The following is a 144,179-nucleotide window of genomic DNA, read 5'->3' as shown; positions in this document are numbered from 1 at the left end:
GCTTGAAGGAAATCTGAGTCTCCCATGACTTTCCCAACATCTGTTAAATGATTGCGGTTGTAAACCTGCGTGGTTCCTCCTTTACTCTCTCTGGAAAGACACACAGCCAGTTTCATTCTCAGTTTTACCTGGAGGCAAGTTCACAAGAGTTGTATATTCACCATGAGGCTATGTCGTAGTTTCCTGACTGCATTCAGAGATTGGAAGCATCAGAATGCTTCATTGCTTGCAGAATAAACATATGGGAGTGGTGGCTAGTGGAAGAGTGTGCGGTTTTCACAGAGTAAAGGTGTAATAATTATACTTGAATGATAGCTCAACTCATGTGGCATTTTCAGAGGCTTTTCAAATTCAGAGATTTATGATTTTAGGTAAAGCAGGCAAAAATCGCTATCAACACTACTTTCCTTGACAGATAAGACGAGAATATTAGAGACGGTTGGACTCTTGAAAGTAATCACCTAGTAACCATCCAGAACACCCTAGCAACCATATAGAAACACACTGGCATTAAGACAGTGAATTTGCAAGTGCGAATGCCATTTGCATTTCCTTCAGTTCCTCCTTTTAATGCTATGACAGTACATGCAGGTTTTTGTATGGTGCTGTCCATGGTGCTGTTGAGTCCTAGTGCTGAAGTGCAGGACAGGTCCTGACCTAAATAACACCAGCGATTTCCTTTGGTTTCTACTAGACACTTGGTATAAGTGAGACGACTCACTAAATAGACTGTGTAAAACAGCGCAACTGGCACGACAATGACATCAAACCAAGCGGCAACCTCCCGCAGTTTCTCTTGAAGCCAATACGTAAGTGACTTAAACTGCAATTCATCGACTAGCCGCTAGGGACAGGCTCCAGAAGGGAGCAGAATCGCATTGAGCCCCATGTTAAAATGGCCAACTTTACAGCAGAAAAAGCATGTTTACAGCATGGTACAAATTATAGTTTTGGTCTATACGGCTAATTTTGCCCTTCATGACAACTGTGTGTGTGTGTGTGTGGGGGGGGGGGGGTTATAACTCATTCGTTTACATTATATAAAGCCTTAAAGTTCTGCATAAGTAAGGGCGTGGCCACTTTGAGTGACAGGTGGATAGCCATTTATCTGCGGTCTGTTAGTCCTTGCGTCACCTCAGCTCCACCCACGTCCCGCCTCTGCCCATTTTCTATTATCCGGGAGTGACGCATGGTGACGCCCTGCCAAGATGGCAACGGCCAGCTCGTCCCTACTTTGCGGTTCAAAACTGCTCTTCAGAACCCTATGGGTGACGTCACGGACACTACGTCCATATTTTTTTAGAGTCTAGGCATTGAACATAGCGTAAGCGTTTTGAACTGCGAGAGGCGTTACACTTTCTTCGTCAGTTGAATACGGAAGACGGTCCACCGGAAGCTAGATATTTTACTTTATAACGTGTTAATATGGATATTTTTCTTACACAAACACATCAATTCGCTTCAGAAGGCCTTTATTATCCCCCGGAGCCGTGTGGATTACTTTTATAATGGATGGATGCACTTTTTTGGGCGTCAAATTTTGGGCTGTCATTCACTGACATTATAAAGCTTTGAAGAGCCAGGACATTTTGTTATATAACTCCGATTGTATTCGTCTGAAAGAAGAATGTCATACACACCTAGGATGGCTTGAGGGTGAGTAAGTTATGGGATTTTTGGGTGAACTATCCCTTTAAAGACTATTCTTTGTTTGCGTTCTTCATTGTGCGCTTTATTAATACAGTCACTTATGACAATTAGAGATGGAAGGCTTTTACCAAGTTTTTACCCTACATTTTTGCTTTTTCTAAAGACAATGCTACACTCTAAAAAAAAAGGTTCTAAATGGCACCAAAAATAGTTCTTGTCTCGTAATCATAGGGGATCCTTTTTAGGTGCTATATTGCACCAATTTTGGTGCTTCAGTGGTTCTTCAGCAGTTCTTCAGAGGTTCTTCACCGGTTCTTTGACTAAGGTGCTATATAGCACCAAAAGTGGCTCCTCTATTATTACGACGAAGAATCATGTTTGGTGCCATATAGAACCTTTTTTTTTTAGAGTGTAGTTGTGCTCTGCTATTTGCCTTGCTAATGTATCCTGAGTGGTTGTTTGCATTTTGCTATGTAGTTGCCAGGATGTTTTGAGTGGTTGAGAGCCTACCTTTAAGTCTCTGACATTCTGGTCTCTAAATATGGCTCAAGTCCCTCCTTCAAGTCTATGTAATTTCTGCATTCAGTATATTTTTGAGAATCTTATATATCTAGTTTCTTTGAAAAGTAATGCATCCCATCAACCAGCTGTCTGCAGCAGAAATAGTACAGAATGTTTGTTCATATCACCACGAGCAATAGTAATAGTGTCACACTGTAAACAGACATAACCCGCTGAGTGCAATTAAAGAGTTAATTTAGTCCACAGAGAGCACTAATCACAATAGTCCTGGAGGATGATGAATAAATCCAAACCACAGATGATAAGGCTGACTAGATTTAAGACACCCACACACTACAAGATAATCAATTTTGGGCCCAATTCTCCCCTTCCGACAGTCCTGGGTTAAATCCAGATTATCTAAATGATTCTACAGATTATTTTCTCAGATTTTCCTGTGGTGTGATGTGTGTTAAAAACGACTGAATCTGCTCGGAAGAACGCTCGGAAGAACTCTCTCAAATCAGAAATCCTGCTGTGTGTGAGGAACCCCAAGGACAAACGCACATGCGCTCTGTAGATTGTATCTCATCTTTGATCACCAAAATGATATGTGAATTTTTTTTCTACATGCCCTAAAATAGCTTGAATGTAACTCTACACCCTTGTTTCATTTAGTATACGTGGACCATGAATATGCAAATTAGCCTCGCCTTCACTCACACACAACAGCTCAGAGATCAACTCGCAAAACTTTACTGAGGTAAACGCTGCACAATGGCAATTGGAAATACTGGTTTAATTCAGCCATATATGTTTAAACCAGAAGCTGATTCAGAAGAAGAGGAAGAGTGAATTATACAGGGGCGTATACAAAGTCGATGTATCATAATGGTAACGCGTTTTATGTATCGCTCTCTACAACATTGGACACATAACGGTAATTAATATGATTAGCATTGACGGCTTGTCGGCTAATAATGTGTTGATAATGTTAAAAATCAGTATCCTTAGTAACGCTTTTGGACCGGCTTCACACCGCATGCGCAAGCAGTGCGTTGGCAGGGCAGGAGCAGTACATATGGAGAGCGGGAGCCGCGCGCGCCCGTTGTGCAATCACACTGGCAGTGTTTGTCTCGCGCAGCTGAACCGCGGTTCGTGTATTGCAAATACAGACAAATATTGTCCATTATGTCACATTTTCCGGTCTTCTCCTCCGACCCCGGTCTGTCTCGAGCTTTGATTTATGATGGTCAGCATATATGTGCTGCAAATGCGACAATTTTCATCTCTTTCTCACACACGTGCATATAACATGTTGTATATAAGTAGTTCACATGATAAATGTAACATTAAAGTGAAGATATGCTTCTAGTTTTAATCATTTAAACAGGCTTTTGAAGTTTGGACTGGATGTCATGGTGATCGTGAAACACACGGGACACTTCATTACATGATTTCATGGTGAAATTTGTTATTTTCCATGTTAATCAGTTCAGTTTTGATCAAGAACAATCAACTGTGGCTTTAATTCAGCGCGAGCAGCTGCAAAAATAGACTCGGCGCCGAAACGATCGCGGCACTGCTGCTTCTGCTCTGCTACGCGCCGCCTCTGCGTGCGGTGTGAATGCTCTAATCTGTTAACATGGGCGCCGGAAAAAATATGCGCTGCCTATGCCCTGCTAACGCGCGCAGTGTGAAACTGAAAGGCATATACTGTAGTTCATCACAACATCGTTATATACAATACATCACATAATTCACCCACTAAAGGCCTACTGCTAAACGTACAAGATTTTTCATATCAACAGAAAAATATACCAGGATAACCTGGGTTCACTTGAGATTCCCCTGTTTCGCAGTTAATGATATGCTAAAGCCCGCCCGCCCGCACGTTGACAGGATCGGAAACAAGTTTGTGACGTAAAAGAAACACCAGCAATTTCAAACCGCGTTTTTGATCTGTTTTTCACTGCAGTTTTAAGGAGAAAATACTCAGCAATTGTGTTGACTTATGCATTTGCATATGGTTTGTCTTAAAGCATATTAAAAACACCACATAGCAGTGGCGGCTGGTCAATAGAGGGCGCTGGGGCGCCACCCCCATCAAAATTCCAGAAATATACATGTATATAAAAATGATATAAAAATGAAATAAAAATAAAATAGTTTACTCATACGATGTGCCGGCTGTTAGTAAGAGCCTCAGCATTTAATAAAAACTGGCTTTGATCGGTTAACTATTTTATATGTTCTTCAATATGTTTCATGCGGTTTCATGCGCGAGGGACGCCGGACAAATGGATGTCTATCTGAGTCCAAAAATATAAGGGCAGCATGTGACCTGAAGCTGGTCTCTTATTGGTTTCTTAAAGATCCTCCTCCGAACGTAGGTCGCTGCGTCCCTGGCAAATCAGAATTGGATGCGTGTTATTTTATCCAATCTGATTGGTTCTTGTCTCCTGTCATTCAACTTTCCATTCTTGGCCACTAAAGCGAAAGTGTGTGGGCGACACAGTCACTCCGACTCCGCCAAAACCTTGTTAGGATGATCACTTTCGTAGAGATGGCAGTAGTTAAACCAAATTCTTTCACAAGGCATTCGCTGGAAGAAAAAAAAGGATAAAGGATCCCGGACCAACACAATTTACAAATACGCGCTTGTTATGAGAAACGTAGGTGGCTGGCTGGATGTGTTGTTAGCAATGCCCTTTATTGCTTTCCTTGTCTTTTATTTCAATGTGTCGGTACTGAAGTTTTGTGGACAACAATGGGGGTAAGAGACTGAACAATGCAAACGTCATGACACTACTGAGAAATTTGTCATTGAGAAATTTGCTGGCCAGAAAGAAAGGAGAGCTAAATTTATGTTCAAGTAGTCAACATACTAGTCTTTTGTTGCTGTTTTCTTTTGTTTTTCCTTTCCTCATTCAATTATATGTGGGAAATGAATGTGTAAAAAGATAAAAGTGAAGACACTGTTTTCTCTTTAACGCTTGAATTTAGTCAACATGCATCTTGATACTGACGCCCCAAAAAAAAAACGCCCCCCCAAAAATAATTATCACCAGCCGCCACTGCCACATAGACATATAAATGACATTAAAAACAACTTGATTTTCACCACAGGGGGTCTTTAACAGTTTTGTTAGTGTGGAGTGCCGCAATGTGACCTATACAGCACACCACACACACTAACAGATTCCATTCACAAACAAAGGGAGTCCCGACTGTGTACAAAACAAATCTCTCACGGTCAAATGTGACTTTAGAGTAATCAAACATGGCAGACGACGGGCAAGAAGAAATGGTACGATACTAGTCTTTGGACTGCTTCTGCAGAAATGTGCTGGAAAAAAAGAAAAAGTTTGGATGACGTTGTGTTATGCTTCCATCTTCCGTCAGCTTGCTTTCTGATTGGGTATCAATTCGTTCCATGTGACAATCTTTACTGTATTAAACGCTGCACAATGACAAGTGGAATTACTGGTTTAATTTAGCCATATATGTTTGAACCAGAAACTGATGAATAAGTGGAACAGGATTTGCTTCCCATACCCACATACAGGAAACAGGAAACCCTTTAAAGTTACATAAAACACTGTTTTAAAACATTTAAGTATATGTTGTCTGAGCTATATTAACCCCCCAAAAAAGAGGCGCTTTTTGATATTTTTTTGGTTATAAATTAATTTTTTAAAGTGTATATCTTTAGCACCCTGCAGTTTTGGCTGTTCCAGCATATGTCTAGCCTAGAAATCGAGACGCACCCTAGCGGCAGCAAATCTAATTTCAAATCTAATTCCTCACATCAAGATGTTCGGTCTGGCTTGTCAGGCTAGCATATGTCATCAAACATTGGAAAAAATTATTTTGTGCCACTGGGAACTATTGCATTTATACCACTAAATATGGAGAGATTTGGGTAGGCAGAAATTACATAAAAACTGTAATATTCCTCCATTTGAATAAAACTTGGATACAACATGATAGAGATAAAAGTATTTTTTTCCAGTATTTGCTGCCAAACTGTCTGCAGAGTTATACACTTTCAAAAATTAATTTATAACCAAAAAATCAAAAAAGCTCAGACGACATATACTGTTTATCACTTTTGCACCTAGTGCCAAATCCAGGCAGAAATCCCCAAAAATAGTCCCAGAGCTAAGGAGGTAAAAATCTTTAAGTGTGGGCCAGCCTTTTGATGCTAGAATTTGAATAGGAAGAATTCAGTCTGGTTTGTAATCGAAAGCAGGGCCGTTTCTACCCATTTTGACGTCCATGCCAAAATCCTTATTGGCATTACTGGTATTAATTTTAATCCTTATTAACAAATACATATACATATCATTTGGAAATGTAATCCTTACTAACAAATATATACAAATACAATTTAGAAAAGTTTCCAAATTTACCGTAAACTACGTATAAAAGCTTGATCAGTCACATGAAAGTAACAAGAATAAATATTGATTCAGTGCGGTCTTTGTTACTCATTGACGCTCAAACTTCCCCTTTAAATAAAGCAACGCTATGCCCTCTGTATGACACTGTTTGCACTAAGCACTATTAGAAATGAAATCAATTGATTCAGCATTTCGATACCATCCATAAGGATGCATTATTATTATTATTATTATTATTAAAATACATATTAATTGGAAAAGTTCTGCAATCAGTAAAATAAACATTTTTGGACTTTTTAAAGGCTCATTTTGCCAAGGTAAAATCTATTCTAATCTAATTTATTTTTAATCATTTTGATTGTACACAACTAATCTACTAACCTCAATTGAAAGTAGCGACTTGACCCAGGCTCAGGGTGATGGCAGTCACGCTGTGTTTTGCATTGAAGTGTATCCCATAATTACAGTGGGCAAGATTAGCCAACAGCGCAGCAGTGAGCTCATTCAAACGTGCCAGCTATCGAGCGTTAATTCATTACTCAGTCTGCTCCAATCTATAGTTATCACTGGAGGTTCCATAGCACAACTTATTGAAATAAGCATTGATTTGAGAGAGCAGTCTGCGGTGGGGTGGAGTACTTAATTTATTGTTTGCAGTGTGCCTAATTATTGCTTTTGAAGTGTTTTCATACTCATTAACCAAGTCTTTTATTTAATGGCTGGAGAAGGGAAACCACATCATCATCAACCTAATGCAATGCTCAGTAAAGTTGTCTGACTCCTGCCTTAAAGGAACACTCCACTTTTTTTTGAAAATAGGCTCATTTTTGACTTTCAGTTGAGTTTGACCATTTTCGAATCCATTCAGCCGATCTCCGGGTCTGGCGGTAGCACTTTTAGCATAGCTAAGCATAGATCATTGAATCTGATTAGACCGTTAGCATCTCGCTCAAAAAGATTACCAAAGAGTTTAGATATTTTTTTTTTAGACTCTTCTGTAGTTACATTGTGTACTAAGACCGACGGAAAATGAAAAGTTGTGATTTTCTAGGCTGATATGGCTAGGAACTATACTCTCATTCCTGCGTAATAATCAAGGAACTTTGCTGCCGTACCATGGGTGCAGCAGGCGCAATGATGTTACATAGCACCTGAAAATAGGCTAACTTCCGTCAACATAACCAACGTGACAACTTGCTTGCACAGGGAGCGTGCTGGGGACCAGTGTTGGGCATGTTACTTAAAAAAAGTAATTTGTTATAGTTACATGTCACTATAGTAACGCTATAGTAAACTATAGTATAGTTAGTAACGCCGTTTATCTATAATGTCGTTATTCCCATCACTGCTGTGGACTATTTTCAGGCGCTGCGTAATATCATGCGCAGGAATGAGAGTATAGTTCCTAGCCATAAATGCTAAAAGTGCTACTGTCAGTCTAATGCTGCGTTCACACCAAACGCGAATTGAGCGGCAAAATCGCGTCTACCGTGTCTAGTTTCACACGCGAACGTTTTGAATGCATTCGCGCGTCCACGCGTTCAAGGCACTCCAGGAGAAATATGTCATAAAACACCACTCTGCCTCTTTTCATTTTCATAAATATATATTAAGCATTAATAGCCACACAAATGTGGTCCAGGCAACTCCTACATTATCTTCATTGCATGTATATTTAAATATCCTTAAAATATAAAGTTATGAAACTTCTCTTTGCCCTCAGTCAAAACGATTTGGCAGACAACAAATTATAGATTCATGAGAGCAAAGATCGGCCATTAGATCTACTCAAGATGCACCACTACAGGACATCAGAGCCAGCGGCAAACGTTAGAAGGACTAGCCGAGGAAAGGCTGCCCTCGCCGGGGTTATGAGCGGTGATTGCCCGGTGATCGCCTGGATCTCACAACTCCAAAAACACAAGATTATTTTTTTTAAATAGGCGCTCTCTTTATAAATAAACCACAGATTTGTGCTTTAAACAACTACATTATCACCTGAAAAAGTCTTAAAACTACATTTTGTGACACAAAAGTTGTATTTTTAAATTATGCAGGGTTTCTCATCACGTCACTTGACCACGTGACCGCAACGAGCAGGCTCCTGATTGGTTAACGCGGCGCGAATTGACGCCAAAGTTCCAATTTTTCAACTCGAGCGTCAGACGCGAATTCGCTTCAAACGCGTGAATGCACAAAAGCACCATTCGCGTGTAACGCGCAAGACACTCAATTCGCGTCCAATTCTGGAACTGGACGCGCGAATGAGGCGGATTCGTGTTCTTCGCGCCGCGCGAAATACGCCTTCCGCGCCGCGGGACCTCCAGACGCGCGTCAACGCGCCTTTCCATTGACTTAACATTGAAATCACTCGCGTCAGACGCTCTATTCACATTTGGTGTGAACACAGCACTAGAGATCGGTTGAATGGATTCGAAAATGATAAAACTAAGTTGTTTAACTCTAGGGGAGTTGGAAAATGAGCCTATTTTTTTAAAAAGTGAAGTGTTCCTTTAAAGAGGGGGTCTAATGCTATTTCATGCATTCTGACTTACTTACAATGTTAAAGAGTTGGATTCTCATGCTAAACATGGCCAAAATTTCAAAACATTTGTTGGACGTATGACGGAGTATTTCTGTGCCAAATACACTCCTTCAGGATTCTAACAAGTTTCGGAAAGTTTTTTTCGAGTATGGCCCTGTATGAAGTCATAAAGGGTGGAATTCCTTGTATGTGCACTTCTCTTGGATGAGCGTGTGTGCACATCAGCGAGAGCAAGAGCAACAACGAGCTTCGTTCGGGTTACGGGCAGTGGTGGAAAGAGTACTGAAAAAGCATACTCAAGTACACTAACCTAAAGGATTATTAGGAACACCTGTTAAATTTCTCAAATTAATTATTTCACCTCTTAACTGGAGAAACACGATCGTCTCTGAGCTCCGCCATAACTTCCGGCAAGTAAAGTCAAATTTGATCGTGGTCATAGATGTATACGTAGATGCCTCATTAGCGACTGCACGGATCAATAGAATGAGGCATCTACTATCAATATATCTATGACCACGATCAAATTTGACCTTACTTGCCGGAAGTTATGGCGGAGCTCAGAGACGATCGCGTTTCTCCTGTTAAGAGGTAAAATAATAGCATAAATACTGCTCGGTTTCTCACAGAAACTGATCGTTTCACTAGATAAGACCCTTATTCATCGTCTGGTATCGTTTAAAGCCCTTTGAAGCTGCACTGAAACTGTCATTTGGAACTTGAACCGTTTGGAGCCCACTGAAGTCCATTATATGGAGGAAACCCCTGGACTGTTTTCATCCAAAACCTTAATTTATTTTCGACTGCAGAAAGAAAGACATGGACATCTTGGATGACATGGGGGTGAGTGAATTATCAGCAAAAGTTTATTTAAAAGTGAACTAATCCTTTAAGCTTTGTATTTAAACTGGGTCATTTATGTAGTAGAAATGTGAAATTATTTTTGAATTTGGTGCCTTCTAGACTGAGAAAAGATAGAAAATGTATTTTTGTCTCATGTAGATGAAAGACAACAATTCCCAGAATGCACTTGCTTCGCTGCCTTACGAGGCCACTCCATACACAGTTGTTTCGATCTTCATAGTAATACAATAATTTCGTTCAGTTAGAGAATAAACACTACAATTAAACTGAACGTGTCTTTTCAATAAAGTGTGAGTGAGCCGAACGAAAGTCACGGCACAGACTCAGTAGTGTCAGATTTCATTCATCGAAGAGCTGAGCAGAGCTGAGGTAACTTTACACGCCAGTCTGGTACGTTTTCAGATCGCATATGGAAGCTAAACTATCACAGTAATTCATTGAAAAGTTGAAACACTCACTTTGCTCTGCATCGCCCCGTTATGATTGTCTGTGCGGCCGTCTGTGTCTTACATTCTGTGAGTGAGATCTCTCCCCTATGGGCGGGTTGATAACATGCGGAACAGCTCCATCTAGTGGCTGTAGTCTTTAGCCTCTGGCCAAAAAAGCCTCCGATGACGCAAAATGACGATACTTGCGTCATTGGACGATTTTTTCCAGAAATAAAATGCATAATTCTCTCGTCTCAGGGGGATATGAGGGGGGAAAGTACCATAATTTGAATATACTACCGGGTTTCTACTGATACAAAGCCAAATGCTAAATCACTGAAGTTACCCTTTAATAAAGTACAATTCCTGAGAAAAACTACTCAATTACAGTAACGAGAGTATTTGTAATACGTTACTTTACACCACCGGTTACGGGGACCATTGGTAGCGCTGTCATTTTGTCTTTAGACCATGAAATCAACAATGTCACTAAAGAAGTGTGTTTCTGGTTGTGAGGGAATGATAACCTTGTTCAGCTTCCCAAATAACCCAGTGTTAAGGAAACAGTGGATGCAGTTTGTTTTTCCGGAGCAGTTGTGCAAGTGTGTTTGTTTGTTCCCAGTCACGAGTCTGAACTGCAGTGAAACCACATCAAAAATCTGTTTTGTTGGCAATCGGACGTATACGTATAGTGAATTCGAAGTTATCCAGGGAGTGTGTGTGTGCTTGAGATTATTTAGCTCCGCCCACTGGACGCCTTCACGAGTTCGGCTATTTTCAGATAGAATCGGTACAGCGTATCTGTCTTTTATAAATATGATCAAACTAAAGACTCTTCGGAGCTATGAAGGATGCAATACTACTAAGATTAATATGAGATTGGCAGAAACTGTGTGTGTTATGCCCCCTTTAATAAAATATTAGCAGAATATATGTTATTTATAAAAGCTATATATTTTAAAATGTAACTTTCTCTTAAACCTGTAAGAACTCTACCGCAGAGTTTGACTACCGCAAACCTTAGTAAATCATTCATGTTGCATGATTTATTTAAATATTCTGCTTCCATATTGCATGGAAAAATATTGCATATTGCAGGCTGCAAAAAACCTGCAACATGAAGGGAGTGAACTTTATCGACAATTTTAATCTCTTCTGGAGTCAGAGACAACTGTTTACATCAAATGGCCTCCACCCAAACAAACTCGGTGCAAGAGTGCTAAAGGACAATATTTATTTTTCCCTTCATCATCCTTCAGCTGTGTATGCTAACCCACTCAACCTGGATGGCACACACACACCAGTAAAGTACGATCACAGGACTTCATTTCAGCATCTGAATGGACATGCGGTTGATACACCCCACAAGGACAATGATAACACCACGCAGCCACAACAACCACTTCTCATGGACACACTCCCAGCAGAGCCCCGCCCTCAGAGCTCACCACAGACACACTGTGACAGTAACATCTCAGCCCATACTGTGGAGTCTGTGGAGGCACTGGTAAAAATGGGGACCTTCAGGGGTGAGACTGGTGAACTTTTACAACTTATATGTGATATAAGCAATAAGCTGGAAGAAATGTCACTCCTTGAACCGGACGATAACATATTGCAGCTTCCGGTAACACCAGAGAAACAGCCCCCCTCACCAGACATGTTATCCCGCTCTACAGCATCCCCGCTTCTGAGCTTCACAGAGAAAATGGATTTTGTTTATACTGGAAACAGACAATCACACTCGATCACTGCGAGCCCCCAGATATCAACCAAAAGGCGTCAAGCCCCACAACCACCAAAGACTGTAGGCCCAGCTCGCTCTGCCCCTCCTCCTGTGAGATTTCTTCGGTCACAACGCCATGGCACACACCCTCCTCCATCTGCACCAAAAACAACTGATACCAGCTCTCAGTGACGTGTTCTGGGTCCACGCAACGTCAACAGCAATCTTATCAAATGTTTACAAAACATGCGTGAATCCAGTGTGCCTGCTTCTTTCTCTATTTCTGTTCTGTTACGTGATAGAAAGTCCAAGGCTTTCTCAGGCCGTATGGCAAACCCATCTAATCTGCTGCCTGTTACTTATCAAACTAAGATTACTGTGGGGGGGAAAATTAAAATTAATACTGTTAAGTTAGCACTTTTAAACATCCGTTCACTTAAAAACAAATCATTTCTAGTCAACGACTTAATATCCACAAACAACCTAGATTTTTTGCTTCTAAATGAAACGTGGCTAGAAGACAGCTGCAGTGCAACAGTCCTCAATGAAACAGCCCCTCCTAACTTTACTTTTATGAGTGTCTGCAGACCAGTCAGAAGGGGTGGGGGGTCGCTGCTCTATTTAAAGATGTTTATCAATGTAAGCAAGTATCATTTGGTGATTATTTGTCTCTAGAATATCTGGGCATTGTGCTAAAAGGTGCACCACGCATCCTGCTTATCATTATTTACAGGCCTCCAAAATATTCTCCGGCCTTTATTGATGACTTTACAGAGCTGTTATCAGCAATCTCATCTGAGTATGACTGTTTTGCTATTGCTGGGGATTTTAACATTCACATTGACAATGCTGAATCCAGTACAACAAAAGATCTCATGACTGTTCTTAACACTTTTGATTTGACACAACATGTACACGGACCCACACATGATCGTGGACACACTCTAGATTTACTTATCAGTAAGGGGCTAAACATTTCATCGATAGTTATTAAGGATGTGGCACTGTCTGATCATTTCTGTATTTTCTTTGATATATGCCATTGAAACTAGATCTGTCTCTGTCAAAAAGAGATGCTTAAATGAGAACACTAGTGTGCTGTTTATGAAGGCTATATCTCTAACACCAAGCATATCTGCAGACTCTGTTGATTTTCTCTTTGACTCTTTTAACTCAAAAGTTAAGAGTGTAATTGATGATATTGCTCCTGTGAAAGTCAGAAAAAAGAGTGGCAAACAAAAAGCACCTTGGAGAAACTTAACAGCAGTGCAATTAATGAAAAGACAATGCAGGAAATCTGAACGCATGTGGCGAAAGACAAAACTTGTTGTCCATTACAACATTTATAAAAACAGTCTTCGTGCTTTCAATGTGGAACTAGGCAAAGCTAGACAGACCTTCATTTCAAATATTATAAATAGAAACATAAACAACACACGCACTCTTTTTGCTACTGTTGAGAGACTAACAAACCCCCCGAGTCACATTCCCGGTGAAATGCTCTCAGACAGCAAATGCAGTGAGTTTGCTTCCTTCTTCTCCGAGAAAATCATTAATATCAGAAATGCGATCAGCACATCCTTGAGTTGCTCTGAGGTGAGTCAGATCAGACCACAACCTCAGAAAATTATTATGACTGATTTTGAAGCAATTGATGGTAAAATTTTAGAAGAAACGGTACAGCACCTTAAAACATCAACCTGCGCCCTTGACACACTCACCACTTCTTTTTTCAAAAGTGTGTTTAACTGTTTAGAAGCAGATCTCCTAGAAGTGGTAAACTCCTCACTTCTTTCTGGGACTTTTCCAAACTCCCTTAAAACTGCAGTAGTAAAGCCTCTCCTTAAAAAGAGAAATCTGGATAACTCCATATTGAGCAACTACAGACCAATCTCAAATCTCCCCTTCATAGGCAAGATCATTGAAAAAGTTGTTTTCAGTCAGCTGAACAAATTCTTGAACTCAAACGGATACTTTGACAATTTTCAATCTGGTTTCCGACCGCATCACAGCACAGAGACAGCGCTCATAAAGATTATAAATGATATTCGCCTCAATACAGATACAGGCAAAACATCGATTCTGGTACTCCTGGACCTCAGTGCCGCATTCGACACTGTTGACCACAACATACTTCTTGACAGGCTAGAAAATTGGGTTGGGCTTTCTGGAATGGTCCTCAAATGGTTCAGGTCATACTTAGAAGGGAGAGGTTATTATGTGAGTATAGGTGACCATAAGTCTGAGTGGACGTCCATGACATGCGGAGTCCCACAAGGGTCAATTCTTGCACCACTCCTATTCAACCTGTATATGCTGCCACTCAGCCAAATAATGAAAAATAACAAAATGGCTTACCACAGCTATGCTGACGACACCCAGATCTACTTAGCCCTATCACCAAATGACTACAGCCCCATTGACTCTCTATGTAAATGCATTGATGAAGTTAACAGTTGGATGTGCCAAAACTTTCTTCAGTTAAACAAAGACAAAACTGAAATCACTACATTCGGAAACAAAGATGAAATTCTCAAGGTGAACGCATATCTTGAGGCTAAAGGTCTAAAATCAAAAAATCAAGTCAGAAATCTTGGTGTGATTTTGGAGTCAGACCTGAGTTTCAGTAGTCATGTCAAAGCAATAACTAAATCAGCTTACTATCATCTGAAAAATATTGCAAGAATTAGAAGCTTTATTTCCAGGCAAGACTTAGAGAAACTCGTTCATGCTTTTATCACCAGCAGGGTGGATTATTGTAATGGTCTTCTCACTGGCCTTCCCAAAAAGACCATTAGAAAGCTGCAGCTCATACAGAACACTGCTGCCAGGATCCTGACCAGAACCAGAAAATATGACCATATCACACCAGTCCTCAAGTCTTTACACTGGCTTCCAGTTACATTTAGGATCGATTTTAAAGTACTATTACTTGTATATAAATCACTCAATGACCTAGGACCTCAATACATTGCAGATATGCTGATTAAATACAAACCCAACAGATCACTCAGATCATCAGGATCAAGTCAATTAGAAATACCAATGGTTCACTCAAAGCAAGGAGAGTCTGCTTTTAGCTATTATGCCAGCCGTAGCTGGAACCAGCTTCCTGAACAGATCAGATGTGCTCCAACAGTAGCCACTTTCAAATCCAGACTCAAAAAACATCTGTTCAGCTGTGCATTTACTGAATGAGCTATGCCACCGTACGTCCGACTGATTGCACCATATCTTATGCATTTACTCAATGAGCTCTGTGCTTTGTCCGAACTGCTTGCACTTTAATTATGTTTCATTTTAACCCTGTTTTATTTTTAGTTTTTAATTATACTTTTATTTTTAATTATTTTTTATTTTGTTAAGGCTCTCTGGGTGGAAGAGGTTGAGAGACGGGGGAGCGATAAATCGAAATCCCTCCGTGCGAGGACGATCCGTTTAGATCTGCTCTGACGGATAGATCTGTATAGCCTTGGTGGTAAGAGGAAGGACCGTGTAGATCCGCTCTGACGGTCGTAGAGATAGCCATGGTGTTCCTGTCCAGGAAGATTTGTCTGTAAGGGTAATGTTTAAATGCACAGTTACCTGACAAATATTTTTTGAGTACTCCCTCCGGTGCGAGGAAGACCCGTTTAGATCTGCTCTGACGGGTAAAACATCTATAGAGAACGCCCTCAAGTTAGGCCAAGAAGATTTGTCTTAAGGGTACTGTCTAAACGCACAGTTACCTGTCAAATATTTTTAAAGTAAACCTGACTCTCCATTTTCTTCCACCCCAGATAGGGGATTTCATCTTTATTTTTATTTCCTTTTAATTTCCTTTTAATTCCTATTATAACTATTATACTATATATATTTTTATTTTATTCACTTATAACTATTTTAACTTCATTTCTGTGTAAAGCACTTTGAATTGCCACTGTGTATGAAATGTGCTATACAAATAAACTTGCCTTGCCTTGCCTTGCATCTGAAAGGCAAACTCTTACAAATGCATATGTAATGTGGTCCGCCGTAAAAACAACTCTATCCATGCCTTTTCATTGCTAATTTTTCACTGCGTGTTTTTATTAATCCTGACAGTACTTTTTTAATGACAAAAAAGGGTTTGCACTGGCATGAACATGAGTAAAATCGGGTTGGGGGACCTTTTTGGCCCTCCAGGCAAAGTCAAACGTGATGATTCCTATTGAAATTACTGGATTTCACACAAAATTTCACAGAGCAATGGTAAATGTGACCGACCCTTAAGAATGAGTTCATCAAAGGCTGGAAACAGCCACGGATAACTTAGGGAATTAGACCTTGAGTAGAGACACAGCAAGAGACAGAGAAGACCATTTATAATTCACAAGCTCAGACACTTAATTAGTGAAGCAACTTTCTGCATGTCAACTAACGCTGTGTTCTAACCAGACGTGACCTGATGAAGCGACAAACGATAAAAGCTATCTTTCCCATGCAAGTCTGAGGTTTTTGTCCTTATCAACCACAGCCATGATAAGTGATGAGGAACAGGACATTTTGTCACATTGGGTTCTATTTCTACCGAGATGTGCTTTTGCAATGCTGCTAAAACAATAATTATGAATTATAATACAATAAAAATGTAACTATGTATAGTCAGAATACCTGGCAGGTTTTGAATGGCTGCTAAGGGAAACATGCGTTTTGCTTTATATTTTATACATGGTTAATTGTTCCTGCTCAATCATTTGCAATAAAATACATTTAAATATCTGTCAAGCCCCCAACAGTTCCAATTGCAAATGAATTAATCATTTCCCAGTATCATATCATATATGCTATGCATTAGAATCCACTGTTCATGGAATGATATAACTACAGTATTAATAGTCTCAATCAGTATTCTAAATTACTTGATGACTTGTGAATATGAATGAGATTATAATTATAAAGGTTTTAAATCCAATTTCCAATTCAAGAAAAAGGAGGATCAAGCCCCTAGTAGTGCCCATGGTTTTTAAAATGAAATATTCAGTAAGCACAAGCAATGTATTCGAAGGGATAGTTCACCATATTTTGTGATGTTTTAGTTTATTTTGCTCATGCAATGAAAGTCAGTTGGGTCCAAAACAACAGTTAACCACAGTTGGGAGGAGGGAAAAAACCTGAGGCAATTTTGAAAATTTCTTATTGTATGTTATTTTAAGTTATGCAGATTTGGAACAACATGAGTGTGAGTAAGGGATGACTGGATTTTCAATTTGAACTATCCCTTTAACTGATGGTTAACTGATGGCTATGATGGTCATTTAGAAGGATATTAGGTCAGGCCAGGTCCAGGTTGGGTTCACTGTCTCTGGCTTTTTTGCTCGACGGAGGAAGGCAGCTTTTAATTACTAGATGTTGCTGTGTCACACACCAGCTCACTGCCATCACCACAGGCTGACAAACACGACTGATTGAGGCCTCAAACCCAGCGGATCGGCTGCATAAACTCTGCCTAATGAATTCCTGCCCGACGTTACTCCACCTCTGTCTCATATTAATAGTGATTAGTGACACTTTTGTAAGCTAATGCGGATTGCTGCTGGGGAGAGAGGGTGATGGAGGTGATACTTATTCAAGGGAAAGAGCAGAGAGGAGCAGATGAGAAGAATCGCTGCTGTGGTGGACTGCCGCTGGGACAATGTTGTCGTAAAACCACTAGACGGACGATGTGATTTATTGTGTGTGTGCAGATTGTGCTGCAACAGCAGTTCTGTGAACTATTTGATCAGCTGCTGAGGATTAGCTCCGGCCCTACTGTAATAAAGCATAGAACAGGGGCTACGGCCAAATGACCAAAATCACTCTACAATGAGCATAAATAGAAATAGATCTATCTATCTATCTATCTATCTATCTATCTATCTATCTATCTATCTATCTATCTATCTATCTATCTATCTATCTATCTATCTATCTATCTATCTATCTATCTATCTGCCATATATCTATCTATCCATCTGTCTGTCTGTCTGTCAACCTTTCTATCTATCCATCTGTCTGTCTGTCAACCTTTCTATCTATCTATCTATCTATCTATCTATCTATCTATCTATCTATCTATCTATCTATCTATCTATCTATCTATCTATCTATCTATCTATCTATCTATCTATCTATCTATCTATCTATCTATCTATCTATCTATCTATCTGCCATATATCTATCTATCCATCTGTCTGTCTGTCTGTCAACCTTTCTATCTATCCATCTGTCTGTCTGTCAACCTTTCTATCTATCTATCTATCTATCTATCTATCTATCTATCTATCTATCTATCTATCTATCTATCTATCTATCTATCTATCTATCTATCTATCTATCTATCTATCTATCTATCTATCTATCTATCTATCTATCTATCTATCTATCTGCCATATATCTATCTATCCATCTGTCTGTCTGTCTATCTATCTATCTATCTATCTATCTATCTATCTATCTATCTATCTATCTATCTATCTATCTATCTATCTATCTATCTATCTATCTATCTATCTATCTATCTATCTATCTATCTATCTATCTATCTATCTATCTATCTATCTATCTATCTATCTATCTATCTATCTGCCATATATCTATCTATCCATCTGTCTGTCTGTCTGTCTGTCTATCTATCTATCTATCTATCTATCTATCTATCTATCTATCTATCTATCTATCTATCTATCTATCTATCTATCTATCTATCTATCTATCTATCTATCTATCTATCTATCTATCTATCTATCTATCTATCTATCTATCTGTCTGTCTGTCTGTCTGTCTGTCTGTCTGTCTGTCTGTCTGTCTGTCTGTCTGTCTGTCTGTCTGTCTGTCTGTCTGTCTGTCTGTCTGTCTGTCAGCTAATGTCTGTTTGTCTTTCTTTCTGTCAGTCGCCTGTCCATCCATGTTTGTTCATCTATCTATCCACTTGCCAGTTTTTTGCTGTTTTACGTAATTTGACTTTGTAGTGTTTTCAATGTGAAGGTGATTGACAGCAGGAGTGTTATGAGTCACACAGATCTCTCTGCCCTCTGAGTAAACGGCTGTCTTCACTAAACGCTGAGGTCATGACAGTCTGTCTGCCAGTGATTTCACACACTCTCAAGTTGACTCCAGCTCGAGGAGAGGAACTCAATGCAGTGTTACAAGTCACATTTAGGGACAGACACACTTTTTCAACTTACAGATCATTATTTCGTTTCTTTAAAATGCTTACAGGGGTTTGCCAAAACCTGAAGCACCCAGATGTTTACTTTGAGTACATAGTATAAAAAAAATGTAATACATGCAATATCATTGCTCTGTACCTAGCAAATATAGACACAAATATATGCTAATGAAGAAGACAGTAATTACATCATCAAAATATACACCGATCATGCATAAAATTATGACAAGGTGAAGTGAATAACACTATTTATCTCTTCATCATGGCACCTGTTAGGGGGTGGGATGTATTAGGCATCAAGTGAACATTTTGTCCTCATAGTTGTTGTGTTAGATGCAGGAAAAATGGGCAAGCATAAGGATTTGAGTGAGTTTGACAAGCCAAATTGTGAATTTGAGTGAGTTTGACAAGCCAAATTGTGATTGCTAGACGACTGGGTCAGAGCATCTCCAAAACTGAGGCTTGTGTGGGGTGTTCCCGGCCTGCAGTGGTCAGTATCTATCAAAAGTGGTCCAAAGAAGGAACAGTGGTGAACCGGCGAAAGGGTCATGGGCAGTATTATGTATCACGTTTTCTTTTACATCCCGTGGATGGCCGGGTGCATGTGCATTGCTTACTTGGGGAACACATGGCACCAGGATGCACTATGGGAAGAAGGCAAGCCGGCAGAGGCAGTCTGATGCTTTGGGCAATGTTCTGCTGGGAAACCTTGGGTTCTGCCATCCATGTGGATTTTACTTTGACATGTACCACCTACCTAAGCATTGTTGCAGACCATGTACACCCTTTCATGGAAACGGTATGCTCTGGTGACTGTGGCCTCTTTCAACAGGATAATGCACCCTGCCACAAAGCAAAAATGGTCCAGGAGCACAACAACGAGTTTGAGGTGTTGACTTGGACTTCAAATTCCCCAGATCTCAATCCAATCGAGCATCTGTGGGATGTGCTGAACAAACATGTCCGATCCATGGAGGCCCCACCTCGCAACTTACAGGACTTAAAGGATCTGCTGCTAACATGTTGGTGCCAGATACCGCAGTACACCTTCGTCTAGTGGAGTCCATGCCTTGAAGGGTCAGAGCTGTTTTGGCAGCAAAAGGGGGACCAGCACAATATTAGGAATGTGGTCATAATGTTATGACTGATCGGTGAATGTAATGTAGAGCCCTGCATTTCAGCCTGAACCCGTGCCCGATGGGGAATAAGCAGGGCTGGCTCTAGCTCTTTGGTTGCCCTAGGCGAGATTGAGTTTTGCCCCCCCCCCCCCCCCCCCCTTAATTGTTAAGCCCACCGGCAACTATAGTTGCCAGTGTATAGTTGTAATTTTCCTTCTGTAAGTATTTTTTCTAGATATTATCCATGTTTTATATCTTAATGACACACAAGCAGACAACCAAATAAAGGATTTCAAGAAAGAAAAAAAAAGTATTAACTTCCTTCCTGTCACATGAGACTGCCAACTTCCTATCCCTACTTCCAGGGAGCACAACGAAGGCAAACCCTCCCAAAGAAAGGATATTTTCATGTTCCTAATAAGTATTTTTGTTGACATATATATATCAACATAATCATGAAGGTCTCTAGAATCATCCAAACCAAACAAATCTTACAACAGATCTATAGTTTTTAGTATACTTAGTCAAACATAATACATTTGATTATGAATAAAGATTGATCTGTTGAAAGCAGTTATTTTGAGTTAGATGCTAAATGTTCTCCTCTTATTCATGTTTGACATTGAAGGGGTGCATACAACATATTTGCCCACCGGCAACTATAGTTGCCACAGATTCAAATACGATTTTCAAGAAAAAATACAAAAACCTGGGGAAAATAAATGCAGAACATGCCATTCAGAAAAAATTGGGCACAAATGGGTTAAGTATTTATAAAAACTATACAAACAAAAATGCTCCTATAGTTACTCCAAGACTTAAAAAGCTAATTATGACTTAAATGATACACTCTAATAAATTGCACATACAAAAATGCTACAAAGAACGTTGGAGGATATTTAACAAATTATTATTCAAACTATGGATGAACAAACAAAAATGCTTTTATAGTAGTCACTCCAACACTTAATCAAGAAAATTAAGACTTGAAGGATCAACTGCAATAAATTGGTCATACACAAATGCTAGAAAGAATGTTCAAGGATATTTACCAAATATTAACTCCATAAACTGTGCAAAAACTCTCTTAAGCACCTGTAAAGACACTTAAGAAAATTATGACCCATAAACTGGATTAACTATACCCTCTACAAACAAAAGTGCTATTTTGTTTTAAAATTAAAATTTGGCTCGTCTGGATTTCCTTATTGTTCTCTGAAATGCGTAGTAATATGTAGATAACTAGCTAGCTAGTGATAGCTTAGTGACAGCAATGAAACATCCAATGCCGTCCAATATTAGTTGATAATATCGATAATACGAAGTAAATTTATTTAGTTTGACACCTTTATGGCTGAGATGAGAAGACTTACCTCTATACCAGGGTTTCCGTTGTCCGGTAATTACCGGACATTGGCCGGGAAAAAAATTAAATGTCCGACAAAATTAAATCTTTTCGGTCAAATTGTCAGATTAAAACTGCCTAATAATCCCGGCCCCGCCCCCCTAACACAATCTGAATCGACCGTTTGAAAGTTTTTAAACAACATCGCATGTTGCATTTCAAATAAAACGCACGCCTAACGGCTATAATATAGACCTAAACCACGAACTATAGAGAGACGTTTTAAATATGGCCAGGCCCAGGCAGACTAGCCTTAAAAGTTTTTTTCAAAGGCCAGACACGAAGGAGGATACTGAATCAGGAACGCCTGAAGCCTCAGATGTCCAGAGCCAGACAGCTCCGCCACCACCGGAGAAAAAGCTGAAGTGTAGGGCGTATCGGTCGGAATGGACTGACAAGTTCCCATGGCTAAGATGTGTGGTAGTTGATGGTAACGAAAACATTTTCTGTTCGCGCTGCGAAAAGGCAGGACGACGCAACGGATTCACAAGAGGGTCGAATAATTTGAGAATGTCATTTGTTTGTTCAAGTTCATTTGACAAGGAGTCATTTCACACGGTGGCCAATTTAAATGTTACCAACTAAATGAGACATACTGAGTTTATACATTTGCTTGTGTAACAACAATGCTATATTCGGATATGTTATGTGGGGAAGGGGGGTTGGTTTGTTAAACTATGAAATGTGCAACTAAAGTTAAAAAAAATGGTTGATTGACGCCAATCGGACGTTCATGTTTTTTTTTCCCCCGTCTATTTGAAAGTTAGGCTAATAAACATGTTGCATATACAGCCTGATTATGTCATTTTTTTAAGTTACATAAACTGCTTTCAGTTTTTCTCAACTTGAATAATTAAGAGGCGATATTTGACCGGCATATCATCAAAATGTCTGGAAAACGAAACCTCTGCCAGTCCCTTTGACCGGCACCATTTTTTTCTAGCGGAAACTCTGCTCTATACTGGGCTTTCTTTTGATCGTCTGCCTTTCTCTTTTTCCGTCCCTGTGCACTCGAGGGTTTAGACCGCTTCACTTTTGAAGAACACGCCAGTGATGAGCACTTGCCTGACCTAACGCCTGAACGCCTGTGCTCGACAATACTCACCATCAACTCAATCTAATAATCAGGTTAAGTTATTAAACGTGTGGCTGAGGGGGCGCCCAAGGATGATCATGTTTAATAAACAGTATGTTTTATTTCGCTTGTTTTAATTCTATGCTTAATGGGAAGTAAGTTTAAGGGCGCCACTAGAGGGCGCCCCCAACAAATGTGTCGCCCTAGGCAACCGCCTAGCTCGCCTTTAGCAAACGCCGGCCCTGGGAATAAGTACTTCGGGCCAGTTTTCACATCATACCTCAAACGCAAGCCGGACTTCAGGCCTTTTCTAGGCTTCTCCTTCATTTATGTTTTAGACATTCGTTAATTAAAAGAAACAATGAGATGTGCTGCACTGGTGCAAACAACATGGGACCATGCTACTCTGCGACTGTCAAGACTGGCTCGCGCTGTGTGTCCCCACCAGCAGAAGTAGCAGCGAGTGTTCCTTCGGCGCAGCTGCATGAGTTATGGCCTTTTTACAACTGGTCACTTCATTTGTTTTCTCTGACAAGATATCTATCCGATTGTGAAAAGACCAGGAGTAAATGCCTTCCGAAATTCTTTCGAGACGGATTTAAATCCGATCACTCAAACAAACCAATTCAGAAGGTGGTTTGGGATAGCCTGGATGCCAGCCGAACTTAACCATGCCCACAACATTTGAGGTCGGAAAGTTCGGTCTGGACTTGATCCGTTGTGGAGCTACTATGCTTGAACAAGAGCTGTTCGGACCAATCATATTGTCAGGCTTTATATGATGATGGACAGATGATCAACAGTAACGTAATCATGTACGTCACCAAAGAGCGCTTGGGCTGAATTTGTTCTAATCCTAAACAGAGAACTTGTTCATCTATATGCATTCACCTTTACTATTTCTCTCAAAAATGATGGTTGTGTTGGTAAGTACTCCGTGTATCCTTAAAATCTTTTTGACAACACTGGCAAAGATCATTTACACTCATCTTCTTCTTCCAGAGTGCGTGCAGTTGAATTCTGTTGACAACTATGCATCGCTCCGTTGCTCTGATTGGTTGTAGGTCTATCCAATTGAGCGCAGAGGCATTTTCTTTCCTGGTTCGGTTGAAACACGCCCCATAATCACAACCCAATGGAGCAGACTCAGACTCATATTATAGCTAGAATTGAGTATGACGACGTCAGGCTAGGTCTGGGATGCATTTCAGACGAAACTGGACACGTGTAAATGCATCTGGTTGTTTAAACCACATATGTAAATTTTACTACTGGCAAATTGTTAAAAAATAAAGCGTTTTATAGATTGTAGTCCGAAATGACGACGCTACTGCAACATGCAAACTGCCGCAAGAGAAGTAAGTCTCAGATGCTCATAAAAACACAATCATCTTCATTAAAACTAATGAGACTAAATGATCTCACCAGTGCTTAGGTCGCTCTTTCTCATATTGCGGTCTTTGATCTTGAAATTAGCTGATGAATAAATGAAATGCAGCTCATATCTGTTGCTTTCATTGACGTGAAAATCGGATTTATATTAATTTTGCGGAGAGGTCTAAGGTAAGACAACCTGTATGTTTTTATTTTACATTTTTTATTTGTTTAGATTGTGTAGCATGCTTCGTTTGCAAGCGCCGTTACGAGCAGCATCAGCCTGCCTCGACTTGTCAAAAATGCCTTTTTACTGTGGTGGTGGAGTTTAAACTAACATTGTGATGCTTGAAGTGTTTTATATCTATGGATTTTATTATAGGCAAGACAAGTCAAGTGTTGATTTGAGAGGTTAAAGCATTGCGTTAACTCACTGTCATAAAAACTTAAATTTAACAAACAAAATTTCTAAATTAACTTAATAAAGAAACAAAACCAAATGCTTTGACATTTAAAAACTAAACTGAACTATTTGAATGGCTGAAACAGTGTGTAATAGGGAGGATAAAATAAAATAAAAATATTTATTCGAGTCGGAATAGGGGCAAGATTTTTGATAAACTGTCGGAAACGGGCTGGGCTAGGGCCTGAGCATCTCGGGCTGTAATGTATCATATCCAATATTTGTCCTTCTGTGGTTCAAAACAACTAGGTACAGCCTTATTATCTAATTAGTCTAAGAACCGTTTTCAAGTCTTTAATCATCCTCTCGTTTGATGTTGAGAGAGAGAGAGAGAGAGAGAGAGAGAGAGAGAGAGAGAGAGAGAGAAATTCCTCCTTTGTGGAACTTCAGATCCAACTTGGATTGAAGTGATTGATAAACAAGAGGTAAGGCTTAGAAAACCTTTCAGGAAATTCCAGGAAATACTCAAAGTGAAACTGTTAACTATTCAAATACACTCACACAGCACACACAAGGCAGCCTAAACAGGCCCACTAAATGCATTATGCCTCAGTGACAATCCCTTTGACCTATGCAGAGTAGGAATATTAGATAAATCAAATAAATCAAATATTTGGACAGTACATTCCCACAGTCCCCTGGTCTCACCTCAAATATCATTCCCCAAGTGTTTCCATTAGCTTAGTATTTGGAATAGGACTCCTTTCATTGAAATGCACAGTGTTGCCATCTTCCTATAACTGCAGCTGAGTGTTTTATTGACTATTTGAAAATGGCTGGCAAATAACCCGCTGAGCGGGCAGAGACAGCCCACATGGCCATGGCCGTTAAAAGAAATGATTTGTTGAGTATGAACCACACTTAAACCTCACTCATGTCGTACAAGAGTGCAAATGAGCAGTCGTTTGGATGTGACAGGGAATGCCACGCGCTGGAACATAAAAATGGTTTTATAGGTGTAGAATCATCCCAATCAGATGTTTTTAAATCACTTACTGACATTCCTACATTATAAATGATTGCTCCAAGGGACGTTTGTGTGGTTACAAAAGCACAAACAGCCAAACACTAATGGGTCATTCTTAGGGTGCTATTTTCTAAAAGAAAATTTGGTCCCACTTTATATTAGGTGGCCTTAACTACTATGTACTTACATCAAAAAATAAGTACAATGTACTTATTGTGTTAATATTGTATTGTACACACTTTTGCTGATATTGAGGTGGGATAAGGGTAAAGTTAGGGACAGGTGTGGTGTTTAAGGGTACACTGTAAAAAAAATCAGGTCTCCAATTGAAAGATTTCTAGTGACCGATCACATCTAAATTTTTTAGTTGGCCAAATTGAATTTTCTTTGAATTAAATTGCATCAATTCACAGAAATTCAATTTGGCCAACTACATTTTTTTTTACAGTGTAGGGTTTGGGGTAAGGGAAGGGTCAACAGTCTAATTATAAATGTATTACTGATATAATTACATGCAGATATTTAAAAACAATAATAATTACAATGGAAAAACATGTATGTACAAAATAAGTGCATTGTTTCAAATTATTAACTTAAATGTTAGTACATAGTAGTTAAGGTCACCTGATATAAAGGGGGTCGGAAAATTTCAACAAGATGCAAAAGCCTCTAAAAGCCACTTCGGTCAAAAATGAAATAACGATACTGAGTGAATGCTCTCTGCATATAGTATACGTTCATAAAATACTTTCACTTCAAACTCACTAAATCCCAGCCTCAGCCCATTCAGAAGTACTGGTATACTTAGGTAGAAACCTATACATAGAAGCCTGACAAAAAAGCTTATTTTAAAGAAAAACTTCAGACCGACTTAGAGGCTTTTGCATCTGAAGTCTTCAAATATAGATTTTTCAATGGCCTATTATTAAATGGCCTTGTTCTTCATTGATGTTTTATTATTTTGCATTTTAATAGAATTTCTACTGATTTTACAACATCCCAATCAAATATATGTACGTCAAAAACTGCTGCAAAAAACAATTGCATTTCATTGGGTGAAAGTAACCAATGTATAAATAGTACTAAATGTTATATTTCTGATGTTTTGGGGTTGAATGTTACTGGGTTGAATATCAGAGTACAAAATGTCCAATTACTGTTTTCTTTTTACATTGAATTACTGAGTCTGACAGAGGTATTGTGTAATGTAAACATCATGAAATTGTCATTGTAAGTTTTGCATTTTCAATTATCCTTCAAAGTGTAAAAGAGACGAATGGCTGATATTCTGATATCCTTATGAAAACGAAATTTGTGTTTTAAAAGACGTTTTACACTACACACTAAACAGTTAAATCTATCAAATAATGTGCATGAGTTCACTATCCTGATCAAATTATATTAATATTAAGTCAAAACTAAGGTAATGAGACAAATTCCTTTGATTGCTGCTGACATGAGCACAAGCAAAGTAATGCCCTCTTTCTTTCTTCTTTCCTTTTGATTTTTACTAAGATACTATTCTTTTATATTTCTGTTTTGAGCTATGATATTTGATAATTAAATGTTTCCGTTACCATTGTTGTTCATCATATTGCTCTTATTCCTAATTATTGCTATATTTATATATTTATTAAATTATTGCTAACTTTTGTTGTGCTATATTGTAAGTGGAAAGTTCTAACAAAGCATTAAAAATAATGTGTAAAATGTGTGTAAAATAGAGTCTTCTCTGGTGATTTTAAATGTCATACTGGTGCAGGTGTTTACTTACAGTGTTAGATGTCGATGCCTTGATTTAGTCAACGCACAACTAGTGAAGAATTTCATTAAACACCAGGAGAGCTTTGTCATCTGGAGAATAATGAGACAGGTGTTCGCTCCAGAGCAATTGACACTCTATCAAAAGTGAAGAGGCATTTTATCTATGTCACCACAGATCTTGGGGGTTTGCAGCATATACTGTATGCTGGATATGTCATTTTATTCATTGATCAGTTTATGTCAGTGAAATCGTCTAACTTCTTTGGCTATAAATGTCTTCTGTTTGTGTTTCAGTTGTGTGTTAGAAATATACAGTGGCCCCAAACAATATTTGGCTTGGTCTAATATATTACATTAGGTTAAAATGTCTGTTTTAAAGACTGATAGCACAACCAAACGTTTCAAGTTAAAAACAAATACTGAAAAAGTTTTGAAATAAAACAATATAGTGTTCGATATGAAAACAAAACATATTGTGACAAATTGTGGTAAGTCATATGGGATGTATGGCTCAGATTATTAATGCTTTTCCATGCTTACAATGTTGTTTTTGTAAGATGTTTTATAAGAAAATATACTATTTCAGTCTTTATATATATATAAAAAAAAAATCATATTTAATTTAATGTGTTACTTTTGGATCCTTTGTAATTATTTGTGAAATTGACTAGCAATTTCTAAACGAAATTTGTTTCTACATTAATATTTTTTTCCGTGTAGGAGTAATGATAATTGTAATGGTAATGACAAACATCAAGCCTTAGATGCCTCGATGCCTTAAACGCAAAATATACTTCGGTCATCCACGTCCCACATTACGTAATTTTCGTCATCAGGAGTGTCCGTGGACATCTGGGTACACTGTCCTTGTGCAGCCTAATTTTTTTGTCTGCGTGGATGGTGCGCGCACAACACCAGGTGTGTAACTCTTTGGCTCTTTAGCTGGCCTCCATTATACTCAACCCCCTAAACCTCAATCCCGGGTTACGGCACCAATGTGACCCTTCCGGCTCCAAGCAGGATTCAAACGGGTGTTTCCAGCATGGGAGGTGGGCGCGCTAACAAGGACGCTAAAGACCGCAGCCTCTAGCGTCAGTCGCTAGTGTGACTTTACCTTTACTAGCTGGCATCCATTTCACTCACCCTTCTTCCCTTCCGAGCAAATGTCCTGTATATGACATGACATGTGCTTTCCTCTTGTAGAGTATAGAAAAACAATACTGCACATGTCTCAAACTCATCCATCCGCGGTCATCCGCAGTTGAGTATACTCAGGACTGTGCATGAGACTGAGCGGAATGCAGAAAATAAAGTATAACCGGACCTTTAGAGATGAAAAGGAATGCTAATGTTTTTTTTCAGGTATTATAAACCATATTGGTCTGAATTTGAGTGGATTTTATTTAAACTTGATTTAATACTTTCAATAAAAATCACCCTGAAACCTTGAAGTCAATGCAAAAACAGCTTAGAAAAGCTAAATTATTTCTGAGCTGTAGTAGCATTTGTTTTTCACTTGGAGTTTTTCACTAGTGAAACTTGGAGATTCGCATGGATTTGTTTCCTCAACTTCTTGTTTGTCTTAGAAAGCCTTTTTAAAGAGTCCGCTTCACCCCCGACACCTACAGCTGTATGCTTAATTATTTAAGAGACCTTTGAAATAAGTGTGGTGCTTGGATAAGCATTCGTAAAGGTGACGATAATTTGCATTCGCGAAGCACTGTCCAAGAGATTACACGAATTGATTGATGCTCTTTTCTGTCGCCCCAGAAACCACCTTGAGGATCAGTTATGAGCTGTACATCTCCCCAGTAACAGCCCATAAAGCATCTTCTCTTCTGCACTACATCTTTCAGGTGGGGATGTGAGATTTAATCCTAGACCAGCTGTCTGGATCAGTAATGAGAGAGTGTCATGTTAATAGAACACCTGAAGGCAGCCAATATCACGTCCGCACAACTTTCTTAAAGACCTTGTGTAGTGAAAATCGAGTTTTTAAGGTTGTTTATTTGTCTATGTGGTGTTTTTAATATGCTTTAAGACAAACCATGTGCAAATTCATTAGTCAACACCATTGCAGAATATTTTCTCCTTAAACCTGCAGTGAAAAAAAGGACAAATTGTGCTCAAAATGCTCAAAAACACGGTTTGAAATCGCTGGTATTTCTGACGTCAAAAACTACCTTGTAACCAATCACGTCAACAGGGTTTGTGTAACATTAGCAACATATTATTAGACGTTTGATATCGTAGTCAGGCAAAAGGCTAATCATATCAATTAGCGTTATGTGTCCGACGTTGTAGAGAGCGATACATAAAATTAATTGCCATTCTGATACATCGACTTGTAGAGGAGCCTGTACAGGTGAGTGGAGGCAGGGCTAATTTGCATTCATAGTTATCTATTTTTGTCATAAATAGTTCCAAACAAATCCAGAAGCAATACACAGTTATTTAGTTCCTGAATGAATCCACATATTGAACAAATCGGATTAGTGAATGATTCAATTACCTATTCATAAAGTAATCAGTTTTTTTGCTTTATTCCTGAATAAATTGGTAGATTTGAACAAATCAAATTATTCATTGTTGGCGCGTTGCTATTTTGAGGACACTGAAAATGGCTGTGCTATTGACCAACAAAAACCTGGTCTAAAGTCAATGCCGCAGTATTTTTTGTGTTAGGGCGCGTTAGTATGCGCCTATAGGCAAGTGCACAACGCGCATAAACTCTGCGTATTACACTCACAGGGACGCACAGCTGCACACAAACATGCCAAATTTTAAAATAAAAGGATTACAATGTAAAAGATTATTATTGTGTACATAAATATAAAAATGCCTATGTGATAATGGATAGGCAATGCATGTATCAGAATTACCTATTTGCAGTAATGATGAATGAAACTGGCTAATTATTTTACCAATCGTGGCAATGCACACATGTATTTAAACTGACTTGTCAGGTTGAGGGTGTCTATATTCCGCCATGTAAATAGCAATCTGCTAGACTGGGTAAACCCAGCCTGATCTGCCGGCGATTTGTTTTTACCCCGCAACTCCTGTACAGTAATTTCTACCGCTTCTGTTACACTTTTTTTTGCGGGAACCAATCACAGACTGGCTTATCCACCTGGCGCGCTATTGGCAGGTTTAACACAATGACGGATAGAGAAGTGATGGGTCGTTGACCGTTGATCACGCCTCTTGTGGTCTGATTGGTTGAAGGACTATCCAATTGCATAGAGTAATTTGAATTATGCTCGTTTATCACGCCTCTCATGGTCTGATTGGTTGAAGGACTATCCAATTGCATACAGAGTCATTTAATTTATGCTAGTTTATCACCCTCGTTTGCAGTAGAAAATACATAGCAGACTCCCCTGACCAATGTTCAATTTTAAATTGTGCTTGGTCTGGTGATAGCCAGGCAAGCAATCTGCAATGGTACAAGCCCAACTGGCTTTTAAAGGGAATGGGAGATGAGACTTTGATTGGTTTATTGCACGTTACGGCCAAAACACACCCATGGCTCATTAAGAGACTAGGTACAACCCTTTTAGACCATGCGCCTTGTGTGCCGACCATTTATTTCCGTCGTTAAACTAGCAAAAGTGGATTCGGACACGCCCTAAGTGCATCTGTGCTTCAGACCATGTGCTAAGATTGTAAAATATGGCCCTGTGTCTCACTTTGATATAATACACTTATTGTGTACATACAACTTTTTACATTGTACTTATATTTGAAAATTGACTTATATTACAGCTGTAATTAATTTCTGTAATTACATAACTACACTGTTGAACCTTTACTACACCTTAAACCACCCTTGAACCTACCCATACCACCAAACCTGTCCCTAACCTTACCTGTATCCCATCTCATTAGCAGAAAAAGTGTTTTGCAATACAATATTAACACGATAAGTACATCGCACTTTTTTTATATATAAGTACATAGTAATTAAGGACACCTAATATAAAATGTGACCAACATTTTATATTTAAATCATTAATGTCATATGATTTATTTGTTTATATTTTATTAATTATAATTGAAATGTTAGTGAATTCATACCACTTTTGAGCTGCATTAAAGTGTCTTCTTTCATGAACTATATTTAGTAATTAAATTTAAGAAACATAAAGCATGTTGCATTGACCACATTTAATATACATGTATCAATATCAATCTAACATTGTCAATACTGATAGCTTACAAAACGTGTAATATTGGTTCAAGAAATTATTTGGTACCAGTATTTCTTGCATGGCTAATAAAAGTCGCAAGAACGCTACTTTTCAAAAGTTTGGGGTTTTAATATCCGGATATTTTTTATGCACACCAAGACTGCATTTATTTGATCAGCCATTACTGTTGTCTTCAACATCGCATAATCCTTCAAAAATCATTCTTATATGTTGATTTGATGATTAAGAAACATTATCAATGTTGAAACAGTTAATTGTGACTTTTGATCAGTTCGACAAGTACTTGCTGAATAAGTATTCATTTATTTTCAAAAAAAGAAAGAAACCCTTTTGAACAGAATTTTTGGAGATAAAAAGTGTGACATTGACCTAGATTTTCCCTGTCTGCAGCGTTTGAGGTTACAGTTTTAGATAGAGTTTGGGACCGAGTGTTCTTTTGTTGCGATCGGCGAGTCAGCATTTTCATGACATGATGGCATAGCATTTAAAGCTTTGTCTTTCATTCGAGCAGCTTTTAGCACAAATGGCAGAATGCAGGTTGTACACTTCCAATGAGGAACCTTGGCTTCTGTCAGCCAAGAAAATGCCATTGAAATGAATGAAAATTAGAAAATTCTTTAGGCATTATCCTAGGTTAAAAGGGAGTTTAAGTTGAAACACGGTTTAACACGGAGTTTAACACGGAGACACAAATGCTGTTGTATGAGCTATGCAACTGCTGCATCTTTCCTCACCAAGTGTGCAGCACCTGACGACCTCCCCTGCCATCCGTTCTTACTCAGCTCAGGGGTGGGCAACTTTTCTGGAACACATCCTTAAGTTCTTCTCTCCTGTCAGCCTGCCCCAGAGGTAGAAAAACATCTGCTCTGAAGTTCACCTCATCATTCATCTCCCCAGCAAAGCAGGTTAAAATGATGGATTTAATATGCGTTTATGGCATATGTCTGCTGTACCCAGGAAACTCTTCCATTAATATTCAGATATGCAGAGCGATTTGCTTTCAAAGGAACAGGCTGTGTCTTAAAAGACTGGTAATTGCTTAAGACTTATTCGTTCTTTCTCTCATTAAATCATAAATAGTGCATGGACTTTGAATAGTTTCACAGAATAGTGTTTCACTCTTTATGTTTTGTCTTGAATACAGTTCAGTTTTAAAGAGATAAGGATTTTTTTTCATACCAAAATAGGACTGGCAGGCAGAGATGGGCATAAAACATAAAAATGTATTTAAAATAAAATTACAAAATACCTCAGTTGAAATGGATCAAAATAAAACCTATTACTTGTGGTGAATACTACTTTGGCCCTGTCCCAAATGAAACCCTAACCCCTCGCAATCTTCTTCAGAGTCCACACTTTTGTGATGTAATGCGGCTTTGGCCCTGTCCCAAATGGCACACTTCATGTGCACTTGCGGTCTTGTGGATTTACAATGGTTAAGTCCTCAAGACAGCAGGGTGTCATATTTGTCATTTTAGGTTTCAGAAGTGTACTCGCAAACACCCTCCTCACGACCGATATGTGTCCTCGATGTGCACTTTTACCGAGCCTGCACTGAAACGAGCTCCGCAGCAGACTTATACCCGGCATTATGTCACGAAAGTGTGATTTCAGAGGAAGATTGCAAGGTCTTAGGGTTCCATTTAGAACAAGGCCTTTGACTGTCGGGTAGAAGTCTGATGCGGAGCTTGCTTTAGTGCAAGCTCTGGAAAAGCGCCTTGTCTTATTCCTTAGTAATGTAGAAAATTCAGTCACTCAATGCTAGATGGAGTCGTACAGCTACAGCTCATGTGAATGAAAGCTGGGGTTGGGAGGCCTGAACTAGTTGATACAGGAAATCTGCTGCCTAATAAAAGTATAAATATAGCCTAATAAAAATATTTTATGTATTTTTTTTATGTAATTCAAAAATACTAAACTTAATAGTAAATGTTTTTTTGTTTTTTTTCCAAAGGCATTTTCTTTTCAAAATATATTTTTTTTATTTCAAATATGTATTTTAAAGCTGCAGTCCATAAGTTTTTGCCTCTTTGTCGCCATCTCTGTTTGAAACCTGCAATTGTAGTTATTTGACGAATTATCATCTTTACGTGAGTTGTGCATCGACACAACTTTGAGGAGTATGAGGAGTATGTGTGGCTGTCATTCATTCACCACGCCGTTGTGGATACTGTACTTCGTAATCACAGATTCTACGTCTTGGAAGTATGACCAAAAAAATAATTTTCCCGGAAAATATAATCTGAACAAGTAAGTAACATTACTACCACTTTCATTCTGACCAACTGAGAACAAAAAAACTGTCAATCAACCACGCTACCAACAGTGATTGAATCTAACGATCGCTTTGTTCATATCACATCAAACCGTGCAAAGTATTATTATTGTTATTTGTTCTGAAATTGTTACAACTTCAGCATTGCGTGACTGACTATGTGTATTTAGTATGTGTTAGCGTTACCTGTAGATTAAAATTTCTGTATAGCCTAATCTTTTGCTTTTGACTAAGGGTGAATCTCAAATTGTCACTGATGATTGCCGACTATTCTGGATAACAATCCGCCATCAAAATGATACATTTAATTATTCCAGCTGCTGTGAGAAAAGGCTATAAATGATCCGCCACTTGCAGCATCCTCACATGCAATACTACTACTAGCCGGACTCCTTCTTTATGTATGCAGACGTGACGTGATGACGCAAAGACAAATGTAAAGCTACCAGTTCCCCTCAAATTCTAACACATTATTACAAGCTTACCGTTGTTAATCAGACTAGGGTTAGGAGATAGTTTTGAGCACTGGCTGGTAATGTACTTGCTCAAATAGATTTTGGATAAATTCTAACCAAATTATGTCTTTAATTACTTACCCTCATGTCGTTCGACACCCATAAGACCTTTGTTCATCTTCGGAACACAAATTAAGATATTTTTGTTGAAATCCGATGGCTCAGAAAGGTCTCCATTGGCAGCAATGTAATTTGCACTCACAAGACCCATAAAAGGTACTAAAGACGTCGTTACAAAGTTCATCTCACTACAGTGGTTCTACAATAATTTTATGAAGCGACGAGAATAGTTTTTGTGTGCAAAAAAAACACACAAAAAAACGTTTTGAATAGTCTTCTGCCTGGGCCTTTGACGTGAACTCACGAAGCACCACAACGCATTCACGAGAATATGACTTTCATTTCATTTTTTCACTTTTACATGCACAGGAAATACACACTTTAGCCCCATTTTAACCACTACGCCAAGACCTAAAGCACGATCAATGTAGAATTCAACAGCTTAGATATGGCGCGTCTTCCTCTGCTTGTAAACAAAGCTCCTTGCTTCCGGGTCATGTGTCAGAATGCCGGCTATACGTCATATTCTCGCGCATGCGTCGTGGTGCTTCGTGAGTTCACGTCAAAGGCCCAGGCAGAAGACAAGAACTTGTTGAATAAATTTCGTTATTTTGATTTTTTTTGCGCACAAAAACTATTCTCGTCGCTTCATAAAATTATTGTAGAACAACTGTAGTGAGATGGACTTTGTAACGACGTCTTTAGTACCTTTTATGGGTCTTGTGAGTGCAAATTACATTGCTGCCAATGGAGGCCTTTCTGAGCCATCGGATTTCAACAAAAATATCTTCATTTGCGTTCCGAAGATGAACAAAGGTCTTACGGGTGTCGAACGACATGAAGATAAGTAATTAATGACAGAATTAAAAATTTTGGGTGAACTTACCCTTTAAGTACCTTTCTGAAATACTGCCCATCACTAATGGCAGGTTTAGTTACAATATGTAACAAAGCACTCATGAGGAAATCACTTGTGGACCGCATATTTGAGCACTATGATGTCACGTTCGTTCAACACATATGGGCGCAATTCGTCTGCACCTGTCTTCATTAATTGAAGTAATTATTTCTACGTCTGACAGGGCAGGACACGGAAGGTCAGTGCTACTGACTCTTCTAAATTACCCCGGCTCTACTAACAAAGTACTCCTGAAGAACCCCACTAGAAGTTACACATCAGCCGGTTAATCAACAGTGCAGAGACAGCCATCAATTCTGAGCGCTCATATGACTGGAATCCTAATGTTGACTGCTCAAATGTCAAAGTGCTTTATCTTTATGCGCATCACACATGTGTGTATTAGTGCATGTGCTATGAATTGAGTAATTTAAGCTTTGAGGAAATATTTGATTACTTCTCTAAAGGTGTACTCACACAAAGGCGATCTGAACCGTGCCCGGGCGTGTTTGACCCCCAAAGTCTGGTTCAGTTGACTAGTGTGAGTGCAGGCACGGTTCATTTAGCCGACCCTGGCCCGCTTGGAAGAGGTGGGCCAGAGCGCAGTTTGGTTGGACTCGGTCCTAAGCATGCTCCGGCCCGGTACGTTAAGTGCAATGTGAGTGCAGGCCAGCAGGGGAGGGGGGACATCGCGCTCGGGCACGGCACAAGGCAACCGTGCCTAGTGTGAGTACACCCTAAACCATTGGTCTTCAACCGGAGGTCTGCGACCCCTAAAGAGTCTGCAGCGGTACTGCAGGGGGTCTGCCAATTAATGTTTGATCACAAATCATTTTTTGATAAAACAATTATAACATGGGGAGAAAACATCACAAAGCCGAATTCAAATATAAGCACCCTGAAACAAAAGCAGATTACCCACCGTTGATAGTGTAATAGTATAATATTATTGGAGAAACAGATTTGGCAAATATAGCTGGTTTGCAGCGGTGAGAAATGTAGCCCATCATAGACATGCTTGTTGATCTCTGGAACACAATGTCCAATCGTGTTTAAGTTAGAATCCAATCACCACTCAAAACGCTGGAGTTTTTATTCAGTGCTGAGTTCTGCTCGCTCTCGTGAATTCTCTCATTAACAAAGACACGGTATAAGTAATAGATTCATTATTCAGTGTAGACAACTTTACTGATTTTGATAGATCGCAAACTGAGATGAGTGACAGCTTAATTGTGATTGTAAAGTGAGCACTCTTTCAGGCTTTTGAGGTTATATAGCTATAATCCATTGAATAAAAGTATTGTCTTTTATGCTGCTAAGAGGAACGACCCCAGATTGCACGCTGCAAAGTTTTGGAAGTGGCGTCTACATATAAATACTTATCACTCACAAAATTGCAATTGACAGAGATATCTAGCACAGGACAAAAATATGGCATGTCAAAATAGATATGCGATGTAAATGCAGAATCACAGATTAAAAAACATTTGTATCAATGTATATAGTGATTTGATTCCCAGTAAAATTAAAATGTTGTTTTAGTAAAATGCTTAATTGTTCATCTGATTAGTAAAATAAATGTATGACTCTGCAAATCAATTCAAATAATTTACAACAACTGCAAACAACTAAAGAATTGTGATTTTCGCAGCATGTTAATTTTAACAATGGCAAGTAATATACAGACAGTGATGCATGTACAACAACAATAATGTGCATAGTTCTGATATACTGTCTTAACATAATATATCTTATTCTTAATCATAATATAGTTAGTTTCTATTAATATAGAATAATATGTAGCTCTGTTTAACACATTTTGTATTGGGGGTCCCTGCTCCATGTTTCTATTGCCTAAGGGTCCTTGCCCTGAAAAACGTTGAAGACCCCTGCCCTAAACGATAACTTACAATTTTCACTTGAGGGACAAAACTGTCAAAAACTGTTTTTTTCTTTGGTTTTTATGACCAAAATATTTAAAATAGGATTTGAATTACATTAAAAGTCTACTTCTTTGAACCAAGCCAAGAAAGAGGATAATTCAATTGAATGTGGTTTTTAGGCTACATTCTCTTCGGAAATGACCGTCATGGGATGACACTTTGTGACTTTTGTAATAAGCTGTCAACAGACAAGAAGATCATAGACATGATATGGATATGTTAAAGTGTCGAAAAATTGTCACACATGGCTCGTTCATGGTCAAAAATGACAGACTTAAAGGTCCTGTTCTTCGTGATCCCATTTTTCAAACTTTAGTTAGTGTGTAATGTTGCTGTTAGAGCATAAATAATACCTGTAAAATTATAAAGCTCAAAGTTCAATGCCAAGCGAGATATTTTATTTAACAGAAGTTCCCTTTCAAAGCCTACAGCGAACGGCCGGTTTGGACTACATCCCTGTACATCCTGCTTTAATTACGTCAGTAGAGCAGTTTGTCGACTTACCTCCGCCCACAAGAATACGCGAAAAAGGGGGCGTGGTCTTGTTGCTCCCTCGTGGAGAAGAGGAAGGGTTGCGTTCGCCATGTCGTTCAGACGCTGTTATTTTCATCCCGGAGTCAAATCACCTTTGTTTGGCCTTCCGGGGCTGTAGTTTGAGCGCGTTCATCTCCCCGTTATGGTAAGAGGCGTGACCTTTCCGGTGCACGTGCGCTCTGTGTGCCCTAAGCTGCTGTCGAATCACAACACGGGAACCGCTGGCACAATCAGAACTCGTTACGTATTTCTAAAGGAGGGACTTCATAGAACGAGGAAATTCTCAGGCCGTTTTGAGGACAGTGAAAACAGCAGTATACAGATAAGTAAATTGTGTGAAAAATACTGTGTTTTTTTACACATGAAACATGAACACATGTTATATTGCACACTGTAAACACAATCAAAGCTTCAAAAAAACACGAAAAACGGGACCTTTAATAAATGAATGGGAGATATGAAAAAAATACAAAAACTCAGAGAATCACAGACTACAAATCAGCCACTGTGCAGAGAAAAGTGCACAGTAATTAAGGGTGACACTCTAAAATATCAAGAGTGTAAAATAGACACAATCCAACCCCCACCCCACACACACACACATATGAACTATATAACACAGAGCAAGGTTTTGCAAATGTGTGAAATATAATCAATATTTCAGCCACAATGCAGTACAAAATGAACAACAAGGAAGAGGTTACACAAGAGTACAAAACAGGCACAGCCACTCAAACACACACACAACACACTATTATAAACACACAAATGAACTGGTGTGGCTCTAACAATATGGTAAAATTGAGCCAAAAGACTGAAATCAGATCAGATCCAGACTGATTAAGCTGTGATAAAGCATACATGTTCAATTTTGTTAAATTTTTTATTGAAGTTAGATGTTATGTGTAACAAAATGTCATCCTCTGTTGCAAACACTGACAATTCAAATCAACATTTACAAAAAATATACATAAACCTTGACAAAAAGTAGTCTTTGAGAATGTCTAAGTATAAATCCAATTTCACAACTTAATAAAAAAATTAATATTTATGTCTAAAAACAACTAGAGAGTTTAGACGCCACTTTATATAGAACTATACAGGCATCTAGTGGTGACACCATGTCATTACACAAGTTTTTATTTATATTTTTATTACTCCCATCAGATGGCACTAATCTACCTTCAAAAATTGGATTTTAAATGCCTTGCGTCTATTTTAACATATGTTGCTTTAATTGAAAAACAATTGAAAAAATATATTAGAAGTAAAATGGTGTATTATTTTCAATGGGGAAAAATAGCTCATAGAAATTGTATAAATATTGCATAGTATCGTAAAATCACCTCAAAATTCTAAAAGATAATCGAAAAATATTATTGAGCAAAAATATATTACATTTGGTTTTCCTGAGGGAAAAAATATACTTCAAGGCTTTGGTCACTTTTGACTACGAAGGAGCCAAGTGTGACCCCTCAACGAAGAGGGCCAGAGGGTTAATACTGAAGCAACTTATGGACATAATTCAATGAATATACCACTGACCACAATAATTTTGAAGATCAGAAATTCCAGGTGCATTCAAGCGACGATTCAACATACTTTGTTGCAGAAAAAAACTTGATATTACTAGTCAACTTTTGCTTGTAGTGAAACGTTTAAAAATTATGCCCTTAAATCATTGTCTTTCTCCTTGTTTTCCACCCATGTAGCGAACTCTGTTTTGTGTATGCAGACGTAATTAATGTCCTTGAGGGAGTCATTCCACAATGTTGCCATTTATTGATTGTGTCCCTCAATTCTTAAATTAGCATAATAGCCTTGTTAACAACAGAATATTTATTCAGGGTAGTATGTCCTCCAAGCTGTTTTTCCCTTATATTTTGTTTTATGGCTCCTTATGTTCAGTCTGCAATTCATTGCCGTACAAATACAAATGGCCAATGGCTCATTTTCATACAGTATGTGTCTGCTCATCCAACAAGGAATGTTAATTATTTTTGTCTTTTAAATTCATATTTATAAAGCAGTGTTTAAATTTGCAGATGTCTCCTTAATCTAACACACCTGACTCAACTTGAAAACCGGTTATTTTTGCAATTCCATATGGTGATGCTATTGGCCCAGAAATTGCACACTCCAGCTCTACAGGTTGTATTTTTGAAACAGGTGGCCCAGTTTCTGACCCAGCACAGCTCACTATGCAGTCTGGTGGATGGACCGGAAAAACTCGTACTTATTAGTAGCAATACATTTTGTGTAATTGACTGTGACCAGCTTAAATCCGGTTTGTGGTGAGAATATTTAATTCGCTTAGAAAGTTGCCTATCCTCTGTATAGAAAAATGGCCAGAAGGGAAACCGACCTGAAACTTACTCTTGCACAAGCCTGATTTTATAAAAAAAAAATCTGACTGCAATTTATAATAATGTGTTGAATTATCAGCATTGCCGTAAAAGGTGCTATAGTGGGCAATAGCATGAACTATAACCTTCTACTATCAGTTTTCCTTTCAGGTTATCTACTGCCATTGCACACGGAGCAATAGTTTGCAAAGGAAGTTTGTTAAAGGGTTAGTTCACCCAAAAATGAAAATAATGTAATTTATTACTCAACCTTATGCCGTTCCACACCTGTAAGACCTCCGTTCCTCTTCGGCACACAAATTAAGATCTTTTTTTGAAATCTGAAGGCTCAGTGAGGCCTGCATAGGCAGCGATGAAACTTACACTCTCAAGATCCATTAATGTACAAAAAAAATATTTACAGTGGGGCAAAAAAGTATTTAGTCAGCCACCAATTGTGCAAGTTCTCCCACTTAAAAAGATGAGAGAGGCCTGTAATTTTCATCATAGGTCAACTATGAGAGACAGAATGAGAAAAAAATAAAATCCAGAAAATCACATTGTCTGATTTTTAAAGAATTTATTTGCAAATTATGGTGGAAAATAAGTATTTGGTCAATAACAAAAGTTATTCTCAATACTTTGTTATATACCCTTTGTTGGCAATGAGGCCAAACGTTTTCTGTAAGTCTCCACAAGGTTTTTACACACTGTTGCTGGTAGTTTGGCCCATTCCTCCATGCAGATCTCCTCTAAGAGCAGTGATGTTTTGGGGCTGTTGCTGGGCAACACGGATTTTCAACTTCCTCCAAAGATTTTCTATGGGGTTGAGATCTGGAGACTGGCTAGGCTACTCCAGGACCTTGAAATGCTTCTTACGAAGCCACTCCTTCATTGCCCGGGCGGTGTGTTTGGGATCATTGTCATGCTGAAAGACCCAACCACGTTTCATCTTCAATGTCCTTGCTGATGGAAGGAGGTTTTTACTCAAAATCTCACGATACATGGCCCCATTCATTCTTTCCTTTACACGGATCAGTCGTCCTGGTCCCTTTGCAGAAAAAAAGCCCCAAAGCATGATGTTTCCACCCCCATGCTTCACAGTAGGTATGGTGTTCTTTGGATGCAACTAACATTCTTTCTCCTCCAAACACGACAAGTTGAGTTTTTACCAAAAAGTTATATTTTGGTGTCATCTGACCATATGACATTCTCCCAATCCTCTTCTGGATCATCCAAATTCTCTCTAGCAAACTTCAGACGGGCCTGGACATGTACTAGCTTAAGCAGGGGGACACGTCTGGCACTGCAGGATTTGAGTCCCTGGCAGCGTAGTGTGTTACTGATGGTAGCCTTTGTGATTTGGTCCCAGCTCTCTGCAGGTCTTTCACTAGGTCCCCCCGTGTGGTTCTGGGATTTTTGCTCACTGTTGAGATCTTGCGTGGAGCCCCAGATCGAGGGAGATTATCAGTGGTCTTGTATGTCTTCCATTTTCTAATAATTGCTCCCACAGTTGATTTCTTCACACCAAGCTGCTTACCTATTGCAGATTCTTCTGAGTCTTCCCAGCCTGGTCTACAATTTTGTTTCTGGTGTCCTTTGACAGCTCTTTGGTCTTGACCATAGTGGAGTTTGAAGAATATTCTCGACAAGAATATTTTTTGTGTGCCAAAAAACCCCCCGAAATAACAACTTATATAGTGATAACCGATTTCAAAACACTGCTTCATGAAGCTTCGGAGCGTATTGAATCAGCGAGAACCAAAGTTGAACCTATTTAGTTTCGTAGAAAATATTAGCCTATTATATTATTATTATTTAAAATGTCATATGTTGATTATGGAAAGTGAGCAGCATGAGTAGTACGCGCAATATGTCTGGAGACATGGAGTGGGGCTTAAATTTGTTGTATAGAAAGGCTTTCTTTTAAGTGAATTTCGTTCACTTTAAATTCAATTTCGTGAATTTTCGGTTTCATCAACTAATTGCCTGTTTATTTGATAAATAAGAAGCAAACCAGGAACACCAGGAATGAATTGACGTGCGTAACGAACCCACTGGCCGTGTTTCCGAGGCCTTTGAGTAAGGCTGCAACTAAAGCGTCTTTCTGTTTTTAATACATTTGTTGAATATATGTCTTAATTACAGTAGGCCTATTATAGATAGTTGTGATATTTGTGGCTGCATCGGGGTCCGTTATTTAGGCTATAGGTTAAAGTTACGCCACTGAGGCTAATCATGAGCGGTCCATGCATGGCACCTTACCCATGGCTATCTGTTATGAACTGTAGGCTACGTCAATAAATGACAACAATTTTGTGCTGTGGGCACTGCCACTGATACAGGCAGTGGAAGAGCCTATTTTACGCTGAGCTTGCTTCTGCTTTTCAAACATGGAAGTGTGACAAGGGCACATAGGCTATATAAATTCTCTAATGTGGACACAGATCCATATATACACACATCCCTATACAACACATGTCCTTATTAGGAGAAAATACATGTCGTTTTAACGACATAGCATCTCGTTATTACGAGAAAATTGTCGTTAAAGCGACATAACATCTCGTTATTACGAGAAAAGATGTTGTCAGAACGACATAACATTGTCGTTATTATGACTTAATTGAGTGGAAAAAAATTATATGTATGTGGCAGCAATGCGTCACCGTAGATTTGTACGTTTTTGTACAATAATTAGGTTTAGGGGGTGGGGTTAGCGGTGGAGGCTTACGTTATTTTTTCTAACATTATGCTTAGATCTATATGTGACCTGTGCTGGCAAAAGGAGTCGGAATGCGCACGGGATAATTTCGGGCACATGCAAAACAAGTGAAAAATGTTGATGTTGGTCGATTTTGAGGTTTTCACAAAAATGAGTTCATTAAGCCCTCGTATAGCAATCCCAATGCTAGCAATTAAACATCTAAAAGTATATTTTATGTGTATGTTGTTGGAGAGGAGTACCTTTCCTTTGTCCATGAAAACGATCTTACTCAAACATGTGCGCACAAAGACGCATCAGACATCTCAATATACACAGATGTGTTTGAAATCGCCCCCCTATACCCTCATTCCCTATTCCCTACATTACTCCACTTATATAGTCCACTTGAAGGAGTTAATTAAAACGAGTAAGTGAATTCGAACACTGAGTGCGCCGGAAGAGCTGTCGCTTTTGCATAGTTTGTGCTTGCTGTTTAATAAAGATTTAAAATGTAGAAATCTCCAGTAGTTATGATATTACGCAGGATCAGCACTGTTTGGAAAATGGATGGATTATTGATTCAACTGCGAGCGCCTTCTTCTGGTCAGACGCGGGAATTAATTCTGTGTGCGACTCTCACAGTGCATTATGGGTATTCTCTAGCCGTTGAGCGTACATTAGTTGTACACTCATTATTGCAGTGCATTGTGGTATTGAATGAGTGCACTCAATAACATCCACTATGGTTTCGGACTCCACTACAAATGGCTGTTCCCTCAAATAGTGCCTTGTTTAAGGGGCGATTTCGGACACAGCCACGAGAATTCATACAGCGCGCGACTCTCAGTGCATTATGGGTATTCTCAAGCAGTTGAGCATAAATCAGTTGTACACTCGTTATTGCTGTGCATTGTGGGATAGTGCTTTCGGACACTATTACAAATGGCTGTCCCCTCAAACAGTGCCTTATTTAAGGGAATAGGGGGCGATTTCAGACACAGCCCTCTACACTGTTTGGGAAAAATATCTGATGTGTAATATTATAAAACATCTGTGCGGTACAGTTGGTATTATAGGCTGTCTGTTTCATTGTTGATTAAACAATTGTGGTATCATGCCAAAAAAGTTTAAAATATATATATATTTTTTTTTTCCTATAGATAATTGGTTATGACTTAGTAGGTGCGTTTACATGGAGCACTGTAATCGGTTTAAAAGTCCAATCCGAATGAAAATGCTCCATATAAACACCTCAATCGGAATAAAAATGGCCAAACCAAATGAAATTGTAATCGGTTTGAGAGGGGTGGGATAAACCTTTTCATGAACCGATCAAACGAAAAATTCCACCATGTAAACGACCTGATCCGATTACTTTGAGTGCACGTCTTTCTGTGACGTGATATATAGCGCGCGCGCCTCCACAACTGAAGAGCGCCACGCTCACAACAGGCTAATGTTGACAAGAGAGGAAAGTTAATTTTTCTGAGGTATTAAATTTTTTATTTTGTAACATTTTGAACAGGATGTTGGAATAATGACACAGACATAGCCTGGCTTCACCATTTCATCTTGACAGCGTTTGTCCTAGGCTTCAACTGCGCCTGACAGAAGAATTAATTTTTCTGAGGTGATTCTTACACTTTACAACAAATAATGAATAGCTTTTATAAAACTGTATAAGTCCTGATGACCGTTGAGAGTTACCAGTGCAACGGGGAACATTCAAGCTGCTGGAGAGGACGTGTGTCGACATTATGTTTCTCGTAAGTTAGATATGTAAAAAAAAAGTTAAACAACTAAACTATTAAAGTCTACTGTAATTTAATATTTATACCTTTGTGATTATGGTATCTTTCCTTAATCATCTGAAATATCTATGCGTTTAGTAGCCTACTAGTATGCGGAGCATGTCTTGAATGCTTTCATTCTTGTTTCACCGTACATCCTATGTTTTTATTAATAATTTGGGTGCATTTTATAGTTAAAGGGTTAGTTCACCCAAAAATGAAAATTCTGTCATTAATTACTTACGCTCATGTCGTTCGACACCCGTAAGACCTCCGTTCATCTTCGGAACAGAAATGAAGATATTTTAGTTGAAATCTGATGGCTCTGAAAGGCCTCCATTGGCACAATGCACGGTTCACTCTCAAGACCCTTAAAAGGTACTAAAGACGGCGTTACAAAGTCCATCTCACTACAGTGGTTCTAAAATAACTTTATGAATCGGCGAGAATAGTTTTTGTGCGCAAAAAAACCCTAAATAACGACTTACATAGTGATGACGATTTCAAAACAAGGCATCATGAAGCTTCGAAGCATTATGAATCAGTGAGTCGAATCAGCAGTTTGGATCGCCAAATGTCAGCAGTTTGGCGGTTTGACACGCGATCAGAATCATGATTCGACTCACTGATTCATAACGCTTCGAAGCTTCATGATGCCTTGTTTTGAAATCGTCATCACTATATAAGTCGTTATTTAGGATTTTTTTGCGCACAAAAACTATTCTCGCCGATTCATAAAGTTATTTTAGAACCACTGTAGTGAGATGGACTTTGTAACGCCTTCTTTAGTACCTTTTAAGGGTCTTGAGAGTGAACCGTGCATTGTGCCAATGGAGGCCTTTCAGAGCCATCAGATTTCAACTAAAATATCTTCATTTCTGTTCCGAAGATGAACGGAGGTCTTACGGGTGTCGAACGACATGAGGGTAAGTAATTAATGACAGAATTTTCATTTTTGGGTGAACTAACCCTTTAATTTTGTGTTTTTCAAAATAAATGAATTGAATTCATTTTGACTCCGCATTCATCATTCACAGCTGTTGAAATAGCCATTGTATAGGACACACATTAGTTTAAACTACTGCATGTCCGCCCACAGAAAAAAAAATATATATAAAAATTACCAATACAGAACTATTGAGCCACGATACTAACGTTACGAATCTGATGCGACAGACAAACTGTTTGTGCATGTCACAAAATGATTCCGATTGAAAGTCAGCACATGTAAACACTAGATCAGTTTAGATAACGTCTCATGTAAACAGTCCACCAAATCTTTCAATTGGAATGATTTTAATCGGAATGACAAAAAAGTGCGCATGTAAACGTGGCTAGTGTGTGTCAAATTTGGTGTTATTACCAGATATTTTAAGGTATGATTGCTAAAGGTGATTTTGTTTTGGAACCTTCACAAAACTTTAACTCGATTATTCTCAGAATTGACTTTGCTGACTCTATCGACTTCAAACAGGTGTAGCTGAATAATTCTTTGCCAGATTCAAACATATCATACATCATTTTGAAGGTTTTTGTGAAAATAACAATAACTCATTTTTGAAAATGTACTCATTGCGACTTTGCCAGCATGGGTCACATATTTTCTGTACAAATCACATTGTACAATTTCATACAAAATCACTACCTCATAAAATAGTTATGTTTTCTTCGGGTTGGTTTAGGAGTGAACCTTCAAGGAACATTTTACCTACAAGTCATACATCAATTCACAAATTAATGTGAAATTGCCAGCTTGTACAACACTTATACATTCCCATGAGATCTGGTTGAAATATTGGCATCCGCTATTAATTGTTTTTTGTTGTTGTTGTTTTTTTACAAAAAGAAGCAGTCATGCAGACAACCGGCTCATACAGCAAGTAAACCCTCCACTCAACAGATTTTATTTGATCTTGAAAGATTTGGCAACACCACAGTGGCCACTTTGGAGCATCTAACAGGACCATAGACTTTCATTAGATGCCTGCTGGGGTTGTAAACAAGAATCTCAGAATAGAGATGCTTGTGAACAGTTTGATTTCATTTTTTCATGGTTGACAGAAAAAAGGGGGGAAAAAACCCTGATAAAGCTTGAATGTGGTTTGAGAGCAACTTTTATTATGCTTATTTGCCCTTTTTAGAGCTTGGATCAGTTTAAACCACTGTGGACCAGCACAGACACAATTATTCACCAATAAAAATGCTGGTCAACCAGAACAATCTGATAAACAGCAATAGCCTACAGGTCTTTTCAACAGAGATACAGTATTTAAACAAGCTTCCTCGGTTTCTTCACAAATAGATGTTCTATGAGCATTCATTTATACTTTATAATATGCAACGACATAACACAAATAAATTTCATCGAGCTCAACATTAAAGTTGGGGCAATAGATCCCGTAACCGTCGCGAGGCGTGTGTTCCTCTCACAGCAGCGGGATTGTCATGTGCAGCTTCACTCTTACTCGCGTCGAAACGCGTCGCTCATCCCTATCCCTCTCTGAAACGACCAAACAACCGTCCTGCGCCACAGCGGAACCTTTCTGAGAACTAACGTCCGCTGCTGGCGTCTAAAACAGCCGACGGTGAATGACTGTAGAGGCAGTTTAGTGTCAGAGCGCTCAACAGGGTGCTGAGAAAGAAGAACCGGACCGGGCGGAACCAGCCGAGACACCGACACTGACACATACATCCATCATACCGAAAATACAAAATGAAGGAGAAGAATTTAATCGAAACGGCCAAAATGCAGGGAAATATGATGGTAAGCGAAGCATATTTATTACCTGACGTGTGCGTTTCAGAGGAGATAGGCTACTGAAAGTGACTTTCTGTGATTAATAGATTCGATTGTTTGGCATTGTTTGCTTGTTTTTTTCCCCTTGTGCAAAAACAAGAATAGTGTTACTACTTTACACTCCGTAACAAAAAAGTAGGCTACGGTGGTCCTAATACCATGATATAGCCTACCATGACTGATGATATCTAATGATTTACATATGTTTATGGTATCAATATAGCCATGTGCTACTCCAATGTGCTTAAAAGAATATAATCGTATTACTGACTGATTTAAATAAATCAATCAATAAAAAAACAAGGCATTGCACTTGTTAAAACACGTTATTACAATAGCACAGTCAACTTGATATTGATGTGTATCTTCAAATAAAAACTTAATAATACCTTGTCAAAAAATAAAAGAAAGAAAAAGAAGACATGGTAGGCTACATAGGCTTTAAAAAAATCTAAATGTTATACACCATTTTAGAACTTAGAACTAATAACTACTAATAACTAGAAATACGACATGGTAGTACAGTACAGTGACAAAAAATTATGTATTGTGTATTGGCACATAGCCATTATTATATACAATTTAAAAAAAAAAAGGATTATGACACCATGTAGAGCTACAAAAAACGTCTCGGTTACGGATGTAACCCTCGTTCCCTGAGGAGGGAACGGAGACGTAACGTTAGTGACTAACGAATGGGGGTTTCGCTTAGAAGCCTATCAACTTCGAGTTTTGAGAAAACGCCCAATGGCGTGCCAATGCCATGGGGCATGCGGAATTTGCATACGTAGCTCCGCCTCACTGCGTGAGTATATAAGGAAGTACGAGGCAATATCGCATTATGTTACCTGCTTGAGGAGCCAAGACTGAACTCCTGCGTTCCAGGCAACACAGCTGATGTGGCAAGGGGACGTTACGTCTCCGTTCCCTCCTCAGGGAACGAGGGTTACATCCGTAACCGAGACGTTCCCTTTCGTTCAGTCACTACGACGTAACGTTAGTGACTAACGAATGGGGGTCCCAATATAATCCCGCCACTCAGCCGTCTTCCAGCGCCCTGCGTAAGTGTGAGTTCCCTGTCGTAAGACTAGTACGGACGAAGGACTCCCACTTAACACAGGATTACCATGGTACACTGGGAAGCATATCCCAGTGAGGGAATGCCAAGATGCCTACCCGTGGGGAGGACTTAAGAGACACATATGACCCGGAGAGGGTTGCATATGGAAGATCTCTAGGGTACCAGCCGAAGGTGGATTTTTAACCCTAGGGGTGGCGGGGACACGCCAAGGGAAGAAACCCGCTCACTGCGGAGACTTACGGTGAAATACACATGTGGGGGTCGCCAGAGGGAACCATGCACATGGGGCACCTGGCCGGACATGAGGGTCTGGGCTCGAGAGGGCAGACTGAACTGATGTCGGCGTCGACAGTGCTGGAGGAGCTCAGGGCTCTCGGGGAGCTCACCTGAGGAAAATAATCGCACGTATCCAGTCCGTGGAGTGGAGTGGCGAGCAAGCGAAGACACCTGAGCCTGGCCCATCACCGGCCCCTCGGGGGGGCGAGTACATAGTCGGACACTGGCTCCACTCGGAGATTGTAGAATCTGGCGAATGTGTTGGGTGTCGCCCAGCCTGCAGCTCTGCAGATGTCTGCTAGCGAGGCGCCATGCGCTAGAGCCCAAGAGGAAGCCACACTCCGGGTGGAGTGTGCCCTCACACCAAGGGGACATGGTCGGCCTTGCTGCTGGTAAGCCAAAGCAATGGTGTCCACTATCCAGTGAGACAGCCTTTGCTTTGAGAGAGCACTTCCCTTCCGCTCTCCACCATAACAGACAAAGAGCTGGTCTGAGGTCCTGAAACACTGCGTCATGTCTACGTAGGCGCGGAGCGCGCGTACTGGACAGAGCAATGCCAAGGCTGGGTCTGCCTCCTCCAAAGGCAGCGCTTGCAGGTTCACCACCTGGTCCTTGAACGGAGTGGTGGGAACCTTGGGCACATATCCAGGCCGGGGTCTCAGGATCACGTGAGAGTTAGCCGGCCCGAACTCCAGGCACGCTTCGTCAACCGAAAATGCCTGCAGGTCCCCGACCCTCTTGACTGAGGCCAATGCGGTCAGCAGAGCCGTCTTCATAGACAGAAACTTAATATCGACCGACCGCAAAGGCTCAAAGGGAGGTCTCTGCAGAGCAGTTAGTACTACTGCGAGGTCCCAAGAGGGTACGAGAGGAGAGCGAGGAGGATTCAGTCTCCTAGCTCCCCTCAGGAACCTGATGACCAGGTCGTGCTGACTTACCTTTTTGTTCTCCAAGAGATCGTGGTGGGCAGATATTGCGGCCACATATACCTTGAGGGTGGAGGGAGACAGCCTTCGCTCCAGCCCCTCTTGGAGAAACTCAAGCACGGACCCGATCGGACATTTCCAGGGGTCTTCTTGGCGGGAAGAGCACCAGGTGACGAAGAGGTTCCACTTCAACGCATAGGCATGCCGAGTGGACTCTGCCCTAGCGGAAGTGATGGTGGCGACCACCGTAGGTGGTAGGCCACTCAAACCTGCCGGGTCCCGTCTAGGAGCCACACGTGGAGGTTCCAAAGGTCGGGACGCGGGTGCCAATGGGTGCCCCGTCTCTGAGTGAGGAGGTCCGGTCTCAGAGGAATAGGCCAGGGAGGGGCTGTCGCAAGGAGAATGAGTTCGGGGAACCAGGTCCGGCCGTGCCAGTACGGGGCGACCAAAAGGACCTGCTCCTTGTCCTCCCTGATCTTGCACAGAAGCTGTGCGAGTAGGCTCACTGGGGGAAACGCATATTTGCGTAGGCCCCGCGGCCAGCTGTGCGCCAGTGCATCCGTGCCGAGCGTGCCCTCGGTCAGGGAATAATACAGGCTGCAGTGGGAAGAGTCGTGGGAGGCAAACAGGTCTACCTGTGCGTCGCCGAACTGTTCCCAAATCAGCTGAACCGTCCGGGGATGGAGTCTCCATTCTCCCGGGAGAGGCTGAAACCGCGAGAGCTCGTCGGCTGCGTGGTTCAGGACTCCCGGAATATGGACAGCACGAAGGGACCTCAGGCGCTTCTGACTCCATAAGACGAGATGGCGGGCGAGTTGAGACATGCGGCGGGAGCGTAGACCGCCCTGGTGGTTGATGTACGCTACTACGGCCGTGTTGTCTGTCCGGACAAGCACATGTTGACCCTTCAGCAACGCTCGGAAGCGGTGCAGGGCGAACCGTACTGCCAGCAACTCGAGGCAATTGACATGCAGGAGGCGCTGGGGTCCTGTCCAGGAGGCGCTGGGGTCCTGTCCAGGAGCCCGCGGCTGCTTGTCCATTGCACATGGCACCCCAGCCCGTGGCAGAGGCATCCGTCGATACGACAACATGCCTGGAAACTCGTTCTAAGGGCACACCGGCCCGTAGAAAGCTGAGGTTCGACCACGGGGTGAGTGTCTGTAAGCAGGCCCGAGTCACTTGGATCCGGAGCGTGCCAGACTGCCATGCCCATCTCGGGACTCGATCGCGAAGCCAGTGCTGAAGCGGTCTCATATGAAGCAATCCGAGCGGCGTTACCGCGGCTGCAGATGCCATATGCCCCAGGAGCCTCTGAAAAAGTTTCAGTGGAACCGCATTCTTGCTCTCGATTTGTCGGAGGCAAGTCAGCAGAGACTGCGCGCGCTCGCTCGAAAGCTGCGCGTACATGGCGACCGAGTCGATCTCCATACCGAGAAAAGAGATCCTCTGCACTGGGCAGAGTTTGCTCTTCTCCCAGTTGACCCGAAGGCCCAGACGGGTTAAGTGGTGGAGAACCAGATCTCTGTGTCCGCAAACCTGCTCTCGAGAGTGGCCTAGTATGAGCCAGTCGTCGAGGTAGTTCAGGATGCGGACCCCGTGCTGCCAAAGGGGCGCAAGGGCTGCCTCGGCGATCTTCGTGAAGACGCGAGGGGACAGAGATAACCCGAATGGGAGAACTGCGTACTGGTATGCCCGCCCCTCGAAAGCAAACCGTAGGAACGGTCTGTGTCGAGGAAGGATGGAGACATGGAAGTAGGCGTCCTTCAGGTCGATCGCTGCAAACCAATCGTCCGGACGAACGCATTCGAAAAGGCGTTTCGCAGTCAACATCTTGAACGGAAGCCGGTGAAGGGATCGGTTCAAGATGCGAAGGTCCAGGATTGGCCGTAACCCACCGGTTTTCTTGGGTACAATGAAGTAGGGGCTGTAGAACCCCGACCTCATTTCGGCTGGAGGGACAGGCTCGATCGCACCCTTCGCCAGTAGAGTGGCAATCTCCGCACGCATGACGGGGGCATGGGCCCCGGTCACGGTATAGCGGACTCCCCTGTAACGGGGAGGAGCCTGCGCGAACTGAATCGCGTAGCCGAGCCTGACGGTCCGGGCAACCCAGCGGGACAGCCCCGGAAGCTGAAGCCAGGCTTCCAGAGACTGCACCAACGGGGTCATACGGACAGTAGGCGTACCCCGGGTGGGGCAGCGAGGCAGCGTTACCGGCGCGGACAGGGGAGGCTGTTGGGCGTCCCCGGGTCGGAGCACGGTTAACGGCTGCGCCCTGACAGAGGAGACCAGGGAAGGACTCGCGTTCCACGGGGGTCTGCTCTGCCAGGGGGCTGGCGACAGAGAGGGACGAGAGTGGCGTGACCCGAGGGTGGCGCGCACTGCCGTCACCGATCTCTGGGGGCTCAGGGATGGGTTTGTCAGTTCTTTCTTTAACCACATTAGGGTGCTGCTGACCCGGGGGCCAGCAGCTGAACAAAAGATTCTCCCCCGGCCCTCCACCGGGGGAAGGAGCGGCCCTGCCGCCGTCTCCTGGAAAGAACTGCCCATCCCTGAGCCGTCCGCATCAGGAGCGCCGCTTAGCCTGGCGTTTCTTCGCGGGCTGCGGGGCTGGAGCGGACTGGGACGCCTTCCTGCGGCTGCCTCTGCGCGGCCCGGGTGGAGGCTGCTGCTTGGGTGGCGCAGAGGCGGAGGAAGCCGCGGGAGGACGTCCTCGGCGGCGAGCAGGCTGAGGCACCTGCGCGGGCGGTGGGGTGGAGGCAGCAGCTGACCGCCGGGGCAGGATGTATTTTATTGCCTCAGTCTGCTTCTGAGCGGCCGAGAACTGTTGGGCGAAGCTCTCGACCGCTCCGCCGAATAGCCCATCCTGTGATATGGGGGCGTCGAGGAAACGTGTTCGCTCGGCGTCGCGCATATCAGACAGGGTGAGCCATAAGTGTCTCTCCTGGACCACATTTGTGGACATCACCTGACCCAGGGAGCGCGCGGTCACCTTCGTCGCCCGGAGAGCGAGGTCGGTGGCGGCACGCAACTCATTGCTGAGCCCTGGATCAGCCCCTCTCTCGTGCATATCGCACAGCAACTTGGCTTGGTAAGCCTGAAGAGTTGCCATGGTATGCAAAGAAGCGGCGGCCTGCCCCGCAGCTCTATAGGACTTCGCCACCAGAGATGACGAAAACCTACAGGCCTTGGAGGGGTGCTTTGGGTCACCACGCCAGGACGAAGCGCTCTGTGGACACAGTTGCATCGCAACAGAACGTTCGACTGGGGGGACCCCAGTGTACCCATGAGCCGCGGCTCCATCGAGAGAGGTGAAGGCGGAAGAGGCCGCCAAACGTTCACGGGAAGACAACGGGGCCTTCCAGGAACGCGCGACCTCTTCATGCACCTCGGGGAAGAAAGGTATTGGAGGAGCGGCCGGACGGGTGTCCGAACGCGCCGCCCCCAAAAACCAATCATCCAACCGCGAACGCTCGGGCTGAGGCGGAGGGTTCCACTCCAGCCCAAGCGCTGCGGCGGCCCGAGAGAGCATGGCTGTCAACTCTGGGTCCGACTCGGGCAATGCTGGGACACCCGAAGGTGGCAGCACAGCCGAATCCTCATCCTCAGATGACTCCAGCCCACCTTGTGATGCGGCGATAGACATCACCTCCTCCTCCGCCGCGCCAAACGCCACAGTCGGGACAGCAGGAGCCGGCCCCGATGTAGACGCCTGAGCGCGGGCCGGGTCAAGTGCTTGAGAGGGGGGTGTGGGCCGAGGAACTAGCGTCGGAGCTTTATTCCACACCGTCACCCTCAGATCACCCTGGTCACCAGCCAAAGTGCCGCCTCCAGAGGAGACCGCAGATTGGGGGGGGACGGAGGGGACTCTCGTTCCGGCATCAGCACGGAATTCACGGAGTCTCGATCGTAGCACTGAGATGGCCAGGTTCCCGCAGAGAGAACATGAGTCATCCACGAGCGCTGCCTGAGCGTGCTGAAAGCCCAAACACGTCACACAGCGCTCGTGCCCGTCGAAAGAGAAAAGCGATCTACCGCACCCAGAAGTGCACGGACGAAACATCCTGAAAAGGACGCGTCACGTGCAAGCTCTTTTGTGAGAGGAAACTTCACAGTCGATGCCGAAGCGCCCAGGGAAACACACACCAGCTGGATGCAGACCACTGCACAGATCAGCAGGCAGGAAGTATGCGATCACTGGAACGCGCCGTCACACCAACACCGACTGGAAAGCTGCTCGTCTCGAAGAAGCTGACAGAGTCTCAGAAGGCTGTAGGAGTGAAGAGGTAGGTACTCTTGGCTCCGAAAGCAGAAACATAATGCGATATTGCCTCGTACTTCCTTATATACTCACGCAGTGAGGCGGAGCTACGTATGCAAATTCCGCATGCCCCATGGCATTGGCACGCCATTGGGCGTTTTCTCAAAACTCGAAGTTGATAGGCTTCTAAGCGAAACCCCCATTCGTTAGTCACTAACGTTACGTCGTAGTGACTGAACGAAAGGGAACATGGTATTGCCATAGTATCATGCCTAACACTATAGCAATACCGTTGTAGGTTTTGTTAGTGCTGTTTCTAATATATATTTCTTATATGTATTCTGCTAGTCAAACAAATGTGAGCCTGGACCACAAAACCAGTCATAAGGGTAAAAAAAAAAAAAAAAAACAGAGACAAATACATCACCTGAAAGCTGATTAAATATGCTTTCCATTGATGTATGGTTTGTTAAGAACATTCTAGATCCGAGATGCATCTATTTGAAAATCTGGAATCTGAGGGTGCAAAAACAAATCTAAATATTGAGAAAATCGCCTTTAAAGTTGTCCAAATGAAGTCCTTAGCAATGCATATTACTATTTATACATTTTTTATATTATGGTAGGAAATTTACAAAATAGCATATCTTCATGACATGTGATCTTTACTTAATATCTTAATGATTTTTGGCATAAAATAAAAATGTATAATTTGGACCCATACAATGTATTGTTGGCTACCACAAAAATACCCATGCGACTTATGACTGGTTTTGTGGTCCAGGGTCACATATTACAGTGATATTGCTGGTGCTCTACCTATTGAGCAGGAACTTATATTTAAAATATATATATCAGTGTTGTATGTTTCTATGTTATCATTTATAATAATGGCAAGTTATTCTACAGCCTGTATTTAGTAGATAAGAAATGACTGAAAACTTCAATAGTTGTTGCAGGATATACATTTAAACATGTTTCAAGTGAAGCGGTACACGTGGGATTTTATTTATGTTAGGGCTTTAGCCTGCATTAAACACAGAGGTGACCTTTAGTGTCAGGGGTTCAGAAGAGAGAGAATTCATTAAAATTTGATAGCACCTAAAGCACAGTGGAATATTGGGATATTACACTGCCAGGTTGGATGTGTCAGTGACCTGCAGAGACTGAGGTCCAGACACAGACCTCACGGTTCATCAGGCTTTATTCAGTTGAAACTCAGAGCAATCTGATATCAAAGACTGAAAATAACGTAACACTGCAATCATGCCAGAGAAATTGAAGTATTCGCTCTCTTTAAAATGAAAAAAAAAATACAGAAATGTATTCTGAAAGTTCCTGAACTTGAGTCTTTCAATATATTACAACAAACAAACAGGACTTTAAAACTAATATAAAAGATACAATGGGCTAAAATAAATACTTTTTGTTGTAATGTTTGTAAGCTTACTGTTAAAAGAGAGAAAATGCTGTTTTTATTATTGTAAAACACAGAATGTTAAAAAGTGTCCTCCTCTGAGACGACCGCTAATTCACTTTTACCACTAGATGCACAATTCTACCCTTCATGTAGGAACACGATCCTTGTCCAGCAAACCATGAGAAATGTCAGTTTGAGCCATGTACCTATCTGACAACCTGTCTGCTTTTGTTATCCTCATGAGTTTGAGATGGTTGAATTTCTCAAGCTTACACTGTGTTCACAGACAAAGACCCTCAGCTTGATTTAAAGAGATGTCTGATCAGTAGTGATCGTTAAATATACAAACTTTCCTGACTGAATAATAAGCCTTAACTGTTTTTCACTGATTGATGAACAGGTGATTGCTTCATCACAACTTTGATTAGTAGATTTCAATGACTTTGATATTGAAATGGGAAGTTATTTACATATACTAAGAAATTATTTAATAAATGTGCGAGGAGTAAAATGCATACAGTGTGTAAAGTTGTTCTTTTTTTTAGTTTAGATTCTATTCATCGACTGTGGAGTTTTTTTTTCTGATGTTTTTGAGCACTCATGTAGTAATTGAGTAAATTTTAGTAAGTGTTGTCATGACTCATGATGTAATTTTCCTGAGCAATGATAATACAGGGCTTGACGCTTACTTTTTTCCCAAGGAGCACCTGTGCTCCTAAGTTGAAACATTTAGGAGCGCATTTATAAACTTTAGGGATGCAACTACCTATTTCTGCATTTATAAAACACACTGGCTGAATCCCAAATCGCCCCCTATACCCTTACATAGGGCACTATTTGAGGGGACAGCCATTTGTAGTGGTTTCCAAAACCATAGTGGACATTGAGTGCACTTATTCTATCCCACATTGCACCGCAATAACGAGCGTACAGCCGATGTACACACAGCGGGTGTCCGAATTCACTCATTCATTTTCATTATCTCCTTCAAGTGAACTATATTAGTGGACTAATGAGGGTTTAGGGGGCGATTTCGGATTCAGCTACTGTAACAGATTTTGCCATACCAGTGTTATTTTAGTATCACTGAGATACTATAGTTTTTGTTATAGTTTTGTTGCTTTTCAGCGCATTGATTTGTGCTATTTGCAGTGTGTTTTTGTATTTGGTTGTGATGTGAAACTTTGCAGTGCGTTTCTGTATTTTTCTGTGTTGTGATCATTTGCATCACATGTGTTGTCAAGCTGATGAAGATGTTTTCTTAATGTGCTGGTGTTTTTTCTATTTGCATTTCTTCAGTTGCAGTGTGTTGAGCTCTCTCGGCAACCGTAAATTCTGTTTGTCTTTTTTTTTTTTGTTATTTTTGAAAAATGTCTGTATAGTGTTTATGATTTTTTTTTTAGTTTCATACATCAGGTTAATGAAATTTAGAAGCAGGTTAATTTCAACTAAATGAAAATAAGAAAAGTTTAAGCTTTTTTTATATTTAATTTTGTCAGTTTGGCGACGTGTCCACCAAAGTGTTTTTTAGCCAGCTGAAAATGCTAGTTGCTCTGCTAAAAACACTTCGCTTTGGGCGTTTGTGAGCGTTTTGGCATTTTTTTTTTTCAGTTGAGACTTTTTGCTTGTTATGATACGGAATATCCGCAGAAGTGTTACTATCTCATTTCACAGATAGTTTGTTTCTGTATTGATTCTATATAAAAATACAAATACAATGTAAAGTATTTGTTCTGGCTCTTGTTTTAAATGATTTTGTTCTGTTTGATTATGCTGCTTGTTTTCATCTTTTTACATTGTACAAGCAGTAGGGCTGTAACGATTTGACCAAAAATAAAAACCTCGATCAATTGAACATGTTACCTTGATTACGATTAATGAACGATTATTTTGCTTCTTTTTTTTTTGTGCCCTCGTAAGTTTTTGAGTAAGTTCCTGATAAGGTTTGTACTGTAAATATTTTCTACTATTAAAATGTGGAATTTTTTTTTCTCTAATGAAAAAGTGCATTTCTTTGTGATTTTAAAACACTTGAAGGAAACGGTTCTCTTTCAGCAGTTATTGTCTATGGGGCAGATTTCTGCTTGTTGTACATCAGATACAGATAAATTGACACAGTAGGCCTACATTACATTTATTTGAATGCATTAATGAGAGAGTGATTGTGTGTGTGAATTACTCATACCGTCTCTATTCATTATGAAGCTGTGGTTTGTACTTACTTCAAATGTATTAAAATATACGCAATAACAGTTGAGTTTCTAAGCTACTTCAGTGACTTTACTTTAGTCACAGGACAGCGTTGATAATGCGTTTCTGCGCTGCTCTCTGCGCGCGATCTTCACGTGATGTGCGAGCTACTGTATGAATGTTCGTTTGTCACAATATATCAGGCATTAGTTCAACATAATACACATCTGATGGTCGAAACTCACTTTAATGTTCAAACTGGCAGGGCTTAAAACACATACAAATGACAAAGCTTTGTGAGGATGCAGGTGAAAGAGGTCTGCCTTCAGGGTGCACGCGCGTTGTCAGAGACGACACGACTCGGCTCTCTGTGTCACAGAAAACAGCTGAGCACTAAACGGATACGTATTGTTGTTTTTGAATAGTGCACAATCGCTTTAAATGTTGAAACTGGCAAGCCTTCAAAAGCATTTACTTGAAAAACTTTATGAGCACGAAAGTGAAAGCGATCTGGCTTCGGGGCTTGCGCGCGCCGTGTGTGTGTGTGTGTGTCGGTGGCAGCGCGTATAGGCTATAAGAACGGCGATTAACTGACCTGTATATAAACTGTGTAAAACATGCAGTTACTATAGTGATTCTGGGCATCTATAAACACAGATAACTGCTCTTGCATCTCTCGGTGTGCCTGCAAACTGCACTTGATGTGACTGACGGGGCGGAGTCACGTGAAAACCGAAATAACCGACATGGGAAAAATACGTCGGTTAGAGGTTCTGAATGTCGGTTTCGGTTATTTTTTGATTAATCGTACAGCCCTAACAAGCAGAATGTGGCAGTTGGTCGGTGGTGTATTTGTCCCGCCCCTCCTCCACTGTGATTGGACTGCTGGGTAAAAAGTGACAGTGATGAGCGCTGCATTCTTCAACTCTCCTCGGCGACCAGTAAAAAACGCCAAACGCTCAGCGCCTGAGCGTGAAATACTTGCTCAGCGCCTCGTTACGCTCATGGCGTTCTAAAAATGTGGCGCTCCATTTGAAAACAATTGAATAGAGTTCCGGAGGTTGACGTCACGCAGCCTAAACTCCGCCATTTTGGCAGGCAATCGGGAGCGCTAGAGCAGCTGTAGCATTGGTGTCTATAAAATAATTTAAAACCAGACTGTTGAAACCTTACTATTTCAACATGATGGACAGCTGATGTGCCCCAGGATGCCAGAACAGGCGGGGGAAAGCAAAGGGGAAATAATGTTATCGTATAAGTTGATGAAATGCCGTGAATTTCTGTGTATTCGTCATTCTTAACTACTTTTGCCTCATGTAACTAATGGTACAAATAAGTTCCCATTAAGTACGATATCATGAATAACATAAGTGCTTTTATATATAAATAACATTCAGAAACTGTAGGCTATTTGAAATGAAATTAAGGATCAATAAATAAATACTGAAACAAATTAATAAGAAATGGCATTTATTGATTATGACTGATTTTATTTGACATGCACAACACGGACCGATGGGACAGATGCACACAGCGGCGCACTGTTTTGGATGGGTTTGTGTAAACCACTAACAGTAATCTATTCACATGTTTTCTCTCTTAAAATGTAAGCGCATTTATATGTCAGCATTATCGTGTAATGAATTAAAGTGTAAAAGAATTAAAGTCTGTCATGTAAAACAAGAGCTTATTGATGCAGTTCAGTCTGCCTGCTATTATATGTTAATGTTAAGGCCTGTTCACACCCGGACGATTTTCGTGCGCGTTTATCGCCGACGTTTAACGCCTCGTGACTAAACAAAGGGCGCCAATGTGAGTGTGCACACCAATCTATTATGTTTAATCAATTAAGTTTTGCTATGTACAAGTCTATTTCTTTTTAATTAAAGTGCGCAGTGAACTCCGTTGCCTTGAAACTCATGCTGGCGTTTGCTGTTCCTGCCTGACAAAATTGCGTCGTAAACAGAATGAGTCACGTGATCTCTGGAGCTCTATACGCCAGCCAGCCGTGTGAAAAATGCTTTGGTGGACACACGGCCTTAACATTTATTTATTTCAAGTAATCAACTTGATTTTTATGGTTTTAGTTTTTAACTATAAAAACACTGATACTAGTAAAATCTATATATTTAATGTGTGAAATAATGTTCAGTCTTTCCTTCCTGTGATGGGGCATCCCAGACAGAAGCTAAAATAGTTTATTTTAAATAAAATGGAAATTAAATTCAATTACATACAGTTTGTGTTACCAAATAACTGGGGTGCAAATTGGACACACAGCGTGACTTTTATTGAATTAACAAGCCCAAAATAAACCTGGACTCTTATTTTGAAATGTATATGCTTTATTATTGCAGGCTGCTTATTCAGATGAGGGAGATAAAATATGCATTCTTACAACTGTATAAGCAATCGCTTGGCATAAATGTGCCAGGACAGCGCCACAACAGCACCACTTTCAGACTTTGATTTATTTAATGAAATCAAAGCCTTCTGAAGTTTCATAATCACATTAGGCAGTAAACAGAATGGGTCACGTGGTGACTTATTGGGTACTTTTCATTTTTTCCATCCCCAAAGTATAAGATGCCTTAAAGGGATAGTTCACCCAAAAACAAAAATTTGATGTTTTTCTGCTTACCCCTAAGGCATCCAAGATGTAGGTGTCTTCGTTTCTTCAGTAGAACACAAATGAAGATTTTTAACTCCAACCGTTGCTGTGTGTCACTCATATAATGCTTGTCAATTGAGACTAATTCTATTAGAGTAAAAAAAACATGGACAGACAACTTCAAATTAAACCCCGCGGCTCGTGACGACACATTGATGTCTTAAGACATGAAACGATCGGTTTCCGAGAGGTATTTATGCAAATATATCACCTCATATCAGACGAACGCTTTAGCTCTCCAGACTACCATCACTTCCCGTAGGTGAGGTCAAAATAGCGGCCGGGTCATAGATATATACATATATACCTCATTAGTGCCCGCGTGGATCATGGCGTGGATCGCTCGAATGAGGAATCTACGTATACATATCTATGACCCGGCCGCTATTTTGACCTCACCTACGGGAAGTGATGGCAGTCTGGAGAGCTAAAGCGTTCACCTGATATGAGGTGATATATTTGCATAAATACAGTTCGGTTTCTCTCAGAAACCGATCGTTTCATGTCTTAAGACATCAATGTGTCGTCACGAGCCGCAGGGTTTAATTTGAAGTTGTCTGTCCATGTTTTTTTTACTCTAATCGAATTCGTCTCCATTGACAAGCATTATACGAGTGACACACAGCAACGGTTGGAGTTAAAAATCTTCATTTGTGTTCTACTGAAGAAACAGACACCTACATCTTGGATGCCTTTGGGGTAAGCAGAAAAACATCACATTTTCGTTTTTGGGTGAACTATCCCTTTAAAATGATTATTAAGACGCTTGTAATACCAGTTAAGGTATTGAAGACTTTTTGTGATCTTAAAGGTCCCATGGCATGGCATTTTTCTATTATTTTATAGTGTTTCCTGAGGTGTGCTTATATTGTTAGTATGATTTTTACATCATAAAATGTCATAATTTAGAAATAAAAGGCATTTTGTCTATACTGCTGTTTGCCCTGTGGCTGACTGCCCTGTTTCAAGAGGCGTGTCTGCTGTGAGACTTCAGTAAAAACGCCCACTGTTGTGATTGGCTGACATCTTTGCATTTGAAATGAGCGGAGGGGGCGTGGTTTAACGAGGTCTACGACGCACGAGCTGCTGCCAGAGAGACGGATGGACCTGAGTTCACTTCTCATCAGTTCTCTCAGCATGTCTCAGTTCAGGGTGAACTGTTGTAGTTATTAGAATATACTTCAGGTTATTAGTTTATTTCTAGTCGGAGGGGCTCTCACTCATGTCAGAAAGTTAGTAACTTTAGTAAATTATGGATCAGCGCTGACTCGAGACGTGAACCGTTTAGAACGATTCAGTCCGATTTGGTGAACTGGTTCGGTTCACTAAAAAGAACCGATTCAAAAGAATGATTCGTTCGCGAACCGGACATCACGGAGACGGAGCGATTGCTAACAAAGTTATTTATAGTAACTACTGAGTTATGAGAGCGCTGTCAGTCAGCGCGAGTTTGTGTTTGTATCTGAGAGTTCTGAATAAACACGAGTCCCAGTCACGCGGAGTCCGTCTTCATCATTATTCTACCAACTTTGTAACACATGCAATGTACCATTACAGCGAGATGAACGAGTTAGTAAGTTTGATTAAAGCATTATTTCTAGATATGTTCCAATCATATGAAAAGCGCCAGTGACGCGCATTGAGTACACAGCGCAAACAAAGACACAACAGCAGTAATCGAATGTAATCCAGTTTATTGTGGGGAAAGCTGGCTAGCCTAGCTGGATACCCTCACGCTTACCCCCCTTCTGCTTAATCTCACGCTGCGCTTGGTGCCTCCGCTGTGGGCCAGATGCAGTACTGGGGGTCGGGGATGTTGAAGGCCGAGCTTCGGCGTGCGTGAGGTTTATCTCTAAAGATGTGGCTCTGCCGATGTTAAGCAGAAACTCCCGACTGTATGCACATTTAAGAACAGATAGACGCGACGAGGACGTACAAAAACACTGACTCACAAGATAGAAAACACGAAAACACCGTTCTGTCGGGAGAGAGAGAAGCCGCAGTGTGTGCACGAATAATAAATAATTAGCTACACATAAGAAATCACTGATCACAGATCAGAAGGAACTGAAAAAAGACTTCTGTTTTCATTTGTACATCCAAACACTGAGAAACTGCCAGCATTCACTCATTCACAACCCATGATCTCTCGAGCGTTTGCATGGGCGTGCCAGATTCTCTGGGTGGAGGAAAGGGAGGTAACAGTTCCTGCTTGGACGTCAAACCAGGAGACTTCAGGATTGGCTCGTCTGGCCTGTCATTTTCTCAAAGGCAGAGAAAGACAGCCAGAACTCCGTTTTACACCGATCAACATTTCTATCCACTTGGGGACAATATTCAGGCTAGGGGAACTCATATTAATGTTGAAATACCTCATAAAATAAAAATATCATGCCATGGGACCTTTAAGAAAACTGATCAGCTCACATGCTCCAAAATACATTTTACAGTTTGCACACATCTATTTTTAGTCGCAAAATGCGTGAAATGGCAGCACTGTCGAGCCCTGTAATATCATGTAAATTGCGTACTGCATTGAGATGAATGTGAATGCTAATGGATAAGTGCGATATTAATACCTTCTTGGAGTAAAGCACAGAAAAATTATGATTTCAAGCATGAATTGTGTCCAATATCCCCTTCAGAGTCGAGAGTGCTTTTGTGGTCATATATCCATTGGTCGTTTGTCTTTGGAGTGCGAATGGCTGTTTGAGTAATTTTTCCCATATAACTAACTTGGTAGTAGTGCAGCACTTTGCTTTGATTACTGTAATTGAAACATTGCAGTGCCCACTTATGGGAACTTTGGTTACTTAGTGGCAAAAAGAAAAAAATTGAGGCATATTAACGTAATTATATTGAAGAACAACGTATATGTATCTTGCAGCACGTGGCACCTGCTCGTGGCACCTGATTGATTGAATGTTATCCAGCATGACTGGAGCAAGTGACATGTCTGCATCAGTTAAAGTCACAAATAAATATAATGAGAAGAACATACAGGATTGTCTGTCTACAAGCCAGATAAAGGTGCATGTTCCCGCTGGTAAATGCAGGCTTGCAAGCGGCTTGGCTCCGCGGAGCGGTTTATTTGATTGGGGTTGGCCCGCTGGACGAGTGCAGCGCACAAGCAGGGAAAGAGGTCCGTGATTTATAGTGACCTTTAAGTGGGCCGTCGTTTCTCAAAGCTGGATCTGGCATCCACAGCGTTTCATTAGGCCTGCTGGAATCCATCATCTGTAATGTTTTTCTCAATGCAATGCTGCATGCAATTTAAAGAGGTACATGCGCACGTAAATATCAAGTTATTTTCCACGACCATCAGACTTTCATGCATGAACACGCAGTCGTTTTCTCTCAGAGAGATTTTTATCCTTTCTAACATTGTTAGCCAGTCATAAAAGTCATATTTTGGAGTCCTTACTCACTTTCGTACTAACATCACAAAGCTTTTTCATCATTCTCATTCCAATGAAAACACAGTATTGCAGGCTACATGAGCCCATTCAAAAAAAAAATTTTTGAAATAAAATTCATTATTTCATGAGAGAAAGTTTAGAGAGTTTAGTTATGAATTAAGCAGTAACATACTAGCAATAAACATTTTCTCAACCAATAAAACTGTTGCAATAAAAGCCAAAGCCATGAAACTTAGGGTTTCACTAAGCCAGCCAGTAACACAGAATGTGAGTGGAACTCAGTATGTTAGTTCTTTGTTAGTTTTTCATTTCCCACTCTGCGCTCAATAGTGAGAAACCCTGCTCTGAGCGTTCCTGGAGCAAGTGAAAACACTTACAGTTTTGACTTTCAAAAATCCGCTCCTTGCTCCAGGCAAAATCACACAGCTCCATTGCTCCATCGCCCCACTTTCACTCCGCACCATTTACATGCTATGGTCTGTAACATCGCAAACACTGATAGATTATAATAGCACACTATTCTTAATTTAAAAATAAAATAAAATCAGAAATATTTCACCAGAATTACTTCCTCTGCCTTAGAAACAACTTTTAAATTCAACTGACATCATCACGACAGTGTGGGTGTGGAAAATAGCCGAACATGTTTGAAGTCCCTGTCTGCTGAGAACATCACAGCCAACTAGAGTAGCTAACACTGAGCTGGTGAGGAGGTGCATATTTGAACTTTTATCTCCCCAAAACCTGTTCCACCCATCCACAAATGTAACAAATTTCACAGAAACGATTCTTACCAGAGAAGAGAAAGCATTTGATTTAAATATATCCAAGATATATATATATGTATTGTGCTGCCTGCTATTGCATGCCATGGATGTGCATTTAAATTTGCATACTTTGCCAGCTTTACTTAATTTGAATATGAAGAGAAACTGAGATTAAAGCATTAAGTTTTTGGGGCTGTCTAGCTGGAGAGAGCATATACAGGACTAGTTGGCTGAAAGTTAAAAGGAAGTGTCCCTTTTAACATTTATTGCTCAGATGTTGCTCTTTCATTGCTCAGGAGATCTACATGAATTGAGTTTTCATCAACTTTGTCTTGGATGTTTCTCTTTGAAATATGAATTCAAATAGTTGATTGTTTTAGAGCTGCATACAATTAATTTGATTTGGATAGCGTAACTTCTTAGTCTTGGAATATTTTGATGAATATGCTGTTCATGCTAAGATCTCGTTTAATTGATTTGAAAAGCATTGCTAGGAGAAGCAACTAAGATTTCATTTCCTGCAAATGTGTGTTTCAATGATTCTGAAGCCCTGAAGCTAATCTTTCAAGTTGTATCATCACCTCTCATGAAGAAAACATTTATCATCAACACACATTGTTCTTTTCCTTGTTTTTCATGTTAAATGCTGAGGAAGAATTTTTTTTTTCTGTGTGGTGTCTTTGCTCTGCTTGAGCTATTCGGATTGGATGGATGCTGTGCCATGTACAGAATCCTGCTCATATAAAGGCATTTCTTTCCCCATGCCGCCCGTTTCATGCCGCTCCGGTCCAAAGCCATCCATCACCACTCACCAAGACAACTGTGGGCCAGTCTGCAAGCAAAATAATGAGTTTACAATAGATGAATATTTCATCATGCCTTTTGCCTCACCCTATGCCTTTATGTTCACACACAGATTAGATGAGCTGATAGTAATACATTATAATTGATTCAAATGGCTTGAGGCTTTGCTAAAATGAATTCCTCATGCCATTTGGTATTTAGTGGCAATGCACACTAGTTTATCTGAACATCTGTAATGAATGCCACTGACACTGCACTCTGGTAATGCAATTTTAGGTGGTAGTCTTTTGTTTCACAACATCTGGTGTGGTAAGAAAATACACAATAGTTCATTAAAAGTTAGTTAAAAGTTAATCAAACAACTCAAAATAAGATTAAGCTGATAAAGTATTTTTATGGAGCACATACGATCAGCATTATAAAACAGATAATTATGTTTATTAAATCACTATACATACACTTGACTGTACATATATTAAAGGGTTAGTTCACCCAAAAATGAAAATTCTGTCATTAATTACTCACCCTCATGTCGTTCGACACCCGTAAGACCTCCGTTCATATTCGGAACACAAATGAAGATATTTTTGTTGAAAGCTGATGGCTGAGAAAGGCTTCAGATAGGCCTCCATTGGCATTCAGTACATTTACACTCCCAAGACCCATAAAAGCCACTTAAAACATCGTTACAAAGTCCATCTCACCACAGTGACTCTACAATAATTTTACGATGCGACGACAATAGTTTTTGTGCGCAAAAAAAAAATCAAAATAACACGACGCATGCGCGAGAATATGACGCAGATCCGGCGTTCGGACACATGACCCAGAAGCGATTTGTTTACAAGCAGAGGAAGACGCGCGTATCTAAGCTGTTGAATTCTACATTGATCGTGCTTTAGGTCTCGGCGTAGTTCTCAAAATGGGGTTAGAGTGTGCATTTCATGGATTCCCGACCCCGGCGCAACGTCATATTCTCGCGCATGCGTCGTGGAGGCACACACGGAAGACAAGAACAAGTTGGATAAAGGTGTTATTTTGATTTTTTTTGCGCATAAAAACTATTGTCGTCGCATCGTAAAATTATTGTAGAGCCACTGTGGTGAGATGGACTTTATAACAACGTTTTAAGTGCCTTTTATGGGTCTTGGGAGTGTAAATGTACTGAATGCCAATGGAGGCCTATCTGAAGCCTTTCTCAGCCATCAGCTTTCAACAAAAATATCTTCATTTGTGTTCCGAATATGAACGGAGGTCTTACGGGTGTCAAACGACATGAGGGTGAGTAATTAATGATAGAATTTTCATTTTTGGGTGAACTAACCCTTTAAGTATACTGTATATTAAAGGATTAGTTCACCTCAAAATGAAAATTTCCTGATAATTTACTCACCCCAATGCCATCCAAGATGTCCATGTCTTTCTTTCTTCAGTGGAAAAGAAATTAAGTTTTTTAAGGAAAACATTTCAGGATTTTTCTCCACACAATGGACTTCATTTGCAACCAAAATGTTGAACGTCCACATCAATGCAGTTTCAAAGGGCTTTGAAGTGCTTCAAATGATACTGTGCGAATCCCAGCTGAGGAATAGGGTATATCTAGCGAAACAATTGGTCGTAAAATATACACTTTTTAACCACAATTGATCGTCTTGTGCTGGTCTGCAACGAGCCAGGCATTACATAACGTACGTTGAAAAGGTCACGCCGAACATGGACGTTCGAAGACTAATACAAACGCTTTTTTAACAAAACAGGTAAAACAATGATAAATTAAATAATAAATATGTCATTCAACATACAATAAAATTTTAACGATCCTCCTTTTCCACACTTTTAAACAATGGGGCGGTACTTCCGCCCATGTTCGGCGTGACCTTAATTGTGGTTAAGTATATACATTTGAATTTATTTTTAGAAAATGACCGATCGTGTCGCTAGATAAGACCCTATTCCTCAGCTGGGATCAAGCAGTACCATTTTAAGCACTTCAAAGCCCTTTGAAACTGCATTTATGTGGACATTCAACATTTTGGTTGCAATTGAAGTCATTGAATTACATTGTGTGGAGAAAAATCCTTAAATGTTTTCCTTAAAAATAATATTTTCCACTGAATAAAGAGAGACATAGACATCCTCGATGGCACTGGAGTAAGTAAATTATCAGGAAATGTTCATTTTGAGGTGAACTAATCCTTAATGCATTGCTACAATAAAATTGCCCTCATTACGTACTGCTTAAAAAAAAAAAAAAAAAAAGATTTCTAATGTTTGATGTAATGGACACAGACATTTCCTCAGTATTCTGTCTATTTTATTCTAGTCTTGTAGCATTCAAAATAACCATTATATAAGTCTGCTATTTTATGTAATTTTCATTAATTTCACTTTATTAGGTGTGCTTACCAGGTCAAAAATGAAGCTTATTTGGCAGGCAGCTATTCAGGCATGCTATTACTGTCTGTGCAATTACTGAAATTTCTTGGTAAATTTGACATTTAGCTGTACTGTTTATTTATTACACACAAGAACAAAAAAGAAACGGGAAGCAATGCAGTAATACATTTGGCCCCCTTGGTAAATATGATAAAATATGGCTGTAAAAACAAAATCACATTATGAAATAAATGTTTTTCTCCAAAACACGTTGGACACAATTATTGGCACCCCTAGATGTTTTATTCCCATTCATTTAAAAAATAATAATAATTTAGCACACCAAGGTGACTAGAAGCATGAAATCGTCCAGCTATGACTTCCTGTTCCACAGGAGTATAAATATGAGGAAAAACAAAGGTCAAATTCCCTTAATCATTCATCACAATAGAGATTAGTTGAGTCTCGGGGTCAGAGGACTTTACTATTAATACTACTATAATATTGTTGTTATCATCTTGTCTGGACGACCGTTTTTGTAAATTGTACAAAATGTATTTATAAACGGGTAAGATTTAAAACATTAATCTCAATTCAATATGTCCCTGTAATTATTTATGTGGTAAAAAAAAAAAATCTGTGTAATAAGTGTACAATGAATATACATTATTATCCCTTAAATGTCACCCTTAATAGTCTTGTTTGAACTTGTTCATTCGCATTTGGCTCAAAACAACTTGCTGCAAACTTTTCTTTGCGGAAGCTTCACATTAATTTCAAGTGAGATAAAAATGTTCAACTCAAAATAACATTTTGTGTCCAATTATATCCCAGAAGTAGTTTTGGTATTGAGGTCAAAGTTAACTTTCCTTGCATTCGCTATACAACAGTGGGTGATGGTCACGAAGATGACTTGGCAGATTTGAAGTGTTTCCTCCTATTTTAGCGACTATTCTCCATCCTCGATTAAGTTTCCTTCAGGACTTTTGTAAAAGCAAAATATGACCACACCTCAGATTTGGTCCTGTCACTGCTTTCTGCAATTTCTTCTCGTTCAAAAAACAATGTTGCGCGCTGCGCCTGCGCCAGACTGATACTGGCTGGACAGGATTTACTGTGAGTTTTCAAGATCACGATAATCAAACACGGTTTTAATGATAATTACATTTTAAATGATAATAATAACCGTCAGTACATTTTATTGTGAAACCGGCTATCATCCCATCCCTAATATTAAGTACAGTTTTTTTTTTTAAATATACTTTTAAGATTTGAAATACACATTAAATACAATTATGCAGACTTCTTTTTTCACAAGGGTGTGGCTAGTCGGAGTTATCCTTATAACTGTAGGAAACTCTACCAAGCCTTCATTCTTTAATTCAAGTATATTTGGTTCCCTGTTTTTGGGTGTTGTGTTAACACGGTGAAAGTGGAGGGGGTGGAGTGATGAAGAAATTGCCTTTGTGAGCAGCATTAATGATGATTTCCCTCTACTATGCTCATTAGGAATCTGCTGTCATAAGCTCCCCTCTACCACTCACTCATACCATTGAGTGTAATTGTGTTTCATAGTCTGGCCTATGCCCACTGAATGATAAAGCCTGAGGTGCTTATTGTGTGTAATCTCCATGGCCCAATGCAGGAGCCATCAGATCAGGCTGTATCTCAGTCAGGAGGGATGGATGGTGAGTGACAGCAGAGTAAAGCACTAAATGTGGCAATGAGATGTGGGTAATGAGTGAGATGTGCAGGAGATAGACCTCATACACTGAAACTGTAACGTTGGGTTTCACTTTACTTTGATGGACCCTTTGAAAGGATAGTTCATCATGTTTATCTGCTTACCTCCAGGGCATCCAAGATATAGGTGACTTTGTTTCTTCAGTAGAACACAAATGAAGATTTTTAACTCCAACCGTTGCAGTCTGTCAGTCGTATAATGCATGTGAATGGTAACAAAATCAAAATTACGACTTTTTTCAACAAGTTGTTGTCTTCCATCTTGGTCTCTGACGTGAACTCACGAAGCACCACGACGCATGCGTGAGAATATGACGTAGGACACGGAAGCAAGGAACTTAGTTTACAAGCAGAGGAAGACCGCCGTATCTAAGCTGTTGAATTCTACATTGATTGTGCTTTAGGTCTTGGCGTAGTGCTCAAAATGGTGCTAAAGTGTGCATATCTTGGATGCCGAATGCCGGCTCTACATCATATTCTCGCGCATGCGTCGTGGTGCTTTGTGAGTTCACGTCAGAGGCCCAGACAGAAGACAAGAACTTGTTGAATATTTTGAAGTCGTTATTTTGAAAAAAAATTGCGCACAACATTTTTTTTCTCTTCGCTTCATAAAATTATTGTAGAACCACTGTAGTGAAATGGACTTTGTGACAACATCTTTAGTACCTTTTATGGGTTATCACGGTACCAAAATTCCTGTAGTCGGTACCAATACCATCAAAATATAACGGTAGTCGGTATCAATTTCGGTGCCACAGCTAATTTTTTTTTTTTTTACCATTTTTTTTTTTTTTTAATGTATTAAGTTTATTATTTATGATGATAATCATTATAAGTAAATAATACATAAACATTCAAAGGCTGTATGCTGTTTAAAAGTAAACATTGTTTATAAAAAAAATATAAAGTGGAAAATAAATCAACCATATAGGCATAATTATTATTATTAGTAGTAGAGATGTATTATTATTACATAAAGACATAGCTACTGTAGGCTACAACAGTAGCCCAATATATTGCCAATTTAAAACATTTTTAAAAACTTTTTTGACGAGTTGCTGTGAAGACCTTACTGAATTACACATTTTCTCAAATGAAATGGTGAATTCTCATGAAGTGACAGTTTATGTGTTAAATTGTCGATTAAAAGGTAGCACGAATTCAGTTACTCATTTGACCCGCACAACACGGACCATTTACCCGCTCGGGTCAAAGTCCAAACGCCAGCACAGCGCGAGCTCACTACAGCAGACCCATTTACTCGGATCGGTCTCGGTCACGCGACACTAAACGGCGCTGTGAGATCCAGTGAGAAGCGCGTGAATTCAGTGAAAAATACAAATGTCTCTGTGATTTAAACTAGTTTAAAGCCAGACAAAACAGCGCTGACAAACAGGAGAAACACTGCGCAATGATACAGTCAGAAGGATTTTCGATTCCATAATTTACCATGGATTTACTGTTGTAACACTAACTGCACCATACTGTGGCAGAAATGTGGGATATATTAATATAGAATTGTATTATATTGAGTGTATTATATAAAGTAGTAATGGTATGTTAATACAGTATTTTTAGTTAGCTATAGCATTTGTGCTGATCTTTTTGGCTACTGAGAATTTTTTTGGCTACTGTTTTCATTACAAATACCATAGAAACCAAATAGATACATTTTACCATGGTAAAGTGAAGAGCTATATGCATGGTTGTTGTGGTTATCATGATCTAAATGTATGATACTATGGAAGACCAATGGTTAATTTTAATAAAACTCAGAATATTTTACCACATAAAAATGAGGTTGTTACAATTTTTATAGATGTCACTGACTTTGTTAATGAACGTAAATTTAAAAAAAAAAATCTGCATCCTCCTAACTCAAGCTACTACTACTGTCAACTCACTGTCAAATGTGCATTTCTAAGAGACAAAACATGTAATATTATTAATATTGCAGCCTGCATTGCAAACTGTGCTGAAGATGTATGCCAAAGACAGGCAACACAAACCTGTTTCATGACTAGAAACAATATCACCCGTTAGCACATGTAGAAACTAAGACATTCTTTTTTTCTATTAAGATATTTATTTTGTTAAGGAAAAATTACTGTTAAGAAAAGTGTAAGGAATTCAAAAACATGAAGTGTTGTTCATGTTCTGACAATAAAGAGTAGTTTAAAACCACAAGTAACAGTCTGGTTTCTACAACTTTCACTTAGGAGCAAAAATCTGCCTTTAAATTTGAAACAAATAAATATTTTACATGTATCTGAATAGTTATCGATATCGACTGATATGACATTTTTTTTATAGAGATAATTTTTGGGCCATATCATCCAGCCCTACTCGAGGGTGAGTAAATTAAATTAAAATATATATATATTTATATTTTTATTTTTTTAGGTAAACTATCACTTTAAAGGTGCAGTGTGTAGTATTTATGAGGATCTATTGGCAGAAATGCAATATAATATACATAACTATGTTTTCAGTGGTGTATAAAGACCTTGCATAATGAACCGTTTTTTTCTTTTTTTTACCTTAGAATGTGCCATTTCTATCTACATACACCGCAGGTCCTTCATTTTTCTACAGGAGCCCTAAACGGACAAACTTCTCTACAGAGCGCTAGCTACTCTCTGCTCTCTCCGACGACTTCATTTTTGTCCTGTGTCGACCACCGTAGCTTCTCTATGTGCTTAGAAAGGGAGGGGTGAGCGGTTGGTGATTGCAATTCACAACCTTACCCCTAGATGGCGCTAAAATTTACACACTGCACCTTTAAGCTTAAATTGTTACATTAATGTCTTTCTGCCACAATATAGTTTGCAATAATAACAACTGACTCACTGTACATTATCCTACTTATTACATGTTTAACACATAAATAAATAAATGGACATAAAATATTGATTTGAATCTAAATTATATGTGCAAAGATAGAGAGCACAAAGTGATACATAAAACAACGAACACATGTACAGTTTAACCCTCAGAGCCCGACGGCATCGCCCACGACGTCACACGGCACCTCCGATAAATATCTATATTATTTCATGAAACTTTTATCGATTTTCTTACCGTTTTTTCCAGCAGAAAGCTAACGAGCTAGCCATCACGGGGGTGTCTTTGGTGTCTTTGTAGCCTTTACAGAAGGTTTTCTATCCAGCCTGGAACATGTGCATCTTTTTGGAGTTGTTCAGCAATAAATCAAAACGCTTACATCCAAGATATATCCACTTGATGTCCATAATTTATAAATTTTCCGTCATTTTTGCTGCTAGCGCGATGCTAGCTGCCATTTTGGATGAGGGTTTGACCAATGACAGGCTGATCCGTCATCCACGTTGGTGTGCGTCATTACGCATTACCACAGCTCTGTTATTGTGGAGAGAGAGAGGCGCATGGCTAGTGTTGAGGAGAGAGAGAGAGAGACGCGCTGCAGTTTTGTGGAGAAAGTTTGAGGAAAAAGTTTGAGAAGAAAGTTTGTGGAGAAGTTCCTGATAGGAACTGTTTTGAGGCTTGGCACCAGTAAATATCCAAAATCCAAAGAGGCCAAAAGCGCCTGGACTTTTTTTGGAAAAATGTAAATAGTTTTGGTTCTGTATAAGTTATCATGTTTATTCCTGAGTTCCAGGACTCCAAAGACTTGAACAAACTGTTTTCCAGAGGAAATATGCTTAGCTTTTATTTATTTGTGTGTGTTTTCAATAAATATTTGAGTGATTCAATTTCCGTTTTATGTTTTCATTTGTCTTTATGGTCCCATAACTTATTTTACATTCAGGTGACATCAATGCAACACAAAAATACTGACAGTGCAGCTTGTCTTGAAAAAAAAGAGGTGTGTCAATTGTCTGTGCACAACAGGGTTGATGTTTTACAAGCTTTTTTAGTAAATAACACCAGGCGGAAAATTAATTGTAAAAATACCCTTAGGTCTTAAAGGGTTAACAGTCATTATATGACCACAGAATACTGCGATTGGCCTACTGTATCACAATCCAGGTTTACATGCAACTGTGTAATAAGAAAAGGATAACATTCCAACACGCTCCATCACATTGACAGTAAAATGCTACGCATTGTCACACTAACCATTCTTTGTGTCCCTCTGAACTGGCAGCTTCCACTGGTATTTTACTCATTAACCTTCAGCTGGCATTCAAATAATGCCTCTGTAAGCCAAAAACCTTGATCACGGATATTGCTGTTCATCTTCCTAAGCAGCAGTTGAGATGCTAAAGCACCATGGAATCTATGGTATTTATCATCCTCCTTGTTTCTGACTTGATTGTCTTTTGCTTTGTGTTAATGACAACCACGTCCTTCGGAAAGTTAATTTACTTGATTTGAACGTTTTGCAACTATTGCTGATTCAAACCAAATGCAAAGAACTTCTTGAAACATGCTTTCACATTGCTGACGGTTTGCACAATTGCAGAATTTCTGAAAGTGTATTGTGATGCTCACTAATGTGATGTCACTTTCTCCTGAATCAACACGTCAGCCTGTCATCTCTCTCTCTTTTGGTCTCTGCATAGACATCTCAGTAGAAAGAAGTGTGGAGTTGAAAGCACAGCCACTGTGCAATTCCTCTTCCCTAACTTTCCATCTCTCTCTCTGTCACACACACACAGACACGCACGCACACTTTTCAGCCAGCCGATTCAAACCATTTTTCATACACACCATTTTGTCTCTGTGAGTGAGGGAATTTCTAGTCTCGCTGTGATGTATAACTCTTTTAATGGAACTCTTCATTTGTGTCTCCCCCAGAGCTAGGCATTGTGGATAGTCATACCGAGGAAAACCACTTTCAAGCTTTTAACAGGTTTTCCGAGAGCTTCCGAGATTTAAGGCAAGGGGAAATCAAAAATGACCCTATTTATTTTCTTAGTACATGTTCTTGGTCATATTGTGATTCATCGGTGCAAATTATTTCAAAGAAAAAAAAGGTTTGTCTTTGCCATCTTTGATCACATTCTAATAACTTGCTCTTCCTCTCATCCACCTGAATCAATTCCCATTGCACAAATTCAGGAACTGTCCTACATTTTTTCTCATTGAAAATATTGATGAACTTTGAAATGCTAAGTAAAGCAAAGTGTTTCATGTTGATTTGAAGCACCACAATGCGTTTAATTAGGACTGTGATTAGCATGTCCTAAAGGAAATAGCAGTGCTGGCAAGGTATCCAAAGAACATTGTTTAAGTAGTTGAGGTTTTAGCCTCTATAAATGAAATATTGCACCAGAGACAATTGTCATGAGAAAATATAAGAACAAGTAGTAATACTAAGTATTTCTTCAAATATTTTAGGACAGGTCAAGGTTAGTATGTTTTTTTTTTTTTATTTGAATGTATTAATTGATATAATTATTGATTTATACATTGTAAAATATATTCACTTAATAATTATTCACTCAATAACACGGAATTTTCCGTTATTTGTGAGAAAACGCTTCCCCGCCAAACACAGAATTTTCCATGTTTCCGTGTTTTCACTGTTATACGCTAAGGGGCACTATTACGCATCTTCTGAATGAGTACAGAATCTCCTGATCAAAACACAGGCGAAGAAGTCGCAAAGAAAACAAGTGATTGTTTGTAAGCAGATGCATATATAAAATAACGTGATCATCAACATTAAACATCATATAAATCAAAACTGCCTAATGTTACTGAACGAAATGTCGACCCAGGACAAGCTAAAGGACTGTTGATGGACTCGATCTACTCCATCTGTGTTTGAGCATCGCTCTGAATCTGATCTGGATGTAGTCTTTGACTAAAACGTGATTTTCACAGCTTTTTGTTCAAAATGTTGCTTTTTTTATGAAACTTGTGTTGATAAAATGTTGATAAAAAAGGAATGCATGAAGCTAGAATTTTTTTTTATATATATAAAAGCAGAGCGTCTGCTCTATCTTTTGATGTATTGCATGCTCAGATATTCATTCAACAAAATATTCTATAGGCCATTAATTTTTTGTGAAAATGATCAAAAACCCTGCTGGTGACTGGCAACTTTTTTTTTAAATGCTGGCCGGGAAAGAGTTAAGACGTATGCACTTCTATGTAAGGCAAAAATTGTATTATTATTTATTTTTTTGGCTCATTACATAAATTTTTTTTAACATGTTATAAATATTTTTCAAAACCACATGAAACCAACCTTTCTGAGAAAGAAAACATATATTAAACTATTGTTTTAAAAGATTTTACTTCTCTCTTATTTGTCATTGACCCTAAACATTTTTCAGTATGCACATTTTTTTTTTTAACAGAGAAGACCAGATCTCAGAACAATGTCATTGCTGTCAGTTAGATTATTGTGAACATTTTAACTATGTAACTCACTGGGCTTTTCTTAAAAAGCTCACCAACTGCTCAAATGATCCACAAAGCAAAGTTTGAATGGGCTCTGTATGGTAAGCAGTTTAAGCTGAATTAATTCAGGAAAACTGTAGAGAAAAAAATAAGAGGTATTAAAGAAGGAGGAATTTCAATACAGTGCTGCCTTGCAAGCACTAAAATAACTGGATTTCAGCAATAGCATTAAACTTTAACAGAGCATACGACATGACTATTTTGTTTGCATATAGTGTTTGTCTCTATAAGGCCCTTACTCTTTCAGGATAAAATTTTAATAAGATCTTGCATAGCGGTCAGACTTAAAATGAAATAACACCTGTTAGAACCTGAACAGAATATTCTTCAGCCATTATGACAGCGCTTTATCATGGAAGCACTCACTACATCTAAATTAACTTATAAATGCATGGCAGCGCCTTGCATTTCAGCCACGGTGCCATTTAGTGTCTGTTGTTGCTTAAGGAATTCACTCAAGAGGCTTAAAAGATAATGGAAATGAAAATTAGGCCGTTGTTGAGGGTCGCATACACAAGATTAATGTCCTGGCTTTGAAGTCCAGTCCCATAAAGTTTCCCTGGGGTGTGTTTCATCCATGTTCAGAGCATGGTCAGGGACTGAACTTATAACTTGGCCATAAAACAAAATGACCGTTTAACAAAAATGGTCTTTGAGGACTGGGCTCAAAATGCTCTAAAAGTATTGCTGAAATTTTTTGTCTTGAATGGAAAACAGTCTCAATTTCTTTTCTGTCAATCTCACAGGCCAGATGCAAATAAACATTGGAGTAATGCGTATTGCATGTTAATTATTGATTTTTTGATGTTTAAAGGATTTTTAGTTCACGCCAAACTGAAAATGTTGTCATCGTTTACTCACCTTCATGCCATTTCAAATCTCTATGCTTTTGTTCCGCAACACATGATATTTCCTTTTAATGAGACATTTTCATCACGATCATCAGACAGCTTTTAGTGATTTTTGACTCTACGCCCCTCCAAAAACTATCAAATACTAAGTAAATGCTTATCGAAGAGGTATATTCAGGTCATTCTATGTATAAAGTGCATTTGAATGTATTTTAAAATACATTAAAGGGATAGTTCACCCAAAAATGAAAATTAGCCCATGAGTTACTCACCCTCAAGTCATCCTAGGTGTATATGACATTCTTCTTTCAGACAGATAAAATCTGAGTTATATTTCAAAAGTCCAGGCTAATCCAAGCATTATAATTGCAATAATTGTTGCTCTGTTTTTGAAGTCCATAAAAAATGCACCTGTCCATCAAACCAATATATGCGTGCTGCTGAGTGTAAGAAAACAAGCATTGGTAGACATGCATATATTCGCACATATGGGTGAACAATGACAGAACAGGATAGGACAAAACATCCCCCCCCCCCAAAAAAAAAGCAGATTGCGTCAATAAATATGTACTGTTGCTGCTCCAAGAACCATGATACCGCATGTTTTAATATCTATGTGAAATGCGCACTATGTGTTCTCGTTAACAATCGATATCATGTTGCAAGCTGAACACATTTAGTAATGGAAACATCGCCCTTGGAGATAAATGAACGCATCATTGGAAGTTATGCAGCTAAATGTGGTGAACCCTGTTGAAAGTGTGAATGCTTATTTCACTTTAACCTGTTCTCATACTGTATCTGTAGCTTAGACCAGGGGTTTTCAAACTGGGGTCCGGGGACCCCCAGGGGTCCTCCAGAAGGTTTTAAGGGGTTCCCAGAAAATGTCAGAGAGTAAAAAAACAAAGCAAAAATGGATAAAGCATTCTAACTGTTTCATTTCTAAATGTTTCTCTCCTTTCTTGCCTTATACATACTTTCCAGAATTGTATATGTTTGCTTTGTATCTTTTCTAGTCCTTTAGTCCCCTTTATCTTGCTCAATAGAGTTGTAAGGCATTATTCTTAACACGATACGTAAGCTGCTTACATACATTTATTGTGAAAGTTGTTCATACAAATAATTTTCTTCTTCAGGTTTATACATCCAACATTATGTATAGCCAATTTAAATTTGGAAACAAAATGGTGTATTTATGTCACACTTATTAATTATGTAATAGATTAAATGTTTTTTCATACATAAAAGTATGTAGATTAATTTTAGGAAGGTGTCCCTCTTAAAAGGTTCATCATATTTGGGGGTCCTTGACATCATAAAGTTTGAAAACCCCTGGCTTAGATGGCGTGTCCTCAAAGCAATTACATACAACAGACCACTTGCTGCTGCTTATATGCTTACCCTTACGAAAAAGAAATTTGTTCAAGTGTGCTATTAGTATATTTCTTTTCAACTTAAAATAAGAAAGTATACTTTCAGTCTACGTGTACTTCACAATATACTATGCACTTCTCAGTATAATTAAGTATTCCAAGTATATTTGGCTTGTAGTTGTGCTTACTCTTTTCATTGAGTATCCTATTAAATACTGTCTTATACTATTCTTAAAGTGCAAAATGAATATATAAATAGGAAACTATGAGTATGATATTATGTTAACTTAAAGAAAACTATATGCTTGCAGTATAAAACTTTTTGTACAAGTTTAGTACATTTGATATTAGTATAGGCTACTTACTACATAACGTCTCGGTTACGTATGGTAACCCTCGTTCCCTGAAGGAGGGAACGGAGACGTACGTCGTTAATAACCGACGAATTGGGATCACTTCAGAGAGCCCCTATCAGCTTCGAGAACTTAAGAACAGGCCAATGAACAATTGGCGTGCGAGATTTGCATCTCGCGCTCCGCCCCGCGCCGCGGGTATAAACAGGAAGCGAGAGCACCGCACTGACGTTTTTCACTGAGGAGCCGAACCAGAGACCGGCCAAGCAGTGATGGAAGGAACTGTGGCGACGGGACGTACGTCTCCGTTCCCTCCTTCAGGGAACGAGGGTTACCATACGTAACCGAGACGTTCCCTTTCAGTCGGTCACTACGACGTACGTCGGTAATAACCGACGAATTGGGATCCCTATGGAAAACGCCACAGTTACTACCACTTCCAGCGCCCAGCGAGAGCCCCTCAGACCCCGTTCTGAAGCGGGCGGGAAGATTCACGCCAGAAGAGTCATACTGCTGTTCCGCAAGACCCATTCAGCAGACTTGATTGGATAACGCTGGGAAAGCGTGCCCGAAGGACGCTGCGGGAGCCACATCATGCCCGGAGGGAGTTACCATGTGGAGAACACGTATGGGCTGGCCGTGGGCAGCACAACATACGGAAGTCCCAGGGGAGGCCCCGGCCTAATGCAGGCGGGGGACGACACCGTACTGAGACGGCAGAGAACTCTGCCAAGGGAAAGACACGAGCTCGCCGTAGGGAGCTGTACCGTGGAAATACACGTATGGGACCGCCGTAGGGGTCACGACATACGGAACCCAGCCTGACACAAGTTCCACCAATGCATACGAGTGCCAGACCTGGCGTCGGACGCTCCGCAACATCCGACTGCCGAGGGGTGCGGAGGACTCAACAGGGTTCGCCAATCCTGGGGAACTCGACTGGAGAAAATAAGCGCACGTATCCGTTCCAGGGGAAGGGAATGGCGCAGCAAGCCGACACTAGAACGGGCACTTCAGTGAAGCTGACTATGGGAAGCGAGCACACGAGAAGCCACCGGCTCTACACGCAGGCTATAAAACCTAGCGAACGTGTTGGGTGTCGCCCAGCCCGCAGCTCTACAAATGTCTGTCAGCGAGGCGCCACGAGCCAGCGCCCAGGAAGAGGCTACACCCCTGGTGGAGTGAGCTCTAACCCCGAGCGGGCAGGGCACGTCTTGGGATTCATACGCCAAGACGATGGCATCCACTATCCAGTGGGCCATCCTCTGCTTGGAGACAGCCTTTCCCTTCTGCTGTCCTCCGTAACAGACGAAGAGCTGCTCTGAGGTCCTGAAGCTTTGCGTTCTGTCCACGTAAGTCCGGAGAGCACGGACGGGACAGAGCAAAGCTAGGGCTGGGTCTGCCTCCTCCGAAGGCAGCGCTTGCAGGCTCACCACTTGGTCCCGGAAGGGAGTAGTGGGAACCTTGGGCACATATCCAGGCCGGGGTCTCAGGGTTACCTGAGAATCACCCGGCCTGAATTCCAGGCACGATTCGTCGACCGAAAATGCCTGCAGGTCCCCTACCCTCTTAACTGAGGCCAATGCAATCAGGAGTATTGTCTTTAGAGACAAGATCTTAAGCTCTACTGACTGTAAAGGCTCGAAGGGCGCCCTCTGAAGTGCGGTCAGCACCAGAGTCAAGTCCCAAGAGGGTATAGAAGAAGGGCGAGGAGGATTTAGTCTCCTCGCTCCCCTTAGGAACCTGACGATCAGATCATGCTTGCCTAAGGACTCACCATTAACGAGGTCATGGCTTGCGGCGATGGCGGCAACATATACCTTGAGGGTGGAGGGAGACAGCCTTCTCTCCAACCCGTCTTGAAGAAAAGATAGCACAGATCCGATCGAACATTTCCGGGGGTCTTCTCGGCGAGAAGAGCACCAGTCGACGAACAGGTTCCACTTCAACGCATATAGCCGTCTCGTAGAGGGGGCTCTGGCGGAAGCGATGGTGTCGACTACCGCTTGCGGTAGGTCACCTAGAACCTCCGCGTCCCGTCCAGGGACCAGACATGGAGTTTCCAGAGGTCTGGACGCGGGTGCCATAGGGTGCCCCGTCTCTGAGACAGAAGGTCCTGCCTCAGAGGAATGGGCCAAGGAGGTGCTGTCGCGAGGAGCACTAGTTCCGGGAACCACGTCCTGTTGGGCCAGTACGGAGCTACCAAGAGGAGTTGCTCCTCGTCCTCCCTGACCTTGCACAGAGTCTGTGCAAGAAGGCTCACTGGGGGAAACGCATATTTGCGCAGAGCCCGGGGCCAGCTGTGTGCCAGTGCATCCGTGCCGAGGGTCCCCTCGGACAGGGAATAGAACAACTGGCAGTGGGTCGTGTCGTGGGCGGCAAACAGATCGATCTGTGCGGCCCCAAAGCGACTCCAGATCAGCTGGACCACCTGGGGGTGGAGTCGCCACTCTCCGGGAAGCACTGGCAACCGTGACAGCTCGTCGGCCGCACGGTTGAGCAGGCCCGGAATGTGGATAGCACGAAGGGACCTCAGACGCTTCTGACTCCACAGGAGGAGATGGCGGGCGAGTTGGGACAAACGGCGGGAGCGTAGACCACCTTGTTTGTTGATGTACGCAACGGCCGTCGTGCTGTCCGTCCGGACCAGAACGTGCTTGTCTTTGAGCGACCCTTTGAGGCGGCTGAGAGCAAGACGAACTGCCAGCAACTCTAGGCAATTGATATGCCATTGCAGTTGGGGCCCCGTCCACAGACCCGATACTGCAAGCCCGTTGTACGTGGCACCCCAACCCGTGGGTGAGGCATCCGTGGAGACAACATGATGCCTGGACACTTGTTCTAGAGGCACTCCTGCCCGTAGAAACGAAGGGTCCGACCACGGGGAGAGGGTTTGGCGGCATCTCGGCGTCACTTGGACACGGAGGGACCCGCTGTGCCACGCCCATCTCGGGACTCGGTCGTGTAGCCAGTGCTGAAGCGGTCTCATATGGAGCAGCCCTAGCGGCGTTACTGCGGCTGCTGCTGCCATATGCCCCAGGAGCCTCTGAAAATGTTTCAGTGGAACCGCTGTACTGCGTTTGAGTGTACTCAAGCAGCTCAGCACCGACTGGACGCGCTCCTCTGTGAGGCGCGCAGTCATGGCGACCGAGTCGATCTCCATCCCGAGAAAAGAGATCCTCTGTACGGGACAGAGTTTGCTCTTCTCCCAGTTGACCCGAAGACCCAACTGGCTGAGGTGCCGGAGCACCATGTCCCTGTGTTCGCACAACTGCTCCCGCGACTGGGCAAGAATCAGCCAGTCGTCGAGATAGTTGAGGATGCGAACACCACGCTCTCTCATGGGAGCAATGGCCGCCTCCGCGACTTTCGTGAAGACACGGGGCGACAGGGACAACCCGAAGGGTAGGACTTTGTACTGGTATGCCCGTCCGTCGAAAGCAAAGCGTAGAAACGGTCTGTGTCGAGGGAGAATCGAGACATGAAAGTACGCGTCCTTCAGGTCGATCGCTGCAAACCAATCCTGGGGACGGATGCATCTGAAGATGCGTTTCTGGGTTAACATTCGGAACGGCATCCTGTGGAGGGAGCGGTTCAGGTAACGCAGGTCCAGGATCGGTCGTAACCCGCCACCTTTCTTGGGTACAATGAAGTACGGGCTGTAGAACCCGGACTTCATATCGGCTGGAGGGACCGGCTCTATCGCGTCCTTCGCCAATAGGACAGCGATCTCCGCCTGAAGCACGGGGGCGCCCTCCTTCGGTATAGAAGTGAAGTGGACACCCCTGAACTTCGGGGGACGCCGGGCGAACTGAATCGCATAGCCGAGTCTGATGGTGCGGATGATCCAGCGAGACGGGCTGGGGAGCGCTAGCCAGGCCCCCAGAGACCGAGCAAGCGGGATCATCGGCACCACGGACGTACCCGGAGCGGGGCAGCGCAGCGGAACGCAGGGGCCCCAGGACGACATGGGAGTGGTCCGTGCAGGGGTCTGGGTCTGACACACGACCTGCATCCGCTGAGGGGGCGGGCGAGCGTGGGGAGGCACTTTGTGTGCGTCCGCACAACCGACGCCCCCTGTTGGCGAGGAGAGAGGTGTCTGAGGGGTACGAGGCATGGTAGCGTCGCATACCGCCAGACGCGCTCTCTTGGCACCCAGAGATATTAGAAACTGCTCTTTTATTGAAAATTTGGGTGCCACTGGCACTGGGGCCAGTGGCGGAACAGAAAATAAAATGGGGTTCCCCCGGCCCTCCACCGGGGGAAGGAGTGGTGCTGCAGCCATCTCCCGAAGAGCAGTTTCCTCCATCTCTGGGCGGCCCGTCTCAGGGTCTCTTCCGACGGCGCTTGCCACCTGGCTTGGCAGCGGCCTGAGCGGGCTGGACGTTCTTCCCGCGACCGGCTCCACGCCCACGACCGGTGGAAGGCTGCTGCTGGGCTGGGGCGGGAGCGGGGGCGGCCGCAGGAGGACGTCCTCGGCGACGGGCAGGCGGAGGTGCTGCAGCCGGCGGCTGGGTGGAGGCAGCAGCGGGCCGCCGGTGCAGGATATGCTTGATGGCCTCCGTCTGCTTCTGGGCGGCCGAGAATTGCTGGGCGAAATTCTCGACCGCGTCGCCGAACAACCCGGCCGACGATATGGGGGAGTCCAGGAACCGGTTCTTGTCAGTCTCCCTCATGTCGGCCAGGTTGAGCCAGAGATGCCGTTCCTGGACCACTAAGGTGGACATCGCCTGACCCACGGAACGGGCGGTAACTTTCGTCGCCCGGAGGGCGAGGTCCGTCGCCGCCCGGAGCTCCCGGAGGAGCTCTGGGTCAGACCTACCCTCGTGCATGTCCATGAGTGCCTGGGCCTGGTGCACCTGGAGCAACGCCATGGCATGCAAGGCAGACGCGGCCTGTCCGCAGGACCTGTAGGCCTTCGCAGTCAGACTGGACGAAAACCTACAGGCTTTGGACGGGAGACGAGGATCACCACGCCACTCGGAGGCGGTCGCCGGACGCAGCTGCATCGCGACGGCGCGTTCGACTGGCGGGATCCTCTCGTAACCCTTGGCCTGTCCACCGTCAAGGGTAGTGAGGAGGGAGGAGCCCCCAGGTCTGTTTCTGGCACTGAAGGGTGTCGTCCACGACCTGGAAAGCTCCTCATGCACCTCCGGGAAGAATGGCACTGGGGCGGGACGCTGAGAACCAGCGCGACCCCCCCCCAGAAACCAATCATCCAACCTAGAAGGCTCGGGACGTGGTGGAGGGTTCCACACAAGCCCGACCTTTTCAGCGGCCCGGGAAAGCATAGCCGTCAACTCAGGGTCCGACTCGGCCGTTGCCACTCTCCCAGAGGGAGGCAGTACAGCCGAATCTTCATCCTCCGAGGACTGGAACTCCCCCTCCGATGCTGCGATCGACATCTGCTCGTCTGCGGGCGCTCCGAAAGAGATGACTGGGCGCCCGTGGGCGGGACCAGCGATCTCTTCCGGTGGCGCCACCGGCAGCGGTGCTTGTGAGGGTTCAGGGACCTGCGTAGGAACACTAGGCGGGTTTGTCCTGAACGTAATCCTCAAGTCACCCCGGTCATCCGTCGAAGTAGGTCTATCCTGGTTAGGGATAGCTCTAGATCGAGGTATGGGGAGGGGGACTCCGCCTTCCCGAAGGTAGGTGAGTCTTGACCTAAGCACCGCAATAGTCATGTTCCCGCAGTGAGAACACGAGCTATTCACAAACGCTGCCTCAGCGTGCTGTAAGCCCAGGCACGTGATGCAGTGAGTGTGGCCGTCAGCAGGCGAGAGGGAACGACCGCATCCAGAAACGCACGGGTGGAATGACATCTTGAAAAAGACGCAGTGTCACACCCGTGTTGCTCTTTTTGTGAGGAAAATGCTCTTTTAAGAGAGTGCTGAAGCACCCAGGGAAACCGCGGCAACACACAGGGGATAGTGCAGCCTGTGTTTGCACTCAAAAGGAACGCCCACCGATACCAACAGCTCTTTCTCTTGCTGTGATAACAGCAGTTTGTCCCTCGCAGCTTGAGTTCGCGGTCCCGCTGGAAAGCGCCGTCACACCAACACAAACGATTTCCTCTCTCTCTGTTCTTTGAAATCTCTTCGCTGAAAAGTCAGGAAGCAGTCTGAAAACTTCAAACGCCGGTTCGGCTCCGAAGTGAATGACGTCAGTGCGGTGCTCTCGCTTCCTGTTTATACCCGCGGCGCGGGGCGGAGCGGAGCGCGAGATGCAAATCTCGCACGCCAATTGTTCATTGGCCTGTTCTTAAGTTCTCGAAGCTGATAGGGGCTCTCTGAAGTGATCCCAATTCGTCGGTTATTACCGACGTACGTCGTAGTGACCGACTGAAAGGGAAAGTATACTTAAAAAATATACTTGAACATTACTTAAGTATACTTAATAAAATGAACTTGAAAGTATACTTTTTTCATAAGGGTAGTAATTCACTCCTGCATCAAATGCAATACTGCTTACCATGGCTTAGTTTAAAACTTGTTATGATTGCTCATTTAGGAATAGCAGACGACGCAATATGCACAGAGATATGGAGTAAAAGAGCATTCACATTCTTAGATGTTGATTTCAGATGCTTTCTGAAAGCAAGCTGCAGACTGCTAACAGCAAATGTTGCCAAGTATTTAAATGAGCAAGCTCATTGGCTGCTGATGGAAAAACAGAAACTGCAAAAACATCAAGACCCGGTTTCACAGACAGGGCCAGGATTAGACTTTAGTTCAACTATGACATTTATGTAGCTTTTATAAATGTGCTTTATAAAAAACATTACTGGTGTGTATTTTGAGACAAAACAATGGCACTGACATATTTTAAGATACTATAAAACTGTATGGAAAAGAGCTACAAAAAGATTTTTAGTGTTCAACAGAGAACAAATAAATGCAAATGGCTTTGGAATGGTCATTTAGATGAGCAATGACAGAATAATCAATTTTGGGTGAACTATTTTAACGCATCTCACTGAAACCAATTATGGTCAATGGAGAGATGGGACTAAATGATCGCAGAGGGCGCATTATGGATCAGTGGCGAGAGGTGAGACGGGTCCTCTCTGCCGAAGCATTCAGTTGTTTCATATTCATCTGTATGATTGAAGCCTGAATGTGAGCTACATTTCAATTGGCATTGGGCCCCCTCCTGAGTGCTGGCGATATCTAATGCCTTGCCAATCATATGCACATAATAAGGAGAGGAGGGTGAAGGTGAGAGTCATGACTTCCAAATGTCTTCTGTTCTGTTTGTCAGACTCGTCAGGCATGCAATATCTCAACTGCCACCCGAGCGAGCTCAGGTATTGACCTTAAAACACTTTCAAAGGATTTTATTTGAAAGAAATCTTTGTAAAAAGCTATAAAGGGGCGACAGTGAGTGTTTATGCATGCTTTGACTGATTGATGTCGAAAGCATCTCTGTTTGAAGTCTGCTTTGGCGAGGGATCTGAGCACAGGAAGTGTGTACGGTAGAGCGTGGGCCATATTGGGCCGTAGCATGGCGTCTGGGAGCGGCCACGCTCACCTAAAGTGCTGGGTGCACATGGAGCCACTGATGCTTGCTTAATGGCAGGCTGTGGCGTCTCGCTCTGCCTTTCCAAATCCAACCGTTTGGGCAGATGCTCCCTGGCAGTCGATGAGCCTCTGGCACACACCTATTAATTAGGTTTTCTCAAACAGGAAGCAGGTTTTGGGAGAGGAGATGGGAACTGTCTCCGTTCCAACTTGTCTTGTCTGAGATGCTCTGAAGTGACAATCTCTCAGAAGAACTTTTGGCACTCAGAATTTCATGGGAAATGGCAGTGTTGGAGAGTGCACAAAGCTGGCACTTGACAAGTGGGAGTGGATTTAGAAAGGCACCAAATGTTCCTCTCTAGTGTCTTTGTTGTTTGTGATGGAGATTCTTTTTTCTGTTATACAGTGTCTGAGCCGCAATGGAACTCATTGTTTGCATGTTTGTTCGGTTCATTTGTTACCTACTTGGTGACATATTTTAGGGCACTGCATGCTTGAGTTCTAAATTTGGTTTGTGTAAAAGCTGTTTTTTGAACTCCTTTTCTGAACACAGAGGAGTCGCACAGATTCTGCATGAAAATGCAGTTGAAAGTACTTATGGTGGTACGTTCTGTAGAGTCAAGCAATTAAACAACCTATGTATACTATCCTACAGTACACATTAGAACTGCACGATTAATCGCTAAAATATTCCGATCTCGATTCAAACACCCACGTGATCTTATTCCTAAATGACCACGATTCTGCTCTGTCTTTTATGCCTGTTTCATATCGCAAGCGTCAGCGGACAGTGCATATTTTGCCACTGCACATGTAAATGAATGACGGGTGTCCACTGGCGCGAAGCATGGGGAGCAGAGCGAGCATTTCCAATTAATTCGCTCTGTTCCGTGCCAGTGGACACGCACCGTAAGAGGGTCGGCCGCCACGCTTTTGTTGTGAACGCTCTCATTCATTGATATGGGCATTGACAAAACACGTGCTGCTCACGCTCCGCTGACGCTTGTGAAACTGTTTAAAACAAAGACTTTTGTTTTTGACTTTTTTCAAAGTACGATCATCACACTGCAACAAATCTGTGTTTGCGCTGCCGCTGATTCGGAGAGAGCGGCCATCATGTAAATGTACAGTATGAAGAAGCTTCATAAACAAACAGTCTTTTCAACCACACATTATCGTTAATTATGTGTAACAAACATTTAAATAACAAGGGATACAAGTTTATAGTTTGGGTATAAACACGGTATTGATCAAAATAAGAGTAAATCATTTTTTAAATAAGTTTTTTATCCCTTGTATGTATTGTATTGCTTATCGTTAATTAGGAGGTGGCAACAAGTGAGTGTTTAAAAACAGTGTTTGTCATTGAATCGTTCATTTAAAAGATTTATTCACTAACGCTGAATCATCCAATAATGAAAGTCATGATTAATGAGACATTGACTATATATATATATATATAATATATATTTTATATATATTTTAAATAGACTAAAGCAATGACCATTTTGTCAAAACCTTTAGTTTTAGTTACCTTTTGTTTAGTTGTCTGAATTTCTTCAGAATCATGGGAGAATCGTGATCTCCATTTAACACAAAAAAAATCATTATTCTTTTCCAGAATTGTGCTGCTCTAGTACACATAAAGACTCACATTTTGTACAGTGGCTTGGATTACATGGCAGATGAGCTTTTAAAATCTTTGTGTGACTTTGTGCGGTTGCCACTTGTTGTCTAGTAGTCCCAACAAACTGATGGGGACAATGAATAGAATGGTGTCTGCTGCAGATTTGATAAGTTCAGATACGTTTAAATGTTTTGATCCATTTCAGGTGTAGTCTCACATTCACAAACCTTTTATTATCAGCATAAAATTGTGCCCACTTTGCAGCTTCTTCCAGCCAAGGCACAAGACCATAGACAGGAAGAGACCGTCTAAGTCAGGGATTAGTCATTTTAACGTCAAAAAAGAAATAATAAGATAAAATAAAATTACAAATAGTTTAGTGTAAAAGCTGTGCAATGCACTGTACATTATTTGAAATGTTTTGTGTGTTTATATAAAACAGTACTCTATAGTAAAAAAAAATCTGCTTATAATGCCATACAAATTAAATGTGTTCTAGGTAGTAGGTTAATTATTTATTTTGGTTTAAGTACAATGACAATACAAAAGCCAATTGTTTAAATTTTCATTTTGGTTTTTACACATTTTACACATAATGCTGCCTCTATTTTTTAGGAAGGGCTATCATATTTGTTTTATAAAAAGTTGGTCTACCACCACAAAGAACTATATGATATTTGAATTATTTAAAAAAAAAATAATAATAACCCAAACACACCAATATACATATAGAATGCTGCATTAAACAATTTTGTAAAGGAAAAAATAAATAAATAAATCAACTCCATCGTGGATTCCAGTTATCAAGGGCTTAGGACGTTCCGAGTGAACGAGACGGAGGGAAGTTAGCAAGTGGAGGGCATAATAAAAACGAACTGGGACGCAGCACTGGAGAGCCACTGCCCTGCAGAGTTTAGCTCTATCCCTAATCAAACACACCTGAACAAGCTAATCAAGGTCTTTAGGAATACTAAAGTTACAGGCAGGTAAGTGTTTTTTCAGGGTTGGAGCTAAACTCTGCAGGGCAGTGGCTCTCCAGGATCAACATTCCCTAAGTGATCAGCCGCTGTTCCACAGATAAATCTTGTCTACTCAACAAAACTTATCAAATCCAGCAAATTAAGTTCTTGCACCTCATGCTCCATGAATTGTTTCCTGGCAGTATAAAAATATGTGCTTCCTGAACCCTGGAGATTGCATAGAATCCATAGTAGCGAGTCAGAGAGTGAGTCAGATTTGGGCTGGCCATGTCAGCCAGATCTTGCAGTCTGTTAGTTTTACACATCTAAACATCAAGGACACTGTTGCATTTTCTGATCTCTTTGTTTTTTTTAAAATGTGTAACATCTGCCTCTGTATAAAATACTTCTCATCCCAGTATTTCATAGATCACTTTAGGGCATTGAATTTAGCACTTGAGGTGCGATGAAGCTCTTCTGATTGATAGATATGTTCACTGTTAAAAGACCTTGACTGTAGCCTGCGGGTAAAGACATATCCAACCCCAGAGTCTTCTGAAAGGTCAACGTGCCATTTAATCAAACATCAGACTGCTGAGGCCGAGCTGTCAGAGCTACATGACCTTCTGCTCTCCCCACTTTTAAAGATCAGCTCTAACCTGCTCAAATGCTGCCACATTACCAGTTCCGTCCTGCTGTTCCCTGAGCAAGATCACTCACCTTGCTGCCTCTTTGCTCTTGGTCTTCGCCCACTGTCTGCATTTCCTTCAAGTGTGCTTGTGATCTTTGTCTAGCTCTCGCATTTGTTGCCAGTGTTTGCTGACAGATGCTATTATAGCACATACCGTTCATCTCACATGGACAATTTTTTTTAGCAAACTTCCGTTCAGCTTTCAATTATTCTGTGCTCAGTAGCAGGAAATCCAGTCATCTTTTAGTTCCAAACCAAAATGACACATTGCCATTAGGACTAATAGAGTTTGATGCGGCTCATTAACTCTTCATAGGCTATTGCGTATAGTGGCTCTATTTTTCGATGGCAAATTGGATGCGAGGATGATCTCTTGTTAATGGTTATTTCTAATGCAGAGCTAATGTGGTTGTCCAAGCCCCTCCCATGAATCCAAATGAAACGGTTGTTAAGGAGGAGGACATTGTATAGTAGAATGTCTTGTATCATATATTGGGGCTACTTGGCCTTGGATTGCAATTTAAAAGCTTTTAGCTTTTGCACAGCTATTGCTGATGCTGTTTTCTCTGTTTAGTAGCAATTACATTTCAGAAAGCTTCATAACCCTGACTGGTTTGGCAAGTTGTTGTACAGAGCAGTTTTCTCAGCTCCTCATTGCACTAGAGTCTAGACAATTTTCAAAGGCCCCTCATATAGACATTTCTCATACATCTCACTTATTAACAGAAACTAAGAGTGGCAGTATATTAAATAATGAAATAAAGTAATTACACATAATAATATTAATAATAATAATAATAAAGAATAATACAATTACAGAAATCCGTAATTGCATAAGTTTCACAAAGTGAGTGTTCTTCATGGCCAATGAATTTACATGAGCTTTCCTGTCTTTACAGTGTTCAATTACAGGATTATATATATAAAAAAATTGTTTTACTCACAAAGGTATATGGAGCCCCACACATTAAATGCATGGGGGAAAAATATAGACATAGTGTCTATGAATGGAAGACATGAAGATTGCTATAATGAACATGTTTTTTCTAGTTTTGTCAAGCTCTAAAACATTTTATTACGTAGAAATTGCTATTTGTACGGAGCCTCAAACATGACATGCAGGGGTGGGGACAAAATATTGCGACCACGAATTAAGAATTTGTTCCCATGACTTGTTAATTCATGGCCATACTGTACTAATTTGTTCCCTCGTTTTAGTTAAATTGGGGCCACGCTGTACTAAATAAAAAAAAAGGAAACAAAGCAGTACAACATGGCCATGATTTTACTAAAACAGGGAATTAATTAATATAATGAATTAATATGTTCGCAAATGTATTATGTAATTGTATTTTCTTTATTTGTGAATGTAATAAAATATTATTTATACACCACAGGAACTGTGTGTGTGTGTGTGTGTGTGTTGTCCTCTCAAAAATGCAGTTTTTATATATACTTTCTGGAAAATATGGTAGCATGTCGTGGGAACAAATTCTTAATTCGTGGTCGCATTATTTTGTCCCCACCCCCATGTCATGTTTGAGGCTCCGTACAAATAGCAAATTCTACATAGTAATATGTTTTAGAGCTCGACAAAACTAGACAAAATATGTTCATTATATCCGTTTGAATACAAGCGCAACATCATGTGTACAGTAAAGGCTCTGTGGCAAAACTAGCTGAACCAGACTGAATAGCTCCGAGTCTGACCATGTAAAGTGAAGTGTTGAGGTAAACTATATGCTGCCTACACAACTGTAATCATGGCCGTAGTCAGCTCACCGGTATTTTTCCGAGGTGTAGCTATATAATAAATGTAGTAAAATAATTTAAACAAGATTAGCATCGAATAATGAATGTGTGTGTACATATTGTGCAGGGCTCCAGACTAACTTTTTTCACTAGGAGCACAGTGGCCCCCAGCTGAAAATGTAAGGGGCACAACCAGAAAATTTAGGGGCGCACACCGTAAATCAACATGCTAACCAAATCTACTAATTTCCACTGTATTACTAATAGGGATCGGTATCGTTAAGGTTTTAATGGCATTACTACTCTTACCGATACTGCTTATCGATCCGGTACTTTAACAGTATTCTTACCGGTTCTTTTTATTATACTTTATATTTTTTTTAAATAAAATTTTTTAAATAATTAAGAACATAATTAACATGGCTTTATAATCTGAAAAGTAAAATATCTATAGCAAAAGAAACCGCAAAGTTTGAACAAAAATATAAAACATCTATTTGTAAATGGACCAGTGTGCAGGCATTCGGAAGGTCTGCTAACATTAATATTACAGTAAAGAACAAACCTACAAAGAAATCTAATAAAGAAATGAAATGTAAAATAACACTGCATAGTTTTCACCGTATAAATTGATAGATTAATGTTTATAGAAGCTAAAGTTATTCATTCAAGAGATGTGAATATTTTCTATTTGCCTTTTGTTCGATTCGAATTAATGGCTCAATCGTCAGCAGGTTTATTAGACGCTGCCCCTTTAAGACCGATCAAATGTAGAACTAATAATATCATATTCTCCTATTTCTCCAAACTATTTACGCCCATTTAAGATATAAACTGTTAAAATAACTACTCTCCAATCCGGTCATTTTGACACCGGCTATTTGTTGTTTATTTGATGGTTTAGACGCGCACACGAAGCCTACAATATAATGTGCAAATCGGTCCATTTCGCAGCACACACACATAAGCCGCCTCGAAGTTGGAAACAGCGTCTCTTGCGCGGATTATTGTGCATTTAATAGCTCTTTATTATCAAACACATCCCGCAGTTTAGCAACAGTAGAGACTGCAGTTTACAACAATCACTGAATCTGACGTTAAGTTTAGGTTTAGGGAGAAATGACAGCGCAAGGCTGTGAAGGGAAGGATGTCGCGCTCGACGGAACACGGCTATAGGAATAGTTTTACCTCATATCATCTTTTTATAATTCTTGGAAGCCAAAATCGAAATAAAATTAGATTAATATCACAGCACATCCCTAAAGTTAAGCAGACTAAACTTTTGTTTAGTTCTTGGCCATCGTCTCTCATTAAAGCTGACTGTGGTGTTGTGTTCGCTGTAGCTCGCTCGCTTTCTCTCTCTTCTGGATTGCGAATGGCAAAAATGCATCACGGACAAATGGTTTAATATTATCTCATATAGAAACGGCTGGCAAAGATAGAATTTGCCAGACATAACGTCTATCAATTATAATTAGTAAGTGTATTTTCTTAATTTCTCCAGTACCGACAGCAGGCAAATTTACTGGTCGCACATGTGCGACTGGATGTAAAATTCAGTCGCACACTCTCAAATTTTAGTCGCAAAATGCGACCATTTAGTCGCACTCTGGAGCCCTGTTGTGAATTAATTTATTAAACGTATTTACCTAGCGTTCGTAGCCTTCAGTGAATTAATAAAATGTAGGCAAAAAATATCAGTTGACCCTATGTTTACTTTCTTTTTACTTGCGAAAATGAAGAGACTAGTCAGAGCTAGGGATGAAACGATTACCGGTTTCACGATAAACCACGATAAAATTTTGTGACGGTTAGTAATTGTCACAGGGTGTTTTGGTGACGGTTCATGTTCATTGTTCCTTGTTCATGTTTTAAGTTTATCATGTTCTTTGTTATGTTTTAGTGTGTCATGTTCACAGTCTTGTCATGCACTTCCTGGTTTTGTCATGTTTCATTGTCATGTGATTCCCATGCCCTCATGTGTTGTGTCATGTCATTGGTTCGTTGTCTCATCATTGTTCACAGGTGTCACTTGTCTTGTCATTAGTCTGTGTATTTAAGCCCTCATGTTTGCCGTGTGTCCTTGTCTGTTATTGAATGTTGTAACCCGCTGTCTGTGAGTTCTGTTATAGTTAAAGCTCTTTATAGTTTGTTTTTGCCAAGTTCTTGTTTTATGTTTTTGTTTGGAATAAAGCTGCTTTTGGGTTCTCAACTTGCCTTCAGTGGAGTAACTGTTACAGAATAACAGACCGCCAACAATGGACCCAGCAGTTGCCATGCTTCGCCTCTGTCAAGGCCAGGGTCCTATAGAGGACTGTACAGGAGTTTTGTGGACTGTGCTACCTTGTAGATTTTAATGATGTGGCCTTCAAGGACATTTTTAGATTTGGGCTTAACGAATCGCTCCGCTCACAGATGCCAGGGGGGAAGATCCATTTTTGCCCAATATGTAGACCAGGCCCTTTTGTTGGGCGGCTTGGCCTTTATTGTGGGAACGGTGGATGAGGAGCTCCACTGTCCCACAGAACCCTCCACACCAGCGAGTCCAGCCCACGTCCATGCTCCAGCCCACGTCCATGCTCCAGCCCACGTCCAGGCTCCAGCCCACGTCCAGGCTCCAGCCCACGTCCATGCTCCAGCCCACGTCCAGGCTCCAGCCCACGTCCATGCTCCAGCCCACGTCCAGGCTCCAGCCCACGTCCAGGCTCCAGCCCACGTCCAGGCTCCAGCCCACGTCCAGGCTCCAGCCCAAGCCCAGGCTCCAGCCCACGAGCCCGCTGTCCCGCCCAAGAAAATGTTTGGGGGGGGGCAAGGGGTACATGGAGGCCACGAAGGCCACGCCTCTGTGGCCCCCTGAACCCCCTGTTTGGGCTCTTACACAAAATATGCTAGATTTAAATGCATCATTACTGAAAACTGATGAGAATATTGCTTGCGAATATATTTACAGAGATAATATTAGAGATTATATTTACACCAAATTATTATTTATGCGTTGCTATTGACGACGGTCATTATAAGGAAGGAAATACCACAGAATCTAGCTTAAAAAAGTGCATAGAGCTGGGGCCTGTTTCAGAAAGGAGGTTAAGTGAAAACTCTGAGTATGTTAACCCTGAAATAAGGGAAACTCTGGGTTTTCTGTTTCAGAATGGGAGGTATGTCAAGCCCGAGAAAGCAGGGTAAGCCAAGCCCGTTTCTGAAAGAGAGGTAACTTATACTCAGAGTCAGTTACCAGGGTAACTTACTCTGTGAACCTAACCTGGTCAGGAGCAGGTTTTCTTTGGTAAACCCAGAGTTTGTTTCGTTCTCCTCCCCCTTTTTAAAGCACCAGCAGTGTTTAAATACTTTATTAATTCATTCAAACGCCACAAATGCTTTTCTTACTGAGTATTTTGGTCATATTTCAAGTATAAATATAAAAAAAATTATAAATTTAATCTAAATCTAAAGTAAGCAAAGTTTACTTAAAACAAATTAAATTATCTGCCACTTGACAAAAATACAAAGTAAGAAAAGCATTCTTTGCGGGAACATTCATTGCTCATATTTTCATCATGAGGACACTGTCAAAGTGACAAACATGGCATGTCCTTTTATACAGGATCCTGACGTTCACTTGATAATCCTCTAGAAGTAACCTAATAATTAGAATTTCCTTTAGGATTTCCAATGGTTGGATGCATTGATGACACTCATATTCCCATCATCACACTTTCTGAAAACGGATTACTGTAATGGAAGAATGCCAGATGGTAGTACAAGATATATGCCATAACCACCACCACAGCTGTTAAATACATTTATTTACATTTTTATAGTCATCTTTATTTCCTACAAATACTTTATTCTTTTTCCTGTTGGATGTTAATATTCTTCCTCCATCTCCTCTTCATCTGTCAGTGGTGCTGGTGTTTGGCTGGATTGAGGCTGGATTTACTCTGGCCTGAGTAAAAGTCAACTGTTTAATGTCATTATCCTGATTAATAAATGTAACAGGTGGGATCAGAGAACATTTCATTATGTGAAAAGAGCATAGACCCTTTTCACATTTCTGGGTTTCCAAAGCTGAAGTCGTCATAGGGTTAACTCTTATAGCGGTGAATGAGAGAATACATTAAATATATATTTTTGTGTTCCCATTTGCTCCAATAGCAAAAGAAAAACTCCACAATAGTGATTTAACAACTTTCAAAAAGATGGAAAAATTAAAGTAAGATTGATAACTGCAGTGAAAAAGAGAGAAAGGTGTTAATTTTAACTATCACTCCCATAGACGCTGTATTAGAAACACTCTCACAGCAGCGGTAACTTGATTTTTGTAATTTGATGCAAAAGTAATATAATACAAAGTATTAGTGTTATAAATGTACATACATACATTTTTTTTTAAACGTTGCAGGATTTACGATATTGATGACCATTCAAACACGTCATCACTGTGAAAAGGGTCTATGTGGGAAAAGCTGCTGCACGGACATTGAATGATATTTAATTAATATGTCAAATGTTTGTAAAGTCATTAAACCAACACCCATGAACATTTTATGCTTAAAGCTTTTCCTGATTGAATTATGTTTTTTTGTTTGTTTGTTTTTTAGCTGCTGCTATATTCTTTGTTTGCCTTTTGGATACCATGAAAATTAAACTTAATTAAAATAATAAAGAATTAAACTTGTGTATTGACCCGAAAGTATGCAAACGTCTTTTTGTTGGGTGCTGTTGCCATGGTGAATCGTAATTTCGGAGCTCCATTGATCGTGGCTTTTCATAGTTGGAGTGCATGAGCTTAACTCAGAGTCAGTCTACTCAGAGTTGATTGAACTACCTCAATTCAGCTGTTCTGAAACCCAAAACTCAAAGTTTCCCATCTCAGAGTAAGTCAACTCAGAGTTCAGGTTTAAACTCAGAGTTGGTTGAACCTCCTTTCTGAAACAGGCCCCTGCTTGATTTATTTGTTGTTTGTTGATTTTCAAATATAAAACTTGTTGAAATGTTTTAAGTTTGTGCATCTGTTCTTTTTGAACACTTTCATCTCATTTGAACAAAACTGTGATAAAATTGGTAACCGTGATAATTTGGGTCACTATAATTGTGATGTGAAATTTCCATACCGTTTCATCCCTAGTCAGAGCTCAGCTTTAGGATGGGAAGAGACAGGACAAGAGAAGGAGACTGAGAGAAAAAGAAAGAGTGATGGAAATGTGAGAGTGATGAAATGAGGAGAGAACCGGTCTGACAAGATAAAAGCATTCAAAATGCTAGTTTTTAGCATTCAAACACCTTAAAATGCACAAGTAAATCAGAGAAATAAAAATTTTCTTGGGGGACCATGCCCCCCAAACCCCACCAAATAGCTAGAATTTGGGACCTCACCGGTTCTAAAATTCCTTAAGACAGTTTTATACTCAAAAGTTGTTGCTGTTTCTGGAAACATGTTTTCTTTGACCTCATATCTGGAGTTAATGCATTTATGATGTTAATGTGTTGCAGCTTGGAATATTTATTGGCCTGCTTAATATTAAAATTGAATATTCAGACATTATATACTCATTGTATCCCTGTGCTTTGACGATTTATAAAAAAAATAAAATTCTGTGTTAGAAAACGTTGTGGTACCAAGATCAGCTAATATGGGGGCCCTTGGGTTTGTTATTGCCTCAGGGCCCTGCGTGTTCTTAATCCTGGCCTGATTGCAGTGGAGTTAAAAGTACAAATTACAGTTCCAGTCAATATGGGAGCTATTTTTACTAGATGTGAGACAATATTTGGACCATCATACATTGTTGTTGTTTTGTTGTTGTTTCTTATGTTTTATGATACAGCAAAACTTTTGATTCTGCATTTTGACATTGAGACTGCAATAGGTCTATTTAGGCTGTGATTTATTTCTATTGTAGTTGTGTCTTCAGCCATTTTGGTGTGTTAAATGTTAAGAATTTTTATACTTCCCCTTTTTATGTTTGAATTTACAATGTGAAAAACAAGGTTGTGTTCCATATTATTTTAACATGGTATCATCATCATGTCAGTGTAGATGTAGATGGACCAAAATAAATCAATTAAAATATAAAGTAAATAAGTATTGTGATACTTGGTGCCAGTGACACTCTTGTCCCAAAAAGTATTGCTATACCACGATGCTCAAAATGTTGTCCCACGGTGAGTAATTTTTCCCTGTTTCACCTACACAAAATTGAGGGTTCCCCCACCTGCCAAATCCCACTTTAACCACTGCCTGTATTAGTATACTATGTTCAGCCTTTCATCCAGACCATTTTTACTAGTCTTGTTGATTTTAGGCTGCATTTAATTCTGAGGAATGAAATGATACATTTTGAGAAGTTAGGTGGCTGTATTAAATTGCTATATTCAGCCTTTCATCCAGACCGTGTTAACTTGTCTAGTTGTTCTTTGGCTGCGTATTAATTAAATGTTGAAATAGCCATCTGGCTTTTTAAATTCTAGATGTCTATTTAAGAGATGAATGTTGCTACTCGAGCCCCCCTCATAGAGAGGCAGACTTGCATCTTGAATTCCTCCCAGGGGGGGATAGATCTGAGGACTGTCATCCTCTCATAGAAGGCTTCAGCCCTGAAGGGAAGTGGTTCACACCTCTTCATATGGTGCCAATTTCTCCTCTGTGCCCTCAGAGGACCGCTCTGCCAACCCTGCCTCCTCTGGTACTTCAGAGTGCAGCGGTTTCCAGTGAGTGGCAGGTTTAGCCCAGTCTTTGCCCAGGTATGTTGCAGAACTGGGAGACTCACTTCCTCTGAGGAGGGTAGTGGAGAAGTATGTTCAGTCTTCCCCTGCCAAGCGAGCTGTTTCAGGGCACCAGGCATATTACTCCACCCACACTAGAGGTCAGTCTTGAGGGGCTGAGATCTCTTTAGACTATTTGGCTGATGTTGCGGCAGTGGGAGACTCGCTCCTTCTGAGGACTCTGGAGAAGCCAGTTTGGTTGTTCCCTGCTGGTCATTCACTTCAGGGTGCCGAGCTGACTACTCGAAATACACCAGAGTCCAGTTTTGAGAGGCTGATTCCCTTATTAGACATTTGGCAGCGTGGGAACTTTTGCCAAATGTGTCTCAGTGGGTCCTGCAGACTATATAGAGAGGCTATATAATTCAGCTATGGTTCTTATCTGCCTCAGTTCAACGTGATCCTGCCCACAGACTCTGGTAATGGAACAAGAAGTCAAAGCTCTTTTGGGGAAGGAGGCCATAGAGTGTGTTCTTCCTCGCAAGAGAGAGTCCAGGTTCTACAGTCAGTATTTTACCTTTCAGATATAGGTTCAGGGGGTTCTGGTTCTCCCTCTCATATCCAGCCCCTCTGGGATATGAGGGCTGGATATGAGAGGTGAGGCTGAGTCTGTACAAAGTTTTCCTGATCATTCTACTCCCAGGAGTTCTGGAGAGAGTCCATTGGGATGGGGCCTATCTGTTGCATAAAGGGAACTTATGTCTTTGGCAGGGGGCTCAATCTTTCGACCCTCACGCAGAGTTATGGAAGCTGAGGGTTTGGCCTCAGATGGGGCCTAACTCATAGACTCAGGTCTCTCAACTGAGGTTGAGACCATACTTCACTCCCGAGCTCTCTCCCCAAAGGAAATGGTATGTCCATGGTGCAGAAGTCATCAGCTAGATCCAGTTCAGTGCCCAGTTGGTACAGTGTTGGAATTCCTACAGGATGAATTCTCTGCAGCATTAACCCCCTCCAATCTAAAGGGTTACGTGGTGGCTATAGCTGCTTACCATGCACCTTTGGGTGGTGTGTCATTGGGAGAAATCTGTTGGTAACTTGCTTTCTTCTTGGTGCGCCAGACTAGGAGGGGGAGTTTGGCGGCTGCAAAACCCTTTCATCAGGGCTATCCCTACATGATGCGTGTGATGTAGCAGGCTGGTCCTCTCCGCACGTTTGTTAGGTTTTATAACCTAGACTTGGGCTGCACACTGGGGTCCCAGGTGCTAATATCTTAGTTGTGTTCGCTGTTATTTCACACTAGACAGATACTTGTCAGTAAGGCGCAGTGGGTATCTCGTTCCCATAGCGTTGCTACGGTGACGCAGCATGAGTTCTCTCAAAAGGCAATGTCTCAGCTTACAACTGTAACCATTGTTCCCTGAGAAGGGAACGAGACACTGCGTCACCCTGCCATTGTTTCTGCATGCCTGTGATCAACTTACTTTGGCTAATCAAAAGCTTTCATTGTTTGGTTTGGCTGTGCTTTATTGCTTCCTAGTCATGATGTCTCCCTCCTATGATGTTCTGTCATGCCATTGGACTGATTTCATACATGTTTCACAACGCAATTATGCACAGGCGTTCCCATAGCGTTGTTACAGTGACGCAGTGTCTTGTTCCCTGTGTAACAATGGTTACAGTCCTAATCTGAGATGTTTTCCAATACCGTTGGACCCCTGGATAAAAATGGCAGTTGTTAAGATAACGAAGTAAAACAAAATAAAAAATAAAGTATGTCAGTTTACAGCTTGATTTTAAGCTATGTTAACCTCAAGCTTTTCTTTCTTTCTTTTTTACTTTTTTGAATGATAAATCATTTAAGCCATCTTGCAGACCCTTTGGAAGTATGCTGAGGCCCCCTAGTGGGTCCTGATCTCCTGTTTGAAAACCACTGGTAATGCGATTGCAATCATGCGATTTCTCTGATAATTCCGGCATCAAATCATATTTCTTAACCCTGTTTCACTTCCTCCCACTTAATGAGCTGGTGTGCTCTATATGCATTTCTGCCTCATCTTGCTTTTTCTGCTCTGGTCTCTGAAGTTATGATTGAAAAAGTGTGTAAAAGTGCAGAGATGGCAATAAAACGATTGCGTTTTCTGCAGTCTGTCATACTGACCCTATTGAGTGTTCAGAATTCAGCAATAAATATGGTATACTGACTGCATTAGCCGCAGTGGCTGGTATACAAAACAAGTATTCATCCTAATGAAAGAACAACTACTGTTTTTCTAAAAAATGTAGGGCTTGCAACAAAAAGCTGACTAAACCTGCAACTACTGAAGTGCCAACTAGTCATTAATCACATGATTTTACTTGTTCTATACATGGTGTGAAGCTGCATGCCATTTGATTTGCATTGCCTGTAATGGACAAAAATATTTGGAAGTTCACAAGTTTGAGAGTAAAGTTAATGCTTCATGCACTGTGGACACTGAGATGGTCTGAGTCCACAAACAAGCCAAAATTGTTGTGCGGGGGCCTATTGTTGGTGGGAGGTGTGTGGCCCAGATCAGTCCATTGATCATGTGGCTCAAATCAGGCTTGTGACCATGGGTCACATTTGAAATTGATAAATTATTGTGTATACATTTATTAAAAAAAATATATATGTTCATAATTTTAACCCCTTAAGCCCTGAAGGCATTTTTAGAGTTGTTTTGTCTGAGTGACATACACAAATTAAAGACTCATAACTCCAAAACTATAGAGTCAAAAGGTAGGTATCATTTGTTAGAACACTTTTTATATTTTTAGAAAATATATTTATAACATTTTGGACATTCTAATGATGAGAAACTGCTGATAAAAAATTGTTTTATAATTTTACAAATCTTTCTTATTTGACATACAATAACTCAGGAAGGAAATAGGGGAGGAGGAATTTTTTATTGATGCTCGCCTATACGTGGACTGCATCTGGATCAAATTTTGTGGTGATAACATAAAGTAATCAAAAGTTACAGCATTTGGAACAAAGGTAGCCTTTTTGTTCAGTCCTTGACAACCGGAAGGCATTTTTAAAACTGTTGTTTTCTGAGTGACATGCACAAATGTAAAGATTCATAACTCCAAAACTATAGCAAGGAGAGTCAAAAAGTAGGTATCATTTGTTAGAACACTTTTTATATTTTTAGAAAATATACATTACCTAATTGTTACCTTTGGATAATCTAATGCTGAGAAACTGCTGATAAAAGACAAAAGTATTATTTATTTTTTTAAGTAATTTTACATATCTTTCTTATTTGACATGCCGGAACTCAGGAAGGAAATAGGGGAGCAGGATTTTTTTTTTAAACTGTTGTTTTCTGAGTAACATACACAAATTTAAAGATTCATAACTCCAAAAATATAGCAAGGAGAGTCAAAATGTATCAAAATAGGTATCATTTTAATGCTTAGCATCTCAGCTTTTCAATGCATCAATGTATTAAATTAAGTCCAAAATCAACAAAAATCCATTGCGTCAATCACGAGATATTCCTTTTGTGTTGATCAATGCAGTAGTTTTGAAAAATATGACAATTAATTTTTTCGCAGCTAGGTGGCGCCTGCCGGCGGTACACTCCATTTTAAAGGAATAACTCAGCGCTCGTTAGGAGTTGGATAGGTGCATTGAAAAGCTGAGATTCTAAGCTTTAAAATGATACATATCATGTGCTATTACATTCAGTGGTTGCTTAGTAATTTGATTATGAATTTTTTAAGGGGTTAATAACATATTTTGATAAATAAAATGTTTATCTTAAAACATTTTGTTTTAAAATAAATAAATAAATAAAAATAAATAAATAAAATGTTTATCAGTTACTTAATTCTTGTTTATTGCTCACCATTGTACGATGTTTGAGTATTTTGTCTTGTTCTTGGTGTCTTGTTTCTTTCCTGTTGTTATGTTTGTGTTGTTTTGGAGTCCTGTCCTGCCCAGGCCTGAAGCCTGATTTACACTTTCACCTGGCTCCGCAGCATGAGTCTCAGCTGACTGTATACGCACCTTTCCAAATGAATGAGGTGATTTTGATGCGTTTGCTGTTGTACTATTCTTTGAAACGACAGGAGGCAACTCAGCGTAATTGTCTTCTAAATGATCAGGAATCAGCGATGACGCGTGACGATACACGCGTGGTGATGTTTTAGTACACTTCACCAAAACCACACTACAAAATAATTGTGTAAAACCCTGTAAACCTTGAGATTATTCTTTGTCACATATTAGAACATAATACATTTAAGAAATTAATTTAGAGACAAACAAACTGGGTGCCGGTACAGATGTAAATCAAAAGCAGACAGTCGTACATCTGCAGAAGCGAAGCGTGGAAGGTTACAAAAAATGGTATGCGCAAAATGGGTTTTGCGTGCACTCAATGCGCACTTCTGCCAACACCGCAATGTCATCATTGTCATCATTGTCATCATAAATCAGCCTTAAGACTGCTGGTTCCTTGGCTGCTCAATCCTGTGCCCAAGTCTCCATTCTAGACTGCTGTCATGGGATTGTCTCTGGAATGTTTACCTATTACACATTGTTCCCCATATTGTTAATAAATCACCATTCACTGCTCATCTCTGTGCGTGGGTCGCATTATTTCCAGTGGAGTCATCAACGGTGCTCCCGATGGCCAGTCTGGGCTTGTTTGATGGTAGGGCTATAGGTCTGTAATTCAGTTGATTTGATCGATCTTTCCCAGGTATTGGCTATAATTTAACATAATTTTTTCCTCCAGTAATGTCTTTTTGTTGTCTAATAAGTTTGGGTGTTTCCTCAAACTCTGCTCTCTACATCTAATTTCTTTAGAAATATTTTCATTGCAATGTACTTTAACAAAAGACTCAACTAAACCAGGAATATTATTACACCTCTGGATCCCATCCATCTTCTTAATCATTCCCCAAAATTCTGAGATCTATTTTCTCACCTATTCTATCACAACATTCTCCCCAATGATTTGTTTTTGCTGTTCTAACCACTTTCTTCTTTTTTGTGAATGAAACAAAATGAAACAAAATGAAGAAACGGGAAATAAAAAAGTCTTCCTTACTTTCCTTGATAATCTATTTCTGACTCTAATAGCCATTCTACAATCTTCTGTGCACCATGGTACTGCTTTCTTTTTTTCTGTTCCCTTTTCTTTTTCCTATCACTTCTGCAGTTTTACACATAATTCTACTGATTTTTGCAATTAAGCTCCATCTACTTGTTCTGTTGACCCACTTAACTCCTTAAATTTTGATTCACATATCTCTTTCAATGTATCCCAATCTGCCAATTTACATTTCCATCTTGTAATTCTGTTAATACCTACTGATGTTACCTCTACTCCAATTTTATTTATAATGGAGATTAGTACGGTGGCCGAGAGACCTCAATACGCTGCATTCACAACACAACCAAATACAGAAATGCGCTGCAAACATTCACAACACAACTACATACAGAAATGTGTTGCAAACATTCACAACACAACCAAATACAGAAACGTGTTGCAAACATTCACAACACAACCAAATACAGAAACGTGCTGCAAACGTTCACAACACAACCAAATGCAGAAACGCCCTGCAACCATTCACAACACAACCAAATACAGAATTGCGCTGCAAACGTTCACAACACAACCAAATGCAGAATTGCGCTGCAAACGTTCACAACACAACCAAATGCAGAATTGCCCTGCAACCATTCACAGCACAACCAAATGCGGAAACAAGCTGCAAATATTCACAACAAAACCAAATACAGAAACACACTACAAATACTCACAACACAACCAAATACAGAAAAGCCCTTCAAATGTTCACAACATCACTAAATACAGAAACTTGTTGCAAACATTCACAACACAACCAAATACAGAAACGCTGCAAACGTTCACAACACAACCAAATACACAAACGCACTGCAAAAGTGCACAACACAACCAAATACAAAAACACGCTGCAAACATTCACAACACAACTAAATACAGAAACGCGCTGTTCATAAAATTTCAGTACCAACTTGGTTCTGTTGTTAGTCTAAAGAGAGCTGAAGAATGAGTGTTGAATGTCCTTTCCGTTTGCACATGTGCAAATATAGCTTCACTTGACCAAATCGCGGTACTGCAGAAGCATCACAATTTCTTTCATTTAACGTAACTATTTCCCCATCATTGATGGAAATTTCCATAATTTATGAGACAACGCTTCCCTGCCATTGATGGAAATTTCTAGCATTCTGGGTTTTCACTTGTCTGGCTATCGCCAGACCAGGCTCAATTTAAGATTGAACATTGGTCTGGGGAGTCTGCTATATATTTTCTACTGTACAAGAGGCGTGATAAACAAGCATAATTCAAATGACTCTGTATGCAATTGGATAGTCCTTCAACCAATCAGACCACAAGAGGCGTGATCAACATCGCTTCTCTATCCGTCATCGTGTTAAACCCTCCAATAGCATGCCAGGTGGATAAGTCGGTCTGTGATTGGTTCCCGCAAAAGTGTAACAGAAGCAGTAGAAATGAATGTGCAGGTTTCCAGACTGAGTTGCAGGGCGAAATCAAATGGCCGGCAGATCAGGCTGGGTTCACCCAGTCTAGGTTTTCACTGTTATACAGTGGAAGCGCTGTTACACATCTTCTGAAAGAGTACTGAATCTCCTGATCAAAACACAGGAGAAGAAGATACAGAAACAAGCGACAGCATATGTAATCATATGTAAAGTAATGCAATCAACATTAAACAGCTTTTAAATCAAAACTGCCTAATGTTACTGAATGAAATGTTGACCCAGGAGGAGCCATAGGACTGTGCAAGCTTTGGGGGGTGTTGATGGACTCGATCTACTCCATCCGTTTAAATCATCGTTCTACAAATTTTATTCTACAAGCATATGATTTGTGGATTTTATGGATTAGTTTCAATATTGTACTTATTGGCATGATTATGTTTACATACAGTATTGCCAAAACATTATTACACACAAAAAACAACAACAACAAAAAACAAACACAAAATAGCAAATAAGAAAAATATACAATGTAACAATACCAAATATTAAGATTCTGTGTTGGCAAGGGCATTGGGCTAGATAAGGCTCAGGTGTGGTTAAGTTTTGGGGTATCTGGTTAAAGATATGGTTGATATGGTTTTTCTATCAGGCTGTGAATCGGTACCAATATTAAAACATCAGTGTAGAGGGGGCGCCAATGGCGGAATTGCCAATTCTGGTGTTTTCTTTCAAATGCCAATCGTCTCACTAGAGGATGTCTGTTTGGTCAGAAACATGCACACCAGTAGCCTGCTGGAGGTAATTATGTAGGGCTCTGGCAGTGTTCCTCCTGTTCCTCCTCGCACAAAGGAGCAGATACCGGTCCTGCTACTGGGTTGTTTCTCTTCTACATCCCTGTACAGCTCTCCTTAATGTAATGGCTTTTCTCCCGGTATATCCTCCATGCTTTTGAAACTGTGCTGGGAGAAACACCAAACCTCCTTGCAACAGCACGTATGGATGTGTATATACACTATATTGCCAAAAGTATTGGGACACCCATCCAAATAATTGATTTTCAATCACTTTCAATCACTTCCATGGCCAAAGATGTATAAAATCAAGCACCTAGGCATACAGACTGCTTCTACAAACATTTCTGAAAGAATGAGTCGCTCTCAGGAGCTCAGTGAATTCAAGTGTGGTACCGTGATAGGTTGCCGCCTGTGCAATAAATCCATTTGTGAAATATCCTCACTACTTAATATGACACGGTCAACTGTTAGGGGTATTATAACAAAGTGGAAGCAATTGGGAACAACAGCAGCTCAGCCACAAAGTGATAGGCCACGTAAAATCTCAGAGCGGGGTCAGCGCATGCTGAGCCGCACAGTGCGCAGAAGTCGACAACTTTTTGCAGAGTCAATAGCTACAGACCTCTAAACTTTGTGTGGCTTACAGATTAGCTCAAGAACAGTGCGTAGAGAGTTTCATGGAATGGGTTTCCATGGCCGATCAGCTGCATCCAAGCCTTACATCACCAAGTGCAATGCAAAGCGTTGGTGATGTAAAACATGCCGACACTGGACTCTAGAGCAGTGGAGACATGTTCTCTGTAGTGACAAATCATGCTTATCTGTGTGCTAATCCAACGGACGAATTTGGGTTTTGGCGGTTCCCTTGCGAACAGTACTTGCCTGACTGCATTGTGCCAAGTGTAAAGTTTGGTGGAGGGGGGTTATGGTGTGGTTTTTTTTTTCCAGGGGTTGGGCTTATCTCCTTAGTTCCAGTGAAAGGAACTCTTAATTCTTCAGCATACCCAAAAAATGTTGGTCAATTTTATGCTCCCAACTTTGTGTTAACAGTTTGGGGATGGCCCTTCCTGTTCCAACATGACTGCGCACTAGTGCACAAAGCTAGGTCCATAAAGACATGGATGAGTCCTGACCTCAACCCGATAGAACACCTTTGGGATGAATTAGAATGGAAATTGCGAGCCAGGCCTTCTCGTCCAACATTAGTGCCTGCCCTCACAAATGCGCTTCTAGAAGAATGGTCAAAAATTCCCATAAGCACACTCCTAAACCTTTTGGAAAGCCTTCCCAGAAGAGTTGAAGCTGTTATAGCTGCAAAGGGTGGGCCAACTCCATATTAAACCCGGATTAAGAACAGGATGTCTTTAAAATTCATGTGCATGTAAAGGCAGGCGTCCCAAAACTTCTGGCATTATAGTGTGTATATATAATATAATTTTCTTTTCAATAGAAAAAAAAGATATCTTGGACACTGTTTTGGACAATATTTTTGCTGACAGTAGTTTTTAAGTGTCCTGTTAGTTTTTTCCCCCTAGTGTTCTAGGTTCTGTGTGGACTGTCAGAAAATGCAGAGTTGGAAAATGTTTCATTGACATTTTGCTAGTTTTTCAGAGGTCTAATTTCAGAGGTCTGAATACAAATGTGCATATGTAACATTTAGTTTTCAAAGGCACTGGATATTGTATACTTTCTTAACTCTTTATCACTGACCTGCTTGCTCTTTCTTCTGTATTACAAGCAAGACATTTAATTAGTAATGGAACTAGCATTCTCATATAGTGCCCTATAGCCTTTATCACACACCCAGAAAAAAGCACTTTGGCTCTTGTGGAAGGAAATATGCTCAGTGGCCACGTTGTTAGGTATACCTGTGTGTTAAAGAAAATATCTAATCTATCAATTATGTAGCAGCAACTCAAAATACAAAAGAATGACATGGTCAAGAGGTTCATTTGTTCAAATCAAACATCAGAATGGGGAAGAAGGGATCTGAGGCGTAGTTCACACGGTGCATAAATTTGATTCAATTTTCAAATCTGTCATTTTGTAGGTGATGAAATCATCTGTTTGTTCAGACAGTGTAGTCAATATCTGTTGTATTTACAACAATTACCATAGTAATGACTAACGCACCAACACGATGCCAGATGCTTGCATACAGCAAATGATGATGAAAAATCTTGCTCATATTGATCGCAGTAGTGCAGATGGCTTAAACACTATGCTATTACTGTATTTATGCATTATATGCTGTTGCACTAAACTGCTCACTGATTTATTATTTACTATATAATTAATAACTGTCATATGTGAGTGTGAATAAGTGAATTTAGACAAGAAACTGATGCACTCTCTTATGTTATATACACGTCCCCAATGATGGAACAAACTAAATACAAAACTTTGGAAAACTTTTGAAACTAAGTATATGGATGTGGTTCAGATAGATTTTTCGCTGTTCACACAGTAAATGGATTTTAGTCTGATATGCCTTTTTTTGTTGCTGCCTGTTTATATAGAGCCATAGTGACTTTGAGCTTGTTGGAGTTAGTCAGATACGACTGAATGGCGAAAAGCATTCAGCCAGCTTCAGTGGTGTGAGGTCAGAGGAGAATTTGCAGACTAGTTTAAGCTGACAGAAAGGCAAACAGGGCTGGACTGGGGCCAAAATTCGGCCCTGGCAAACCCAGCCCATCCGGCCCATGAGTTCCTTGTGAATGTTTTTGCTGGGGTTAGGGGTTTAAATTGGAGTAAATAAATAAAACTAGGACAGGGACAAATAATGATGGAAATTATCAAATTTACTGCAAATGCAGATAACAAACTTAATATTGCACTTTTGTCACACAGAAATGCACTTGACAGTAAAGCACTGATTTTGAGCTAGGATGCAGTAAAGTAAATTTACTGCTTTTAAATTCTGTCATCATTTACTCACTCTCATGTCATTCCAAACCTGTATGACTTTCTCTCTTCTGTGAGACACAAAAGAAGATATTTTGAAGAATTTTTACTTTACAATTGAATATTGTATGGACAAAAAAACAGACTCAAATGATTTTCTATTGTGTTACACAGAAATAAATTAATTCAGGTTTATAAGGACATTAGGGTGAGTAAACAATCATTTGTTTGGGTTGAATTACCCCTTTAAAAACAATAAAAATGTTCAAGAGTTAACACCTAATACACACTGATATCTATCTTTCATGAGGTTCTCATTGAAATAACATTTAGTTAAATTTCATTAGATCTATTAAAAGTTAATAAAACATTTAAAGAGAAAAAAGCTTTGTCCTTAATTCATGGGATCCAGGCTTTAAAGCTGTTTTGTTGAATTATCCTTTAATTACCCTAATGACATTTCAACTGAGTTTAACTTTAGGCTATATATATATGTATACTGTATGATGAAATATATTTAAGATCTATATCTGTTTAAAATTTCATCTTATCATGTATCAAGACAGTAAGAAAAGTTGCATTACAGCTCAAGCTGCGAGAGAGCTCTGCATAAAGACACAGATGCGCGTATGTACAGCTGGCTAATCAGAGGTCTGTAATGACTGTATAAACAGTGTTTATTGCGTTTGAACTTTCTTTTAGGGTGGCACTCTAGGCATTGCTCAAGGATCTTGTTGCTCATGCTCTCAGTCGAACCTGTCTTTAGAAGGAGTGATGAAAGAAAAGGGTGTGCAGAATGCCCCTCATATGTACATGGGTTGGGTATGTTTTATGTAAATTACTTGCATTTAATTCAATGTGAATTCAATTACCTCGGGCACGCGGTCGCTCATTTACTATAGTCCAAATTTCTCAACATTGGAACGAGGCTAAGAACAAGAATGAGGCCTAAAGTTTTCATGGATTAAATAGTGCACATAGAAATGGCTCCGCGGACGGCGTCGTCTTTGATTTAGCACAACTATTCGCTGTCTCGCTGCCATAGTTTGACCAAACTCTCCTTCACAATCATTCCCTTTAAATAGACTCCATAATGGTTTGCCAGCTGATGTACCTTTGGTTAATATTATTAAAAAGCTAACAGCCATCAGTGTAATGACAATTGTATTCTTTGAAATACAATTGACAAAAGAAAACACTTCAATAAGCAGAATTATATTTCTTTTGACTAAGATGTAAAGAAACAGTGGTGGCCACTATCGGAATGAACTGTCAAAAGTGATAAGGTATAGCTAAGAGTGGTCCAGACCAACCTTACAAACGAATGAGGTATTCTTAACTAAGATTGTTTCGGGAAACACCTATTAACGTGTTAGAGATATACGATACACCTTAAGGAACAACTTAAAAATGACGTAAAGTTAAGAAGGTTTCGGGAAATCTAGCCCTGGACTCTAGATCTACCTTAATAATGGTCAAAAGTAAGCTCTTTGTTTTTGTAATTTTTTTTTTTAAAGCTGGCCATTTACTTACCATGAGATGCACTATAAAAGAAGAAAGAGGTTGGAAATCTTATCTCCAATCAAGCAGTGTGAAATAAGCTGTAAGAAGATCTTAACTGTAGATCTTTTACATTATCACACTCAGAAAAACAGATATCGGTCGGATCAGCAGGGTTACACATGTGAAAATGAAACACCTTTTCTTCAGCGGATCACTACCAGTGGACGGGGTTGTTGAAATACAATAACAACAGGTTATGTTTTACATGGGCACCTGCAATGAGTCAAGTAAACACAGCTGAGCTGTTTGTGTCTGTGGGGGTCGGGGCCACTGTGGCCCCTGTGAGTGCATGTCTGATGGGCGTAATGGCAGCTGTTTATGAACACTGTCCACGTCCGGATGGATGAGGCTGTAGCTGAAGTGGGCTTTTATCCAGGAGGATGTCTCTCCAAATACCCCATCTCAGCCTCAGCCATGTGTGCCACGAGAGACAGTCATTTCGCTCTGTCGTTCTGTGAGCTCAGGGGAGTGAGACTGGCCTGGAGGATCCAATCAGTGCAGAAAAACATTTGGCGTCTCGGTCCATAGGGAAAGCTGCTCCGCATGAGTGCCGATCCTCGCTGTTCCTCTCATGTCCATCTCTATTTGTTACAGGAGAGATGAGCTTAGAGTTTTGCTGTTTTACAGTTTTGGTTCACGTGGCCACTGAGCCTTTACATCAGTGGTTCCGACCTGGTGGGTCGTGACCCAAAAATCCGCCGCAGATCTGTTCTGATGCTGAATGCAAATAATCAACTGCCACTAGCCAGATAATTGTGCATAGTTAGGATATCAAAATAAATGGAGGAAACACTTCCCATACTTTTTGTTGTTGACGTCAAAGGCTGTGTCCAATCAGTATTTTGGTGGAAATTCATGTTTCAGTTGGTAGAAATTAGTAAAAATAAGTCAGAAACCATCATGGTTAGATTGACATGCCCTTAAAAAACCTTGATGAAAACCAAAAAAGAAGGTAAAATTTTACTCAGACTATATTAAATACAAATAAGCATGGTTTGTGCCAACCACAATGTGTGGTTAATATTTGAGTGCAGGAAAATTCAAGAAGCATTTAGAAACCAAGCCCTTCCACTGTAAAAATAGCCGGTTGAGGTTTTCTAAAGAAAGCAACATGATTTGAAAACATCACAACAAATCATAAGTATATAGTTAATGGCTTCACTTGAGTGGTTACTGAACCAGCATCTAACAAACATCTTACATTCAGTAATACCGGTCTCAGAATGAAGCAAGTTTTGTACATAAAGTTTGTGAAACATAAATCGCAAAATTCATGTAAATCATCATAAATCAAACCTTACTGCAAAAACAGCAGGAAGTAGAAAACATTAGTTCATGGTAATATTAATACATTTCATAATTATGTTTCAGTTGCAACATTAAATAAACTTTTTTTGTTTACTTCTGCCTAATAAACGATTTTAGGACATTTCATGTCCATTTTCAAATCCATTTTAATTTTTAAAGTCTTCATTAGTGAAACCAGTTCAACAAATACCTTAGATATACAGTAAAATGAGTTGATAGAAATGTTTGACAATCTATTCTACAACACTTTAAATGGCATCTTATATATCTGACTCTGCTGGGTTTTTAATGTATCTTGACACAACTATTATAATTTAAAAAGTACAATAATTATAAATTACCAAAGAAAAGTGCAACTGTGATGGACTGAATTCATTTAAAACATCCATCCATTCATCCTTCTTTTTTTATAGAAAATGTCAGTGGCATTTGCCTACAAATCCCACTGCTACACTTCCAGTGTGTAGTAGGGGGATGTCAAGGCATTGTAAATCATTTGCTAAGGTGCTTTGAGTTGCTTTGAGCTTGCTAGGTGGCTGCTAAGTTTTTCAGGGTGGTTCCTTCTACTGTCCTATTATTTAGTTATTCAGTGGCCTCTCATTTTCGCATTTGTACGTTTGTTATTGTTTCCCCATGGCGAGTGATTCCGAGCAGGTATTGCTTACAGATGCTGTTTCACAACCTCTCTGCTGTTGACTGCAGCGTCTTTTGGGAGGCGTTACATTGGCTTTAATGATCACACATCTCATACAGGATTTCAGTCAATGCTTTGAAGGGCAAGAGGACATACTGTAAAATTCGTACAGTATTAAAGCATAGTTCAAGTTAAGAAACCTAGTGTTCTATATTCTGTAGACAGCCAGGTCTCATTGGTAATACGTAGGCATTAAAGGATTAGTTCACCCCAAAATGAACATTTTCTGATAATTTACTCACCCCAATGCCATCCAAGATGTTCATGTCTTTCTTTCTTCAGTCGAAAAGAAATTAAGTATGTTGACAAAAAGGTTCCAGGGTTTTTTCCATCATATAATGCTTTTCAGTTGTAACCAAAATGCTGATGGTCCAAATCAATGCAGTTTCAAAGCGCTTCGATGGGCTCCAGAGGCTCTGCGTGATCCCAGATGAGGAATAGGGTCTTATCTAGCGAAACGATCGGTCATTTTAAAAATAATAAATAAAATGAATATACTTTTTAACCTAAATTGTTCATCTTGTGCAGCTCTGCGAGGTGCTAAGGATGACGTAATCACGTCGGAACTGTCACACTAGACGTAGGCGGACGTACCGCCCCGTGTTTACAAAGCACTCGTGTGAAGACTAATACAAACGCCCTTTACCAAAAACACTCAATTTTCAACTTCAAAATTAGGGATATATCGTGGTTATACCTTTTTTTGCTAAAGGGTGTTTGTATTAGTCTTCACACGAGCGCTTTGTAAACACGGGGAAGGTTCTTCTGCCTACGTCTAAAGGAACTAATCCTTTAATACGTAACATAGGCCGCATTTACACTGCAGGTCTTGATGCACAATTCCGATTTGGTGACTATATCCGATTTTTTTGACGACCCGCTTACATCATCTTTTAAAAGCGACCTGTATTAGATTTTTAGATTAGATTCAACTTTATTGTCATTACACAAGTACAAGTACAAGGCAACGAAATGCAGTTTAGGTCTAACCAGAAGTGCAATAGCAGCAAGTGCAGGATATACAACGTTTGCATAAGTGCAGGACATGGATATGTACTGAATATATATAAATATATCTATAAATAGAGAGATGGTTATTACTATAAACAGAATTTACAGGTGAATATGTACAGTGAATAAATATACAGATGGCTATTACTATAAACAGAATTTACAGGTGGATTTGTACTATGAATATAATATAATATACAGATGGCTATTACTATAAACAGAATTTTACAGATAGAGGTATACAATAATATGTTAGGCTAATATGAGGAATAGCAGTGGATTAAGGTAGTGCAATAAATTATGGACAGAAGCTATCCGAAAAAAGTGTAAAAGTGCAGTGGAAAGTGATTGCATATTACAGTTAGAAGTACGGTGCACAATGCAAATGTAAACAGTTGGTACTGTAAATAACAGTCGGCAGTGCAAATGAGCATAATCCAGTTACGGTATGGTAGTGCAAAATGCATAAGTAAACAGTTGTTACTGTAATAAACAGTCGGTAGAGCAAATAAAGTGAAGGCGGATGTGAGGTAGGAGAGTTATCAGTATATGAGGGAAGTGGATCAACGGGGGTTTGAGTTCAGTAAAGAGACAGCTCTGGGGAAAAAACTGTTCTTTAGTCTGCTGGTCCTGGTCCGGAGGATCCTGAAACGCCTGCCGGAGGGCAGGAGAGAAAACAGTCTGTGGGCTGGGTGAGAGGAGTCCTTGAGGATGCTGCGAGCTCGATGCAGGCAGCGTTCCCTGTGATGCGCTGGGCAGTTTTCACCACCCGCTGCAGTGCCTTGCGCTCCGCAACAGAGCAGCTCCCATACCACACTGCCACACAGTTGGTCAGGATGCTTTCTATTGCGCAGCGATAGAAGTTCACCAGGATAGCCGAGGAGAGCTGATTCTTCCTCAGTGTCCTCAGGAAGAAGAGGCGCTGGTGAGCCTTCTTGACCAGGCTGGAGGTGTTGGTTGTCCACGACATGTCCGGCGAGATGTGGATCCCCAGGAACTTGAAACTGGAGACACGTTCAACAGCCATTCCATTGATGTGGATGGTGTCGTGTGTGCCTCTTGACTCCTTCCTGAAGTCCACGATGAGCTCCTTCGTTTTGGTGGTGTTGATGAGCAGGTTATTTTCAGTGCACCATGTGGCCAAGTGCTGGATCTCCTCCCTATAGGCAGTCTCATCATTGTTGCTGATGAGACCAATCACCGTAGTGTCGTCCGCAAACTTGACGATAGAATTAGATCCATACACAGGCTTGCAGTCGGCGGTGAAGAGGGAGTAGAGAAACGGGCTTAGCACACAGCCCTGTGGTACACCAGTGTTAAGAGTGATGGATGTCGACCAGGTGAATCCTGAACGAACATTCTGGGGTCTGTCAGTTAGGAAGTCCAAAATCCAGTTACACATTGAAGTGTTGATGCCCAGGTCTCCAAGTTTAGCTATTAACCTGGTTGGGATGACAGTGTTGAATGCTGAGCTGAAGTCAACAAACAGCATGCGTGCGTAAGTGTTCTTATTGTCCAGGTGAGTGAGCACAGAGTGCAGTGCTATGGAAACGGCATCCTCTGTGCTCTATTGCTGCGGTAGGCAAACTGGTGTGAGTCTAGTGTGGATGGTAGAGATTCTTTTAGGTGTTCCAGGACCAGCCGCTCAAAGCACTTCATGACGATGGGTGTGAGTGCTACAGGGCGGTAGTCATTAGGGCACCTCGGGTTAGAGTGTTTAGGCACTGGCACAATGGAAGTGCGTTTAAAGCATGATGGTACAGCTGCTTGGGCAAGAGACAGGTTGAAAATGTCTGTAAAAACTGTATCCGATATTTGCAATTACACTATACACTGGCAAAACAGCCCAAGACGTTCCGACCTGGAAAAGGAAGTAAAATGGCGTGATATGCAATGGACGCAATGGATGCAGACAAAATGATTACACTGTACAGTGTCTTCGCCCCAAAGTCTTAAAAGACATGATTAGCTATTAGCATCATGTGATCGCTGTTCATGTCCACCTGAGTTGACGTCATTCGCCTCCGTCCCTTTTTCAATGACGTACGACTCGCATTTACTGGGGAAAATCCGATTTGACCGCTTACATGGCAGAAGCAAATGCACGTATCCGAATCATATCGGATTTGTTACCACATTTGAGTGAGGCCGGAATTGGGTCACTTGAACGATGCAGTGTAAATAATAAACATACTTTTTTGTACATTTGGATAGGTGCTTAAATGGACAAAATGGCCATTTTGGCAACATTAAACAAATGCATAATCACAATCTTTTGTATCATATAGCTTGTATAATTGCCATTATATAGACAATTTTAGATCCCTAGATAACATTTTATAGATCCCTAATCCATACCCCAAACATAAACAACAATTTGAAAGAGAATAAAAAAGAATACATTGTAATGGACAGAAATATGTAGGAAAATTAAAATTTTAGTAACAATATAGCATTAAAATTATATTTTGAGCCACTAATCTGACTTCTACCTCTAAACCTACCCATAACCATTTCCTAAAAATATGTACAGTTATGAAGAAAAACATAATAGACAGACTAGTGGAATCACAATAATTTATTATAAGTGGTACCAAAAGTAGTCCAAATGACGATGTGTTGCAGTCGCAGTCTGGCGGCAAATAAAATGTTTTTTATGAGGTACAGAGCAGAATTTAAGTTATTAATCACAGAAAATGTTACCCCCGATTCACTCCGTGAAGGCACACATTTCTCATTCAAACTTACACCAACCGAAACACGACATGTCACAATCTGTGACAAAGCAGGCGAGAGCCAATGAGCATTTGTTATCACTGCCGTAAAACATCTCGTAGTGCTTTTCGAGGCAGCATTTTTTTGAGGCAGCAATTCATAACAAGTGCAGTATTTGTCGTTTACGGTCACTGTTTAGAATGGAGATAAAGATCGCAGAATTAAGGCCTGGATTTGTTATCTGCTCCTGACTTTGATATGGATTCGAAAGATTAGGTTTACAGCGAATTTATAAAATTGATGGCTTTTCCCTTGATACACTTCTGTTAATTAGCTTCCTGGAAAGGACATGAACAACTAAATTATGACTATTTCTAGTGAAAGAACCTGCTAGAACAGTACCTGTGGGACGCAGAAAATTAAAATGCAAAAAAATAAAGTATATGACACTTTAAACATCTATATCGCTGTAAGGTGGGGGCAGTAATCAGTGAAATTCATACATTATTATTTATTAGCCTGTAAACTCTGCAACATGAGCCATTTAGTTCCTCCATAAACTGAGGCCTGTATTAAAAATGTTATTTAATTCATTATTTATTATTTATAAACCTTCCACCTCTTTTGACAGGCTTATGAAAGTGTGGCGGAACATGTTCCTATGTTTAGTTTTCTTTTTTTCTTTTCATGAAATACTCTGATAAATGAACGTTAGAGGACAATCATTCATTTATATGCAAATAAGGGCCCTATTTGATATCAAGCCAAAGAGAAACATTATTATGCTCTAGTATGAGTGTGTTGTTTTACACACACACCCATGGACGTTCAGTAAATGGATACTTAAGACATGTCAATCATGCCCTGTAAACACAGATGTAAAAACAGCACATCAGACTCTATCCTGTTTGGTCACGTGAGACTCTGTTCAAAACGTTTCTTTTTTTCATATCTATTTTCATTCTTGTTCCTGATAGTCTGATGCAGTCCTATTAATAACACACACAATAACATATCAGAGTCAAGCGCCATCAGACGTACTTTTATTATGAGGAATGGGACAATTTGGCACAGAAAGCTTGTGGGTGTTCAAAACACGCACATCACTTATCTAAATAGTTCAGTCGCTCTCTGAATGTCAAGTTATTAAACACCTCAAATCTGTACACAGCATTGCTGCTGCAGAGTGAAATTAGAAAAAGTTGAGCATTATTTATTTATTGAATAATGGGAAGACAACGAATGTCTGATATTTGTGTTTAACTGGTGTCTATATGTAAGTGCACTCCTAATTAGGTTGTCCAACATTGCAATAATCAATAACAGTTCAATTTCACATGCCCATTTTTAATATCAATACAATACCACAGCACAAACACACTCACTTTTAAACAGTGAATATTAAAATATATATATGTGTGCATAATACAAAATAAATATTAATATGTTGAATATTAAGACAATAGCATGTAGCTTTCAAGTATTTCTCAATAAAGTAAACAATGTTTCATGTTCTCAAATAATTATTCAAGCAGTCCGTATTAAAATAAAGAACAAGGAAAGAAAGATACTAATGAAGTAAACAGTGCTTGATGTTTTTTAGGTATCAACCACTTCAGGGAAAATCCAAATATTATCAAATACAATTTTAACGTTTTAAAGTTCAAAGTTTTCTGTTCAAACTGTTGCTTTTGCTATTTTTGTGCAAGCGCAACTAGAAAGGGTGGCATATGTAATGTGTTCGTGATGTCTTCTTCCATCCCTCCAGTTTTTCGCAATTCTGTTATAGAAGGACTAGGAGTGTCAATATACATACATTCCCATAACCGATTGTTGTTTAAATTAACGATCAATTAATCAATTAATTGTTAACATTAAAGGGGCTCTTCAGCGCTGGGAAGATGAATGTGTATTTAAACTGTAATTTATGCAGTAAATGAAATTATTTTTGAATTTGGTGCCTTCTAGACTGAGAAAAGACAGAAAATGTATTTTTGTGAATTTTTTTCGTATTTTTTGATGAAAGATAACAACTCCCAGAATGCACTTGCTTCGCAGCCCTACGAGACCACTCCCAAAGCCACGGCTATTGGTTATCACTTGCCCACTGCAGCACTGCCCCCAACGTCGTTTTGATATTCATAGTAATAAAATAATTTGGTTCAGTTAGAGAATAGACATTACAATTAAAAACTGAATGTGTATTTTCAATAAAGTGTGAGTGAGCCGAACGAAAGTCACGTCACAGATGCAGCAGGAGTCTTCATTCATCACGAGAGAAGAGCTGAGCAGAGCTGAGGTAAGCGCAGCTGTCATTCTCGGCACGTGTCTAGTCTGGCGCGTTATCAGATCGCATATGGAAGCTAAACTTTCATTGGAATTCATTGAAAAGTTGAAACACTCACTTTGCTCCTTACCGCTCCGTTATGAATGCCCGAGCCGAGCTGCAGCGGGCGTGCGCATTTACATTCTGTGAGTGAGATCCCTCCCTTGTGGGTGGGTTGAAAACATGCGGAACTAGCTCCTGTAGTCTCTAGCCTCTGGCCAAAAATCCTCAGATGATGCAAAATGACGATATTTGCGTCATCTGAGGATTTTTTCCAGAAATAAAATGCATAATTCTCTCGTCTCAGGGGGACATGAGGGGGAAAAGTACCATAATTCGAATATAGTACCGGGTTTCTACTGATACGAAGCTTAATGCTAAATCACTGAAGTTAGGAAGATCTTAAAGGGTTAGTTCACCCAAAAATAAAAATTCTGTCATTAATTACTCACCCTCATGTAGACCTCCGTTCATATTCGGAACACAAATGAAGATATTTTTGTTGAAAGCTGATGGCTGAGAAAGGCTTCAGATAGGCCTCCATTGGCATTCAGTACATTTACACTTCCAAGACCCATAAAAGGCACTTAAAACATCGTTACAAAGTCCATCTCACCACAGTGACTCTACAATAATTTTATGATGCGACGACAATAGTTTTTGTGCGCAAAAAAAAATTTAAATAACACCTTTATCCAACTTGTTCTTGTCTTCCGTGTGTGCCTCCACGACGCATGCGCGAGAATATGACGCAGATCCGGCGTTCGGACACATGACCCAGAAGCGATTTGTTTACAAGCAGAGGAAGACGCGCGTATCTAAGCTGTTGAATTCTACATTGATCGTGCTTTAGGTCTCGGCGTAGTTCTCAAAATGGGGCTAAAGTGTGCATTTCATGGATTCCCGAACCCCGGTGCTACGTCATATTCTCGCGCATACGTCGTGGAGGCACACACGGAAGACAAGAACAAGTTGGATAAAGGTGTTATTTAGATTTTTTTTTGCGCACAAAAACTATTGTTGTCGCATCGTAAAATTATTGTAGAGTCACTGTGGTGAGATTGACTTTGTAACGACGTTTTAAGTGACTTTTATGGGTCTTGGGAGTGTAAATGTACTGAATGCCAATGGACGCCTATCTGAAGCCTTTCTCAGCCATCAGCTTTCAACAAAAATATCTTAATTTGTATTCCGAATATGAACGGAGGTCTTACGGGTGTCGAACGACATGAGGGTGAGTAATTAATGACAGAATTTTCATTTTTGGGTGAACTCACCCTTTAAATCCTTAGTGGGGGAGACGCTACTAAGTAATCATGTTACTTAACCACTTGGTTGCTTAACCAACAGTTGCTTTCAGTTAAAACATCTCAAACATGCATTTTAGTCTGGGACTAGCCTTGTCTGTGAAACCAGGGTAGCCTAGAAATCTAGACGCACCGTAGCGGCAGCAAATATAATTTGCAGCCAGGGCGTCTAGCAACTCTCCGTTGGCTTGCAAGCTGGAAAAACCAAACTCTAGTCAGGCCAATCACATTGTGTATAGAGTCGGTGGACGGGCTTAACATAATGATGGCAGAGTTACAGCTGTTCTGCGTGCTACTTGAAAACAAAGAAGTTGGCAAACAGCGGTCTTTTGAATCGGCTTTGGCCGCGACTCTGGAAGACTTGGAGTTAAGTTTTTCTTTGAGAAAAGAACAAAAAACGGCACTGAAGTCATTCTTAAAAAAGGAAGACGTGTTCTGAGTTTTGCAGACCGGATACGGCAAAAGTTGAATCCATCAACTAGCTCGCTTCACCTTGGTTGCTTGCTCTGGTTGGTTGTAGCACCATCCTATTGCGTGCAGAGGGAATTTGAAAGACAACCGTTTATTCCGCCCCTCGGATTGGGTCTGGCTTGTCAGGCTAAAACCAGGGGATAAGAGGTGTCATTTTAAAGCTTAGAAACTTGGCTTTACAGTGAATAAAGGGAAAATGACCATCACTTAACAAGTGCTTTTAAATTTACTGACATATCAGAAGTGCATATGTACTTTCGAAGTGTGAAAAATAACTGTTTAACATGAAATGTGATCTATAAAATCATCTTACATAACACATAGACTTGTGTCATATAGGCCTATCGTTGAAAAGGTCTCAACTAGCAGAATACAACAAGCGTATTTGTTTCAGTTAGAAACCATAGAATTTATGTACCAAGGATTTGTATAAAAAGTGCCACAGACACATGTGTAAACAGTATACACATGATGCTTTTGCACCACGCTTTTTGTTTGTATCTTCGCAAAACATTGGTAGTAGATCACATATTATTTAGAGCAGGTGGTCTCGAATGCAACAATGCGTAGCTAACAGAATGACATGACATTACATGATGTTTTATTAACACATTTCGGGAGGAGCACCTTCAGATGATCAACCTATAATCAATGAGAGGAGGTATAAATATAGCCGACTTGCCTCTACCCACGACAGTTTTTCAGCATCCTATCCCAACCAGGGATGGGAGGAGTACTCTGGGTTCGGGCCAAAATACAAGTTCGGAGCCTTGCTCGGACAGCACACCAAATATGCATACTTTTTATTATATCCGATTATATGTGAGGGTGAACTCGTGAAATGCTGCTTAGCTAAAGGTATAGGACTTCCATGATGCAGTGTTTTACAATGCCATTTGAAAGTTCAACCAATGGAAACTGGATCTCTGGTATATTGGAGAGTTTTTTGGACATTATGTTTCAAAATAAATGGCTAGCCTGCCTAATCCATTGCATGGCTTGAAGACATTAAAAGGATAGTTCACCCAAAAATTTTAATTACCCCATGTACTCCGACTGTATTCGTCTGTATACACCTAGGATGGCTTGAGGGAGAGTAAATCATGGAATAAGTTTCATTTCAAGGTGAACTATCCCTTTAATACATTTAGAATACATAACTACACTTCATTTTTCCTTGCGTGTCTGCTGCACATGTTTTGCACATGAGCCGCACACTCACAGCCGCAGGTAATTTCGCAACTTTGGAGGGAAATGACTTCCTTTGGTGTGAATAAAGCCTGTTTCTACATAAGTGTCATGTGAACCTCCATTCAGAGACACAACAGCTCAGATCAGATCATATGTATCGGCACAGTCGGCACAGACCACAAAACATATCCACCGTGTTGTAGTTCTTGAAACAGAATCGGAGTCCAAAAATCAAGACTAAGTCCAAATGCTCCCAAGTTCATAACAAGACCATGAAATATGGTATTGAATTCTGTCCCTTGTCGGGTCACATCTGGTCTTGAGTACTACAACAAAGCCTGAATTCTGCTTAGATACACATGAAATAAAGACATTTTCAGGTAGGCCTATCTATCTTTGTTCTGCTGTATTTGTAATTTTCATCTTTGCTGTTATCTTAAATAAATAAATAAAACAATAAAAAATAACTGTTGTGATATGTAATTGCAGAGCAATATATTTTCCGCTTGATCTTTATGACTCTCTGAGAGATTGATTCTTTGTGAATTGGCACTATATAAAGTGTATACAGTGAATAAAACATGGCCTAACAGCAGGATGAAGTATTTACGGAAACATTTCAAATGTTATCACAAAAATGTAATCCCATACGAAAATAAATAAATAAATAAAACTACTTAAGTGGTAGTATTATATTACAAAAAGTTTTTTTTTTTTAAAGTAGCGATTCTTCTGACATCCCTAGTTCGGAAAGTTGGCAAAAGCTTTTCAAAGATATGCACATTTAAGTTATTTTGATTAAAGATCATGAATGCACAATCATTTAAATACAATTATGTGCACAGATACATAATTTATAGTAAGCAATAGTCAAATTTGATTTCATGGTATGTTTAACCTTTTTAAACTTAATGTTCAAAATGGTCCCACTGAATACAGAATTCCAGGACAGATAGTGGCAGATAGGAATTAAGTTATGAAACTAAATATGTAGCTTGTTCATTTGATTTACTTGAATGGGTCACAAAGAATTATTGCTCCCTTCAATCACTGAGTAACGAGTTAATGACTCGTTTTATGTTGAAAAATGGCCAGTCGGTGTGCTATTAACATTGTAATTTAAATGATTTTTTTGGACATTTCTAATTATAATGTTGGTTACACATTTCTGTTCAGACATACAAATAAGAAAATACTCTTCTACTCTTCCTCCCAAGCAGTGAGAGACTAATAATTTATTAAAACAATAAAAGATTAAATTATTTGTGCATAATCAAATTAATATTCATGAGCATAACTTATTTCATGACAACACAATACAGTACATCGGTGCAAAAGTGACAGTCTGTTTCCTTTCATGAAAAATTAAAGTGCCCCTATTATGCCTTTTTAAAGTCTCCTACAACATTTACATGCATCAAAGGTCAAAAAACTTTTCTCATAATATACATTGCAAATCAGTAATTCTCAAACGACTCAACAAATGAATCAGTCTCTCAAAATCCCTCCTTTCCGCAACATACTCTGCTCTGATTGGTCAGATGTCCCAGTCTGTTGTGATTGGTCTACCACATGCAGCGAAAGTCGGAATCTAAATGGCCATTACCATAACTCAGGGGTGTCCAAACTTTTTTAAAAGGGGGCCGCTTTCGATGTTGTGGACATAACCGGTCCACAACGGTGGACATACATATACACATATATATATATATACATACACATATATATATATATATATATATATACATACACATATATATATATATATATATATATATATATATATATATATATATATATATATATATATATATATATATATATATATATATATATATATATATATATATATATATATATATATATATATATATATATATATATATATATATATATATATATATATATATACACACACACATATATATACATATACATATATATATGTGTGTGTGTGTGTGTGTGTGTGTGTGTGTGTGTGTGTGTGTGTGTGTGTATATTAGAGCTGCAACTAATGATTATTTTTTCTGTTGACTAATCTAACGATTATTTTTTCGATTAGTCGACTAATCTAACGTTTATTTTTTCGATTAGTCGACTAATCTAACGATTATTTTTCCGGATTAATCTTATGATTCTTTTTTACTGATTATTGTATTTCAAAGAGGGTAGTGAATTTGTATATTATTTTAACAGGAAATCAATGAATGATGACTATTAATTGTATTTCAGGAAGGGTAGTGTACATAGTATACCATTTTATAATGAAATATATGAACACAAGAAGCTTTTTAAACATAATATATAATGATACTATTCATCATAAAATGTATACAGAGTAGGCCTTATTAGGAAAAGTTGTGTACTATAGTAGTTGAGTATGATTTACTTATTGATTTGTCAATAGTAAACGAAAATGCACTTGTATTTATCTGCAAAAGGTTCACATACAGGAGCTTTCAGCATAGTTTTAATATAGTATAACTAGTCGTCTATTTTGAAGATACATGTGCATAAACAACGACTAAAGCTGCCAGAAGTTTTTGCCCAAACTTCAAAGACACATTTAAATGATTAAAGCTAGAGGCATATCTTAACTTTAATGTTACTTTAATCATGCAAACTACCTATATACAGCATGTTATTATGCATATGTGTTTAGGACAGAGGGGAACCAGGTCGCATTAACAGGAGATATATGCAGCCCATAATAAATAAAAGCACGAGACGTACTGGGGTCGGAGAAGAACCCCGGAAAATGTGACCGTATGTTGCAATACACGCGCCACGGTTCACCTGCGCGAGAGAACCATGGAGAGAACACTGGCAGCAGGGTTGCCAGGTTTTCACAACAAAACCCACCCATTCATTACTCAAAACAAGCCCAATCGCGTTTATTAACCTACATTTCTGACAAATTACCACGGTAAATCCATGATAAATGTTTGAACTGAATCGGCTCAGCTGATTTGCACGTTAGTGTTGTTGATTAAGTCAGCGCTGTTTAACTGGATTTAAATTAAAACAAATCACAGAGAGATTCCCAGCTCGTACTGGAGACCTCTGCACCGAACTCGAAACACTTCTCATGGGCTGTTTAGTGGTCGTGTGATCGAGACACTCAGCAGGTAAACACATTTGTTCAGAGCGTTCAGAGTCAGAGCTCGCGACAGTCGCGAGTTGTGCAGAGCACAAGTAGCGCTGTTTCGTTTCGTTTTGGGCACTGTTTCCCTGGCCTAAAATCTAGTACTGCCACCTTGCGTTGACAGCGTGAAACTGCAGGATTTGTAAATTATCTGTGGCGGGCCACATATAATATATTTTAATAGACACGCAGCGGGCCGTTTGAAATTAATCCCCGGGCCGCATTTGGCCCACGGGCCGGACTTTGGACACCCCTGCCATAACTGAACTTCAGCTCCGTGTGGAGGCTTCCTAAAGCTCAGTTATTGTACACACTATAAAGACAGTAACAATGACGTTGATTTTACTATATCAATTCAAGCGCGGGCGCAATGATGAAACAATGGAAGAAGTAGTTATTCAACCCGAACCTCCATCGCAAGGACGGCTTGAGCAGGACGTTTCTCAGTGATGCTCTACTAATTTTTAGGTACATTATGAGATGTTGCAACTAGGACTTGACAATAATTCAATATCAATCGCAATATACCGTAATTTTTTAAAATAACGGTGATATGATTTTTAAGCACATTTACGATATTTCAATATAAATTACAGCGTTTCTCACTGACTGATGTTCTCACTGACTGACGCAGCCAGTGCTCAGCAGTAGTAGGCTAAGATCCAATGCGGCAAGTTTTAGTTACGAGTACCCCTGACCGCAATACAAATGTGATTGAAAGAGCTTCCACAAGTAGGGAGAAAGCAGAAGAAATAGTTGATAAGAGAGGAAAGACTAAAGCTTGGTACTTACTCCACAAGAACAAATAAATTTGTTTTCTCGAGGTGGCAAGAACAAAGTTCATTCTGGCCATGACATTCCATACCTCACAAGAAGAGCAGGTGCCAAACATTTCCGTTTCTCCGTTCTGCTCAGCTGATGTGTCGAGAACAAGCTGCGAGAACTCCCAAACCAGGGCTCAGAGAACAAAATTACGTAATTTTGTTCTCGCAGCGTTGGGAGCGAGAACCTTTTTCCCTGTTCTTGCAGAGTATGTAATGGCCTTAATTCTGTGGCGTGGAAGTGGTTTGGCTATATTAGATCTGATAAACTTCAGGTTTCAGTGTCCTGCAAAATGTGCCGGAGAGTGTTGCAGACTAGGGGTGTAACAATACATTGATATAGAGCATCAATCTTATTTTAACACTCCACATTTTCACACAATGTCAGACTATGTATTATCACCAACGCGTTCATTCTCGTTTAAATGACCTTTCAAAGCTTGTGAAAGGCGCTCAGACCGTGTTTAAACCCTCATCTCAAGCAGAGCACAAATAGGCCATTGAATTGAGTCGTCTTTTATTTACTTTTTGGGTTTCAGTAGATAAAGGTATATGGTTTTGCATATAAGGAGAATAGAAAGCTATGAATCGTTCTTCACACTGAAATTTAAAACTGTTAAAAGAAAAAGATACGTGCATTTGCTTAATAAACTGCTGCATAGGAGCGCTGTGATTCTGTGTTTGTTTCAAGCGCTTCATTCTGCACACAGGATGTGCATAAGTGCTTTGTGCTGCTCTGTATTGAGGGTAGGGATCGACCGATATGGATTTTTTAGTGCCGATGCCGATACCGATTTTTTTTCATCAGCCTTAGCTGATGACCAATATGGGCTGCCGATTTTCTTGAGCCGATATTTGGAGCCGATACTGCTTTTGCTCCCTCAATTTACAACATAAAAATGACACAATGATCATGATGATAACAATTTAAAATTTACAATTTAAAAAAGGAAAATTTATTGAACTAAAAAAACTATATTTAACAAATAGTAAATACAGGTAAGGTAGAACAAGAAAAAAAGAGTTCAGTGGTGAAAATAAATTCTGAAAATAAATATTTAAGCATAAATAAAATAATTACACTATTTCACACAGTATCAACAATCAAGCAGCATAATAAAGTGCATACTGACTGTACTATACTTAATTTTAAAACTATTTACAACCTAGTCATTTAATGGTTACACTCTAAGAAATGCTGGGTTAAAAATAACCCACGTTGGGTTGAATATGGACTAACCCAGCAATTGGGTTGTTTTGACCCAGCGGTTGGGTTAAATGTTTGCTTAAAACAACCCAATTGATAGGTTAGTCCATTTTCAACCCAACTTGGGTTATTTTTAACCCAGCATTTTTTAGAGTGTAGGTGCACTTAACTTAATCTCTTGTAGAGCAACACCAGTGGTAATTCAGGAAAAAAATCTCCCAATGCTCCACGTGAAACTTCAGTCTTTCGACCTTTTACCATCGTGTCAATTCTCAATTGATTTTGATTAATATGCGCGAGGGAGGGAGAGCAAGACAGTTTGAAGACGGTGAGAGCTGCCTGTGGACGCCTGTCTGTAAATAATGCAGGGGAAAAAATTATCGGTGAACGCAGCAGCCTTGTATCGGCCGATGCCGATACATGTAAAAAGCGCAAATATCGGCCCGATATATCGGCCGGCCGATATACCGGTCTAACACTAATTGAGGGTATGCATGTGACGTCACCGTCAGCTGGAGTGACTGCGGTTATGAATCGGGATCTATTTTTTTACGATCTATGATGATTAAAAAAAAAATATATTATAAAAAAATACTGTCTCTCTTCTTCTTCTGCGTGACAAGCGAGTGTCAGAAGTGTAAAAGTACCGGGTACAAAACACCTTGTGTACCGGGAGCGGCATCTACTTAATGTGCACGTTCACTCGCTGCATCGCCAGTGGAAATTGCTTGGGTGTAAAACACTCAAGACACGCCGAAAAAACGTCACGAAAAACGCTGGCGATAAGCGCGCACGATTATTCGTCCCAGTGTGTACAGGCCTTAAGACAGTAATTACACGAGTTAGCCAGAAACGTACACAGTATAAAACACAAAACTGTATTTTGAACACCCAGTATAAAATATATACAGGGAGTGCAGAATTATTAGGCACGTTGATTTTCTGATCATATTTTCTTTCCAGGCACATTTGACCAATTCCAAACCACAGTAATCATAATAACTACTATTGATTTAGTATTTAATAATGTATAAGTGATATATAATTGTTCATGAAGGCTGGAAATGAAAAACACCTTATATTCAGGTGTGCAGAATTATTAGGCATGTTTTCTTTTACAGATAAATTGAGCCAAAAAAGAGATTTAACTCAGACTGAAAAGTCAAAAAGTATTAAATGCCCATGAGAAGGATGCAATACTAATGCAATACTAGACATTGCAGTTAAGGCGTGACCATTGGACAGTGAAATGCTCGTTGGGTCAGCAGGGTCAGACAAAAACATGTGGCGGAGAAAAGACACCTGTTAACTGCAAAAGAATTAAGAATTAAGGTGAAGAATTAAGGGTGAAACCATCAGGAACCCTTTAGTCTCCAGCGCCACCATTTTCCAGAGCTGCAACCTACCTGGAGTCTCCAGAAGTGCAAGGTGTCAGGATCTCAGAGACTTCAGTTAGGTAAAGAATCCTAAAAAATGACCCCCACTAAATAAGAATCATAAGCTGAAGTGTTGTAAAATACATGAAGCCTGCTTTTTTATAGGCTTTATAGGTTGTATAGGTTGAGAATGACTCTTGAAGGACCAGCACCACATCCTCTAGTACCACTGTTTGAAGAATTCATCTTCCAGAATCTGGCAGTACGTTTTGGGAGTTCATTTTAGTCCATCCTGAAGTCCGTTTTGCAGAGATGGACTAAAAATGAACTCCCAAAACGTACTGCCAGATTCTGGAAGATGAATTCTTCAAACAGTGGTACTAGAGGATGTGGTGCTGGTCCTTCAAGAGTCACTCTCAACCTATCTGTCCATAAAGCCTATAAAAAAACCTTCTTCATGTATTTTACAACACTTCAGCTTGTGATTCTTATCTAGTGGGGGTCATTTTTTAGGATTCTTTACCTAACTGAAGTCTCTGAGATCCTGACACCTTGCACTTCTGGAGACTCCAGGTAGGTTGCAGCTTTGGAAAATGGTGGCGCTGGAGACTAAAGGGTTCCTGATGGTTTCACCCTTAATTCTTCACCTTAATTCTTAATTCTTTTGCAGTTAACAGGTGTCTTTTCTTCACCACCTGTTTTTGTCAGATCCTGCTGACCCAACGAGCATTTCACTGTCCAATGGTCATGCCTTAACTGCAATGTCTAGTATTGCATTAGTATTGCACCCTTCTCATGGGCATTTAATACTTTTTGACTTTTCAGTCTGAGTTAAATCTCTTTTTTGGCTCAATTTATCCGTAAAAGAAAACATGCCTAATAATTCTGCACACCTGAATATAAGGTGATTTTCATTTCCAGCCTTCATGAACAATTATATATCACTTATACATTATTAAATACTAAATCAATAGTAGTTATTAGGATTACTGTGGTTTGGAATTGGTCAAATGTGCCTGGAAAAAAAAAATGATCAGAAAATCAACGTGCCTAATAATTCTGCACTCCCTGTACATCAATAATTATTTATACTTACAGGTTGTGATTCTGAGGAGCAAGCTGGTCCAAATAAACCGAGTACTGACCCATCTTTCACAAGCAAGCATTTTGCGAATCCTGCATTGAACTCTGAGATTTGAGAAGCAATCGTCATGTTTGAGGGCAGGTCAAGTTGTTCGTGGGCGGACAACATACAACATAGGTGGGCATTATGCAAATGTATTTTCTAGCAATGTAGAACCGTCACACAGTGGGATTTAATACAAACGACTCATTCAGGCGGTTCAGAGTTGATTCTTTCTTTTGGGGGAAAATAACTTTATTTATCATGCACTTTAGACTTTACAACTTTGCAGAATGTTAACATTTACAAACAGCTGTTACACACTGCATGAAAGAGAATATTCTAAAAACCATAATGGGGCACTTTAACCAAAAATAAAAAGCTCTCAAGAATGATAATGCCACTTCCCCAATTATAAATACCACCAGTTGTATTCAGCCATGTTTGCTTTAGTCTATAAAACGTAGTTCTAATGAAACAAAAAATATATATTTTGTCTGTGCATTTATAACAAAAAAAAGACAAGCAGCAAATGAGACACTCAATGAAATAAACACAAACAAACACAATTTGCATGAATACCAGCCCTCTCTGTTTCCATCACTGAGATGGTTCTGGTCTGTGTCGAGTACTCTGAACTGATGTGGAGTGACGGATACGCACTCATTTTTATCTTGCTTGAGGCAAATCTCAGCTAGATGACAGCGCTATTGCAGGCCTCTGGGAGCCTGCTCATTTTTTAATTCATCCCTCCTTCATGAAGTGGGGAATTGGGGAGGCATTGTTCAATAATGAAATAAACTCATCATGGGGGACTCCTGATTGTCTCGTTTTGGAGACAGCATCCTCAGCCTGCAAGACCCCCTCATTGCTACATACATTGCTTTTGATTCAGTTGTTTTTTATTACATTTATGAAAAGCAAACAATGTGTGATAGAAACTGACTTTTATTATTTAGAGAGGAGTCATGGGGAATATTCAGAATGGCACATTACTTGCTAGTTTTGAAATAGAAAAATGCAATGTGCATACTGTGCTCAAGCAATTCCTGCATTTACCACAACTGGAGTTGGGATACAGTTGCTAAGGTGTTGCTAGAGTGTTTCTAGTGGGTTTGTAGGTGGTTGTCAAAAGAAACTATGCCAACTCTCAGGTCCCTCCTTCAATGTCAATGGGTTTTGTATTGTCGCTCACCAGTAGAAAACGTCAGATCACTGTGAAAAGTACCACATCTCTCCTTTACAAGCAACTTCAACTCCATTCCTGCTGTCCTGCTGAGTTTAGTTCATCCTAACCAAACACACCCAAACAAGCTAACCAAGGTATTCAGAATTTCTTTACAGCCAGTTGGTTAAATTAGCTCACAAAACGTTCGCAATCTCTCACAAAAGCATTGCTTTTGCCTGAGATGCATTGTACGCTCTCAAACCCATTGCCCGCAAATATTTGCAACAAAAATTATAGACTCAAGTATGTGTGACTCAAGGAAATATTTTTTTCAAAATCGTGATTCAATTCTAAATCGCAATATTGATAAAACAAACCGTGATAGATTTGTTTTGTCCATATCACACAGCCCTACCTAAAAATTAATTTCTACATTTTTATAAGTTATATATTGTATACAAAATATACATTTGACAAAATAATTTGAAGTTGATGTCTCAAAAATTTAGGACTTTACCACGCTAAAAGGACTTTACCAGCCTAACAAGCCAGACCCACACCAAGATGTTGGAACAGGGCTCACTGCAAGGGACGGGATAAACGGTTGTCTTTTAAATTCCCTCTGCACGCAATAGGATGGTGCTACAACCAACCAGAGCAACGAAGAAGGTGAAGCGAGTTAGTTGATAGAATGAACTTTTGCCGTATCCGGTCAGCAAAACTCCAAACACGTCTTCCTTTCTTAAGAATGACTTCAGTGCCGTTCTTTGTTCTTTTCTCAAAGAAAAGCTTAAAGGTCCCGTTCTTCGTGTTTTTTTGAAGTTTTGATTGTGTTTACAGTGTGCAATATAACATGTGTTCATGTTTCGCGTGTAAAAAAAAACTGTATTTTTAACACAATTTACTTATCTGTACACCGCTGTTTTCACTGTCCTACAAACGACTGAAGACTTCCTTTATTCTATGAAGTCCCTCCTTCAGAAACACGTAACGAGTTCTGATTGTGTCAGCGGTTCCCGTGTTGCGATTTGACAGCAGCTTAGCGAACGTAGCACGGTCCTGTGTTGTGATTCGACAGCAGCTTAGCGCACGTGGAAAGGTCACGCCTCTTAACGGGAGATATATACGCGCTTAATAATCTCTACAGCGTCCCTGGGAAAGCCAAACAAAGGTGATTTGACTCCGGGATGAAAATAACAGCGTCTCGACGACATGGCGACAAACACACTGAAACGCAGCACTTCCTTTTCTCCACGCGACGTCCTCTTCTTCTCCACGTGGGACAGCAACAAGACCACGCCCCCTTTTTTCGCGTTTTCTTGTGGGCGGAGGTTAGTCTGTTCTACTGCTCTACTGACGTAATTAAAGCAGGAAATACCAGGATGTAGTCCTAACCAGCCGTTCGCTGTAGGCTTTGAAAGGGAACTTCTGTTAAATAAAATATCTCGCTTGGCATTGAACTTTGAGCTTTATCATTTTACAGGTATTATTTATGCTCTAGCAGCAACATTACACACTAACTAAAGTTTGAACAATGGGATCACGAAGAACAGGACCTTTAACTTCAAGTCTTCCAGAGTCGCGGCCAAAGCCGATTCGAAAAACCGCTGTTTGCCAACTTCTTTGTTTATGAGTAGCATGTGGAGTCTGCGCAACTCTGCCGTCATTATGTTAAGCCCGCCCACCGACTCTATACACAATGGCCCTCATTTATCAAAAGTGCGTACACCAAATTTCCAGTGTACACCTGGCGTACACCCAAAACCACGGTGACTTTGAGATGTATCAATATGGACGTTGGCGTACGGCACGCTCAAATCCTATGCCAGCTCAGGAGGTGGTGTACGCACGTTTTGTGTTAGTGCGAAAATGCGCAGAAAAACAATTCCTAACACCACAAAACGCACTGACAAAGATATGCTATATTATGACCCACTGTGTAAAAAACAACAACAACAACTAAAGCCCTATTCGCACGGGATAAGTAGGCTATTATCTGGGGACCTCGTGTGATTTAGAAATTACACATCTGAATTTTGCGTGGCGCATTCGCACGGGATAAGCTGTGATTTTACTCGAATTTACTGACTTATCTCCCGGATATGATGTAAAGACTTGAAAATATTTTTTCGTTATAGATATAGCTGTATGAAATTATAAACAGTCGTATCGATATCATTTTGATTGTTTTATAGTAATAAAAATAATTTCGTTCAGTTAGAGAACAGACGCAATTAAAAACGTAACTGAGCAATATAATTAACTATATACGACGGAAGATTAAGTTTCAAAGCTAAATGTAAAAGTGCCCATTTAAGCGAGTTGTCATTGTACTGTTCTGTTTTTGTGTTTTTCATGAAGAATAATATTAAACACACCATTCAAGCAATTTACTCCCAAATTGGTGCTCATTCTAAAGTGAAAGTAGTATAATCCGCGCGGCCGCACAGGAATTCATAACGGTGCATTCTTCGTGAAAGATAAAGATAGAAATGCGCACAGGACACAAAAACCTTGCAAAAATTATATACGATCCGCCTAATCCCGGCCAAATCACAGAGATGCCGATTCGCACCGGACTAATGTTATCACAGGACCTTAGTGTTTGGCGAAATATAGTAGGTCATTTGCGGGGGAATTTTTACTTTACATATTACAGACATGGCCGATTTGCACGGGATTAAGATCACAGAAATTCTCTGCAATTATTACAAATCACCAGAGGTCCCCACATATACTAATCCCGTGCGAATAGGGAAGTAATTATAAACTTCATTGTTTATTTTTGTGCAACATGGACTTCAATGTTTAATTTGTGTGACTTTACCAAAGCATTTGATTTGTAGGCATATGTATTCCTCCAGTTGCGAGCCTGTGCGCTTTACCTGACGGTTCAAGGTTAGGCCCGGCAGCTGCGCACGGACTGGGACTGAAAATAATTCAGACTGACAAAATAATAAAAATGACATTCTTCTTCTTTTAAATAATAATAAAATAAATAATAATAATAACGACGTTCTTCTTCTAAATAACAATAAGCGTCATTAATAATACAAATCATAATAATAATAAGAAGAATCTTACAAATTGTCATGCAATTATATTAATGTATTGTGAATGAATAGTACTCCACATCACATCATCATCACTATTGTACACCCCAATACATGTGACGTGATACGAAATTAAATGCTAATTATTTCAAAACACGTGCTGTAAAATAATGAATTGTGATAGGTAATTTCTCATCCAAACAGCTATTTAAACTGGATTTCCACCGTACACCTTTTTGTGGGCGCCTTTAATCCCACTCTTTAAACTCCCAAATAAAACAATTTAGTTTTTTTTTTCCACTTCCCTGGTGATGGTCTCGATCTCCACGTCAGAGAAGTTTCGCTTCTTTGCCGTCTTCCGTGTGTCCATGGTGTAAAATGAGGTCGTGGGGGAGGCAGAGACTTGAATATATAGGGGCGTGTTATTCTAATGACGATCGTTTTCAGCCGCGGCATTTATCAAGGGCAGGTTTTGCGTACACCTGGATTTCAGGGGTGCGCACAGCTTCATAAATCAGGCGGTGAGAGGAGTGTAAGCATAATCTTACGCCAACATATACGCCTGTTTCTACGCAAGATTGATAAATGAGGGCCAATGTGATTGGCCTGACCAGAGTTTGGTTTTTCCAGCTCTCAAGCCAATGGAGAGATTTGCAATTAGATTTGCTGCCGCTAGGGTGCGTCTCGACTTTTAGGCTAGGACTTTACAGCTTTAAAATACTATTTCCATAGGAACGCAATGTCCAATTTCAAAACAGTTTCACTAAATGAATTTTGGGTGTTTATGCTTTTGAATTATTCTATGAATTAATTTGAATTTTATTACTAAAATATGTGATGGGGATAAAAGGGACACTGACAGTTAACAATGTATCTCTTTATTTCATCAGACCGCCAAACATTTTTACACAAATGTGGATTGCAAGTACAAATTTCAATATATCTAAAATGATAATTTGACACCATGTAAGGTAATAATGAGACAACGTAGCATAGTACTGTTTGATATTTTTATCATTTCAGGCTGCATACTGTTTGACATTTTTAAAATTGAAAAGATATTATACAGCATGTATAGTGTGTAATAGGCCGCACACTTTACTGCATGCCAATGTATGCTGCAATGATTTATCAGTGCTGCTTCATGTCAGGTTTGAGCGGATAGGTAATAGTTTGCAAGACTCTGGCAGCTGGCTTGTGTGTGTGTTTGGTAGTGGAAAATGCTTGCTCTGCACCTATGTCAGATGGACCTACTGGGAGTTTGCAGTGCGAAAGTGTGCACCAGCCCTTCTGATGGATCCATAACCTCAGCTCATGTCCCTCAGCATCATAATTTATTTATGACTAACCAATCATATGTTCACCTAAGACAAAACTAGATATGAGGGAAGGGATTTTTCCCTTAGAGGTTCTCAGAGTTGAATTGTATTACTGGAGTTAGAGCAGACTTAAATTAGTTTTATGTTATCTTTCATTATACATAGCATCAAAGATGTGTCTCCTCGAATTCCTTTGGTCAAATAAAAATAGACTCAAATGAAATATACATTTGTTGACATGTACAAATAAAGAGCTATAGGTTTAATAGCATCCAAGATCATTTGAACTTGAATTAGATTAGAAATGCTCCATATTGTTTTATAATACGTTCATATTCAGAGCTGTTAGATTGCAGGTAGATAGTGGTGGCCAAAATTATTAGAACACTTGGCATCTGGGAGTTGACTTATTGGGTCTAAATATATTTTCCAAGAGGACAATGACCTGAAACATTCTTCTAACTATTGCCGGAACTACCTGTAATAGAAGGAATGACTGGCCTCCTCAAAATCCGGATCTCAACCCCATCGAGCACATTTGGGGTGAGTTGGAAAATAAACTGGACAGATCTATAGTACATTCAAAGGAAACCTTTTGCTTCAGTTGCATAAGTTATGGGATAACATTGCATAACATTAGTTTTGAAGTTCTCAGAGGAAATATATTGATATATTGACACTATGCCAGAGAGATGTGCTGCTGTAATTGCTGAAAAAGGTGGACATACCAAATATTAAAGTTAAAAGTGGATAAAAATAATACGACTCACTTCATCTGATATTCATATATATAGTCTGCTAAGTGTGAACAACAATGAAAAAGAAAGAAAAAAGTCCATTAAAATCTGACATTTTTATCTTTTAATGACAAGGTTAGTTTGTATGGTGTGACTCTATAAAAAGGTATGAATTCATAATTTTAAACAAAAAACAGATGTGATGTAAACTTGATTCTTATGCTGCCTTCATGTGCTATCGGAATTATCATAACACTAGTTTCCTAGTTGAAAAATTGGACATGAATGCCCTCTCAAGATTTGAATGCGATGAGCTCATAATCACGACCTCAGAAGTGGGAAGTACAACATTTTTGATAGTGTGAAGGCAGCATTCAAATACATTTCTTCATCATGGACACTAATTGTTCATTGATCCTAATCTGAGAAATCTTATCTGATCTCCTCTGAAACTGCAACATTACTAGGTTTCAGCGGAAGTCTCAATTTGCTCTCCATGTAATCTCATTGCTGTCTTGAAGACATCTGGCTTGTGATTTTTCTCTCCTGCGGGCTCTATCCTGAAGCTCATGTCGTGAGCAGTACCTCATGTCTTCTGAGGGAGCTGTGTGTTGCTTTGAAGTGATTCTGACAGCAACAGACACGTCTCATTGTGTCAGACTTCAGTTTTCCAAAACGCATTCCCTTCGACCAGGTTTTGTTCTACCATGGCACTGAAACTTTGGATCACTACACTTGTCAGCTGAACAGCTTTGAGGCATCAAATCATTTGATAAGTCTTTGACACTTTGGGTGTACACAAATAAACCAGTGTTGCTTTGGATTTTACCAGTGCCTTTCAGTGGAGCAGGTATGGCACGCTATACGTGCCACATAAAGATCCCAGCCTCACAACGACTGAACAGATTGATTCCATGTTAGTGGAACGGATGGAAATACACCAGCAACTCGCACCCTCAAGCAGTATTTGGAGGGGATTGAGGCAAGCACTTCACTACTTTTCAATGCTAGAAAGTTTCTGATTGCCTGGTGTGATTTTGTTTGGGCATTGCAGGATCCTACAGCTTTCTGAACACCTAAATTGCAGTATCCCCAAAGTCCCTTTTAAGGGAAGTCAATTCACTTGCTGAACATATTTGCAATGCCTCCGGCAGCTATTTCCGGCATGCAAGACCAACTTCTATCTATTTGAATGGGGAATGGGGAAATGCTGAAGTCTCAAAAACTGTATGCCAAACTCACATTTCCATAATATATTTTGAATCAGCAATACAATCTCACATGAACTGTCTCAAAAATTTTGTTTCTTAAGCTCAAATAGCGTTAAACCATATATTTCGAGTTGGCCCAGCCAATGCACATGTACAATCCCAAGACACTAATTGTTTCTATAGGATACCGGAGCTTCTAACAGGCACTGCAGTGATCCAATGACTTTACTAAATTATGCCTTATTAACAACGTTCGGGAGGAGCACGTTCAGATAATATCAATAATTGATAGTAATCAACAATAAGAGGTATATGGGTGATTCTTCAATTGGGGGCTATTTTGCCATCTTACATTTTGATGAATGAAATTTGGTTGAATTTTGTTAGAATTATGTCAAGACAATGTTTACATGCTTTGATGTAAAGATATAATAATGGCCACGACTGAGCTTAAATATAATTTGAGTATTTTATATCTATTTGCCAATTGGCACTGCAAAACGTCATTACCATCACAACATCAAAAAGTATCATAATGCAAAGAATGTATCAAGGAGATAATTTAAACTCATTTATCTTGCAAACATTGTTAATCTTCAACAATACGTATAAAAAACTAAATGTTTCCATTCAGCGAATTACATATATTTTCTTGTTCTTACCATCAAAATGTGTTTTTCTGTGTTCATCAAAGCACACTTTTGTTTAATTTCGGGAAAATTATTTTTAGTTGTTTTTTCTTTGAATAGGTGGATGAGTATTTCATTAGGCTTTTCATGTAGCACCTGAAGATTGAACATAAAACAGTTTTAAATATATGTTTGCTGTAAATTAAGCAACGTGGCGGTAATGACATACTGTTCTGGTAATGACATAGTGTTTTGGTAATGACATAAATGAAAAGTGCACTGATACATAAAGCAAATTTAAAGGCTTAAATAATGACTTCTGGTGAGTGTTGTTGAAAGAAATGGACAGATGTGAGGAGATATATATAAATATGACACAACCATCAACTTGAACATGTTTATTTCAATCATGAAGAAACCATACAATATGTTTTAGAGAATCAATTGTTACAATGGGATAAAACAGCATAAACATCCTTCATAAACTATGACTATTACCATTAGGTGAAATATTATATGTTTGGGTTGCATTGGGTTAAAACTAACAATGCATAATGAAACGTGTTTGCTTTCAAACACACTCAAAAAATTATTTTATGATGCTGTTCACTTTATTTAAGCAATTCATCTTGATTTAACACAATTATATCAGGTTTCTGGTTCAAATGTAATTGATTCATGTTAAACTGACTTAAAACCGTTACTCTTTGACATAACTTGATGTTTTCATTTTGAAATAACACGTTTCAATTAAGTAACCCAATCAAACAAGACTTTCACTTCCCATCATGCTTTGCAAAGGGGCTGAATTCGGAGAGTAAATGTTTAAATAAAGTGCTATTTGATGCCTTTTTAACAAGATGAGAAAATGGAGAGACTTTTTAATGCTTAATGTTTTGTTATGTTGGTATTTAAAATGTTTTGTTATGTTAGTGTTTTTGGAGGTTACCATTGTGGTGAAGTAGAGCATGTGCTTGGGATGAGGACCTGCTAATAACAATTAAAGCTATTTTAATAATAAAAACAACTACTTTGGGCATGCCATGGATGTAACAAAACCATCTTCTGGCTAGCCAATAAGACCTTGTAAAAGGTTTTGTAAATGTTGTAAAAAATATTTGACTAAATAAAAAAAATCAATGAAACTGTATTACTTGATTTGGTTTGTTTTTAATATTCATTTTAGAATAATTAAATTGAGTAGTTTTGGACAAAATTAATAATGTTAAACTGATTTAACTAAATGGCATTGAATTAACCTTACGTAAAAAACTTAAGTTTACTGAAATATACAATTTTAATTCAATTCAACATAACCCAATTACGTGGAACCTGTTGACATAAAAAAATTAAGTAAAACCCACGTATCTTTTTTGAGTGCATGTATTTGAACATTCAAAATGTGAATTAGAGATGATAAAGGGAGATGGATGGGATGTGGAGAGAAAGAGATACTGGGCCCTAGTTTAAATGACAGGCATAGTGTAGTCACTCAATGAGCAAAGTGTCCTGAAGATCAACTCCAGCCTTTTTTCTATAATCTCTAGAGTCTAGACCTTTCAGTTGATTTCTTGGGAGCCATTCTGGTTAAAAAATAAGAAAAATTGGTTTTAGGAAGTAAGGCATCTCACTTAAGTTTCATTGTAAAATCACACTATTATGCTTCTTTAACTTAATTTATAAACACATAATATGATATAGATAGTGACACAGAATATGTCATTACCACCATCACTTGTCATTACCATCACAACAAGTTGTGTGTTGGTAATGACGTGATGCGGTAATGACATTTTTTTATTTTTTTCAGGAAAAAAGATGCTAGGTCATGGATTTGTTAACATCATTCAACAGCTAGTACAAAAAGAACTTTAAATACACATAAATCATGTGAATATAAATATATATTTATCAAAATATTGCTGCTACAGCATTTATGGTAATGACGCTGAATAAGTCTACTCCATGATCAGAAGGAATTCATGATTAAATTACTTACTTTTTCAGACATCAAATATCACTGTTCTTCCATGGCTGACATGTGCTCCCCTGCTAGTCTTCATTTCCATGGTTGCATCATAAACAAGTCTTACCCTCAAAAAAATCCTTGTTGTAATCATAGACTGTCGCGGTAATGACAGTATTGTTATGGACAATTCTAAATTGTTAAAAATATTCACAAATTGCACAGATATGAACCAGAATTATGCATCAAGTGCCTTTTTAAGTTACTGTTTAAACATATATTGTGATTTTTTAATGAACTGATAACATTTTATCACATTTTCAGAGCAGATAAGTTTTAAAGTCTGGGTTGGGGACAAGGCCTGAGTAGCCAAATATTAGTGATGAAAACATTTTTAAAAATGGAAATCAAACTGATTTTAGTGTATAACATTTTTTGGTGGTGCAATGAACATTATTTGAAGTAACTAAACTATTTATTTTAAAATATAGTAATTTTAACATGAATGTATAACCTGGGGACATAAAAGTTCCCCTAATTGAAGAATCACCCATATATATGCAGCAGTCATACCTCCGTTTTATTGACAGTTATCAGCATCCCTCCACCACCCATTCTCCACACTTTTAGTTCTAACCACTTACATACATGGGGCGTTCGTGCCAAATTCCGAGCTCAAAGCCCTCCCCCCGGACAGCACGCCAAATATGCATTTAAATTTACTCTCTATAAATGATATGCAAGTGTGAACTCGTGAACTGGTGATTGGCTCTAATGCTGCCTTCACATGCTAATGGAAATTTCGTATTTCCCACTTCTGAAGTCGTGATTACCAGTGTCAACGACTTTTTTCACTAATGAAAACGAGATGATAACTAAAAAAACAGTTTTGGATGACAAAAACTATGAGGAAAATCTACTGTGATTTTCGTCAACGAATAAAAACGAGACAAAAATGTTAGGGAGGGACGATTAGGGAAGATATCCAGTCAGAACTGATGTCCTGTGTAATAGATGCGTACATTTGAATTGTAACATGCTGATCTAACCGCGGGAAAATGTGGCGCTGTTGCGCGTTCTACAGGCTCACACAAGCACTTCAGAGCGGTTCACAATCAATTAAAGCACAAATAGCGCACATTTATGCCAGGTAATTGTTTATGAACTAATGCTGAGGTATAATGACAATGACAATGACGGTTGTAACAATGCATATTTTATCTCCCTCATCTGAACTTGAATGAGCAGCCTGCAACTGCAATAGTAAGGCGCAGACATTTCAAAATAAGAGTCAATTTGTATTTTGAGCTTGTTTATAATTACAAGTCACGCATTATATATATACGTTTTTGGTTACACAATAAACTGTATTTAATTTAATTCCCATTTAATTCATAGTCAGCGACTAAGAATAGTATTTGACACATATTATTCAATAAAGTATCAGGGTTATAATAGTTAACTAAAAACATTAATTAATTATTTTCGAAAACAAATCATTAATGAAAACAAAATATGAATTACTTGATATTTAATTAACTGAAATATATATATATATATATATATATATATATATATATATATATATATATATATATATATATATATATATATATATATATATATATATATATATATATATATATATATATATATATATATATACATACATTTGAAGCTTTAGCTTAACCTGATATAACTAAAACATGAATACAAAATTCTAAAAACTATATAGATGTTATAAAAAAAGAAGTGAATTGAGCGCTCTTTCGTGTATTTTTGTGCTTGAAAAGTCAAAAACAATTATTAAAAAATGTCAGTTTTGACATGTATTCATTTAACAGTCGGTTATGTATTGCTTAAATGCTCAATTAATTTAGTTAATTACAATTTGACTAAACTCATTAGATTAGACTAAAACTAGACTAAAACTAAAAACAATTCAGGTGACTTAAATATGACTAAAACACAATGAACACTGGTGATTACGAGCTCATCGCATTCCAATTTTGACTTGAGAGGCCATTCATGTCCAATTTTTCTACCTGGAAACTAGTATTTATGATAATTCTGATAGCACATGAAGGCAGCATTAGAAGGCAGAACTCTACTTTTTTTCTTATTAATTAATTCGCTAACCAACTTGATCTTTTTATTTATTTAATTACATATGTAATTATAAGTACTTTCTAAAATAATTACAAATTGAAAATGTTTTTTTTTAAACAATTGTATGTTAAGATTTTTAAACTAATATAGCATCAAAACATAAAAGGAAATAGTAAATAATAAAGAGGAACAAAGTAACATATTGCAAGCAATAAACAGAGTGCTTTCATGTTTAAGATTATTTGAACGTTTTCCATTCAAGAACTGTGAGTGATTTTTCTTTCTCATCGTTACAGTTTGTTTGATTGTTACTATGACATCATAAACAGCGGGAGATCTAATAAGCTTCATTCACGCACAGATCTCTTTTGATATATAAGATGTGGCTTGTCCTGTCCATTGAATCCCTTAAGACATAACTGGCTGTGTTTACATAAGTTTTGCGCCAGCACTCTTCACAAACAAAACGAGCGTCAGCATTTGAACTTGAAAGCAGCCTTCTGTCAGTGAGTTTCATATTTTTTATATATAAGTCTAATGCATTCCAAAAGACATAAATGATGACTTTGTAGAGCATTTGTAAGGAAAATACAGACGGGCGTGACGTGTAACATCAAACAAAGCGTGCGTCTCTCATAGCGCAATGAAGCCCGCAAATGTCCTTGTAATTCGCTTCAACCTTTCCAAACTTTATGAAAGATTATTTTATGGAAGGTTTGAATGGTGCATGTGTGTGAGGTGAGGAATTGGGAGGAGGCCGAATACGGGTGTTTCTAAAGCAAACTTCAAGTGTCATTGTGCATCTGGTTAAAAACTAAGCTCAGAATCGATTCTGAAATTGTCAGAAGAGGGAATCGCGATGCATCGATGGATCGATTGTATTTCTCCCACCCCTAGTCTTTGGTATAACCGAACCACTGAGCCATCAAAATAACATGTGAGAGTCAACATGAAACTGATAACAAATCTGACAACATACATTTAAACAACTGCATTCAGGCTTGACCAGCCAATGCGCATGTGCAGTCATAAGAGCGTGTCTTAAACCGCGTCTACATCAGACGCGAGCGGCGAGATGTGACGCGATAAAAGCAAATAGAACCCATTATAAGCAGTAATGCTGTCTACACTGGATTCGACTGTAAATTGATGCTCCGTTCTTTTTCTGACATACTTCTGACATTAAGAACAAATGGATTTGCAACAGTCACTTTGTCGCGTTGTAAGACCGAAATTCCTGATAAGACTGAACACAAACTCTCACAAAAAAACATACACCATGCAATAAAACAATAAACTTACTAATCTGAAGAAAAGATCATGAAGCAAGGACAGATATTTCTATTTGCCTAATCTTCTTTCCTCAAGCCTAAACCCCACTCCTTTTCCTTTCACCCTGGTTGAAAGTTCGCAAAAAATGGCAATTGTATATTGTGCATTACTTTTTACTCTTTCATGTGCGATTGGTAAAATGGCCTCAATTTCACAGTAGTCAGTTATATTATGAGAGAGATTGAAAACTTAGACGAGTTCTGTTCTGCTGCTAAAGGGGTTTGCCTCTCACAAGGTCTCTAGTGAGAATGTTTTCCTATCCCTGAACAGGCGTGACCCTTGGGTTACAGGATCCTGTTCAACCAAAACGTCTTCTATAATTTACAACTTAGAGTTGAAGATTTCTTTGTTCTGTTCTGGGCATTTAAGGAAAAGTGGCAACACAGTCATGGGGATTCTGTAACCAGAAAACCCCCATACAGTGCTGTGTGATCCTCCTGATTCCTGCACTCTGAACTCACACACTGCTGTGTGTCTCTCTGCTGTCAGGTATGCATTTCTCACTCCTAGATTCATCTTTGAGCAATTGATGTTATGTATTTATCCTTTCTGAATGGGCTTCTTATTGGTTAATTATGCAATTGGCATGATACATTTTTACCAAATACAATGTCATATTTGATTGATTCTGAAATAATTTATTTCTAGTAGATTAAAGCTGAGTCTGGTGTTTTCGCAAATATTGTGTCCGGGATAGGTCAAACTGAAGGCCCATGAATGAATGGAGCATGGGGCACATAATCTGGGACCTTTCAATTACTGTCTATCATTGACTTAGCAAGTTGCATGAATGTGACTGAAAAGTACACTTTTTGTTTTTTGAGCAAGCATTGTGCGGTAAATTAAAGGTAAATAGTTAACCCTGCATCCTCTGTCTAATACCAGAACTGGCAATTTTGTGTCTGTGAGATCATGACCCAGCCAATATCGGGTCCCTAATGAACAAATAATTGAAAGTATGGGATACCCAGAATAATCAAATAACCAAATAAATAACAAAAGTAAAATGAATAATAGTCTCAGTCTAAATTTTAGATTCATATGAACTCTGAGTCAGATTAAATACGGATCTAGAGTCAAGTTGAAACAAAATTATTACAAATGAAGTGATCTTTACAGTCCTTTTTATGTTACTATTACAGTTCCTAATAAATTAATATGAGTATGACTCATGAATATGAAAACATCAGAGAAGAAATACGAAAAATTCAGAGATCTTTTAAAAACAGATTTTGTGAAAAACAGCTTTAAGGTTGGCGAGTTTGATTAATTTCTGTGAATTTGTTCAGACCATCAGCGATTCGTTTGCATGATCACTCAACAATGTTTCCAAATACACGTCTCATATATTTTTCATATATTCAAATTTTTGGTAAAAATAAATGTATAGGTAAATGTTGTTTTATTGGTGTATATAAATGAAAGTGGTTAAGTATTCTTTCATGTAATGAAAAATATTAATATGCTTAGAATATTTAAAAAAAAATTGTACTGTATTTTACGCAGTACATTTTGGCTGCATCCTTTTTTTATATACCCTTTTTTAGAACAAATATATAAATATCAAGATAAACCAAATATCACCAGTATCTGAAAAATATAGAGATGCATTTTTAGCTATTTTGTCCAGCCCTAATCCTAATAGTAAAATAATAAAATGTGTAAATGGCTATTTGACTATTGATAGTAATAGCCCACACAGCCCTGGAGCAAGAACATTTTGATAAAATATTACAAAGACAAACATATTTATTTAGAATAACATGACACTGATCTTAAGAATAAGATTTGTAGATCAATAAGAACAGGATCTTGTATCACTGTAGGAAAGTAAATAGAGGCAGTTTTGATTTCATGTTGATCTTGCACTCCAGCCATGAAGAGGCATGTTCAATGAATGAGTGGATGGGAGTGGGTGGGAAAAGAAGGGGGAGATGGAGTCAAAAAGAGCGAGACGGGATCGAAAGAGAGCGAGAAAGCATGAGAAGAAGAGCGAGACAGCCACAGAGTATGAAACTGGGATAGATAGACTGTCTTCTTCTTGTGCCACTAGCCGATTGATTTATTGGAGAGTGTCTTGTGGTCGGCTGGCGTGGGGTCCCGAGTCAGAGTCGCATATAGAACCCCTCCCTCCGTACCCCAGCGGACTTCCTGAAGACTTGAAGTGAAAGATAGAGAGACAGCAGCAGGAGACGGGCAGAGGCACGGGCTTCTCAATCATGTCGTTCTTAATTGCCACCCAACAGATCGATACGGCCGCTTCTTCTAACATGGTAAGAAACTTTCAGTGATGGGCTGGGCTGTGTTACCTCTCCAGAGAGACCGATTCTTTACCAAGGGCTTTATATCTTATTAGAATTTTGGAAAGACATCCAGTGACAATGAATAAATGATTTAATACTGAAGTCTGAGGGGAATCGCACTGTTATTGCTTGTAAGTGAGGGAATTATGAGATCTGCCCCCCAACCCGAAT

This window comes from Gobio gobio, assembly GCF_949357685.1.
Source record: "Gobio gobio genome assembly, chromosome: 23".
NCBI classification, from domain to species: Eukaryota; Metazoa; Chordata; class Actinopteri; order Cypriniformes; family Gobionidae; genus Gobio; species Gobio gobio.
This window is presented reverse-complemented; position numbering follows the sequence as displayed.